General features: G+C 37.6%; 4 protein-coding genes across 6 annotated transcripts in view; all 4 read left to right on the plus strand.

Annotated features, from left to right (window-relative positions):
• Window positions 1-9972: 9972 nt before the first annotated feature.
• Window positions 9973-80843, plus strand: lpgat1 (lysophosphatidylglycerol acyltransferase 1). Of its 2 annotated transcripts, XM_059355666.1 has the most exons (8): window positions 9973-10564; window positions 11215-11467; window positions 32560-32678; window positions 35037-35132; window positions 41196-41475; window positions 53507-53633; window positions 74234-74340; window positions 76343-80843. In XM_059355666.1, exons 2-8 carry the CDS (start codon window positions 11230-11232, stop codon window positions 76492-76494), a joined length of 1119 nt encoding a protein of 372 aa, XP_059211649.1. In that variant the 5' UTR covers window positions 9973-10564; window positions 11215-11229; the 3' UTR covers window positions 76495-80843. The 2 variants fall into 2 exon arrangements, with proteins under 2 accessions (XP_059211649.1, XP_059211650.1); XM_059355667.1 differs by lacking the exons at window positions 74234-74340; window positions 76343-80843 and adding an exon at window positions 72875-73228.
• Window positions 80844-88836: 7993 nt separating this feature from the next.
• nek2 (NIMA-related kinase 2) lies at window positions 88837-94429 on the plus strand. Its single transcript, XM_059356361.1, has 9 exons — window positions 88837-89185; window positions 91244-91461; window positions 91549-91789; window positions 91888-91970; window positions 92069-92195; window positions 92296-92530; window positions 93244-93298; window positions 93430-93506; window positions 93772-94429. Exons 1-9 carry the CDS (start codon window positions 89090-89092, stop codon window positions 93975-93977), a joined length of 1338 nt encoding a protein of 445 aa, XP_059212344.1. The 5' UTR covers window positions 88837-89089; the 3' UTR covers window positions 93978-94429.
• Window positions 94430-96345: 1916 nt separating this feature from the next.
• slc30a1a (solute carrier family 30 member 1a) lies at window positions 96346-103202 on the plus strand. Its single transcript, XM_059356707.1, has 2 exons — window positions 96346-97316; window positions 100534-103202. Exons 1-2 carry the CDS (start codon window positions 96743-96745, stop codon window positions 101448-101450), a joined length of 1491 nt encoding a protein of 496 aa, XP_059212690.1. The 5' UTR covers window positions 96346-96742; the 3' UTR covers window positions 101451-103202.
• Window positions 103203-108103: 4901 nt separating this feature from the next.
• The window catches only part of rd3 (retinal degeneration 3, GUCY2D regulator), a 41986-nt gene continuing 5910 nt past the window's right edge, over window positions 108104-144179 (plus strand). Inside the window, exons 1-3 of one of the 2 annotated variants that reach the window (XM_059356655.1) lie at window positions 108104-108159; window positions 137939-138004; window positions 142542-142851. In XM_059356655.1, the coding sequence (XP_059212638.1) occupies window positions 142562-142851 (290 nt within the window). In that variant the 5' untranslated portion in view covers window positions 108104-108159; window positions 137939-138004; window positions 142542-142561. Of the gene's footprint in view, window positions 108160-137854; window positions 138005-142541; window positions 142852-144179 lie in introns of those variants that run through there. The other variant, XM_059356654.1, reaches the window with a different exon arrangement.

Consider the following 144179-nt stretch of genomic DNA (forward strand, 5'->3'; position numbering starts at 1 on the left):
GGCAATTATAGATGCAACTGTCATCTTTATAGTATTCCCACAGTGATTAGATACCTGGAAAGGTAGCAACATGCCAAGCCTGCTGCCCTCTGGGAGGAGGTTCAGAAGCCTTAAAAGCAGAACTAGCAGGATGAAAAACAGCTTCTTCCCCTGGGCTGTCAGAACTCTCAACACCCACACAGGATAAATTAATTAAAAGGTGCAGTAAAACGGACATGTGCAATACAATCGATACGTGCAAAACATAGGCCTACTATCTACCTCATCTATAAATTATAGCATTCTCAGTCGCCTTTATTTATTTTTATACTTATTTATTACATCACATGTCCTTGTTCTTGTTTTTGTCCTTGTTTAGCTCGGTATTTTTTAAATGTTTTACTCATGCTGTTTTGTTGTTTTGTTTTGTGTTATGATTGTCATAACTATGCACCTTATGAAGTGGCACTTTCATTTTGTTGTATAGTGAATGTACACAAAACAATTACAGGGCATTACTGGTTCAATTTTAAATGACAGTTCCCATACAATGCACACAGAGTTTCAGCCCCTCCCCTCTGGGCGTAGGTTTACAATCCCTAGGTTTAGAACAAACAGACACAAAAACAGTTTTGTCCCTGCTGTGCTTTGCACAGGTGTTTATTTATTGTTGCTTTTATGTATGTATTTACTATTTCTATATATACATTTTAACCTTTATCTACGTTTTTATAGCCTAAACAAGTTTCATTTTATTTTGCTGTTTTATTTTGTTTATTTTTCTGTCTTCTTTTTTTTTTGCTATTCGTATTTTAGTTCACATCAATATCTAAGTATAGTCTGGACCTGTAAGAACTTTTAATCATTTTTTATTTTAATTTTTTTAAAATTTTATTTAACTTGCCATTTCTTAACTCCCACTGTCTTAAGTTGAATGATGTGTGATATGTGCCTCTTTTGTGTGTGTGTATGAGGACTCTATACTGCAAACAAAATCTACCTCTGGGTACAAATAAAGTAAATAACATAGATAAAAAGATTAAAAAACATGATAATGATAATGAATTAATTTTTTTTTATTGTTTTGTATTTTATTTTATTTTATTATTATTTTTTTTTATTTATTTTTTATTTTTTTATTTTTTATTTAAAAAAAAAATTAATTTATTATTTTTTATTATTTTTTAAATTATTTTTTTCTTCGCTTCTGCGCATGTGCGGCCTAGTGCACTTCTGCGCATGCGCGTCTTCGGTGCGCTTCTGCGCATGCGTGGTCTTGGTGCGCTTCTGCGCATGCGTGGCCTTGGTGCGCTTCTGCGCATGTGCGAAAATTACGCATGCGCAGTAGCACACTCAGGCCGCACATGCGCAGTAACGCACCAAGGCCGCACATGCGCAGTAGCGAACCGGGACCGCACATGCGCAGTAGCGCACCAGGGCCGCACATGCGCAGTAGCGAACCGCGACCGCACATGCGCAGTAGCGCACCGGGGCCGCACATGCGCAGTAGCAAACCGGGGCCGCACATGCGCAGTAGCAAACCGGGACCGCACATGCGCAGTAGCGCACCGGGGCCGCACATGCGCAGTAGCGAAGGGGAAAAAAATAATAAAATTAAAAATATATATATATATATATTATTAAAAGAAAATTAATTATTAAAAAAATTAATTAAATTTAAAAAAAAATAAATAAATAAAAAATAAAATACAATAAAAAAGTAAAGAAGTAAAAAGGACAGTGGTGGAAGAAGTATTCAGATCATTTACTTCAGTAAAAAGTACTAATACCACACTGTGAAATGACTCCACTCTGCTCATTTTAACTCCCTAATAAACTTTTAAGTGGTTTAATTTATAAAAATGGGTAATAATTTAAAAATGTATCATGTTTTTCATTTTAAATCTTGACCTGAAAAGTAATTAAAGCTGTCAGCTAAATGTAGAGGAGTAAAAAGTACAATATTTGCCTCAAAATGTAGTGGAGTAGAAGTATAAAGTTACATAAAATGTACATAAAAGTACCTCAAAATTGTACTTTAAGTCCAGTACTTGAGTAAATGTACATAGTTACTTTCCACCATTGCTACCTGCCACTTCTAACTTATACATATCAGTTAAGAGTCCTCCTTCAGACACTGTATGAGGATTAAAGGGATAGTTTGTGCATTATTATACAAAACTTGTGTTAGAATAATTTGAATATTCTACGTTGTTTAAAATGAAATGATTACTGTGTCTCTCTTTTTGTATTTGCTGTTTGTCTCCACGATCATCAAAGGTCACTATGCATGCGTAATTGACTAAACCTTGACAATATCTATCTCTATGCATTTATATTAATCAGGCGATATGATTTTGATACAATGATTATGTTTGTGTGTTAATGTTGTTTTAGAAACTGTGATTACTTTAATTACATATATTCCATTTGCTTAAACTGATTAAGATTCTATAATCACAAATAATATTATCGTCTGTTTTATATTTTTTAGACTTTAAAATAACAAGTAGACATTGAAGAATCTTTTGGCTCCTGTTATATCTCTGTAGAACATAACAAGGCAGAATGTTTGTCATAACAAGTTTGTTAGCAGGTCAGGGCACGGCCTTGTTCCAGGCAGCAAGATTGTTGCCCGGTGGCTTGATGTGTCCCTGTATTGATTAAGACTGGCGAAATCAGCGGATGAAGAAGGCGGCACTTCCTGGAAGAAATCTACCTTCATTATATAATAAACATTGTTAGTTTTGGAACTGGGGTTTTTTTTTTCCAGGGGAAGAGACCTGGTTCAGACTTCATGACCTGTAACCAGTCTGTGTGTATCAGGGACAGTTAAAAAGTGAACCCAGAGCTCTGTAACTTCACATTTCTTGATGTATTGTAATAAGCTTTTGTTAAACTGAGAACTTGGACGTCTCCTGCTCATCATTCCCCATCAACGACTGCGCAGAAATAATTGGTGAGGATTTTTTGTTGTTGGAATCAGATTATTCCATTTTCAGGGTTTCCTCATGCAATTTTTCTAACACTTGGTACAATTATTGTCAATGTCCTCCTGAGGAAAACCCTTTAAGGTTTTATTGATGGCGGCAGTCTAATTTCATATTTGGTACTGTGACCACACTATAACACTTAAGGCAATGAAATTCATAGGGGTGATGTAGACTGGCCCCTGTAACGCACACATATACTATTTGATTTGACTTGTGGATTTAGTAAAATCCTTGAAAACTGGTGGAATGTTGCTGTGTCTGTGTCAACCATAGACGGCCCTCAGCTCGTTGGTCAAACTGCTGAAAATTCGACCTCATCTCAGCCAATCAGAGGTGGACTTCCTGCTGAGCCAGCTCCACCTGTCCTGCGACTCCTCTCGCATTCTCATGTGCCACGCTCTGGCAGCCATCGCCACCCACCTGGCGGTGTTGGGCGACGGCATGCTGGGAGATCTGGTGGACCTCTACAGAGTGGCCAGTCACTCCTCCACTGACAAGCAGCAAGAGCTTCTGGTGAGAGGCGGAGCATGAGTAAATTAAAGCTCCAGGAGACTCACCACACTTTCAAGTTGCTTTTTTTGTTTTATTAAGCACAAATTGGTTGTTAGTGTGGCCCCGTCTAGTTTTTCTTTTTTAAAGATGATTTTTTTTGGCATTTTTTTGCTTTATTGATAGTGATAGATAGAAAGGGGGTGATAGAGGGGAAGACATGCGGCAAAGGGAGCTGAGGCCGGATTCGAACCCGGCTCCGCCGCAGCAAGGACTCAGCCTACATGGTAAGCGCTCTACCGGTGTGAGCCACCGGGACGCCCCTCTGTCTAGTTTTACTTTAAAACGCACACTTCAATTATGGAGCATGAGGATGTAGTTGACGTGTGTCTTAATCCGAAAAAATTCCACAGTTTCTTTCTTATGGTTTATTGAAAACCTTTTGTTTGAGTATGACAAACAATAAACTGCAGCAGTCCAAAAAATAATAATAATTATGAGCACGGTCAAAAACTAGTGTGCTCTCCTCGTCTCCATAATCTTAATTAAAACAAAGTACGCAATTATGACGTTACACACATCTCAGCCAATAAGAAGAGTGCAATTACTACTAACCAATAGGCATTCCTACAACCTCAATAAAGAACTATGAACTACAAATCTGAATTATTTATCAGCTTCTCCACAATATACAAAATGGCTCTGACATTGGTTATTTTTTTTTAGCTGGTGCATACCTGTTTGTACACAGCTATGTTAGAAAAGCTCGCATTGTATTCACCTTTAAAATGATTTCTCTTTATTCTTCTTTTATTGCCCTCATATGTCTCTGATTTTAGATTTTGACAGTCATCTACCCCTCTGTGATTGCTGCAGTCTCCTTGGCCACAATAATTTTTGTTGCTGTTTTTTTTTTTTTTACATAACCAGACCTGTGCAATAAAATGGCTTAAGTCTTTGTAGAGCTGTTGAAGGTTTTCTTTGTTTAGTTTTTTCCCTTTTTGCCTTCCACTCGTGTATTTTAGCAAATACTTTTGCATTTCATCAGTTACATGTCTTAAAAAACGACCATCCAAGACGCATATACTGTACGTCTCTCCATGTCTTATATACATTAAGATTAAGATTTATTTTATTAATAGAATAGAATAAATGGTAATAGATGGCAATATATGTTATTACAGTACTCAGCAGATCACAAAATATTTAAGATCTAAATAATGGTGAGTCATAGGCCCTCTAATGATTCTGACCCCTATTTGACATATAAGAAAAAGCAGGTTCTCTGTAGCCAGAAGAGTTAAAATGCATCATATTGATTTTGTCAAGGAATGCAATCATGTTTTAACAAACTCCAGCATGATGTATGGATGTAGCTTGTTTGTAAGCTGCACAGAGGACGTAGATGACACCGTAATGAAAATGAATGCATTTTCTCTAATTTGATAAAAAGGTTTTTCACTGTACCATGTACTTGAGTGTTTTCTATTGAAAGTGCTCAGAGCCATAACACACGTCCCTCCGGAGGCTTTCTGCTGGCAGACGTTTCACTGTAACAGATTGTCTTTCTCTCTTTGTGTAATCTAGTTTTTTGGGAGTAGGCACCCTGGGGCCGGTCCAGACAGACAGAGAGCAAGTATGATGATGTCGGTCTTCAGTCGTGTGTTGGAGAAAACGGGGGGACTCACCAAGAAATACCCTCCTGTTTCACACCTGGTAGGAATAATTACAAGTGACTCATGCCGTCTAACTGCCTGTTGTCCATCCAGGCAGCAGGTGGATGTTGTATTCTAATCTCATTTTTACTTGATGGTCAGCAGCAACAGATTGCTGGTACATTATGTCAATAATTAAAGTGAATTGTTTGTTATTGTTTTGCAGCATGATGCTGTCATAGCTTTGCTCAGAGTCCCACTGTCTTTCCAGAGGTATTTCTTAAGCATTAAGGTACAGTAACTCATTTGATCATCACTCTAATGTGAAAAGAACAAAGAAATGTTTATCCCAGTTCACATCTACAGACAATTTACCACCATGATGCAAAATACCTTTAAAAAAAAAAATTACCAATGTTTCAGTAATTGAAATACTTTTTAATATGGGAACGTCACACACACACACACACACACACACACACACACACACACACACACACACACACACATTATTATTATAAGACTATATCAGTTCTTAAATTAAACTCTTATCAGCTATTTTTTTGTTTTCATTATATTTGTCCGAACAAATGTACCTTTAGTTGTACCAGGCATTAAAATGAACAAGAAATTGAATAAAACAATGGTCTAATATTTTTTTCCAAGACTGTATATATATGTATATGTATATTTTACATCATGTCTATGAGTGTGCTATTATTTTTGCATTAGAATTTTTTTTATCATGGTCAACATCTCCACCTCTTCTAATAACTTTCATTATCTTGCAACATTAAAAAACTCACATTGAAAATATAGTTTTTCTTCAGTGTTACCTTGCATGCTGCTGTTATATATGGTTCATCTGGTTCATCATACACTTAGTTAAGATTTTTATCTATTCATTTCCCTCTTTATGGCTTCTGACAAAAATGATCTGGGTAATTTCAAATGCAGGTCATGGTTGGATTTTGGTAACTTTGTATTTAAATTTGCAATTTTTTTTAGGGAATTCACACTACTAAAGTACTTTATCAACTAAAGTAGGTCTGGCATTATCACATGATGTCGGGTAATTTACAAAATGTAAAACATTAAGACTGACATTTTTCTTAAAATAAATGAATGCACTACACTTTAAGTATCTACTTTGTAGTTGTATTAGATTTATATATCCTCAGGACATTATTAGTGTATAGGGTGCTTTCAATTGTCAATAATAACTTTGTTAACAAAAGGAAGAATGTGAAAACCACACCCTCATAACTATGATTCATTTATTTGAGCTTATAAAGAGCTTGAAGTGTTTCAGCGTGCAGCACAGTTGCAGTGAACCGATCCAGTGCAGAGCAGCCAGCAGCTGGCTCTGAAGGTGGATATATATTATATATTATAACAGTTAAAAAGACAAGTTTTTTTTTTTATTCCAATAAATGCATGATGTTTCTAAAGTCAAAGATAATTTAAAAAAATAAAAATAAAAAAAAATTATGGTTATCAGGATTTTTACCATAATCAAGCAGCCCCACTACAAAAAGTCAATTTTATTTTTTGGACTAATTTTAAAAGGGACATGAAGAATAAAGTGATTTTGATGAAATATCACTATTTTAACTTAAGATTTGACCATGTTTCCTGGCAGAAGCACTGATCACACAACACTATGCGTTCAAAGACCAACGGAAATTTGAAAATCCAATGATAATTTCTGTGTTTACAGTTTCTGGCTATGGTAAATGGTTTTAGTGTATGGCTCTCACTGCTTTTATCTTGTGTACTTGACCTGTTTTGTCTTGTACAAACGGAATATGTACATATTTTTTTCCAATTATTAAAATATTTAATTTTAATGTTGTATGTTGTGTGTAATAAGGTGTAAAGAACATATGTCCACACATTATTGGCCTTAAATATAATTTCTTGATGAAGATTTTCATCATCTCTACATAGAGTGTAATAACATAACGAGCCATCAGGGGGCAGAACAAAGTCATTTAATGGACATCGTTGACTGTAAAGCACTAAAAAATCTCTCATGTCACTTCCAGACTTCTCTGAATCACAATGTTAGAATATCAGCATTTAGACTTCTGGAAAAAATAATTTTACTTGTTAATTCCTGCAGTGTAAAATTCAATATCACCCTACAAAATAATAATGTTTACGCTTTTCATGCTATTTTTTCCAAACATTTATTAGCATTAGCTCTTAATTATCTTAAATTATAACGTAAAATGACAAAAATATGTATGCAAACTGTCAATATCCGTTTCAAATGATAGTAAATAAATCGATTTTAGCGGTGAACCCATGCTGGTGATGTAATGTGATAATAAGTCGCTGCTGCCGGGAACGAGTCCAACATGATTTCAGATGAAGTCATTAGAGTTGGTCACTAAATTGGAAAAGCGGTTTTTATTTTTTGTTCATATCGACGGGAAACCATCAGCACTTGACATCAGAGAGTCTGCGCACTTAACGGCTACAAGTCAGGTGAACGCACCAGCGTCAAGTGACGAAAAGTAAAAAGACAGGTTCCGCCCCTGGTTTTCAAAATAAGACATTTTACTAAATATACAGTTGGAGTTTTATTCCACACAAAAACAAGGGGAATCCCTTTGAAAATGTATATATTTTTCAACGTAATTAGAAGCAGATTCAGAGCTTGACTTTCATCACATCTTGCAACATAAAAAAAATCACATTGAAATTATTATTATATTAGAATATATATTTATACTTGGTAAGAGGTTACAAATGCTTTTTATTTTATTAAAAAAAAAAAAAACCCATTGATACAACTGTTGTGATGTGTTAGGTTGTCTTAAGTTGTGTTAAGTAAGCTTGTTGTTGTAAAGAAAAAAAAAAGTAGGCACACTTCTAGCCATGATGCAAATTTTAATAAATAACCACTGTTTCAGTAATTTCAGTAACTAAATACTTTTTAATATTGGAATGTCAGAAATGAAAAAATGAAGAAGAAACTAATTTATATATATATATATATATATATATATATATATATATATAACAAAATGCTCTGGGGTAATTTCCAAATTTGCAATTTTTTAAAAGGGAATTCACACTACTAAAGTACTTTATCAACTAAAGTAAGTTTTGCATTATCACATGTAGTCGTGCCCCTGTTTTATGGTATTTTAAATTGAATTTATGTTGCAGGGGGTTGACATAATTTAAAAAATAATAATAATTTAGTCATTTACGACCTGATAGAGAATTGGGTGTTGTGGGCAGTGCATTTTAAGGGGGAGATAGCAGGTCACCAGTAGATGCCACATAGAAGTGGTGTACACCATTTGAAAAGGGTGAACCTGAAAAATAATTTGCATTCATTTTTTTCTATTCTTGTGTATTTCTGTTGTTGTGTGTATTTTAGTATTTTTCTTACTAGTATTATACAGTATTGTTTTAAAGTATTTGTAACTTGCACTGTATGTACATAGAATTTCAATATATTTTTCATATACTTTAGATAATAATAAATGATAATATTAATATGAATAATAATTATTTCTATCGCATCTTTGGAACGAGCTGTCTGAGGAAATAAGGCTTCTTAAAACCCACTTTTATAGACTTGCTTTTATTTATGCTGTCTATCTCACCACTCCTTTTTAATTCTTCACTTTTTACTTTTTTATTCCTTTTACCTTTTATTTTCTGTGTATCTGACTGAGAATGTCTAGTGATTGTTCATGCTCTGTCTCTTATTGTTTTTTCTTTTAATGTAAGAATTGTTTTTAGCCTTCTCATTGTGATGAATTGCTCTCTGTCGAAGCACTTTGTAAACTGCTGTTTTTAAAAGGTGCTATATAAATAAAGTTATTATTATATATATTTTGAAGTGCTTGTTGTACAGGTGCATCTCAATAAATAAGAATATCATAGAAAAATGTATTTATGCAAGTAATTCAATTCAAAAAGTGGAAATAACACATTATATAGATTACACACAAAATGAAACATTTCATGTCTTAATTTATTTAATTTCTTCAACTTATAATGATTATGGCTTACATTTAATGAAGACCTAAAAGTTTGGTGTCTCAAAAAATTGTAATATTACAAAAGACTGTTTGTTTAGTGATTTCTACTCAGGTTTTCCATATGGTTAACATAATATTTCAGTTACATTTACTCTTTTGTGGTAATTGAGCCAAGTCAATTCATTCAGACATACTTGAAAATATCACTTTAATTTACTCATTACTAATGTTTTGTTTAAACCTCTGAAGTCCAGGAGATTTTGGTTCAAATTTATGAAATTCCTATGCATTAATTTCTGTCTCCGTTTAGCATCTTTCACTCTGTCCATGCATGGCTCCTTTTTCTCAACACAAACTTGGCTATCAGTCAGATTAGTAGTATAAAGCTGCTTTTTTTTTTAACCATTAATACACACAAAAACAGCAGAAAAAAAAATAAATAATAAAACTACAAAACAGTCTATTTGCATTTGCTATTTGCAGTCTATTTGAAGAAATTCACATTGTAAAAATGGTCTAGAAACATAAATGGCACACTGTGAAAGCTCCTATGATTGCACTTTCAACTGGCTTTCTCAGCTTCTCTAAATATCATATATAAATAAAGGCATTATTGTAAAACATGAGTATTTTCAATAAATAGATGGACTCCAGAGGGTTAACCGATTTGAGAGCTTTCAAATCAACTCAATATTTTCAAGTGTAAAAATGTTGCACTGATTGAATTCAGTAATATGCAGTATTATTTTTGAGGGCATATTCTCATTTATCGAGATGCACCTGTACGTGTAAACGACGCTTTTATTTTGAAGCGAAAGGAGACCTACTTCCGGTCTTGCTCCTTTGATCTTTTGTGTACATTGACGCTGTGAATGGCGGTCTGGAGGAAGATAACGGGTCCTCCTGCCAGCATAGAAACCAAAAATCGCCGTTCTCCCCATCTGATGTGCTTATGTCGTTTATAGTTTGTGTTTGCGTTTGTGTGACCGGTGGCGCTTATCCGAGGCCCGAACCGAACCGCCTTCATCCACACTCGCTAATGGGCGCTCAGTAGCTAGCTAACCTGACGATGATGATGATGATGATGATGCATCGGAGGAATTATCCCGGTGTCTCCGACTGAGATGGAGCCAGCAGCGACGCTCAAGTGGAGCTGCTTGCTAGCTAGCTAGCGAGCTAACGGTGCCCGCCCGGGGTTCCGCTTCAGAGTGGCCGAGCAGCCTGGATACCGTCAGCTAAATGGGATACGGCTTGTTGTTCAACGCTATCAGACATTTCCACCTCTGTCCCCAGATTTGAGAGAGAGGAGGCTGGCCATGTCAACTAGCAGAAGATGCTAACATAACCGTGTATGGTTAGCTACACGTGACACAGTTTTATCTCGCTCCAACACTCAGCTCCATCTCTGGCCGTCCTTGGATGCTTCAGCGACATTAATTGGGTGAGTAACATGAGACTTTGACTGAATCACAGGGTCGGGCTATGTTCTGGAGGAGACACACGGATATTGCGCTTTGCAGCAGCCTGCAGACATCCGAGTTTGCTGTTGTCTCATAAAATACCTCAACACTTAAACTCACCAACCACCTTTATTGTGTGTGTGTGTGTGTGTTGTGTATTAGACCCTCCTGCTTGACATATTTCTGAACATCTGCTCCCGTTATGCTAACTCAGCTCACTGCTAGCTAGCATGTCATGAAGTGCTAGACCACGTCCCCTGCGACTGGTCCTTTTATGGTCCTGTCTTTGCATGCATTACTGTAAAGGCTAGGCAGCTAGCTAGCAGGCGGGCTCGTCAAAACAAATGGACACAGTTCAGATCAAATCCCATTGAATAATAATCAGACAAGAAGCGTCCACTTAAGCGTGTGTTACATGTAGTTTTCGTGAAATAGCCTCACCCATAACCGGTTCGAGGCAGACTCACTCCTCTGGGTTTCCTGAGTGTAACATTTGCGGATTTGTGTCCTGTTAGCAGCACATCCGTTTGTTTACAGTACGGATAAGGTTGTGTACTCACAAGACTTGCCTTGTCTTTTGTCAACAAGCCAGGGCTGGGATGCTATAACTGCTGCTGTGTCTCTGTTGCAGACGGTGTGTATCAGGATGGCACAGCTCCTGGACGGGGCCGGCAAACTGGGCTGGGTTCTGCTCAAGGCTGTGATCCGTTTTGTGTTTATGTTCTTCAACAACTGTGTAGCCATCCCATCCTACTGCTTATACCTGCTGCTCTTGCAGCCGCTGAGAATATGGGACAGCTCCACTTTTTGGCACATCGAAGGAGTCATGTTCAAATGGTTGCTGGCCATGGTGTCTTCATGGGGGTGGATTGCAGGTTATACAGGTAAGATAGTTCATGATTTACACACATGATCGTTGTTACACATGCTGCCTTACATGCAAAGATATTTTTGCATGCTGTGGACTCTGTGATGAAAGCTGACTGATGGATTAGCATGCACAAGATTGCGTTTGAAGCTAGTTTCTCCCCAGTTTGTGCTTTGTGTGTTTACTTCAGAGCCACAGAGCTAAGCATCTATTTTCCTGAAAAATGTGTCTGAAAAGCCCAGAAGTTTGTTTGAACAATATTTACTGCTGCTCACAAAAGACTCCTTTGAACATCTGGATGATAAGATAAAAATGGTCTGTTTTCACAAGAAGAAAATAGTTACAAGGCTGATTGTTAATCCAAACAAAGATGATAGCTGTAAAATGTCTTTGCTTCAATTACACTACATGAATCAAAATGGAAGCATTTTTAGTTTTGGTTATACTTCATATATTGATGTTTCTTGATGCTGTTTTTATATATGCATACTAAATCACACGTAATATTTTTCTTGTGTTGTGCAAAAAGAGCAAGGACATACATCATTTCTTTCTTTTCGTGCAAACAGCAATTCAGATGATTAGAAGAGTCTTTATCTTTATCTTCAGGAAGTTTTGTTAAACAACTGCCTCTGCTTTTCAAACATCCCCGGATATTTACAAAAGACAAGAGAGGAACAAAACAGCACTCGTTGCCCCTCATGGACACAAATGTGTAGTTACTCTATCACTGTCCTCCGTTATAGTGTAAAAGTGTTTTCTCCTGAATTAAAAATAAGTCAGAAACAGGGTTAAGGACAGATGTTTGAATGACATTTAGGTAGTTGGAAAAAAATGAATTAAATGCTTCTTCATTTTCAAGAGTATCACAGCTGCTCTTTGCTACACTTTCAATAGAACATTTCCATATGATCAAGATGCCGCGCTTCTTTAATTGTTGTTCAGCAAAGACGCATTCCTCTTCAAACGCATAGTTTAGTCTCTTACTATTTGTATGGTTACATATGATCACATTTGTACTGCTGGTTTATCTGGGACTGTTTAGCATTTAGTGACAGCTGAAACTATGAATTGATTAATTCTGTAATGAATAGTAAAGTGAAGAGTAGTTCAAATATTCTGGTGATTGTGTTATTGTTACAGTTGATTTTTCATGGATAAATATCAACATTTACCAGTTTCAGCTCCTCAGTTGGGAGGATTTGCTGTTTTTTGTTTAGTGCTGCAACTATTGTTTGCAAACGATCATTTTAATTATCTGTTAATCTGCCAATTACTTTCTTTATTAATTGTTTGGTCTGTGAAATACTTAAAAATGTCCATTCCAGTTTCTCAAAGGCCAAGATGAGGTCTTTAAATGTTCTGATTTGTTTGTCCAAAATCCAAAGGTATTCAGTTTATTATATAATGCAGTGAAGAGAAGGAAAACGTCACATTTGGGAGGCTAAAAGGAGCATTTTTTTTTACCATCTTTGTATACAAAACTATACTTTAGCGAGTAATCGATTTTCAATTTAGTTGGAGATTATTTTTTCCTGTTGGTCGACTAATCATTGCAGCTCTACTTTTCTTTGTCACAATCACAGTGAATTCTGTTTTGGTTTTGGACTTTCAGGCAGACCAAACCAAACAATTCTCAAATTGGACATATTTTTAAAACATTTTTTTACCATTTCAAAGACAGGCAGGTTATGGGCGGGTTGATCAATAATGAAAATTATTGTGGCTTTAAGTACTGTCGGCGCGTAGAATTGTTATTTGTTAATAATTGTACAGAGAAAGTACAACAACCGCACTTAATTGACACGTTTGGTAGAAGAACAGCAGGATATCATGAGTGTTTGCTGGCTCCTCTCAGCTGGCTGGTTGAATAACTTGAACTGATTCAGGCAGTCAGTGGTGTTTGGTTGCACAGAGCTGCGAGCAAAATGCTTACAAATTGCTAAGTGGTGAACATGGGGAGCAACAAGACGCACTGATTAATAATGCAGAGCGTTGAGCCTATAGAACACCTGGTCTTGCGTTGAGTAATGTGTGTTACAGATTGTGATTGACAGCGTTTTGAAGCAAGATACCATACGGGCTTATCATGCAAATGGTGACTCAAGTTTAATTTAGACTGTCAGACATAACATACACTCTAATCTTCAATCTGGCACTTGTTACATCTATTTTATGCACTTTTAGTTTGTGATGTATGAAGCTTTTCCCATATGTGCTCCTCATTCTGACACAACCCGGATTTGACCTTTTAAGACCTCATTAAAATGTATTAATTTGTGCAGCTGATTTCTCACTTTTCAAATTCCTTTCTTCACGTCGAATTACTTTTTTTCCCATGGAGCTTATTAGCACATCTCTGGTAAACCAAAAATTTGAAGTTGTGCTTTTGCGTGATTCTTTGAGGAGGTACTCCGTTTCACAGATCTGTTGATCAACTAATCGATTAGTCGAACAAATTGCACCTTAGCTGATTTAAAAATCTCTTTTGTTAATGAACAGCCCGACATTTTACAATCACTGAAGGTTCGTCCACACAGAACGATAACTACACTCACCGGCCACTTTATTAGCTGAAGTCTGTACCTAATAAAGTGGCTGGGTGATCTTCTGCTGCTTCAAGGTTCGACATGTTGTGTGTTCAGAGATGGTCTTCTGCATACTTTGGTTGAAGTGAGTGGTTATGTGAGCTACTGTTGCCTTTCTATCATCCAACCAGTCTGAGCATTCTCCTCTGACCTCTGGCATCAACAAGAGAACTGACACTCGCAGGATATTTTCTCTTTTTCTGATAAAATCTCTGTAAACCCTATTGATGGTTGTTAGATCAGCAGTTTCTGAGATACTCAGCCCAGCCCGCCTGGCACCAACAACATGCCACGTTCAAAGTCACTTAAACCACTTTCTTCCCCATTCTGGTGCTCAGTTTGAACCTCAGCAGCTCGTCTTCACCCTGACCCTGAGTTGCTGCCATGTGATTGGTCGAGATTTGCATTACTGAGCAGTTGAACAGGTGTACTAACAAAGTGGCTGGTGTGTTTATAATCTTAACAAAAATTCATCCACACTGACAAATGATGATGTTCTGTAAACGGCATCTAGCACGCACTATGTGCTCCAGCTGTGTCAGACACATAAGTCTCGTCTACTGCATTATTGTATTTTCTAACTTCCACTGAATTGTTTACAATAAAGGGGAGGCCGGAAACTGCAGATACAAAGCACTTGCTTTAGCTTTTATCTGTCATTATGCTTAATAATAAGAAAATGAATTACAAGAAAGCAGTGGAATGAAAACATTTAAATAAAAAAAAAACTTATATGAAAATAGCCTTTGAAATAAAATAGGCTCTCTCTTTTTCTGAAATATATTTATAGAGAAAAGAATAACGAAAACATTACAAAAGAACTGAATATGACAAAAACTAGTAATGGCAGCATTTATATATAAAAGAAAAAATTAAAATATATCGATATATGCGATATGGTCTAATTCCATATCACATTAAAAAATGTATCAATATATTTTTAAAATCGATATATTGCCCAGCCCTAGTTGTGAAGCAGACTTCTTCACCCACTTGAGTTAGAAAGATTTTAAAAATGATTTATTTTTAGTTATCTTCATAGTTATCATTCTTGGCGTGGCAGCCCTTTCCACCATTATCGCTATATGATAAGCTCAGGTATGACGCAGTGTATTTGTATACTTGGACAACTTGTGTCAGACTGCTGTCAGATATTGTGCAGTGCAGATAAACAGCATTAGGTAAACTGTTTTAGTCGAGGGTTCAGCATTAAAGGGCAGCTGTCTGAGAGCATGTGAGCGTCAGTGTTGCTGTGACCCACATTCAAGGACACTTTGACCAGGATGGTTCGATCAACCCTGTTACCTTTCCCTCAAAAGGCAGCCCTGTGTAGCCGCCACTTCCCTGCACTGTAGATGACCTTTGAATCTGGAGAGTTTAGATGCTCCAGGTTTTTGTTTAAGGTCGCAGTTTTACTGTGACACAGACAGTGCCTACGCTTCTACATTCTTTCTGAGTAACGTCTGCAACTTAAGTATACATTTTAAGGCTGTGGCTAAAAGTTTTGTCTATTAAATGTCAGAAAATCGCAAAAAAAAATCCATCCTGGTTTCTCAAAGGCCAAGGTGATGTTTTTAAATGTCTAATTTTGTCATTCAAAAAACCAAAGGTATTCATTCAATATCATATAAAAGAGGGAAAAGCAGTAAATCTTCATATTTGAGAGGCTGCAAACGGCGTCTGACATTTTTGCATTAAAATAAATTACTTTAATAATTGACGATATTGTGATATGAGACTAGATATTCTCTTAGCTTTTAGATATCTCAACTTGGCAATACGGATTGTTATAACTGGTTTATTATTCTTTATCCTCATAGTCATTATTTCAACATGAATGATGATAATTTATCAAAAAAATTGTGATATCAGATTTTCTCTATCGCCCAGCCCTATTGTGAATCAAATATTAAAATAGTTTATTTATTTTCTCTTGATTGACCAAACAATTAGTCGAATAATCATTGCAGTTCGAATTTCAACGCATTCTCTTCCAATGCAACAAACACCTGCTTGTATGTTGTGCTTACGGCGTGCATATAGGCAAATATTACATTTTGGTTGCATACTTCCAGATAGAACATTATTATTATTATTATTTTATTTTTTTAAGATATTTTTGGGGCATTTTGTAGCTTTATTGACAGTACAGATATTGAGAGTGAAAGGGGAGACAGAGGGGAAGACATGCGGGAAAGGGCTCCGAGCCGGATTCTAACCCGGGCCGCCCGCTTATGAGGACTGGGCCTCTGTTGTACGCGCTCTACCAGGTGTGCCACCGGGAATGCCCCAGAAGATTATTTTTTATTGCCGTTTTCCTCAGCCTGCACTTGCTCATTTCAGAAAAGCTAAATGTGTGTCAGGAAAACTGGAGATACTCACTCACAGCTTGACACGCTGCAGTCTGGAAGCTAAGCTTTGGTTAACATCAGAGATGGAGGATGTTGCATCACCTCGACAGGAGAGGCAGCACAATGGTGCTTTGTAGACGCCACACAATCATGTTATCAGTACCAGATAGAGACCCATGCTGTATATGCTTTATGACTGGGACAAAGAGACACAAGATGATGACTTTGTAGACGCACATCGCTTGGAAGTTAAATCTAAAGCTTCTCATAGAGGCTTAGTTTGAATCATTTAGTGACGGGTGAAGGTGAAAGTATCTGTGGTAGTGTGAGGTGTGTATCATTAAAGATTTCTTGAACTCTTAACTCCAGCAAGAGCTGAGCTCTGCACGCCTACAGCAGGACTGATTAATGTTTTCTGCCTAATTAAATACACAGGGGTGTGTGCACTGTTTTTTTTTCATGCACCAAAGAGACAAGATCAGACCCTTTATTTAGGTGCTCATTTTTTTTGGTATGATATCAAAGATTGGCTGCAGTCTTCGACCACAGGAAAGATTTTACTTTTGAGAAGCAATTAAGCGCATATAGCTTCAGACAGATATCCTCCCTGTTGTTTTTGTAGAAATGTAATTATGACAACTGCAGGAATTCAGCTCCGCTCCACCCAGTGATATGTGTTCAAGTAATTCGTCCAGAACTAAAACAACTGAGCTTCATCCCTTTTGAAACGCATTTGTTTTATTAAAGAACAGCCTCACCCTGGCGAGCTAATAATGCTATCAGTAGCTCGACTCTATCGTAATGAACCCCTTCCCTCTGTATTTTAATTTATTACACAATGGCATCGCAGGGCTCAACATTAAGGATCACTCCGGGCAAGTAAAATGCCACATCAGTCAATCCAGCAACAAAAAAAGTAGCCAAGGAGTAAGCCATCTCTGCTGAGAGTTGCACATAGGGTTGGGTACCGTTCACATTTGAACCGGTATCGGCACCTGGAATTTGGTACCTTTTTATAACAAAAATGTTTTTTCATAGTGTGCTGCGGCAGAAGGCCTCCTTGTGTCTCAGAGGAGGTGTACATGTGACCACATTTGTCTCGCAATAATTTTGTAAAACATCATATTGCAGCAAGCATTGTTTATGTGGAGTTTTAAAAAAGTGTAACCAGACTAGAGGCTCGCTTAAAGAGGAGGAGAGGAGAGAGACGTTAGCATGAACATAAATGACAAAAAATATGGTACAAAACTTTCTACATAGTTTTGTTTGCAAGCTTTTGGCTAATGTGCTGTGGAAAACAATTACTGACTCAACAGGATGCTCTAAGGTACTGAAATTAGGTAACAATTGATTTAACGTGAAGTGGTACTCGGTAATACTGACGTAATTCGGTCAGTACTCTTAAAAGTACTGAGTTCGGTACCCAACTGAAATGAAAATGGTATTTGAACTTGTGCATTTCAAATATCCTGGAAACAGGACTTTTGTTGGGTGGCAATAGCGGAAACTTTTTATTGTGCAGTTTGCTGCGAGTTTTTTTTTTTTTATCTCTAAAGGAATGTAAAGTTTTTGAAAAAGGTCACTAGAGTGCCATAACAAGAGCCAATAGCATCTTGCTTGCATGGTTGCATTTTTGTTATTTGATTACTACTAACAAATAAAGCAATTTGTACAGGGGCAAGTGAAAATTCACCTTTGGGCAAGTAGTTTGCCCAACTGAGCCCTGTATCGTAAGTCCAGCTAACGCCAGAAACTTGCATGTGCATTATTGAGGCTACACGTAAAGAGCATAAAGCTTTGTTGCTTTAACATCAAGACCCACGGCCATAAACATACTCCATAGATGCTGTTTTTGTGTTCTGCTGATGCTCCCCATTTCAGTCAGCGGCACATTTTGAGGACAACACAGATGCACTGTGTCTCTGGTGCAACAAATTATGGTAATTACACCTCGTTAGCCCACATTGCAGGATTAATCTTGATCATCTAAAAACTACATTTAAGAGAAGTGTCAGCTTTGTGCGTCAAGAATGAATCATCCTGAGGAAAAAAAAAAGTCAGTTATACAAGTTACCTCAGAAAGCCACACAGATGTGATATTTTTACAGCAGGCGGCATTATTTAGTGGCTTTACTTTTATGTGGTCTCTTTTATTGCCATTTGACCTTACCCCTTTTTCGCTGCTGTTGACAAAAGCATACACGAGGCCTGATCAGAGTGACACACACACACACACACACACACACACACACACACACACAAACACACACAGACAGGTGCACTAAAGCCAGTAGGATTAAGTCTTCATTGGTTGTTCCATGAGTGGGTGGTCTGTTGGGTCTGTGAAGGGATCAAAGATGGTGACTGTAAGATTGCAGACATTGCAATACATTTCACCAATTTCCAGTTCTGTTTCCCAGGTCTTTGATCATATGTAATGTTGGCATTAAACACAGAGTTACCTGGTTACTCATGTCATTCCCTGTACACATGAATACACAGAAACATTATCCAGGCGTATGGTCCTCGTCTGCTTTGACCTCTAGCTTCCTTCTGTCTCCACAAAGACTCAGTAATCCCAACTACATGTAGCTGCAACCATAGATTAGCTGCATCAATTTTAAAAGGGATCTGCAATTGTTTGGTAATTGGTTAATCATTAACGCAACAAAACTGCAAATTGTTCATTGTTTGGAGCAAAATACAAGCTCTAGGATATTTTGATGGACATATTGGCTGTTTTCTGATGTTTTAATCTTACCATTTTTTATTATTATTATGACTGATAATCACTATTATTATTATTATCTCTGTTTACATCTGACCACATTAGGCCTTCTGTATTTTTTTATATTATACATGTCATATATGACTTGTACTGTGTATATCTCGGCATATATTTAAATACATTTATTCATTGATGTTTATACATACATGCAACAACTTATGTAACCTATTTAACATGCTAGAATATATTTTCTCCAATGTGCAATATCTGTAAAATGCAAAGTACGTTCAGGAAAACAAACAAACACAAAAAATGATATTATAATTGATATATTTATATATTATTATATCACTTATAATAAATGCAAAATAGAAATGTATGTAATGTGTATATAATGTATGTATATGTCTTATTTTTTATATTCTTTATTCTGTCTTCTTTATCTCAAGTCATATATTAACTTAATAGCGGAATATCTTCATATATATATATATATATATATATATATATACTGCCACTTGGACTCACAGATGAACTGATTAGATTTTGGAGGTCAAAGGTCACTGTGACAAAATGTGTTTTTGGCCATAACTCAAGAAATCATATGCTAATTTCACACAAATGTTTAATAGGTTAAAATGGATTGAGGACATTTTACACCTAATAGGTTAAAGGTGAATTTCACTGTGACATCATCATTTTCTGCTGAAACACTTTTCTGGCCGTTTTTCAACAACATAACTCAGGAGCAGAAGGTGTGATTGTGACTGTATTTCACAAGTTGACGAATACTGAATTGGTGACACTAATCTTGGGTGTCACTGTCCACCTTGAAACTGCGGCGATTGTATAGATCTTCTGAGCTGCCGGGTTGAACATGTGTGTAACTCATCCATATTTGAAGCAATGTATTCCGTCATATGAGTCTGCACAGATATAGATGGAAACTGCAACCTGACTGGTTGGCAAAGACAACATTTTGTAGACTGTCTCCCAAAAATATTGTCATTTTTTTAACGCAAAAATGCCGAAGATTTGCTGGTTGTAGCTTTTAAAATGTGAATATTTGGCGTCTTTTTTTTAGTCTTCTATGATATTAAACACGTAAAGTTTCATGGTGTTTTTCTGAATAACTACTAAATCTTTCAAAGACAGCTGAGAATTTTATTTCCAGACGGATATTTGAAGTGTTTAGATGCCTTTTTTTGTTCAAAACAAACCACATGGCTGGGGGCTGCAACTAACCATAAGACACTACTTTCATTATCAGTTAATCTGCCAGTTATTTTCTTTATTAATGGCTTGAATGGCTGTTATAATTTATTTCAGGTGATGGTTTGATATATTTTGTTTTAGTCAGGTCTCTCAAAGCTTGTCACTTTTCTGTGTTTATGCACAACTTAGATTTCAGTGTTCCTGTAAATGTTTTGGTACAAGAATGATCGGATTTCTGATGTGCTAAGCAGTATGTGGGGCTGGAGTAAATTCAATGTGTATCACCTCACTTTGAAGCAATAACAAACTGCTCTCAGTTTGCTGAAGCCTCTGTACAGCCATCATGCACCCACACAAGTGTTATCAAGCTGATTAGACTTATTCTCTGGACTGTGTGGGTGTGTACAGATCACACTTGATTGACGTCTCTCTAACTGTCCTGAATTATCTTGGTTGCACCTGTTTAGACTGAGACAATTTACAGCTTTTTTGATTCTTCTCTGTAGAAAGACCTTGGCTGAAAATCATACATTAGATCTTCATCAAGCTGTGTTTCCTGTGAACATTTCTGGCATTTTTAAAACTCTTTCTGTGCGCTGGCAGGGTCTTTGAGATCGATGCAAATAGCTGCTCTAAAAGCATTAGCTCTCTGCACTTTTGAGACTTTTTATTTTGGGGGAAGGGACACTTTTGATGTCTTGCTTACAGACTTTGGTAAAAGTTTAATGTGAGTAGTGCATGAAAAGCACTCCGTAGATCAAGATACCTGTGTGCAGTATTGTTGTGAAAGAGGCCACCCAGCATGAGATAACGATACTGCAGCTCGGGGTCAGTGAAAGGTTGATAGAGTGAATGGGAATTAACATCACTTTTGTTTTGAAGCCCTGAAACATGTTTGCATAAGTGGAGGCTGATGTTTCATTCCCCAGTGTGCAGAAACACTGCAGGATATTGATGTGGATGAACAACACATTATGTGGTAAATCCATATTTTAATGCTTATGTGTTGGGATGTAATTGATACAACAATTTGTAGAAGCAACGGGTGGGGTCAAATGAGCTTTTAGGTTCTAATGAAGGGAAGAAATTACAGGCAGTTCATGAGAGCCTTTTAATACCATTAAACCAACATGGAGACTTCTGGGCTAACACTGTAACCTGTCCCTGTCATATCAAACCTCTGGCTGTGGTCATTGTTTAACAGGTAAACGTCTTGTCCTGTCGAGCCTGTTTAACTCGATTTACTCACCACTCAAGCCTTTAAAGATGTGTTTTAGATGTTTTATTATCAAAAGACTTGTTGACACTAGTGCCTCAAGCCTATCCTTCATTCAGTCATGATTATTATCTGAGCTAAGGTATGTAATGAGTGGGAGTGTTTTACAGTTACAGTAAAATAAACTCATTGCTCTTTGATCCCCAAGCCATGTAACTGTGACAGTGTTTGGCATTGGTAATAATAATTTGCATTAAACTAGCTCTAATCATGGTTACTACTACATTCTTTGAGACCCTTAGCTCCCTCTCAACCAAGCGGTAACCTCTGGGCCTTAAAAGTAAAGCCAATATAGAAGGTCCTTAAATCTGCATTATTCCTAAAGACCAGTTTAAAAAAGAAGTCCTATTGAATAGAAGCCTATGAGAAAATGAACCCACTTCTCACGTGATTTATTACCTAGGTAAACATTTTCCTAGTGAGTTTATGGCCTCATTGCTAGTTTAATGTCTTCTTCAATACAGCATGATGTTCATTTAGCAAATTATTAGAGCTGGGGGAAAAAGCATACAGCATAGTATCGCGATATTTTGCGTGGCAATATTATATCGATTCATGGCAGCCAAGTATCCATATTTAGTGTCAGCATTTTTGTTTTTTTTCCCGGAGGCCGTACCAAGCTCACTTTTAGGAATATATACTAGAGATACTGGTATCATATGAAACTAGAAGATCTAAGGAAGCTATAGGCACCTTGCGTCAGGGTATCGTGTCAGGAAGTTGTCGAAATAATGCTGCAAAGGCTTTCCTATGTTTCATTCCAAAAAATTCAGAGCAGTTGAGTAAAAGTTTGAGAAAATGCTGCATTTGTTGTCGTCCATACATTATTGATATCAGTTTAGTTCAGTTTGACTGAATACTTTGTTGGTCAGTCTGTGGGTTTGACTCTCATTGTGGAGAAATAAAAAGACTGAAGTGAGATGACGCAAAATGCTTAAAATCGATATGACAGCGTGTTGTGACTCAAGTATCGGGATAAAATTGTATCGTGGGGCCTCTGCTGATTCCCACCTCTACGAATTATGGTCCCATTTAGATTTAAATAGATGATAAATCTTCAAGTCGCTACCGTGGTGTTGTGTGGTTTGGATGTTGTCTGTGTTTCATCTTTATAACTCTGAACACTTTAATGTTTGTTGTAACATTTTGGTCCCCTTAAAATGGCTTTGTTCATTATTATTAAGGAGTCAATTGTTCATTTTTGCACCTTACTAACCAAGCTTGGTTAGGTGACACCTGGCTCCAAATAACCAACATGATGACAGCCAAAATCCAAGATGGCATCAACCAAAATGCTAAATTCAAGGCTTCAAAACTGTCCATAAACCAATGGGTGATGTCATGGTGGCTACGTCCACCTCTAATATACAGTCTATGCTTACAACTGAAGATTAACTTTATTGCCTTAGCACAAAGAGCTTCAAATCCTAGCTGCCTGTGTCTAAACAATATGGGTAAACATGACGAGTATATCAACAATATGTACAAACAGAAAGTCTCACACCATTATGTTGCTGGTATTAGTTAACCACTCTTAATTATTGCTCGGTTGACCCAGTGACCCCAGAGCTTTAACCATTAATGAAAATTTCCCCTTCCCACTCTGGGGCGCTACAGTGGTCTAACATTACTTCGGACTATTTCCTTTTTGGCCACAGTTGGCTACAGACAGCCGTGTTTTTGAAGGAGGTGGAGCGATGCCTTGCTACATCTCTCTCCTCCTCTAGAGAGGGAAAAAGAAGTGTAGCGATGGGCAGCAAGGTCAGCGGTACACCGTTTAGCTGACCACCGATACCGGATTAGACGGTGTGCCTGCAGCATGGCTGTCATCCTGCTGCTCTAACTGTGTCATCTCTCAAAGACAATTTCCCTAATGTATTCCATCTGACAGATGACCCATCTCTCTGATATCATTTACGCCAGTCTCCCGCAACAACAGGGACATCAGCTAGCGTGAAGGCATGCTCCTTTATGAAATGACATTGCCTTCGGGGTACGTACACCCCGCACACCCCTGTCCGGTGTCACAGATGTGTCATTTTTCTAGAGGTTTGCTCTCGATTCCTGCTCCCGGGAGAGTCGAGCTTATTCTCCGGAGGGCAGGAGGTGAAACAAAGGCCTAAATTGAACATGCCAACAACTTGTCTCGTACATCATTTTTTAAAATCACTTTCTTTCACCTCAAGGAGATCTCGTTGTGAGGATGTTGGAAGATTCATAAACTTCCTGTGTTGCCAGGTTGCAGCACAGACAGTGTGTCAAAGTACATCAGAGGAAGGAAAGAGAAAGCATGATTGATTCACATGTTGTTGCTCATACCCTATAGTCGATGCATGCAACGAACAACATTTGATAACCTCAAATGTCTATTTTAAGTGCAGTCTTGGAGCTTGTAATATCTGCTGATGAACTGTTGGAGTTTTGCATTAGCATTACATTACTGAGCCTCACTTTTGAACACATTGAATAGCTAGCAGCAGGCACAGTGGGTTGAATTTCAAGGTGGAATGAGACTAGCTTGCAACCTTTTGTCATTAAAAACTACCTTGTCAGGGGAATGAGTTGTCCTTTTTACTGTGAGTCACGCAGATATGGATAATCTGACAGGTTGCTTGAAAGGCCTTTCTTCTGGGCTTATGACAGCAGATCTCACATCTCATTCAGTGGAGTCTACACTTGAATATAATTGCACATTTTTTAACACAAAAAGCACGCTGTATTTGGATATCTGCCCATGTGGTACACATACATACATAGTCGACGCGATGAACAGATTTTCGCTGTTTTATTTTAAAAAAAACCTTATTTGCTCGAACAAATTGATCCTCGAATCGTAGGCCTTGCGCAACTTGGTAATTGAGAATGTTTTCAGTTCCTGTTAATTTTGTTAGAGAGCGGAGCGATCAATAAACGGCTTCCCTGAAGATGCACTTCAGATGTCACATCTCTTAGCAACAGCCTCAGCTATCTGGTGTTAGCTGATATGAAAAAGTAGAGTCAAATGGTTCAGTCAGTCATATCCAGGAGGGGATGTGTGAGGGAAAACTCACCACACATAAATATTGTTACTGCAAAGAAATACCATGCAACATCACAATAGTATTTTAAGGCCGCATCGCCCACAGCAAGGTCTTCACAACAAGCAAACTATCAAATGTTCTTTGAGCATGCCAGTTGTGTTGTGTGCTGCACTGATTTACAACTAGTCCCTTTATTTTGTAGCATGACCACTTTAAATCCATTTTCAATATGAACCCATCAGGTTCAGCCTGGTACACTGGACTACTACTCACTACTATGGTGAGTAGTGTGCCAAGAGCTGCTGCTCTGAAAGAAAAGAAAAAAACTGTTGACTCTTTCTTGCAGTTGTCTTTGTGTACTCATAGTTTGTGTAATGACTTTTTATTCATTTCTCAGAATGGCTTTTGACTGACCCCAGATTGACCTTGGTACTTTTGTCCTTTTGTGTACAAAGACAGAACAGTAGTAAGAGCCAGACAATTAGTTTTATAGTGATGAAAAGCTAACCAGAGCTGCCATCTTCTAGTCAATGACTTTAGACAATGATTAGTCAAGATTTCTTTTGTGGCTTTTGGACGGTTTAAAGTTTTGAGACCGATGCTGATACTGATTTTAGAGGGGAGAGTATTCATCAATAACCAATATGTAATTTTTTGCAGGTATGAAAACGGAGCTTTTTTATGTGGATTGTGCACCAATGTGTCACCACTCTGCAAAGGTACCGAAAGAGCTGCTTTCTCAAACATACAATTTTATTAAATAATTAACATTGTTATATATTATTATACAAACAGTGTATTACATTGTCAGCCAATTCTATAAATGATAACTGAGAAAATAAAGAATAAATAGGAATAAAACATATGGCTAAATAAACATCATTACTCTTCAGTTTCAGTTAATTGCTGACAATTAAAAAATAAAAAAAGAATACAAATATTAATTGTTGACACCTTTTCTGAATCAAGCGAAGCAACATTTTCTGCATTATTTATTGTGTAAATAAAGTTTTCAAAACGGCACATAGTGGACACTGATACCAATCTCAGCAGGTAATCTCTGTCAGCTGATATATCTGTCAGGCTCTAGTTTTACAGATCAGTTGATTTAAATAAACGCAAAAACTAAATCAGTTAGTCCAGGGTTGCCACTGCTAACCAGTTTGAGAAATTGGCAACAAATCTTTGGCTTGTAGTGCCATTAGTGACAATCAGTTTTAAGTAAATATAAAGTAGGCATAGCAAATAATAGAATAGAAATCTTTTATTGTCAGAGGTCTTACCCTCACCCTTATTTAGAGCAAATACAAGAAAATATACTTAAGGCAATAACAATGTAATATTTATTACAATATAATAAACAATTATAAGGCAATAATTTAAAGTTTTATGTATGGAAAGTGCACAGTGGGTTAAGAATGGGTGCAGGTATTCAGTACATTGCTGAATTCCAGATTCCAGGAGGATATTCAAGCCTACAATAAAAATAAATGAATAAATAAAACTAGTAACAGTGCCTGAAAGGTTTAGCCCGATTATTTACATGGAAGGATGTGTAAAAGAGGCTGCACGGTCATGCCTCACAGCGAGAGGGCCGCAGGTTCGAAATCCGTTATGGAGCTTGCATGGTCTCTGTTTGTCAGCGTTGGTCTTATCCAGGTCCTCCCACAGTCCAAAGTTAATTCAAATTGGTGACCTTAAATTGCCCGAATGTGAATAAAAGAGTGAATGGTTGCCTGCGATTGACTGGTGACCTGTCCAGGGTGTACCCCGCCTCTCTCCCATAGTCACGCCGCGACCTGAGTTCAGATAATGAATGAGGTGTGAAAGAGCCTTTAGTGTTGAGCCCAGTAGTGGACGAAATCATTCTAGGCTGCTGCAAGATCAGCTTCTGCTATGTTTACTTTTTCTCCGTCTGCTCTTTGTGTGACTTGTGACACCAGAACTCCACATTCATGCTCTTCAATCACAATATGACGCCACGTTGCATACAGCAGCAGATTCCTCCATTAAAACAAAGAAAACCATAACAAACAATTAAAAAATAAGCCCAGAAATGCAAGTTATACCTGCCAAGAACTGAAAAGAAACATAGTCTTTCATATACTCCTTTTACTTGTTCCGAGTTAACCTTTTGTCATGCACCAGTCAGTCCTGCGTCTGGTAGCTGTCTGGTGTTGCGTTGGCGTCGTGTTCTTGCTTAATTAACTGTTAAACTTGATGTATAAAAACGGTTCTGATTAGTCATTATCTGCCAGCATTCCTATCGTTAACTCCCCCATAGAGAGGAAGCACTCACTCACTCACTCGCTCTGCACCCGCAGGCCTGACTGATGCAACATTTGCATTACACAGGGCTTGAGCCGGTCAGACCCGCCCAGAACGGTGGGGATTCCCGGCAAACGTTTGCAGCCCCATGCTGAATCTTTTCACCTCGGTGGGTCTCTGTTAATATGCAGAGCTGCTGAGGTGCGTTTAAATTGCAAAGGCAGCTCCTACGTTCTCCAGGAGGGCCATTGTTGTCATCCCTCATCTCGCAGCCGTGTTTCCTCTTTTGTTGCGGCTCCTGTGTCTATCCTGTCAACAATGAGACACGGATGAATGGTTGGTAAAGTAGCCTGTATGCTCTGAGGCCTGACGATGTAAATCAGGGAAGAAAGAGCAGAGGGCCGTCGGAGATCCACTCCTGTATGTGCTGATAGAGACGCTGATCATTGTCTGGTTGTCAAGAAGAAGCACTGTATCACTGAAAATTATAAACAGTAGCAGGGATTCACTGATTTCACACACAGTAGAGTCCTATTTAAGACTGTATCGTCAGTAATTGTTATTGAACAATAATGATGTGTGTGTCTCTCCTTTGGAAAAGACCCGATGAGTCCATGAGTGGATACACAAACAGTACGACATATTAGCTGTATATTGATGATTCAAAGCCTCTTTGATACAATTTAACATGGATTCATTTCAGGATTAATAGAATTTGATATTTTCACGAAGTAGAGTTAGCTTCCAGTGACAAATATTTCCATTTCCAGTAGTGAATCAGAATGTCATTAATATGACATATGAGCTACAGCTTGTTTTTTCTTCAGTGTTCAATACCTGAGTTCCTGTTTTGATTTTGATATTGATGTTCAATTGTATTTTTTTTTACTTTTGTGTGTATTTAAAAAAAATCTTTATCTTCTGTTTTATTTGTTTATTTTATTTCATTTATTTATTTTCCTGATGAAAGTCCAGCACCGAAACGTCTCAATAAATGTTTTGCAAATCTTATAAAATAGATTTCCCTTTTTTCTGTTTTTTTATATTGCAAATTACATGGCAGAAAAAAAAAAAATGCAATGATTTTTTACAATATCATCCACCCCTAGTTTTAGAAATAATAATAATAATAATAATAAAAATAATACAAATCAAGGTGATTTTTCTGAAATGTTTTGATGCGATTTTAATTAAAAAAATAAACCTATTTACATATTTTCATATATTTTAAGCCTGATCCTCGGCAGGTTACCAACCCACAGCACCTTTCACATCCCATTTCTTGTGGTTTTTTTGTGGCTGCATCACCAGTCAAAGCTGTCATTTTAATCACTGCAAGCTTCCTGCTGCTGCGTGCCCACGGACACACGATCATAAGCTTTGACTGACGTGAACGAACAACAGCTGACTGATCATTGATTTGGTGTCTACATCACTAATTCAGCTTGATAATATTAATCCAAACCATTTGGCTGTGACATTTGAATGAAGCCGGCTGTAAAATCCCAAAAACAGGAAATGAGTCATATCTCCACAGCATTTTGTCGGATCATGATCAAAATTGTTCTGTGGGTAGATGAGACCTCGGTGTACCTGTGTGCAGTGTACCCTGCTTGATGTGCCAGTACTTGGCCCAAAGAACTGCAGCCTGCAGCTATATTTTGCTTTGTATTATTTTTATCACTTTGACTGCGAACAAAGCCGCGGTTCTGTCCTCACTTTTTTTCACGGACGCCTTATGTGGTTTTCATTGAGGAGGGAGACATTATTTATGGATCGTAGACATGCAAATAAGCCTGATGTCCTGTTGTAGCAGGATGTAGACTTAACTTGCTGCTTATCCAAATGAAAAATGTTATTTCTGGCTGGGAGCTCCCGTACCAACAAGTCCTCTGATGATTCAGTTTTAAACTGAGGATATTCAGACTGTGATCTTTGTCAAGTACCTGCTGCAGTCTTTACTAAAAATAAACGAATGCCACCTAAAAAAAGAAACAGGTGAGCAAGTGCAACTTCTGATACAAAGTGGAAATTATTATTCTAGTATTTTGTAAGCTTTAGGATAGTTCAGTAGATGTAGCTGGTGTTGGTAAAATGTAATTTTGTGACTCTAGAAACTAATAATGAAATGACAACTGCTTTTATTTGCCAGAATGCCCTAAAATGTCCATACATTTTTTCTTTTAAAAAATCACACTTTTTACTTAATTATGGTGCATACCATACCACAATCGCTTCTCAGCTCCTATAGTTCATAGTATTCTTCAGATACAGGGTAAATATCATTATGCTGGCATGCTCTAATAAAGAGTTAGTTCACAAAAAAGACACAGTCCCGTTTTTCAGTTTTATAGCATCTCAAGCAATTCATTGTCTGTCCTGGTGCTGTAAAGTTTGTCTAAAGCTGACTGTGGACTCCCAATAAATATATATTTTTTTAATTCTGCTTTGTTACTACTACTAACTATGGATAAAACCCAAAGTGCTAATACAGAGCATATTTTGTACAAAATACATGTATGGAAATTAGATTAATTGGATTATACAGGAAGTATAGGAATACAGGATTATTGTATTGTATTATTATTGTATTGTATGGATTATTATTGTATTGTATTATTATTGTATTGTATGGATTATACAGGAAGTATGTTACCTATGTATAAATGTGTGTAGAAATTACTTAATTATTTATATTTGGGGATTGAGGAAAAAAACAAATCCTGAAGTGACTGATAAATTTAAATTAAGGAGAACTCTGACAGCTTACAGAGTCAAAATAAAGCATTTTTATGGCATCAATTTGGAGAATTGTTTGTTAAAAAGACCTGTGGAGCAACATCTTGACCATGGTGAATAGAGGTGGGGGAAACAATCGATACAGCATAGTATCGCAATATTTTGCATGGCAATCGATTCATGGCCGCCAAGTATTGATATTAAGCATTCTGACAGCTGGTGGGCCAGCAGTATTTTTGACGTTTTTAAAAAGTATATTTTTCCGGAGGCCGCAATGGGCTCACTTTTGGGAATATATTGGAGATACTGGTATCATATGAAACTAGAAGAACTAGGGAAGTCGGGAAGATGTTAAAATAACACTGCAAAGTTTCTCTATTTAAGCCAATATAATTTTGTGGACACAGACTGCAGTTACACAGGTAAATCGCAATATATTGTATACAATACTCACCATATTGCAAAATGCTTAAAATCGCTGTAATAGCGTATTATGACTCAAGTATCGAATAAAATCATATCTTGGGGCCTCTGCTGATCCCCAACTCTAATGGTGAAGTTAGTTTATGGACTAACTTCAGCTTTTTACTTCTGGCAATTGCATTCATGCCTCAAAATTCTTAAAAGTGGCGTTCATTTGAGGTTATCTCACTCTACCAAGCCTGTAAATATCATTAACTTTTGTTTGCCAGAGCTTATTTTCACCAATGAGCCAACATTCCTTTGTTGTGGTTTTGTTGAGGGAACCAGGGCGATGCTGACTTCCAGGTTATAAAACACATCCTCCCTGCAGCACTCAAACATACTACAAAAAGAGAAGAGAAGACCTGCTGTGGCTGCATCAGAAACCACATATGACAGTTTTGTGTACAGATGTCAGATGTTTATTCAGACAATCAGACGAATATTTGAAAATCCTGGTTCTATGTAATGAAATTACACACCATCCCCTTTTTACTCTTTGACTGTTTCCTCTGCTCTGCCCAGAGTGGTCAAATAGTGAGAGTGATTGTTGTACCATTTCCTGAAACTCACTTCTCCTTTCTTATTTCAAACCACATGCCCGACATTTTTGCATTCCTTTTCATTTCAACATGAGTTAACAAGCAAAATGACTAATCTGATACAGCAGAAAAACCTTAAAAATCCAGCTTTAAATGTTATTTTCTACATGGTGTAATCGTTCGAGTCATGCCACACAGTTTTTCCAACACTCTTGCAGAAGGTAGGAGCATGGAAAATAAACATTTACTCTCTGATCAAGACGGGGAGGATATGCAGCTCTGACAGCAGGCAGTTTGTAGTGAGGGAGTGTCGGGACACTTGTGGATTTAAGAACAGCAAATGTGGGACAGTCGGTCCATTTTAAAGGATGTAGCTTTCACTGTTTACAGACAAATTAGAGCTGCAATTAATGCGTATTTCCATTATCTATTAATCAGACTTTTATTTTCTTTAATCAATTAATTGTTTGGTCTTTAAAATGTCATATTTTAAGAAACTGGGATGGACATTTTCCCCTTTTGTAAGGTCTTCAAATGTCTTGTTTGGTCAGTCTAAAACCCAAAGATCAATAGAAAACATGAAATCTCAACATTTGACAGGCTGAAAACAGCATTTTTCTGCTGTTTTTGCATGAAAAATGACTAGATTATCAAAATAGTTGCTGATCATTTTTCTGTTTGTTGACTACTTGTAGCATCTCTAAGACAAATTGGAAGTGAAGTAAGACTTCTCAGGTATATACCAGAGAAGTCTTACTTCAGTTCCATTTTAATTGTGTTGACACAATGAGTCACACCTGTCTGGCATTCCAAGGTGCTGAGAGCAAACATGTTGCCTTCACTGAAGAGTTTATTTGTATAGGACATTGAACATCAACTGGCGGCCAACAGGCTACATGGAGCCTGCCAAAGCTTCCAGCCCGGCCTTCAGAAAAATAGCCTGATGAAGACAGAAGATATGAGGAAAAAATGCGTTCTGGTATTTGGCATATTTTAAATTAGGTTTCCAGTTTTTAACCATCGCTCCTCAGTGATCTTCCTCCTTGGCGAATGGTTCAGAGAATTTTCTAGTTGCCTAACTAGTTATCATTATGGATTTCCCATGTTTTTTAAGAGTCTGTTGACCCCGATCTAGGCAAATGAAAAGAGCGTGAATGAATGTAAGAAAGTGAAAATATCAAACAATGAAAGTCCAGCACCCACAGTGTCTGCTTAGAAAAAGTCTGGCCAAATGTAGTTGATGAGGCCTGATATAGGAAATTAATTGCGTTCATCACCGAATTAGAAGAGTGTGTTGGCTGATATTCTGCATTGAAACAAGTCGACTAATAATGCAGAGCGAAACAGTACAAGCAGTTAAAGACACCTTCAAGCTGGTATCTCTGAGACGCAAATCCCAGATATTTTGGGCCGTCGTGGTGAGTTAAATTGAGTCGAGCCGAGCATGTCTGAAAATGGGCCCTGCACAGCTGACTCTAATGATCAGCTCGTTATCAAGCAGCTTCAGGAGTTCATAACTAGCGGATCATTTTAATCAGCTGTGTTGGAGCAGGGAGAGATCAAAAACATGGTTCTCCAGGAGGTTTAGGAAATGCTGTTACACTATTTACCTGATTGACAGTTGGCAGCAATAACGCCAAGAGAAGCAGAAAAGAGGAGGACTGCGATCTTGCAAACTTGGATGGAAACAATGCATGAGTTAAACTATTTTAAGTCATTTTTGCTTGTTTTGTGAGGAGGGAGATGCATTCAAGTTGTTTGTTCGACCCCATAGATACACACAAGGAGTTTCAATAACAAACGCTGAATATAAACAGAACTTTGTCAACAGGAAAACTCCACAGGGCACTTGTAAATTATATTACTAGCACATCCTGTTTTAAACATAATGCATTTGTCTGTTTGTTTTCGCCCCGCAGTAACGGAGTGGGGTGACGACGTACGGCCCATCTCTGAAGAAGAAGCCATGGTCATCGTCAACCACCAATCCACAGGAGATGTGTGCACCCTCATGATGTGCCTGCAAGACAAGGGCATGGTAAGAACAAAGGGAGAAGCCTTCATTCTGTCGCTTTTCAGGGAATCCAGGAATCTAACTTTAAGGTTGAACAGGGTCACCCCAGCGTAAATATAAGCCGTGGAGTTGTTTTAAGCTGCAGGGTTTTTGGCGCTGGCTGTATTTTGCTGAACAGGCTGCTGTTTGGGCATGTTTTTGTCTTTGTCGCTGCAAATAAGGAGTTCCTGCAGCATTGCACACATTGTTCTGAAGTTAATTCTGTTTGTTTAAGCATGTTTGCAGAGGGTTACCTAATGTATGAATTGTCAGTTTGTTTAGCTAAATGGTAGTCATTAGTTCAAATTAAAGGTTCCTCTGTTTCACATTTTGACTTTTTTGACGGTCAGTATGGCAGAAGGGAGATGTTTTTAAAGTCAAAACAGTCGACAACGTGGAGCCTGGAAAAGCAGCGCTGTGGTTTGCTGCATTCAAATGACAAAATGCGTTTTTGAGTTTTTTTAACAGATGTTCAAAGACTCGAGCGGTAGCTGCTTTGCATTCTTTCACACTGATAATTTTCAACAGGCAAGGAAGTGAAACGTGTCCAAACATCAGCACAAATACACCTTGTTGAATTTCACAAGAACACATTTCCATAGGAAATGACATGTCATGTTCTCCTACAAGGACCACACAGTGGTGTGGCAGTGTAAACATAAATAGAGATCAACAATAACACTTGTGTTACATAATTGGACGTAGTGACACACAAAAAAGCTATTATACAGAGAGATTTGGAGCTTTTCGAAAGGTTTTTTTTTAGGATGGCAAACACTTTCCTTGTGCGGTCGTGAAAGAAAATTTGCATTTTGAAGTTTACAGGGTTCTTAGAAAGTCTGGAAAGTTTGTAAAATGCTGAATTTTACCTGTAAAAGTTAGTAATGTGCTTGAATTTGAATAATATAATTTGAACAATTTTGCATCAACCTGACTATGCAAAAGTACTCAGAAGGCTACTTTCTGAAGCAAATAGCTTTTTAAAAGAATATTTTACATTATTATACATTAAACATGCAATGTTTTACATTGTTATTCAATTCCAGAAATGAAAACCAAGGGGAAAAAGTGATTAAAAACTAGGTTAATAGCTATGTTCAATATCAGCCAATTGCTAACCCTTTTTTAAATAAAGAATTAGTTCAAAATACAATTAAAATAAATACCACACAACTACTAAATCACCCCAAGCATCATTTTCTACATTATGTGTTCTCTAAGTGTATGTATGCCAATACGGATAGATATTGAATATCAGCATTTGAAATCATATTTGAAATGAAATGCTTTGTTGTTACTTGTCATTCATTGGCAGATTGGTTGATCCCTTACTCTGATTCCCAGTGAGTGTTGAATAATCATGATAAAAACAAAGTTAAAAATAAAGAGCTGGTAAAATAAAATTGAAAAGTGACAATATTCATTAATTGCTTTTGGTGTAAAGAAATTCTGCAAACTTTATAGTAGTAATTTAGATATGATAATAAAGTTTTTGATAATCTGAAAAGTTTTGGAGTAGGCACCTTGAAAGTGCTTGAATTTTACTGTTAAAAAGCTGAATTTATCTGCATTAATTAGAACATGATGCCAGACGGTGAAGTGACAGGCTGAAGTTTACAGCAGAGCATAGTCTTCTTCTTCAGACAGGAATGTCAGCACACAACAAAGTGTACAATTCCAGACTATAGCGTCAGTCTCTTTTGTAGCTGTGTTGACTGATCAGTTTCCCCTTCACTGTTAATGAGACAGACATTGTTAGAGGCTCAGCTGCTTGCTTAATTGCCATGGTTGACATCTATCCGCTTCACTTTTATACTAACAAGATGCTCATTAATCACAAACAGTAACCACTTCTATCTCCTGAAAGTCGACAGCAGAAGTGAGTTTGAAAACGGGGGTGTGGGGGGGGGGGGTCACATTATCTGTCGAGCCTGAAAGTCACTTTTCACTCAGATAATTGATTGTTTAACTCGGTAACGATACGCAGCTGGATGTCCCGCCACCAGAGTCACGCTGCAGATTGGCTGTGAATTCTGGGGCGGCAGGGACAGCTGTGTTGTGGTGTGTTTATTTTTTGGCTGAGGCTGGCACTGCACTGGAGCCTCCGAGCTGCGCTGCACAAACATGATGACATGATCCGCCTCAACAACTGCATCCCTGGCCCAGTTTATCCTCTTAGCACTGAAAGGACAGTAAGCCAAAGCTGCATCGGTGCAGGTCATGAGGGGTGGAAGCGCTCAGAGGGGCGGTATCAGTTTTTAGGCCCAGTGTCATGTGCTTTTGCTGAATGTGGGGTTGAGATTTTTGTTATATTATGTCTCTGACCATTTTTTTCTTCTTCAGGTGGTACAAAAAATGATGTGGTTGATGGACCATGTGTTCAAATACACCAACTTTGGCCTAGTGTCCCTCATCCATGGGGACTTCTTCATCAGACAGGTAAGAGAGTTTCACCCCTTTTAAAAGTACTACAATCTTTGGTGCTGTGTATGTCACTCTGTTCCACGCGACATTTAACTACATCCAGGGAGCTGCCGGGCAGGTTTTTTGAGTTTGTGAATAAGCCTCAAGGCTACATCTACAGTTGTCGCTGGGAGATGAAAGACTATTTTCTCTCACGTGTCAACACCTTGTTTTTCCCCCAGAAGGTTTCAGGATTACAGCCCAGAACCTGTAGGCCAACTCTTTCAACCTTCAGGCCACTGCTGGCCTGTTTTTAACCGCGCTCTAAAAAAGCGGAGTGGCTCCCCATCTGTTTGCTCCAGCTGGACAGCAGATATGTTAGTGGGCTTCCAGCGGCCATAGCGTCCTCTGAGAAGGATAACGGCAGTGGACAGTAGTGTGGGAGGGCTGCTCGGCCCCGCTGGGTCAGGCTGACCCTTTTGTTGTAGGGGCAGCTGGAACGGAGCAGCCGGCTCTGACAGGGCCCACACATGGAGCCTGCAGGGCTCCCGTTGGTCAGGGAATTCCTGGAAAATCAGTTCTTGTAGGGAACAATGATTTGCTGCAGATTCATAGAAAATTGCAGAATATCATCACACTGGGTGGATCCAATCTGATCTCATTTGTCTCTACGATATAGATGATAAATCTTTATTTTCTGGCTTTTGGTTGATTCATAATTTGAGTGGAGTTGTTTTTTTCCCCTGCAAAATCCAGTTTTACTATTACATGAATTTTGGGGGGGGATTTATGCATAAGACAGTTACGCAAAACTAAAAAAGTGATGCAATAATGCTGATTTCATTGTTTATGCATAAAGTTTTTTTTTAAAAGCACTGTATATGAGGAAAGATGACCTGGCTGCTTCCGAAAAGTGAAGCCAAAACGTCTCAAATCGCCCCCTGGTTGCTGGCTGCAGTATAGGTCATAAACCCCGCCCCCTCCACGTTAGTGGATGGGAAACTAAAAACTCAAAGTACATGTCAAATACAAAGGTCGTGTCTGTCATTTTAGGTAATAAACTAACCTGGCCTAGCCCAGCTAACCCTACAATTTTTTCTTTGGCACGGACACTTAAAGCTCTCTTTTGATGTGCGTTCACACACACAAAGTACACACTACGAAGATAAGTAGTCATGGCGTGTAACACTGTGATTGACAGCTGTGATTGACTTGTGAGTGGTCGGAGTGGTATGTGGGTGGGACTCCCATGTCCGGGATACTTTGGCTTAATTTTTGTACAGTGGGAGGAAGTGGATTGTTCATAGTTATATACATACTGTGATATGAACAACAGTTTCTGCTGTTTTTTAGTATCTCAAAATTTGACCATTTCAGGGTCTAACAGTTTTAACAGACTCTGAGTTAAATCATAATTTAAATTAATGGCAAAATGGATATAAAGATGTGATGTTTTGGACAAAATCACAACTGTTTTCACTTTTTCTTGTAAACAACAACATTAAAGATTGACTGAAATAAACGAAACTTTCATGCCTTTTAACTGTAATTTGAAGAAGATCACAAGAAACTGTTGCTACACAAAAAAGTAATAATAAAACAAAAGCGACTGTTAAATTCATCAAGAGATAGCCAGAGCAGAAGGGAAACTCCTGGAGTCACTACAGCTAGGTGTAATAATCGTGTAACTATTCATGTCACAATTATAGGTATTAATTCAAATGAATGTAGTATATTGCTCAGCCTCTACTATATAACTACTACTGCATGTCCGAATGCATCTCTTTATATAAGGGCTATGCATCTTCACTGGTCTCACGATTCGATTACGATTATCTAGTCCACAGTTCGATTCCCCGATGCATCACAATGTGTTACATCCTCAATTTTTTTATAATACAACACATGGTTAATTTTTCATCAAATACTGCTGGTCTGATAAATGTGGGTTCACTTTTCTTTATTAAAAGTGCTTTTAAAAAAGGCCGACATATGCTACAAGTTGTAACTTCTAACAACTTCCTACTGTTCTAAGGACATTCCTGATTACCAAAAATTCTGTAAACCAAAATAAATAGTATAGGCCTAGTCAACTGCATTTATTCCATCCTTTTTTACACACAAGTGAACACACCATGCAAGTCTGATTATCGATTATGGACTGTCACTGCATCAATGCAGAATCATCCACATCTGGATTTCGATGCATCGATTATACGATTATTTTCAACACCCCGTCTTTATATACATCTGATGCCTTCAGTGTTGGTAATTATTTGATAAGTTTTCACGTGGATGATAGATTGTGATTGTCCACATTTGTTAAAATTAATGAAAAGCTCACACATTCCTCACTCACTCCACGAGCTGCAGAAACACCACCGCCATCGCAAAAGGGAATTCAGTTTTTAGGTCATGGAAATGCTTTGCCTTGGAATTTCACATCCGGCAGTGTGCTGAGGGTGAAGCACCCCGAGCCTGCTAACAGCCAGACGGGCTGTAGTGGAAGGCTTGAGCTGGCTCAGTCATTTCTGCCATTCTCTCTCTCGCTCTCTCTCTCTCTCGCTCTCTCTTTCTCTCTCCCTCTCTCTCCATGTGATCCCCTCTGGCGTTCTTGTGTGCATTCTTGACATCCTTCCCCAGAATACTTCACACATCCACACAGCACAGCAAGCATCTGCCCCAGCCTCCCAAGCATCTGCTGTCCACTCAGGCAGGCAGACGTGTCTCTAACATCATTATGCACAGCACAACACTGCAGGCTTTGATGGCCGTAGCACTCTTAACTCTGGTTCAGGGCTGTAATTGGCCTTATTTTTCTTTGATAGTTTTGGTTGCTTTTCACCTTCTTAAACTCATGGAGGCATTACTCAAGATAGTGTTGTCATTTTTGATTTAAGGATGTACAGAGCTAAAACGTGTATATTCTGAAAACATTGAAATTAGTCATATCCGTCATCAGCAGCTGTTGACAATTTTCTGGTCACATGTCAACTGCCTAGCTTAATAAACTGTGAAGTCAAACCGGCAAGTAAGGCTATACTGTATAATATATAAGATACAGTGAGTGCAAGTGCATATTTTAATGTGCATGTTTGACCATCTGATTTCTAGGTGTCAAATTAATTATTAATGTCGGGGCGCAGAAACATGACTTTTCGATCTTTTTTCATAACGGCAAGTTAGATGGGGGTTAAAGGAAGTTTGATTTTAGTTTGCATAAGCATCTCTGCTGAAGGGACAAGGAAAGATGTGACAGTGTTGCTCTGCTTGCTCCTGAGATATTCTTAACCCTCAGGGCAGGTTGAGTGCATTTCATTCTTTATTTTTTGATAATTTATATTTTTATTTGATCTTGTTTTTTCCAGCTCAGCTCCTGTAGAAAGGCTAAAATACACTGTGTATAAAACAACACTCTTAAGGTTGAGCATGTAAAATGCACCATTGAAACCCATCAAAATGCAATTTTTGATCTCACTTACGTTAAAGCATAATACATGCATTTTATTAAATCTTTGTCAATCTGGGCTTTGGCCTTGGAATGATCATTTCTACTTCTTTCCACCAGATTGCATCATTTTGACCATATTCAGCATATAGAGAAAAAAAAACATGTGATTTAAACACACAATTCATTCACACAAGCATGTACTGCTTCAAATAAATCAAAAAATGGGTCACCTTGAATCACATCAGAGATGCAGCAATCTAGAGAGACAAACTCATAACAAAAAAAGAGTTCTTTACACAGCTGCGATTGCAGCCAGGTCTATACAAATTGTGGCGTCATGACACAAACCTGGCACATAAAGGGTTAAAATATTCCAAAATCAATTTGTGTTTATCTGTAATTAGGTCAGTTAAAATCAGCACAATAAAAGTAGAATATAATAACGTATAATATTTTGTGTTCAAGTGTGCAAAAAATTTGAACCGGCCCTATGCACAGTTAAACTCTCAATCAAAATAATAACAAATAGGGATTTGGTGACATGGTAAAGCAGTGTGGGATCATTGGAGTTGTGGTCTTCATCACCCTATAACCACCCTTCCAGATGAATTCTATCTGATGTGACTCAGGAAGAAAAAATGTTCATGGATGAGTTCATGTAATAAGTTTTATTTATGTAACGTTTAGTGACGTTTCGTTCAGTCATTTCATCCTAATAAAATAGCTGCAAATAATAATCCCAGTATCCTTGGTACCAGTTGACGAAAGCATGTGGGAGCTGAGACGAAGCTGAGCAGGTTGCTCACTTGAGAGACGGGGGGCCGAATATTTAAACCCTTCAGCTATAGATAAACCATCTGATGATTCAGTCAGATCCAACTTCAAGTCCAAATGCAAATCATTTTTTGTTTATTTAAAGCGTCAGACATTGGGAGAGCAGGAGATGTACTCTCCTCTTCCTCGCTATATATACAGCATTATTGTGGCTTACATTTCATTCAGTTCCACAGAAACAATCTCAAGGTCATGTTTGTCAATCGCTTGGTGGGGAAAAACACTTTATAGCTGCAGCTACAAAACCCTTCACTTGTGTTTTGGTGAAATAATCATTGATATAGGGCTGGGCGATATATCGCTAAAAAATATATCGATATATTTTTAAATGTGATATGGAATTAGACCATATTGCATATATATTTCTTAATATATAAATGCTGCCCTTACTAGGGTTTGTCATATTTAGTTCTTTTTGTAATGTCCGTTATTCTTCTCATGTAAATATATTTATTTCAGAAAAAGATTGGCCTATTTTATTTCATAGGCTATTTTTATTTAAGATATTTTTTTATTTAAATGTCCACTTTATGGAGCTTTGATTAAAAAAAACAAAAAAAAACTGTTATACAGTATTTATGTTTACTTAAATAAACGGTTTCAATAAAACTACTTGTGACATGTCATATTTTGCTTTGACTGAACATTTGCTCTCACTTTGTAAAAAAATATATATCGTATATCGATATTCAGCCTGAATATATCGGGATATGACTTTTGGTCCATATGGCCCAGCCCTACATTGATATTTTGTTTTCTTTTCAATGTGTTGTAAACCCTTTTACTACACAGCTGCATGTGTGCTCACACGACACATGCAGAGTCCAACCCAGCTATGCTAATGCATTTAAAATGGCTTTTGACTGGCCCTAACTAAAAATCAATCCTGCTCCCCTTCGTCCCGTTACCGCTAATGCTCTTAATGTTGTCAAGGCCATCATGTTTTGCATCCATTTCAGTCGTGCCATTAATGCTTCTCTGAGTGCTCCACAGTGTTTCTACATCTAACTTGTGATTTGTGTCGGCTTGTTTTCATCTGTTTGGTTGTTTGTGTGCCGACAAAAAAAGTCTATCTTGTTAAGTTAATGAATTTAGCGCTCAGCCTCAATGATTTTGTTTCCTGAGGGGGAATAAATAGAGCTACTGAATTTGATTTGAATGTAGTTTTATGAACAGCCCCCTTTTTTTTTAGATGACTGGTGTTTTCACCTGTTCAAGACTTCAACCCATCAAGACCTAGGTCCGCCAAGAAAAACACCCTAAATATATTTATTTTATCATAACTTATTTTTTCTTTTCAATACAACAAAGATTTGTGCAAAAAGTCATTTTAACTTAAAATATTGAGTCAAACAGCAAGATTTATTTGAGTTAACTCAATTGTCTTTGTTCATAAAATTCTTTCGCAGCATGGACACTCAAATATTTAAGTTGAAACAACAAGTTGGGTTTAACAGCATTGCCTTTTCCCTAAAATTCATTAAAATGTTTTGTTTTTTAAATCGTTAAATATGAAGAATTATCATATTTCTCAGCCTCTGCAGCTCATAGAAATATGAAATATAAACCCTCTGGAAGTTTAAACCCTTAGCGTCAACTATAAATCATTGCATTTGCCCTAAAGTACATTAACATTTTTTTTAAAACCTCAATAAACAACAAAAAAATTATGAAAATGTATTACACTGTGTACTTCTCTCCTGTCTTAAAGGCATATACACTCAAAGCTTTCATCCGGTCTAAATGGGTGAAATGACTAAACTATGATGCTTGTATATTTTATTTTTACTAACATATTTATTTTATTCCCACAGGGTAAAGCTCACAGAGACAAACAGTTGATCTACCTGAAAGATCACCTAGAGAAATACTACCACAGCCGCGACAGGAAGTGGATAGTGCTGTTCCCGGAAGGCGGCTTCCTGCGCAAGCGACGGGAAACCAGCCAGTTGTTTGCCAAGAAGCATTCTCTCCCCCACCTGACCCACGTCACGTTGCCTCGTCTCGGGGCCACCCACGTCATCCTAAAAACCTTGTCAGCCCAGCAGGAGAACGGCAGCGTGGGCGGCGACACTGGAACCCCAAACCAGACAGGTAACTGACACACACACACACACACACACACACACCGCTTTTCTCTGTGGCAGCGTTCTGTTTCCCAGATCCTTTCATGGGATTATTTGTGGGATCTATTAGGGCTGGGCGATATATCGATATAAAAAAAATCTATCGATATATTTTTAAATGTGATTTTTTTTTTTTTTAAATGTGCCAGCCCAGACAGCCTTCTTTTTTTTTAATAGACATGTATTTATTGAGTTTTAACAGTTTACAAAAATTACATTTTCATACATTTGACAAAGCATCAAAGTTAAACTATAAAGCAATCCACTCCCCCCACCCCAAAGGAAAAATAAATACTTAAAGAAAAGAAATAACAGAACTAATAATAATAATAGAAAATAAAATAAAAAAGTGGGTAACAACATTACATATCCCAGACAGCCTTCTATTAGCTTTTCAGTCTCATGTAACTCTCTGCTGGGTCACGTCACATCTTAAATAAGAAAAAACTGCATCTTAGCACACTTCATGAGAGCTGTTGCTCTCTTTGCTGTGATGGTATTTGTTTTTTTGAAATTGACATGGGTCTGTTTTTCCAGTTTCATCCATTGAATTTGAAAATAAAAGCACCAATTCAAGTAATTCTGGCAATTTTTCGAGAGCCACTTATTTGAACAGATTGAATTTGTTCTTTGAAGTTCGATGATTTTTTTTCTTCATGTTGGTTGATTCCTGAGGAAGTCTGGCAGAATTTCTATATTTTTTCCTTACTCTACTTCAGTCTGTAAACTCTGTGTACTGCAGCTCTTGATCAAATGTGGATCTCATGTTGGCCAGTAGGCCCGGCATGAAGCATGCTTCAAACAAGAAGCATTAAATCATCACCACTGTGTCCCACTGTCCTCTGGGAGTCCTGTTTTAAATGAAAGGGGGCTGCTGGTAAAGACTGCCAGGAGACGAAAGGGGTGAACACACAGAGGTGCCAGAAATTACATCAAGGTCCCTGAAACCCCAGTGGTTATTTGCAGGAGAGTCATTTTTCTGTCTCGAGACCAGCCCTAAATACAGCCAGTGAGCAGGAAGATAACTCTGCAGTTAACAACCTTTTTAGAGGGAAATTTCTTCTTTTCTGGTAGTTGCTTTTATTTCTAACAATTTAAAGATATTTTGCAGAAGAAATGGAAATCATCAACGCTTGGGAAATCAACTGACATGAACATTTCTTGAGTCCATATGTCTTTAGACAGATTCAGATCCAGATAGTTTACTGTAGTCTTTGCACTGAAGGTGACCCATTTTCTGAGAAAGGTCTTCCCTTTATTCCTCAGGAGAAACACCATATTTTTCCCACCACTAATGCCCGTGGTTTAACTAAGCAGAAATGATCCAGATAACACAGTAAACCTGCTTCTTGGAACCTTCCCCAGTGTAAAAAAAAAAAAAAAAGCACAGCGTTTAAAACGTCCATAAACATACAGATGCAATGAGTCCCTCACGCCCGTGCACACTCAGTTTACCCAGCGGACTCTCCTGGCTTTGCTTCAAAATCCATTTTAAGGGGGTGCTGTGTTAATAGTAATTTAGAGAGACTTTGGGCCAGCATTATTGAGAACGTGGCTCAGGGACTTTAGCCTTTCACGAGTTTGCTAACACAGCTCTGCTTCCGACAGCCTCAGCACTAACGGTGAGAGACTGTCTGTTTATCCCTCTGCAGGACAAACTGTCAGACCACAGCAGCAGTATCTCTCAATCAGCGGGTGTAAACATTTAGATATTTCTTAAATTAAATGCTGCATGGGCATTTTTTTATTGTAGCTTTTCTGTCTTTTCTTTTCTTTTTTTTACATTTATTTATTGATTTCACAAATTGTGCATACATAACTGAAACATCACCCACATTTAACACATGGCAGCAAATTATATTTTGCATGTGCACTTTTTTATTGTCGCTTTTTAAAAAAAAAAAGTATTACAGTAATGCATACACATCGTGCATACATAACCGAAACTCCCCCAAAATGTAGCACATGGCAGCAATAAAATTATAATAATATTAATAATATTCAACATAAAAAGATAGAAAAGACAGACTTACAACGGGCAAAAAAAAAACTAAAATAGAAAAAAAAAAAAAAGTTAAATAAACAAAACAAAAAAAAGCAAGTCTACAGCTACAAACATAAAACACAATTCTCAGCAGTCAATCCTAAAAAATTAGACATTTTCCCCCACTTCACACTGTCACCATTTTAAACAAATCCCTCCCCCCAAATTTCCTAGATTTTAAACCCATTAGCCTTCTTCCTCACTTTATATTCACATTCTTCCTACACAGAGCTATCAAGCGTGTCTTCTCTATTAGATAGAGAGGAAATATGTCTGGATAAATGCTTAATATGCTTGGTTTAGGACTTTGAGGTGTTTTTGAGGTAATTTTAGAGATACATTGTTTCACCGAACTCCTTTAAATCTCCTCACATTCCCACAGGCAGTGAAATTAAGTACGTTAATGACGGTTGCACTTATAGGATCGGTCAGGAATCTTAGGATCAGACTTGTTTAACTTCACCAGAGTAATGCACGTTTTCATTATCTAATTATATGGTTTTAATCTCAGCCGGGGGTGGAAGGTTTGTGTATGAGCCTTTGAACACATTATACCCTTTTCTTCCACTAAAATGTCCTAAAATCAGTTGTCTTCCACCATTATATTATATAATTGTGTAACCAGACTAGGGGTGTGCCATATCGTATCGTTCACGATAATACCGGTATATTTTTTTTATGGGTAAAAAAAATGCATATCACGATATTGGCAACATACCCTACTTCTTGACAAAGTGGCATAAGGATTTCCTATTAATTACCTAGACCTTGGCGGCCCGCCAGAGTCTCTTGTGCTGCTCTAGCGTCACATTTCAAGCTACTGAAAGTATATCTACACTATTCATAACATAAAGTTATTTTGCGTTGTGTCTCTGCTCAGCAGTGTCTGTCACCCGTCAGTCAGTCTAAGCCCCTACCCACCTCTCTGTCCTCCTCCAAGACATGCGCACGCATTCACACACACGCACTGAATATACCGAGCTGCCCTCCCACTGCGCTTCAAAACAAGCACCTACCTGTCTGTAATGTATCAGTCCCGTCCCCTCTCTCTCTCTCTCTCTGTGCGTCTGCGTGAGCCGATCTAAATACTGTCAACATGTCCTGTCCACAGTCTATGGTCCTGTCAGAGGTCCAAACGGTCCAAACACACTGTTGCATTGTGCCGTTCGTTAGCCGCGAGCTAACATTAGCTGACAAGTAAAGTTGTTTTAATCACAAAAAGCTACTATTAGTTCCTGTCGCTTCACAAATGCAGCTTTCAAAATAAGAGCACAGAATCCACCACAGAAATTACAAGAACACTGTCAAAATAAGATGCCTTAAATAAAACACAGAAGAACCTTTATTCTCCTTTTACAATAATTAATTAAAATAGGCAATGATGTGTTTGTGAGGTGTTTGCTCACATTTAGCTCTCAAAGTGGACGAGATTGATCACATTGTACTATAAAATGTACAAAATTTTCTCCCAGGGGGCCCCCAGACCCCCTAGAAGGTTATTTTTTATTATTATTCACTAATACTCAAGTAAGTAATTTTTTTGTATTTGGCAACTGTTGAGATTTGCAATTTACACTACATTTAGATTTATGATTGATTTTTATTTTGTTGTACAATTTTTATTTATTTATATGGACTACAAAATAATTTTCTATATATTTTTCAGTATTTTTGATATCGTCAAGAATATCGTTATCGCGATAATACTCTGAAATATCGTGATAATCTTTTAGGGCCATATCGCCCACCCCTAAACCAGACCTTTGCTGAAACAATTTTTTGCAGCTCTTTTCCTGCTCATTTAGCACAAAGTCAACAAGCACTGAGGACAGCAGAGGTTTTGTTTATGACCTCTGGCAGGAAAGGGATTTTTAAACATTTTGGGGTTTTTAAACGTGTCAATCCTTTTCATGTCACATTACATTTTTTTCCCCCTTGTGTATTTCCAGTTCGTCTCCCAGTTTTGCGTTTATCTCCCTGTGTCATGTCCTCCGTTCCAGCAGCTCAGGAGGAGGGGAAGCTGGTTGCTGCAGTAGGGCTTGTCCTTCCACTTGAATCTCGCTAATGGCATTAAAACCTAGGGCAAGAGGAAAAAACACACACATACCCAGAAGACCGCTGTGTCCCTCACTGCCCTGTGTGTGTGCGCGTGTGTGTGTGTGTGTGTGTGTGTGATCAAAGACACAGCTCTGTCTCCCTCTGACCCTCCCTGATGCTCTGCAGAGGTGCCCAGAGCTTGCTGACTCACTCAGAGACAAATGGGCCACTTGGAGGAAATAGGATTTGATGTAAATGTGTGTGCCGCTGTGTATCAGCCATGCAATGTCAGCTGGGGCTAAATACACTGTGCGCCGCAGATACGAGGCACATGGGCCGCGAGTGTAGTTCATAGCCTGCAGGGAGGCTCCGTGTGCAGCGAGGACTGATAAGGTTTATGTGTTATAAAACAGCGTTTACAGTCTGCAGGTATGCAAAGTTCACAGCCGTGACTCATTTAGGGTGGGAACGGAGCGCCACGTGACCCAAAGGTAAATGAGTTTTAATAGCGGCGACCAATCAGAAGCATTTTTTTTATCCGTGTTTTAGTCGGTGGGAGGGGACATGTGTGGGTTTTAAGTGTTGTAATTGGCCTGCAGAGTGGCCTGATAGAGAGCCAGATATCTGCCAGTGTGTTTCCTTCCTCTAACTGTTTACAGAAGGACAGGGCCTCTCTGATGTCATCTTAAATTACCGCGGCTGCTGTTATTACAGTATTGTTTGTCACAGCGGACAGGGCACCAGCGATACCTTGGCTCGGGGCCGCTCCGTTCCTTTGGCCACTCACAAGAGACGATGGCTGCCTTTCAGCACACTTGGACAGACATCTAGATCCAATTACCCACACAGGGATCGCTGTGGTGTTGGCCATTCCCTTCAATGCCGAGGATGCCTATCAAGTCACAGCAACGTTGGTATAGATGAGCCAGCAGCCTGTGTGCCTCAGCTGCTGAATCCAAAATAATGCAAAGCAAACCGAGGTGTGCGCTCTGAAAGGACGTGCGTCATTCGTGGTCTCCTGCCCCTCACTCTGCACGCAACGAGCTAAACACACTCCTGGAAAAGGTTGAGGACAATTTCAAAGCAACTGAGGAAACAGTTTTCGACAACAAATTTAATTATAGAGATGAAAAGAAATTATGAATCAGATGGATGATATTGCATAATCATAAACCATCAGCACACACACAAGCACATGCATAGGGTATCTTAATGTTCATATTTCTGTGATTGTTTGCTGTTCAAATATTTGCAGAAATTGCATTTTTCATGCTTTGGTAATACTTTTCTTGAAATTCTCAGGCCAAAGAAGCCCAGCTGAATTGTATCTAAATGTAAATCAGAGCTGGAGGGTATGATAAAGGTATTATAAAATTTGAATTGGTACATTGACGAGGAAAGTATAAACAAAATTCCAAATTGGTGACATTAGTGTGCTTCATACCAGTAAAAAACAGAACAACACAGTCCCTAAAGGAAGCATAACACGGTCATTTATCTAATAGAAACACACATGGGGAGGCATCCTGGTGTCTCCCCCTGTCACTCTGTCTGTACCACTATCAAATAAAGCCAAAAAACAAAACACACATGGAGTCTACACGAGTAAACGTATAAAGAGTAAAATAGATAAAAGTTAGCTAACAGTAATTTACAGTTACTCAAAATGCTGTAATAGCGACACATTCAGCTGAATTGGTTGAGCATTGTAGATTTTCTGCAATATCACTGAGGAAACTGTAATTTAGGGATGAAACTATTCACAAAAATCCCGGTTCAGCATTTACCTCGGTATTTGCAATCAATCTGGTACATTTTCAGTACAACAGATAAAACATAACAAATGCAGAATAGCAATTTAATTCTTTCTGCTTCTTCTTTTTTAAATGAGCCTAAAGCTAGGGCAAATAAATAGTCTCATATTGTCAATAAAACAAAAATAAATAACAGAAATATACGTAAAGTTTATACAGTTCAGCAAACCCACGATCCTCGGTTTCAACACCAATCTATATATCTCTTATTATCATATTTGTACCCATTGTTTCTACTTTTTGTATTTTTTGCATATTGACTTTCTCTAATCTTCTGATTTTCTATTTCTGCTGCTGTTTTTGACTTGCAGTACTTGCCTTAATCTCTATTTATAAGCAGTGGTGGAAAAAGTATTCAGATCCCTTACTTAAGTAAAAGTACTAATATCACATCAGCATCAAAATGCAGTTAAAGTATCAAAAGTAAAAGTACTTATTATTCAGAAGGCACCCACTCAGATAAAAATGATTAAATGTGTTCCAAATATATTATTGGATGATTATTATTGATGCATTATGTAAGCATAAAAGCATTGTATTCTTAACATACTGTTATGAGATTTAATTGAAACAAAAGTCACTTGAATCACTTCACTATCATGTTTTTTATGTTAATTCTCGACCTAATAAGTAACTAAAGCTTTCAGCCAAATGTAGTGGAGTAAAAAGTACAATATTTGCCTCAAAATGTGAAGTAGAAGTAAAAGTTACATAAAATGGAAATAATAAGTAAAGTACAAATACCTCAAAACTGTACTTAAGTAAATGTACTTAGTTACTTTCCACCACTGTTTATAAGATAGATATTTTATACTGCCCTCCCTGTTGCTTACCCACATGCCCCCAGACTGCTCCGTACACACCCTTCAACATTTTTTTCTGTATTTTATGCGTGTGAGGATGTTTGAATTGTTGGACTCGGTAGCAACATTTCCTGTTTTTCTGTTGTTGATGCTGATGTGGTGTAATATAAACGGGCCCAATCAGTTGTAGCTTCACTTTGTTACACGGACGTGTGGTATGTTTGTCTGGCATAAAGCAGCCAGTGTGCTCGGTGAGGGAAGAGCTTCCTGCACAGTAACAGCAGCCCGTGACATTAGTCAAGCAGTCAAATATGCTCGCCTCATTTTAGATCTGTCTGTGCCGGCTGAGCCTGCTACTGTTTTCTGCTTCAAGCTTGTTCGGCTTAAAGGAACACTACAGCGTTTAGTTAATGCTGTCAAAACCTGGTCGGGTTCATATCTGCCCGTCTGGAACAAAGACAGGTCTGGGATGTGTTTAGAATAGCTTAGCTCTAATGGTAGACACGAGGGGAAACATGTAGCTGCTGTCATGAGTCAAGAAATATGGTTTTCAATAATGTTTGTGGTCGAGGATCTGCTCTTGTTTGTTTCCCACCACTCCCAGAAGTGACACACATTATTGACTTTCTGTGTAAAAGTCACTGTGTTTTTATTGTCAAAGCTACAGCATACGTACACACAGACACACAGACACACAGACACACAGACACACAGACACACAGACACACACACACACACACACACACACACACACACACACACACACACACACGTCTCATAAGTCAGCTTCAGTCTTGCAATGAATAACCGGCAAAAGATTTCACCCTCTTAAGCCTGAGCAGTTTCAGGGCGTGTTTTTGTGTGTGTTTGTACATTTTACTCACTCTGGCCGTGTTTTTCACTGTATTATATATGTCCTGCAGCTTTTTATAGAAACGGCACAAAATCATAGGTGATATGTCGATATACAAAACATATATCTATATATTTTTAAATGTGATATGGAATAAGACCATATCGGATATATCGATATAGTTCGATTTTCTTCTTCTTTATATATATATATATATATATAAATGCCACCCTAACTACGGTTTGTCATATTTAGTTCTTTTGTAATGTTAGTTATTCTTTTCTCATATAAATATATTTATTTCAGATATATTTTGTTTCATAGGTTATTTTTATTTAAGATATTTTTTTTTTATTTAAATGTGCACTTTATGGAGCTTTGATTTGAAAAATAAAAGAGGTACTCCTGTTGTTACACAGTATTTATGTTCACTTAAATAAACGGTTTCAATAAAACAACTGGTGACATTTCATACTTGACTTTGACTGAACATTTGCTCTCACTTTGCGATAAAAATATAAGGATATTTATATATTGTATATCGATATTCAGCCTAAATATATCTGGATATGACTTTTGGTCCATATCGCCCAGCCCTAAATCATGGCATGCAGAACTCACAAGATCTTTGTGCAGTTAAACACACTTATAGTGCCAAAAAGTCATACAAAAAGACAAAATGCAAGTTTAATTTCTTTCATTATTAATTTGAACAAGAATTAATATAAACATCCTTTGTATAAGTGACCAAAAGTGGTCTACACTTACAATCTTTCATCCTTTTAGATACTGAAATTATATTGAAATTACATTTTTACAACCTCCACTTACCTCTTCTGTCCTCACCTCTCTGCTCTGTGTAAACAGCAGTTCAGCCTAATTTTCATCAAATATTTGTCACATGACTGTTGGTCTTAGCTGAAATATTCATGGCTCTACAGTTGTGTTGAAGAGCGCAGATTTATAATGATTTTCACAGGATGTGGTTTATGCAAAATGACATGAAGAATGAAATGATTTTGATGAAAATATCAGTATTATAGTTCTAATTTTTCCTGATGGAAATGTTTGTCATACATGATTAATTTAAGTACTTCTGACAGTTTCTGTTTCTGTTATTGCAATTTCTCTCTATGATAAAAGGTGTAATTTTGCCATTTTCCTCTTTTTTTTTATTGAAAGAAAACACACCTTTCAAACCCACCGGTGGGTTGTTGGGTTCACAGGGTTAATGTAGAGAAAATACATCATCCTGTTATTTATTATATATTGTGGTTACGTGCAGCGGAGCACAGTGCTGACCCCGTTTATTGTACATGTACAATACACGCACACATGCTCCCTTGCAGCTGACAAATATGTATCACATGTTTGGCATTCAGTCTCCCATCTGTCAACCTTCACCCTCCTGTCTCACTTCTGTCTTCACCTGTCGTCTTCCCTGTCTCACCCTGCCACAAATGGATCGGCCACTCAGCTTTTTTAAGCACTTTCTGAGGTTATTCACTGGTGAAATAACTTCATATGACTAGGCCTGTCACGATAATTACTATATCGACTTATCGTTCGTTTTTCACCAGTCGCGCTGCTTCTGTCCCTCCCCTGGCGCTCAACCTGCTCTCTGTGGGAGGTGCGGCTCTCACACACACACACAGTGCGGACGCTAGCCAGCTGAAGCATAGTGAGTGTGTTACTCGAAGTTATGTTTACTGACAGCTGCACAACTCCAGAAAGTTTAATGAAATAAAAGGAATTGGTGCCAAAGCCAGAGTAGTGTGGGAACATTTAGAATTTCACTGTTCAGCTCAGCAGCTTCGCAACAACTGCAGCCGCCGTGGCTAACTGTGCACAGCATCCATGCCGGTTGTTATTGTAAACAACCGGCACGCTAACTGTCCACGTGGTGTCCGCTGCTAATTGTAAACAAACCAGCATCGCTAACTGTGTCCAGTGCTTTTTGTAAACAAACGGAGGTCGCTAACTCAACACATGCTACTGCAGCACATACACACTGTAGCTACTGCTACAGAGCTAACTGTTAGCCTGTTAGAGCCAACTGCCTAACAGCCTCTTAAAGGAGCCACAACACTTATAGTGGACACGTTATAACGCAGACTTTTTGTGCTACTTAAGTTATACTGCTGTTGACAGGCAGTAGGAATTGCTAAAAAAATCTCTGAAACAGCTGTTTATATATTATTTATAATATATAATAATATAATATTTATATCAGTGCAGTTTCTGTTTACAGAGCCTAAGAGTCTGTTTTATTTGTTTTGACTGTAGATTATCTCTTTTTTTGTTTATCTAGGATGTTTTAGTATTGGTTTCCACATTTCAATTACAATGTTTAAAATTCTTGAGATTTAAAAAGTGATTGTTGTGGAAAAAGGATGAACTCCACAATACTATTGTTTATTGCTATAGTTTCTGGTAAAATATATCGTGACAGGCCTACATATGTTGAAATATTTCTTTTACTGTGACTCATTATTGTAGCTGCCAGCCACATTCTGTCAACTTGTGCCTTCAGCTGGTCAGATTGTGTTTCCCACCAGTCACTTTGGCAGGTGACCAGACCCCCGTTTGGCTGCGTCATAGAAAAATCTCCAGGGACACCTGGTAGTTACAGATACTGGTCATAATCTGGATGACGGGGGTTCATTGAAGAGTCATTGAATCTCTACCAGCTGTGGGGCTGCTGGGCTGTGTGTCCTCGACCTCACAGCCTCCATGGTTGTGGACACACAACAAGGCTTTCACTGTGTGAATTATGAGTATGTCATATCTGAAATACTGAGTGAAGTGTTCAAGCTGAGATCCCTGCCTCCCCCAAACTCTCGATACTGAAACAATACAACGGCAAAAACTTAAAACAGCAGAAACAAGCTAGGGCAAATCTAGTATATGGGTTACTTGAGTATTTCCTTTTTATGTAACTTTATACTTCTAATTCACTACATTTTAAGGTAAATATTGTACTTTTTACTCCACTACATTTATCTGACAGCTACTTTTGACACGAAAATCATGATACATTTTAAATAAGATATTTTGTTTTTTAACTTAAACCTCATAACAGCATATTAAGTAGTTAAAATGTAAGTAAGTAAGTAAATCAATACAAATCTAATAATATATTCTGCTTAACGAGTACTTTTACTTTTGATACTTTAAGTACATTTTGATGCTGATACTTTTGTACTTTTACTTAAGTAAGTTTTGAATGCAGGACTTTTAGGTGTAGTGGAGAAATTTCACAGTGTGGTATTAGTACTCTTACTGAAGTAAAGGATCTGAATACTTTTTCCACCACTGGTTATGGCTGACCGCTTTTGGTCAATGCAATTTTTTTTGGCCAATGTGTTGCAGGAACTGTTAATTGTAGTGTCTATGATGTGAATAGTTTGAATACTAGTAGTTAGTAGCATATTCTTTTGTGCCTATTATACAAACAAGTAATATAACGCTTAACGATCGAATAAACCATCACTCTCACTGAGACCCCCACATGTTTTTACGTGCGTAGTCTATTTTTGTGGCGGTTAGTGAATCGCTTTCTACATCGAGACAGATGTATAAATCACACAGATATCCTGCTGTAGGCCGATATGTATTTATCCTCCAAGAAGCCAACGAGAAGCTCACAGACAGACCAGGAGCTTTGATAAATCAATTAACATTCGGTTGTAGATGTCGTGCATTGGGGCACGGCTGTGAGTGCATCAGAAGCCATGTTTCTTCTTTGATTTCGGCAGTTGCAAAACGGAAAGTATTCACTCTCATGTGAGGGCTGGGCGATGTGGACCAAAAGTCATATCCCGATATATTTAGGCTGAATATCTATACATGATATCCCAATATTTTTATTGCAAAGAGAGAGCAAATGTTCAGTCAGAGTCGAAGCCAAATATGACATGTCAGAAGTAGTTTTATTGAAACCGTAACCTCCAATACTGATTAACAGGAGTACCTTTTTAAAAAAATCAAAGCTCCATAAAGTGCACATTTAAATAAAAAATATCTTAAATAAAGATAGCTTATGAAATTAAATAGAAAAAACAACATTTATATGAGCAAAGAGTAACGAACATTACAAAATAACTAAATATGACAAACCCTAGCATTTATATTTAAAAGGAAAAAAAATTGAACTACGTCGATATATGCAATATGGTCTAATTCCATATCATATTTAAAAATATATTGATATATTTTTGATATTGTAAGCCCTAACATGTAGCTTTTTTAAAATTCTGTTTGGGCTTTTAAACAGATTATAATCTATATATATGATATGAATATTAAGCTCCATGTTAATGTGATTCCTGTCATTATTAAAGTAACAGTACTAATCAAATGGGCTATAGTCCTTTTTTTTAACGTCAGGGTGTTGTGGTACCTGTCAGATGTGTCCTAACTTCCTGTATTTGTTTCTTCCACGACAGGTAATAAACGTAAAGGCCTGCAGTGGGTAATAGATGTGACCATAGCTTACCCCAAAGCAAGACCCATGGACATCCAGACCTGGATCTTTGGCTACAGACCTCCTACAGTCACACATGTACACTACAGGTAAGAGTAAAATGTCATTCACGTGATGAATGAGAGAGAGGGACACCTGATCCATTTTTACTATGCAAATTTACTATGCAGCCAACATGCAAAGAAACTGCACCACATGACATCATGAAATAAGTGCAGCATAATCTTGGTAGTTTTGTTTTGTTAATGCCGTTTAAACCTTAAATGATTTTTGGTGCTTGCAGGTAATTATTGCTTGTAAACTGTAAAGTTTTGGTGACAAAACAGCTGCTGTTTGCTCCTTTCACTCGGTTCTTGTGAGTGTTGGAAGAAGTATTCAGACCCCTTACTTAAGTAAAAGTACTAATACCACACTGTGAAATTACTCCACTATAAGTAAAAGTCCTGCATTCAAAACTTACTGAAGTAAAAGTACAAAAGTATCATCATCAAAATGTACTTAAAGTATCAAAAGTAAAATCTTGTTGTGCAGAATTACCCCACTCAGATTGTTTGATATATTCTAAGTATATTATTAGATTATTATTATTATTATCGGTGCATTTATGTAAGCAGCGTTTTACTGCTGTCAATGTAGGGCTCATTTTAACTATTTAATATACTTTATGTGGTTTAATTTATAAACATGCGTAATCATTTTACATAGATCATGTTTTTATGTTAAATCTCGACCTGAAAAGTAGCTAAAGCTGTCAGCTAAATGAGGAGTAAAAAGTACAATATCTGCCCTTAAAATGTAGTGAAGTAAAAGTAAAAGTACCTCAAAATTGTACTTAAGTACAGTACGTGAGTAAATGTACTTAGTTACATTCCACCACTGGTTCTAGCCCACAACATTCAAAACAAACCAGAGAAAAATAAATATTTTTTTCATGAGAGTTTGTTTTACCAGAGTCAAATCAGTGGTCTGCTGAAAAGAAAAGTCACAGAGGTCGTCTACACAGAGACTTTGAGACTGTGACTCATTTTTAGTAGCGTTCACTTACATGGAGGGAGAACTTCAGGTTTAATATCCACCCACTGATAACACAAGTCACTGCAGAAAAAACCCACCTTGCATTACCTGGTGAGTCAGCAAAACACACCTGACATTAAAGGTTCCCTGTGGAGCTTTAGACCTCTTATGGAGTGTGTTTTTCTATGAGTGGGTCCCCGTTTTGTTTTTTCCGTGCATGCTTGTGACATTTCCAAGAATTTACAGTGACTCAGTTTCTGCTGCGAAATAAATATTCAAAGATGAAACAATAATTTGAACAATTGAAAGACAGAAAATTAGCCGGCATGATAATAGATTCTTCAGCCAGCTATTCGAGAGGATCTCCTCATAAATGATAGTCAAAAACAAAAGTTATTTGGTCAGTTTGAAACCAGTAATTTGAAGATCTTAGGGTTTGGGAAATGACAACGGACATTTTTCACATTTTACAAACAAAGTAATTTTACAAATTACAAAATAGTTGGCACATTGTCTAAAATGTAAATAAAACCAGATGCCATCATTTTCTAATAATCTTTTTTGGACATGTTTTTTTAATAAATACACATTCTGATTTTGATTCATTCTGTTTTTATTTACGTTTTACACAGCGTCCCAACTTTTTTGTAACCAGACTTGTATTAAAAATGCAGTTATCACAACACAGAAGTTCATCAGCTTGAACAATAAATATACTGTCTTTGGGACATTTCTTATATTGAAAACTGTACAAAGGATTAGCAAATTATTGTATTTTTTGGATTTAGGTTTGTAGCTGACATCACTATTGTTTACACAACATAGCATAACACATAGCTGCTTATTCTGCAGATAAAACTTATTCCTCATAAAGAACTGGAAATGGGTTTGGTGACAGCTATGATGAAGTATGTTTTTCAATACTTTCATAACAACAGCAGTTTGACTTCTTATCAGCTCTGTTTATCAGCTATTATTTAATTATCGGAAAATAACATAATGATATCAATGGACCATTATCAGCCAGATATAATGTGCATCCCTAATAAAAAGTAAACACATTAACCATGCTGTGTTCTGCAGCTAAAAATATCACGTCTCTGCTGCATATGCCCCTCCATAATGTCCTGCTGTCACTGCCCTCCAAGTTCCCCTCTGCTGCTAATCCACCCACTGGAGAATATGATGAAGGTGGGCCAGGATTAGATTTTCTATAGGCTCTGTTCAAGATGAATGCTGCCCTCTGTGTATTGTCTCGACAGGGTATAACATAAGGGTTGTATCCAGGCTCAAGCCACAATCATCAGGTAGAAGACCCTTAACATTCGCCTAGGGGTGTGCCATATCGTGTCATTCACGATTATACAGGTATAATTTTTTTCAAGTAATAAAAATGCATATCATGATATTGGCAACATACCCTTCTTGATGTAGTGGCGTAAAGGTTTACATTAATTACCTAGACTGTGGCGTCCCGCCAGAGTCTCATGTGCTGCGCTAACGTCACATTTTAACTACTGAAAGTATATTTACACTATTCATAATATAAAGTTATTTTGCATTGAGTCTCTGCTCAGCAGAGTGTCTGTCACCCGTCAGTCAGTCAAACCCTAACCCACCTCTCTGTCCTCCTCAGAGACATGCACGCACATTCACTCTCTTACACACACACACACACACACTGAATATACCAAGCCGCCCTGCCTACCTGTCCGTATCAGTCCCGTCCCCACATCATCTCTCTGTGTGTTCAGTGTGTGCACGTGCCAAACTAAATACTATCAACCTGTCTGGGCCTGTCAGAGGTCCAAACACACTCTTGCATTATTCCGTTGGTCAGCCGTGAGCTAACATTAGCTAACAATTAAAGTTGTATTAATCACAAAAAGCTACTTCCTGTCGCTAAACACATGCAACTTTCAAAATAAAAGCACAGTGTTTTAACAGAGTCCACCACAGAATTTACAAGAAGACTGTCAAAATAAGATGCTTTAAATAAAACATACAAGAACCTTTTATTTTCCATTACAATAATTCAATAAAATAGGCAATGATAAGATCAGTGTATATGATGGAATAGTGGCATTAGAATGTGTGAGAGGCAAACAAATTTGGGCTTTTATGAAAAAACATTCTCCGGGGGGGCATGCCCCCGGACCCTCCTAGCCAGCTGTTTTTCAACACTATCTGGCTACTCCATGTCCTAGTGGAAAGCCCTGTTGACTATAAATCAGGTGTTTGCTCACATTTAGCTCTCAAAGTGGATGAGATTGATGCATTTTACTAAAAATGCCCCCTAGATGGTTATTTTTTATTGTTTGCTAATGCTCGAGTCAAGAGTACATTTTTTGTATTTGGCAACTGTTGAGATTTGCACTTAACACTAAATTTTAGATTTATAATTGATTTTAATTTTTTTGTATGTATTTTATTATTTATACAGACTAAAAAAATCATATTTTCTATATAATTTTCAGTATTTTGTAATATCGTCAAGAATGTTGTTATTGCAAAAATAGCCTGAAATATTGTGATATTCTTTTAGGGCCATATCGCCCACCCCTACATTCACCCCTGAATGCCCTCCTGACTCCGCTCACGTGTGTGTGTGTGTGTGTGTGTGTGTGTGTGTTCACGTCTGTGTGATCGGGCAAAGTAAAAGATGATTTATGAACCCCGGCCTGCTGGCTCCTCTCTGGAGGCGTCTCTGCCCACTTGGGCCAAAGCTAAGGACTCATTAAGTCTGTAATTAGACGAGTAGAGGATGCACTAGTCCTACCCCACCTCTGAGACTCTCTAATCAGCCATTGACACAATCAGCCCCCCTTCCCACCCCCCCACGCTTGGTCAGCAGCTCTGCAGGCTGGGGACGGACAGGAAGGCACCAAACCAAGCTAGAGGCACAGCTGTTCACGTAACCAGTGTGCACACTCGGTTCCAGTCGTGCTGATGACGCTGATCAGACAGAAGTTAGGCCCGTGCTGGTGCAGGTGCAGAGTCAACAAGAGGATTAATCTGCCCGGCGATCAAGGGAGCACTGTGGGGGAGTGAGCAGGAGAGCGTGCCACCCAGCATAACCACAATAATCTATCATTAGGTTAAGTCAATGATTCTTCACTACTGGTTGAAGTGTTCAGGGAGTAAAAAAACAGGTTTGAAGTTGCTTCAGCAGCTCTGTGTTAAATTGATCTTTTATCTGATTAATTTATCTTTTTCAGTGCCACAAAAGGACACAAAAAGGGATTTACTTCAGACAGTGTAGGTCAGGGGATTTGAGTTCTCAGGGGAAGGCAGTGAATTTTTATAAATGGGTCAGTTCACCAGAATATTCTGACAAATTGTGTTTTGAGTTTGTTGCATCAGATGTTTTTTTTAAGTTGTGTGTTTGTTTGCTCATCTGCAAATCAACCTAAAAAAATCATCCTGCTGAAGAACCAATTTGGGGTAAAAAATGTTTTCCTAATGTGGTAAAAATATATTTTAAACAGATAATTTCTTAGTGTAGGGCTGATTAATTCATTGATTTATTGGTTTTCGGGAACATACAAATGATATACAAAACTGTGTAAAGGAGCCAGTCCCTTAATATGTAAAAAAAAAAAAAAAAAAATAGACATCAAAGTACTGAAAGAATGTGTTTCCATATCGAGAATTGTCAACACAAACATAACCTGAAAGAGACAAACTAACATGGCATGACATACAAGACCATACAAATAATAATAATAAATAAAATACAAGACAAGACAATCAATACTACTACTACTACTACTACTAATAAAAGTAATAAGTTATAACAATAACAAAGATTAAAAGGAAAATAAACTCAATTAAAGAAAAAAAATAAAAACAATAAAAATAAGAACCTACAACATCAGTGGTTAAAATCTGAATTTTATTGAACGTACAATATGAATTTGTGCAATATCCAAATGACAGGAGCCGCAAGATTTGTTAAAGGCAAAATATGTCTCAAAATACCTTTTGAATGAAGAATTGTTGTGCTCCAGAGATGTCCCAGTCTACAAATTGTATTCTACAGACTAAAGAAAACAGTTTTTCCTACCATTATAAGACTTTAAATCTGTAAAATCAATGTGGAGAGCATCAAAATTAACAGATTTTTTCTCAAACTAATGGTAGTGGTGTCCTCAGTGGACAGGTTTTTTGTGTTTATTTAGTTTCTGCTCTACAGTAGCTTTTACAACTTTTTGTGGCAATAATATTGGTCAAAAATGATGTGAAATTGTATTTTCTTTATTGAAAAATGTAAGAATTTAATTTTACCCCAATCCCCCGTACCAAAACGCTGAGATGCTCTGTAAAATCACACCATGATCCTTTAAATATATTTTTAATAAAAATGTGAATAAATAAATGATAATTCCCTCCAATATCATAGCACAATTGCAAAATCAGTCAAAATAACTGCAGTTAGTTGTTTTTTGCAAAACTTTTGACCCTAATTTGGAGGCACAAATCAATCTAACTTGACTGAACCAACAGTGAATACTACGACTAATAAAAAAACTAATTTCATTTGACTGCTGTGAGACGGTTGTGATAATGCCCAGAAATAAAGTAATAGTTGAGAAAAAGCAGTGGTGGAAAAAGTATTCAGATCTCTTACTTCAGTAAAAGTCCTAATACCACACTGTGAAATTACTCCACTACAAGTAAAAGTCCTGCATTCAAAGTAAAAGTACAAGCAAGAAAATGTACTTAAATATCAAAAGTAAAAGTAGTTGTTATGCAGAATGGACCCACTTACATTGCTATGTATTACATATTCCAAATATATTGTTGGATCATTGCTAAGGTAGGGCTCATTTTAACGACTCAATATACTGTTATGAGGTTTAATTTTAAGAAAATGTCTAATCATTTTAAATTTATGATGTTTTCTATGTTAAAAGTGAAAGTTAAAAGTACAATATTTGCCTCCAAATGTAGTGGAGTAGAAGTATAAAGCTACATAAAATGGAAATACTAAAGTAAAGTACCAGAACCTCAAAATTGTCCTTAAGTACAGTACTTTTAGTAAATGGACTTAGTTACATTCCACCAGTGAGAAAGAGCAGCAAAAAGCCTTCAATGACATGTCTTCCTCTGAAAAAAACTAGGGGATTCCCTGTCTTAGTGTGTTTCAGAGTGTGTCTTGCCACTGGATCCCTTTTTATATTGTTGTTTTTTACTGTTATGATAACCTAAGAATTGTTGGTGTTGTCAGAAAAAAACACGCAGAGAAGAAAATCCTCAGACCTCTTATGCAGCGTAAAGGGCCGTGACAACAGGCCGAGTGTCAGCTGTTAGCTCTTATCGGTGATTCAGCATGTTGGATGTGCAGCAGGCAGACTGGAGGCTGACTGTACGAGAGCTGCCTGACTCGCTGTTCTGCTTTGCAAGTCAGTGATTTCACCCATTTAGTGAGGTGTCTCCTAATGTTCTGCATCCATCGCTTGTTTTGTTACACAAGCAGAAGAGGACAGTTTCACCAGATTCACAGCAGAATAAAACGGTTGGCTGGTTTTGTATTTTGTTTGCGTAGATGCTTGGTCTTTTGGTTTCCTTTTTTGGGTTATAAATTGGGCTGCACGGTTAATCCTTTCATGCATAATGGTCACATCGCAGGCCAGGGGATGTAGTGCTATAACTTTTTTACTGCTTGATACAAAAGTAGAACTCATTAAAGGTGTGAATCAGCAGAGGCGCCATGATACAATTTAATCCCGATATGTGAGTTACAATACGATATTATTGCAATTTTAAGCATTTTGCAATATGGTGAGTATTGTGATTCAATGCATGTGAGATTTAACTGTTTAACTGCATTTTGTGTCCACAAAATTAAATTAAATCAAGAATTGTTTTGTCAAATCAGAGAAAATTCTCAGTCTATTCATCTCACTTTAGTCTTTTTATTCCTCCACAATGATCAAACCCACAGACTGACCAACAAAGTTTTCAGTCAAACTGAACTGATATGAAACATGTATGAACGACAACAACTGCAACATTTTATCAAACTTTCAAAAACTTCAAGCTTCATTGCTCTCAATTATTTGTTGTTGAATGAAACATTAACTTTGCAGCGTACCACGGTCTGCTTTGGATATATATATACACATTTAAACATAAAACAAAAGCAGTGTAGCCTTGTATTTCTTAATTGTGTTGAATAGTGGAGACAAGAATATTATAACTTATAATTTGTATAATTTTATTTGATAGGGAAATTATTATCTAGACAGTGATTAAGTAAAAAAATGAGATAAAATTGTATTAAGATTGTAAAATAATGTTATATTTTAGTCATAAGTCTAACAACTCTATTCAAAGATTTGTGTATTTTAAACACTTTAATATAACAAAATCAATTTGGAAATGTTTATTCACTGAAAACAAAATATAAAAGGTTGTTTGTTTGTGCACTACTATTAGAACCTTTTACATCAAAACCAGAGTGCCGTAACTACATTTTTGCGGTTAACGATCAAATAAATCGTCATGATTTTTGAGCATAAAAATTACATCATCAATACATGTAGAAATAAGTGTCATATAGCTTACCTACCTGTAACCCATTTGGCTGGCCAGTTAAAAAACTTTAAAGCAGTTTTTCTCAGTTTTACCCCTTGCATAGTTACTGCAGTTAAGCTTTGTAGGGCAGTATAGATTACTACAGCGCCTCTGCCTCGGCTACAAAATGGGCAGCTGAGAATTGAGTAATATTCTAGATGAATCCACGTCGAGCACTTTTTTTTTTATCCTTCCCCACCTCCCTCTTCCACTCCCTCCCTGCCTCCAGCCCTCAGCCCCACCCTCCCTCGCCGTGTCTCCTGCCCTCTCTCCATATAATCTCAGTCTTCCAGATTGCAGCATCATAAGCCCTCTGTGAATGGCAGATGGGAGTGCTAGGTGGGTGTACAGAGGCCGAGCCGTGGCAGTAGTGGGTGTTAAATACGTTGAAATCCTTTTCTTTTTAAATTCACCATCTCTCCCCCCCAACCCCTTTTTATTATTTTTTTTATTTCTGCTGCTGTGTGCGTTTCTGAAAGCTGCTGTTTGAAAATATCTGAAAGGTGACGTGATTTATGGAGTGTGAGTCTGCCTGGTCATCACACGGATGCTTTCGAGCTGCACACCTGGCTTTCTCTCACACACTTGCACAGAATTGTTGAGCTTGCAGCCGTTTCCGCTTCCTTAAGATATCTGAAGCAATTTTTTTTTCTTCTTATATATATGCTGGTTGGTATTAGGGCTGGCAGATATGGACCAAAAGTCATATCCCGATATATTTAGGCTGAATATCGATATACAATATATATCCTGATATTTTTATCGCAAATAAGCCAGATATGACATCACAAGTAGTTTTATTGAAACCGTTTAAGTGAACATAAATACTGTACAACAGCAGTACCTTTTTTTTTAAATCAAAGCTCTATAAAGTGCACATTTAAATAAAAAAATATCTGAAATAAAAAGAAATTTGACTCTGGTTTCACTTAAACTCATACAACCAAGTGCTTTCCAAAATCAAGCTTTAGAAATATTCTACATTAATATTATTTTCTCATTTCATAGTTGTTGTTTTTTAATCAACACCAAACCTAATCATAAATATCAGATATTATATTCATTTATTTTCAGAATTTTAATCCTGTAAGTGATTTTGGTGCAAATTTGAACTATATCGATATATGCGATATGGTCTAATTCCATATCACATTTAAAAATATATCGATATATTTTTCATATCGATATGCTGCCCAGCCCTTATTGGTATTGACGAGACCAGACACTACATTCCCTACTGTTTTCTCTCTTTTTTTTTTATTTTATTTAATAAGGGTCATTCAACACATCACCCAGGATCATCATCTCTTACGCTCGTGTCTTACCTGAGAGTGTAATGAGTACCTTTGTGGTTAGAGATAGTATCATGGGATAATTAATGAGTAGAGGATTTTTTTTTTTCTTTTCAAAGCTTAAGGTCTTCAGAGGACACCTGTCCCCAGAGAAACACATTACAGGACACCTTCCTCACTTGTATTCACTAGAGCCAGACAGATATATCAGGTTACTGATATTATCAAATATATCAAAGGCATATATTGGTGTATATGCTGTCTGATATGTGCAGTTATTAATTTTTTTTTACAGTATATAATGCAGAAAATGCTTGCCGTGATATTTTTATTATTTTTTCTAGTCAGCAATCAACTGAACAGTAGTGATGTTTATTTAGCTTTTTATTTTATTCCCCATTTATTTGCATTTATATATATATATATATATATATATATATATATAGCAGCTCAGCAGCTTTAAAATGAATGAAGCAGCCCTCAGGTGCGGTTGGAAATGTTGAGATCATAAAAACGACCTGACTGAAAAATAAATGAATACAAACTCTACTGGTGCTTAATTATGGGGTTGTATTAACACGACGTCACACAAATGAGCTATTTAGTGACACTTCCATGCCTGTGCACCACTTTGCAGATTTTATTCACCTTTGTAAAGAAATTGAAACTTTTAAAGACTCAATTTCAGATGAAAAAGACTTGGGACATATATTTTCTCAATGAACAATACATCGTGTTTACGAAGCATTGAATCGTTTGTTTTGCAAGAACAATTTTCTACAAAGTAACAATAGATGAAAGGATTAAAGGAATAAAGTAACATAAAATGTTAACAGTGCAAGTACCTGAAAACTTAACATAAGTTCTGCAATAAATACTTGATTAAATGTTTTATTAATAATTAATTGATATTTAAAGTGGAGAGATCGGTTATATTTACAGACTTGGATTGTACAGTCCGTGCTTCTTCTTTACACACAGACTGACCTCGAACATGCTCCCTCGTAAACGTCGGGGTGTACTGACATCTGTGTGACCATAAAGTCAACTCAGGTCACATGGTTCGTACCTACATGTGACGGCGGTTTTATGGCCTCTTCCTTGTGACCTCCTCACTGATAAGCGGTCGATGCTCCTGCGCTGGGTTGTTATTAACCTCCACATCGCCGCCACATACCCTCCATCTCTCTCCAGCGCCCTTGAATGACAACAGCAACACTGTGTCAGGGGCAAACGGTCACAGTGACAAGGTGACAGTGTGCTCCTGCCACGTGGACACACAGATCAAAGGGAGGAACGAGGAGAACAGGAACATTTTAGTGTCTGCTGATCACTCAAGTTCAGATTTTAAACCTCCATTTTTTGCTCTTTTTACATTTTACTTACTGCGGCCTTGTATTTCACTGCAATATAAAAGTCCTGCAGCTCTATTGAATCGGCACAATCATGGCTAGAAGAGTGAACAACTCAAAAAATGTCAGTTATAATGACATAAATTACAAAAAATGAAGAAAAAAAAAGCTAGTGAAAGTCAAATGAAATTACAATCAAATTAGTGCATAAATCTTTAATATAATATATATAATATTAATATTATATTATATACATAGATATAATTTTGTACTATTGACCCTCTATTATATAACGTTTATAAATAGAGGGTCAATAGTAAAGGTGCTTATTTAAAAATAATAATAATTTCATCACTTATATTTGTTCATTTTTTAAGATTTTTTTCCTTATAAAAATCTATTTATGTAGATTTTTATTTTTGTGACTTACAGTTGTTGTCACATTGATATACTATGCCTATCAGAAATGTAATGAATTCAGCTTGAATATCTCCATTTTTTTTTCCAAATTGGAATAAATGGAATTTATATATACAACACTTTTGCAAGTGTTGTAATAATAATATTGTAAACAACCTCTCCTGTCCTCTCCTCTCTGCTCTGTGTAAACAGCCTGCTGTTCTGTTTTTTTTCAGTGAATATTTGTCACGTGATCGTTCGTCTTAGCAGAATCAATCATGGCTTCACAGTGTCGCTGAGGAACACAGAATTTATGTTTTCAACAGGATCTAGTTATTCCAAACGATTTATTTTTGCGACGCTTTAAATGAGACATGAATAAAGTTGTTGTTTTTTTTACAGAAATATCACAATTTTAAGCTTGGTTTTGGTCACTTTTTCCAACAAACTTTTGTAACCTATGAGCCATTGAAGGACTGTCGGAAATTTCAAATTCAGATGATAATGCCTGTTTTGACAGTTTCTTTCTACGATAAACAGTGTATTTTTGGCATTTAAAAAATAAAGAAAACATGTTTCAAACCCACACGCTTTGCTTCAGGTTTTCCAGACCAATTATTCTGAATACGCCTTTATATGAACAGTCCTTTGTATCAACACCTTGGCACTTTCAACACTCTCAACTTTTCTCCCTCTGGCCGAGCCCTTTTTTTTCTTTTTTTACATCTGTCCATAAAGATTTTGTCATGGTCAAAACAATTTCCTGGAACACGGACAGACAGCCTTGAGCCAGAGAGGAAGCAGATTGAAGACTAAATGGAGCAATTAGCAAGTGGGCTCCAACCGTCCCTCCAAACTTTTCTCTGATTACAGATAAAGGTTTTTGCATTCTGATAGAAGGAGCTCTTAAGAGTGATTTACTCTTAAAACTATACAGGAAAGTCACCATATTGATCTTATGTAGCGCAAATGAAACAAAGCATTAATCAAATTCATCTTATTCTTTGTTTAATAGTTGCTTTAGCTGCTTGAGTTGACCCTGACACCACCGGAGGATTGAGAGAAAGTACTCAAAGGCAGCAGTTTGGGATTTGGAGCTTCATTGCGCATAGATGAGGACTCTTATCTTAACTAGAAAGAGACGGGGAGCGGGGCAGGAGACTTTTTTTTTTTTTTTTGTTCTCCCCAAGCCACACTGGCCGCTAATCTCAATATTCACCTTTGCAACATTGTGCCCGAGAGAGGGCCTCCCAGAGCACCTCTTTGTTTCCCAAGATTTCACAGCAATAGAGATTTAAGGCCGAGTGGAGTCCCCAAACAATGACTGGCTACCCTCCAAAGAGGCTTGTCGAGTGGACCGACTTTTCCAGCAAGAGTCCAGATTTAATTAGCTTCCCAGCCCAGTTAGAAGGGGAAACAATGTCTCAAGAGTGGGAGCTTTGCAGGAGCTAAACTAAAGCCACTAAATATGGACGATCAGAAGCTTCTGATTTGGACTATTAAATGTGTCTTTCTTCCACTGAATAAAAGTGTCATCTAGGCCTGTCACAATAACACATTTTTTGGGACGATATATTTTCCCAGAAACTATGACGATCAACGATAGCATCGTTGTATCGATGTTGTTTTAATTTTATAACAATATTAGAGCATAATAAGTACATCCTTTTCCACAGAAATTAATTTTTAAATCTCAAGAATATTAAATATTGTAATTGAAATGTGGAAAAGAAATATTAAAATATCCTCAATAAATAAAACATAAATAAATAAACAACCAAAACAAATAAAATAGACTTTCAGGCTCTGTTAACAAAACGTTGCAAAGAGATAATCATTACGTATCATATTGTTTTACTATTAAAATTACATATAAACAGCTGGAATGGCTGCTTGGGAAATATAGGGGTTTTATTCCAGCAGATCGTGCTGCCTGTCAAACATTTGCAGCTTTACTTTAAACACAAAAAAGCACAAAAAGTCACACATGTAAATGGCAATATATTGAGTCCAGAAAAAAACGATTGTGTTCATTTTTATATATCGAACGATAAGACAATATAGTAATTATCGTTACAGGCCTTGTGTCATCAACTGTCCAGGGAGCTACATTTATGTCATCTGTCCAACAAACTTTATACGTTTAAGAGAAAATTACCACAAATGCAAGTGGATGCAGGTTGTCTGCAGGTGCACGCATGGTGAAAGTCTGACGTTAACGTTTATTGACAGGAGAAACTGCAGCTCTCTTGCAGCTGTCTGTCTGCGCGCCAGGGTGTCAGGTTAACAAGCAGACCGCTGCCAAGTGGGTTAGGGTGGAAATGAGAGCGGAGCCGTGGCCCCACGCCAACACATCACCACCAGTTCCTCACCACCACCACCACTGCTACATGTGCCCTGCATCCCTCTGCACAACAAGCACCACCATACTCTGCTTTCTTTTCACTCAGCACAATTTTCCATTTTGCACACTACTGTCAACAAAATCACAGCGGCTGTTTGGCGTATCCACACACCGATTGATCAAAGTCTGTTTGATTTGTGAGAGCCACAACAGCTCAACTGATGTTGGCCGCAGTCTGAACTTTAGACAGTCGAGTCCTGGCATCTGCACCACCTCACAGGGCGGCACACGTGCTGTAATAACAACTATTCACCAGAATTATTATAGTTAACCATAACTAACGAAATAACAAAAAAATAATTAGTTTTATTTTTTATTTTTCCAACTTTGTTTATTGCTTTTCTCAACAAAAACAGACAAGACAGACCATACAGATGACAAAACTGAAAATAGTTACAGTGAAGCAATTTTGTGACGCAATATATGCATACATTGAAGGGTAATCAAGAGCAATATATAAATATATATGTATAAAATAAAAATAAAAGACAAAATAACATTAAGAAAGTAGAATAAGGATTAAGAGCACAGAAATGCATTCCACACAAAACACTGAGTGACCATGTTACATTGTCAAAAACACTTTTTTTGCATTAAGTTAATACATTTCTGGTTTATACTTCATAACATACATGCTCTATTTTGTTTTTGTGGTTTAATGTTAGTTGTGTTTAAAAATGGAAAAGTGAGATGACTGGACTCTTTCCTGCTATATTTGACATTAACATTGTCTTATCATAACATGTATTCTTACCAGTAGCAGCTCAAAAACAGATAATTTACTACATTTTATAAAAGAATTACATTATTAGTGAGCAGAATTTAGTTCAGAGTTTTGGTCCGGCCCTCTGCAACCTTGGCAGAATCTCATGTGGCCCCTTGGTAAAAAGAATTGCCCACCCTGTCCTAGTAAGTTCATATGGCACCAGCATGTTGGAGATGTATTTGGGTCGAGGGCCACCGAGTGATATGTAGACGAGCGGCGAGATTTAGCAACGAGCAGGTAGCTGCGTAAATGTAGAGCTGGGTGGTTTCAGGCCATGAATCCTGTGAACTCTGTGAATTCTTCACAATTGTTAGCTTCGTTTTGGTTATTTTTTCTAAGGGAAACTTTTGTAACCGATGATTTGTTCAAGGACTGTTTGAAATGTAAAATCTCGCGATAATGCCTGTTTTCACAGTTACTTTCTATGATAAACTGTAGTTTTGGCGACCTTTTTAAATAAACTATATACATTTTGATCCTAACGCTGATGGTGGGATTCAGAGGGTTAAATCATGTATCATATAGTTTAACATGAGAGGCCAAAATCAAGGTTATTTCATGACTATATATATATATATATATATATATATATATATATAGTCATGGAAAATATTATTAGACCACCTTTGTTTTCTTCAATTTATGTTTCATGATTTGGGTTATTATCAAGGAAACCATGGATAATGTCTAGATATCAGCTCTTAAATTAAACTCATAATAGCTCTTCAGAGAGACTACACAGTATTATATACAGTCTATGAGCAAGCTCCCCGTGTCCTAAAGGCCCTAGAAGGTTCATATGGCAGCAGCATGTTGGAGATGTATTTGGGTCGAGAGCCACGGAGCGATACGTAGACGAGTGGCGAGATTGAGCAACAAGCAGGTAGCTGCCTAAATGTGGAGCCGGGTGGTTTCAGGCCATGAATCCTGTGAACTCCATGCTGTTTGATTTTCACTGTTTTTGTGGCTGCAGACATTTGTTCTCCAAACAAACCTCACTGATAAACCAATGAGCTGATACGGGGGAGATAGTTACTGTCTGCTATCTAAGCATGTTTATTTGCTTTGGACTCCAATAAGTGGCGTGTCCTACAACCTCAGCGAGACACCAAAAGGTCCCGACTTCTGCATGAATATTTCAGCTGCAGCAAAGCGCTCTGGCCACAGTCAGGCCACCTGCTACCCAAGTCCTTAAACGCTCAAATCTTGCGATAAGTGGTCGAAGCCGGCTCCTATTTTCCTGTGGTATCGGTTTACATTTAAGAGTAGAGTAGAGGCCCTTTGGCAGGCGTCCTGTACTGAAGCAGGTGTGAAATGCTCGCCTGCATGTGTTACATTTAATCATTCATTCATTTGCTTATATTTAGAGCTGCGAAAATAAATTGATTAGTTGAACGCTATTTAATTGTTATTATTATTATTATTATTATTTGTCAACTGTTTTTATAATTGCCCATAAAAAGGTCAAAATTCTATGTTACCAGCTTCTCAAATGTGAATATTTTATAGTTTTTTTTACTCCTTTATGACAGCAAACTTATTATCTTAGAGTTGCAGACAAACCACGACTGATTTTAATACTTTTGACCGTTTTGAGACAGTTTATTGAAAAACAACTATTCAATTAATCGAGCAATAACTAACAGATTAATTGACATTGAAAGTAAACAGCACCACTGTGAAACAATCACTGCTGTGGGAAAAAATGTGCAGTTTCTACCACAAAAATAGACTCTTTACCTCTTCACCCCTCTCTTTACCTCTGAACCTTTTTTGCACTTTTTACATTTTATACAATATAAGTACTGCACCTCTGCTGAATCAGCACAATCATGGCTAGAAGTCTGAGCAATTCTGTTCAAATGTCTTTTGTGCAGAATAACAGTTATAATGACAAAAATCATGTAAAAAGAAAAGAAAAAAACGACACAACTTGAATCTCTGATAAATTAGTTTGGTTTTTTTTCAATTTCAATAAAATGGAATTTATACATACAGAACTTTTACCAAGTATCAGCAAGTGAAGAAAATTAGATCTCCACATGCTGTACATAGGGAACTCTTTTCATTTTTGCAACCTCTCCTGTCCTTTCCTCTCTCTCTCTCTGAATATTTGTCACTTGACCATCTCAGCAGAATCAATCATGTCTTCACAGTGTTGCTGAGGAGCAGAATTTAATGTTTTTAACGGGATTCAGTTATTCCCAAAGCTTCATTTTTGGCTATGTTTTTAATAAGGCATGAAGAAAGTGATTTTGACAGAAACATCACAATTTTAGCTTTGTTTTGGTTCTTTTTTCTAAGGGAAAACTTTCATAACCTAAGAGGACAACAAGGACTGTTGGAAATGTAAAATTTCGCAATAATGCCTAGTTTCATAGTTTCTTTCTACGATAAACCGTAGTTCTATTCTTCTAGTATATATATATATATATATATATATATATATATATATATATATATATATATATATATATATATATATATACACACAAACACACACAGTCATGGAAAAAAAATATTAGACCACCCTTGTTTCCTTCAATTTATTGTTCATGATTTTGGTTATTATCGAGAAAACCATGGAAAATGTCTTGATATCTGCTCTTAAATTAAACTCTTATGAGCTATTTTTGTTATCATTTTATTTCTCCAAACAGATGTACCTTTTAGTTGTACCAGGCATTAAAATGAAAAAGAAATTGAAGAAATAGGGTGGTCTAATATTTTTTCCCATGACTGTAGATACAAATAAAGTATTGCTACCACAGCAGTAACAGAAGAAGACAGCTTTTACTGTCCTAATGGTTGCATGCATGATTTTTTCTGCTACCTTTCATCTAAATATTATATCAGTCTTCCTGTTAAAGGGATTTGATATGTCTTAGACTCTATTTTCTCCTTTCATACTGCTGTAGGACCCATCAGTGCCCGTAGTTGGTTCCTATGACACATCAGCAGCATGACAGACACCTGATATCCACAGACACAGTAGGAGAAGCATTGTTCAACGTCTTGCTTTACCCTCTAATCACCCTATCAGGTAGCCATGGTGGCTTCGCTCCAGTTTTCAGAAGCCAGATCCGCTCAGAGGGCTTAAAAAATTCAGCCTTACGAGAACCTCCAACAGATGAAAGTGGGTTTCTTTTAGTCAGTTTCATGTTGAATTGAACAGGAGTTTGATGCTGAGAGGGACACAGAAGCAGGACCCCGTTCAGACTGGCCACAGAGAACCTGCCAGATAATGAGTAGAAGGGTCTGTGGATTAGGGGTGTGCCATATCGTATCGTTCACGATTATATCCGTATATTTTTTTCATGAGTTAAAAAAATGCATGTGCTGCACTAATGTCACATTTCAAGCTACTCAAAGTATATCTAAACTATTCATAATATGAAGTTATTTTGCGTTGTGTCTCTGCTCAGGGTTCAGAGTGTCTGTCGCCAGTCAGTCAGTCAGTCAAAACCCCGACCACCTCTCCGTCCTCCTCCGTGACATGTGTGTGCATTCACACACTTACATACAGGCACTGAATATACCGAGCTGTCGTGCCTACCTGATCGTATAAGTCCCGTCCCCACATCATCTCTCCGTGTGCGTCTGCGTGTGCCCGCACCGAACTAAATACTATCAACCTGTTTTCGGGCCGGTCAGAGGTCGAAACGGTCAAAACACACTGTTGCATTATGCCATTCGTTAGACACGAGCTAACGTTAACTAACAATTAAAGTTGTGTTAATCACAGAAAGCTACTTCCTGTCGCTAAACACAAGCAGCTTTCAAAATAAGGGCACAGTGTGTTAATCCACCACCAGAATTTACAAGAAGACTGTCAAAATAAGATGCCTTAAATAAAACATGCAAGAACCTTTATTCTCCTTTACAATATTTAATTGAAATATACAATGATAAGATCAGTGTATATGAGGGAATAGTGGCATTAGAATGTGTGAGAGGCACCAAATTTGGGCTTTTATGAAAAAATTATCCAGTGGGACATGCCCCCAGAACCCCCTAGCCAGCTGTTTTTCAACACTGTCTGGCTGCTCCATGTCCTAGTGGAAAGCCCTGTTGATTGTGAAAAATGTTATATTATGAATAATAAAAAGAATATTGTTATCACAAAATACCCTGAAATATCATGATAATCGTTTAGGGCCATATCGCCCAGCCCTACTGTGGATGTAAAATATATGAATCAAATGGAGGTCTGCGTGGAAGCGTCCTTCTAATCTGTGGAACAAGCAGGCCAAGCCTTTTCCTGGTTTGGTCTCACAGACTGCTGTAGTACAGAAACCATGTTTTTACTGCACTGATGTCCTCTGACAGAAGCTTTTTACACTAGTCATTTTCAAAATATGGGACAGTTAACAGGCTTCATGTAAAACCTTTAATCAGACTCCAGAAACAAATGATCAGAAGGTTATCCCTTTAAAAACAATCTGTTAAACTAATGGAAATGTTTCATTACGTCATTACATTTGTCACCACTACTGAATATTTATCATTTTATCATTTTATTTAGGACGTCATATATGGAAGCCTATTTCTGACAATGTGATGGAAAAGAAATTGGGTATAATGATACATTTTGTCAAAATAATGATGTTTTATCACAAAATTATGACTTAATTGCTACTTAGAGACAAAGTCATTGTTTTTTGAAATGCTAAGTCATTATTCTAAGTTTGAGTTTCTCATAACGACTTGCAGAATCTTTATTTCTTTTTTCTTTTTCATCACAAAGCTACATTTTCATCTTTTTTTTTTTTTTCTTCGGACGTTAATGGGCTTCCATAGGATAATGTCAATACTGGGAAATCTGGGCTGCAACAAAGTTATTTTCAACTTCGCTTAACCTCCTAATCATTTCTCAATTAATCATTTTGTCAATAAAATGTCCAGCAGTGGTGGAATGTGACTAAGTACATTTATTTAAGTGCTGTCAGTACTCTGTACTGACTTTTACTGTAGTGGAGTAATTTCCCAGTGTGGTATTAGTACTTTGACTGAAGTTAGGGATCTGAATACTTTTTCCACCACTGGTTATAATTTCCCAGAGCCCAGAATTCACAACTTTAAGTTGCTTGTTTTATCTGATGATGTGTCCAAAATCCAGAGGAAAAACAGTCGTTCCTCATATGTTTTTAGAGGCTAAAATAAAAAAAATGTTTAGTTTTAAAAGTGACGTGATGAACAATTAATTATTTTTCTGTTTAAATCAATCCTTTAGGCTTGATTCTTAGACTACTTATAATCAGAATGAACACTCATTCAGAGTAAAAATGCCTGATTTAACACCTTTCACAGACTATTTATGTTTCCAGTATGTTTGCTCATGTAGTATATGTAGATGTTTGCAGACAGACAGTGGGGAAACATGTCTGTCCGTGTTCTTAAACTGGATTTAAAGCACAAGACGTCTTCCTGATAGAAGTGCTGTTGCCTCTCGCTCGGATTGCTTTTTAATATATTGATCGCTTCACTGATCAATACTGTATCACTTATTTCTTTCCTCTTCCAGAAGCTCTCCTCCTCGTGGGCACAGATGTACTTTAACGGCAGACATTATCCAGTCGGGAATATTGAGCAAATGTTGAGTGCAGAGGAAATGCTCGTCTGAGGGAGGAGACTGTAACCTCTATTTGAAGGTGACCAGGAGCGGCTCGCTCTGTGCGGGAGAGCGGCCTACTGGGGACCCCTTCTGGCTAGAGACTAGACTTCATCAGATCAGATCTGATCAGGGCTCATAGATGTGACCCTTCATTGTTTTCACACCAGCGCATCAGTCGTGTTGTTTTCTTTAATACTCCGAGCACTTTTAGGGTGTTTTTTACTCACTATAGCCTCTTTTTTTCACTGCAATATATTAGGGCTGGGCAATAAACATAGTTTTTTTTTAAAAACCATTAAAAAAATCATGAAAATAAACAAATATAAATGAGAGGAAAATAAATAAACACTTAAAAAAAGGTACTCCTGTTGGTATACAGTATTGATGTTCGCTTAAATAAACGGTTTCAATAAAACTACTTGTGACATGTCATATATGGCTTTGACTGAACATTTGCTCTCACTTTGCGATAAAAATATCGGGATATATATTTTATATTAGTATTCAGCCTAAATATATCGGGATGTGACTTTTGGTCAAAGCTCCATAAAGTGCACATTTACATAAAAAAATATCTTAAATAAAAATAGCCTATGAAATAAAATATATCTTTTTCTGAGACAAATATATTTTTATGAGAAAAGAATAACAAACATTACAAAAGAACTAAATATAACAAACCCTAGTAAGGGCAGCATTTATATATAAAATATTAAAATTTGATCTACATCGATATATGCGATATAGTCTAATTCCATATTACATTTAAAAATATATCTATATATTTTTTATAGCAATATATTGCCCAGCCCTACGAACACATATTTAATGGACAGCTGAAACAAACCAATATGCTAAAATGCAGTTTGTTTGAACTGAATGAAATGTAATAGTGCTGCCTCTCTTTGTCTTAGTGGCAAAACTGATTTTCACTTTTTCAGTGCAATGCTTTTTGTTTTTTTCCTACTTTCTCTTCCCACATACCATTTTGTGGAGCTCCATGACTCGTCTGTCTCCTGTCAGGCTCCCCTCAGCACTTCTGTCTCAATCTGATGAGTCTGCCAGCTAATGAATCCCCAAAACAAGCTGAAGCTCCAGCAAACAGGCAGACTGCTGAAACAGATTCCAGTCTGAAATAGACCGCTCTGCTCAGGGACCACGGCTTCGAAAAATGACGGATCAATGCAGACGGTTTCTGCTGAGTGAGACTTGAGTAATCCTGTATTGTGTGTTTCATCTCTCTCCCTGTCTCTCCCCTTTTTCCTTCAGGATGTACCCAATAAAGGAGGTTCCCATGGAGGCCGAGCCCCTGACTGACTGGTTGTATCAGAGGTTTGTGGAGAAGGAAGAGCTGCTGACCCACTTCTACGACACAGGTCCGTCTCACCCAACTGAAATCTCCTCAGTGTTCTGCAAAGAAATATAAACTATGGCACTGCAATTGTGGTGCATGTCTGTTATATTTAAAGTGCGGTAAAGACTGTAGCACGTTATCCTGTTTATCCTACAAATAGAGCCCAAAACTGTTACAACATTCATTCCGCGGGTTTGAAAAAATTGTGCTTTCTCTAAAAGATCACCAACAATACACAGTGAATCATAGAAAGAAACTGTAAAAACAGGCATTATTAACTTTCCAACAGTCCTTGAACGGATTATGAGTTACGAACATTTCCGTTTGAAAAAGTAACCAAAAAGTATCTTAAAATTGTGACATTTCTGTCAGTCACTTTATTCTACAAGTCTCATTTAAAATTCTGCCAAACATAAAAGGTTTGTAATATCTAGATCCAGTTAAAAATATTAAATTCTGCGCTTCTCATCAACACTGAAGACATAATTGATTCTGCTTGATTCTGCTTGAATAATTGATTCTGACAGGAGAGGAGAGGTTGGAAAATTGTCAGTAGTTCAATATGTAAAGCATGAAGAGACACAATTTTCCCCCAAAAAATATTTTTGACACTTTAGGGCACATGGAAAGTGTTGTATATATAAATTCCATTTTATTCCAATTTAAAAAAAAAAATAAAATAAATCAGAGAATAACAAGTTGCAAATGACAACAAACAAATATAAATGAGGAAATTAAAAAAAACTAAACAAATAACTTTGGGTAGTGACCGAAAGAGCAAGATCGCGGATACAAGCGGCTGAAATGAGCTTCCTCCGTAGGGTGGCTGGGCTCAGCCTTAGAGATAGGGTGAGGAGCTCAGACATCCGGAGGGAGCTCGGAGTAGAGCCGCTGCTCCTTCGCGTCGAAAGGAGTCAGCTGAGGTGGTTTGGGCATCTGGTAAGGATGCCTCCCGGGCGCCTCCCGTTAGAGGTGTTCCGGGCACGTCCAACTGGTAGGAGGCCCCGGGGAAGACCCAGAACACGGTGGAGGGATTATATCTCTCTCCTGGCCTGGGAACGCCTCGGGGTCCCCCAGGAGGAGCTGGACGTTGTGGCTGGGGAGAGGGACTTCTGGAATGCCCTGCTTAGCCTGCTGCCCCCGCGACCCGGCCCCGGATAAGCAGAAAATGGATGGATAAACAAATAACTCAACTATATATATTAGGGGGTCAATAGTACTAAAAAGTAATAATTTGTCAGAGAAATTCAAGTTTATTTTTTTCATTTTCTTTTTTATAATTACATTTTTTTTTAATTAAAATTACGTTTCTGAACATAGTATATCAATGTGATAAAAATTGTAAGGCACAAAAAAAATCAGAGGAAATAAAAAAAATAATTTCACTAATTTGCAGAATTGCACTAATTCTTGACTGAGGAGAAATCTTGACTGTAATTTCGTTTGACTTTCACTTAGGGCTGGATGATATATCGATATAAAAAATATATTGATATATTTTTAAATGTGATATGGAATTAGACCATATTGCCTATATCGATATAGTTCAATATTTTTTTCTTTCTTTAAAAATAAATCCTGCCCTTACTAGGGTTTGTTGTATTTAGTTCTTTTGTAATGTTCGTTATTCTTTCCTCATATAAATATATATACTTCAGAAAAAGATTGGCCTATTTTATATCATAGGCTATTTTCATTTAAGATATTTTTTATTTAAATGTGCACTTTATGGAGCTTTGGTTTAAAAAAAAAAAAAAGGAAGAAGAAAAAAAAAAGGTACTCCTGTTGATATACAGTATTTATGTTCACTTAAATAAATGGTGACATGTCATATTTTGCTTTGACTGAACATTTGCTCTCACTTTGCGATAAAAATATCGGGATATATATCGTATATTGATATTCAGCCTTAATATATTTGGATATGACTTTTGGTCCATATCGCCCAGCCCTACTTTCACTAATAAGGTTTGAGAAATATGTGTAAAAGCAGAGTTCTCACCTGTCTGTGTTTGTGCCTGCAGGATCATTCCCCTCTCAAGATGGACAGAAGGAGGCGGTTTCCCGGCAGATGACCCTCGACCCCGTGTGGCTGTGCCTCATCCAGTCGTTTGCTTTCGCCTCCGGCTACGTTTGGTACAGCGTCCTCCAGTACCTCTACTGCTGTTTATTTTGAGTGCGCTGATGAGGCGAGAGTCTTTATCGGACCACTGGAAAAGCCTCAGGATCAGTTGGTGTGTGGCCCAGCGTCATACTCGCCCCGCCCCCCCGCTACGATGGATGAATGTACATTTACAAAACTTGGAGAGACAACGTAAAAAAAAAAATGAAGAACACAAACACACAGAATACAAATACCAATCCAATAAGAAAACTGGTCACAGGCATAGTTAACTTGCACACAAACCCTAACACCACACACTTGCTCCTACGGCCTAGCAGAATAATCTCTCGCACTCGTCACGACTCACATTTTGATGTTTACACGTCCTCATACACGTAGACGCTCACACGTACATAACTTTTTATTCGAAGTGAACGAAACGAGGCTCAGGACTCCTCCAGAGGACGCTCTGGACCGGACTCTCTCTCTTCCCCTCCTATAGGCTTTAGCCGTAGTAGTTTTACAGAGTATAAAGTATGTATGGACGCGTGTGTGTGAGTGAATATATGTGACTAGAAGCATAATGTCTGCCCTTATTCTTCTTCCTGGTGAGAGTTGATGAAGCCCACTGGACCTCTCTTTGAGCCCGCTGACTAGCCAGCTGGCCACACCTTCCAGAGCGAGCGGCTGTATGAACGTTGAGGCTGCGCGGCCCGCTGCTCCTCTGGTCTTCATTGCACTAAGGATCCATACTGCCCTAACTGCTCCCTGTCCCAGGAAATACTCCTGTGTGGTAGCTGTCAATGTTTTAATTTCTCTTTTATTTCTCTTCCCTTAACCTGCATATCTCCACAACAACGGCCATTTGTATTTGTTGTTGATGTCTTTTTTTTTTCTTTTTTTTTTTTTTCTTTTTTTTTTCTTCCCGCCTGTCTGTCAAGGCAGTATTCTGAGCTCACTGAGAAAGGGCGATCATGTTTACACTGGCGGCCCTGCTGAAAGCCCAAAGGGATGGCGGCTATGAAGCGGCGCTCGATTTAAAGGATTGTTTCTGTGTCAAACGTGGAAGGGAGGAAGAGGAGACTAGTGCTAATTTAAAAAAAAAAAAAAGAAAAGAGAAAAAAAAAGTGGTGGAACGCAGGGCAAGAATTGCAGTCTGATCACCTTAAAAAAAAAGTTCCTCTTTGTGGATTCCCCCGTTTCACCCTCTCTGCTCTCCAAAACATCCATACACACACACACACACACACACAGACAGACAGTGCACACACAGCAACACACAGCAGAGTCGTCTCGAAGGATCGTCTCAGCAAAGCCAGACTGAGAAGGCAGAGACTCTTACTCCCCCATTGGACTACATAGTTTTACAAATATTTAAGCCATATGCTTAGTGTCGTCGGGTGGGAAAAAGACATGGAAGAAAAAAAGTATGATTTTTATAGAAAGCTACCCTAATGTTCAGCATTCTAAAATAGAGATTTTGGCTTACAGAACTATAGGTGTCATTACTGTAAATTTACAGCATAACCTGCCTAAGTGAGTGTGTGTGGTTGTCTTTTCCCTTTCCCCCATTTTTGATATATACGATTCATGTGGTGTTGCTCTGTGACGTCAGAGTGTGGCGGCAGTTTCACCACGAGTGGTCAAAATTTGATTTCATTTTGAATTACATGGAAAAAAACTGTCGTCCTCATGTCATGGTATGTTTAAATCTTGTACATAACAAAGCTGAGGAAAGAGTTTTCATTGTAGGAAATGACGGCAGCGTTTCTCGCGCTTTTTTTTTTTTTTTTTTTTTTTTTTTGTCCGTGATAATTTCAGAGAATTTTTAATTTAAAATATCATGAATGTTTTTTGTTGTTTTTTAAAAAAAAGAAGAAAGTGAACATTTCACCTTCAATTCTCAGTGTTAACCCTGTCCTTTATTTTCTTTCTCTTCTTTCTTTTTATTTGACCAGGAAGCGGTTGTGTGCTTGTCCATGTGGTGGCTGAAGGGATGGGAATTGACAGGATTTTATTGAAACAAACGCCGTTACCATTTCAGTTTATTGCTCCGAAAAAGTATGACTATACAGGTTTGAGTCTGAACAGTGTCGATTAAATGAGAGATTATTTGTACAGCTTTTGTTACGGTTTTCCTTCATCAAATAAGAGATCTGCTCAGCCTGCCTGTGTGCTGCTAATGTTATAATAACAGGATGTTTACCCTCCATAGTGGACATACAGAGTGTCAAACACACAGCATTCCTGAAATTTAAGCCCATGTTGTGTAAAAAAAGATAGAAAAGTTTAGAAAAATGCTTAAATTGAACCATTAAATACAAAAATATCTGTTCTAAAGATGCTTGATTTTCAACAGCATTTCAACAACACAGTTACTCATAAAGCAGAATAGTTTGAAATGAATTAATCACGTTTCTAATATATCTCTGGCGTCTAAACTAAACTGGCTAACAGCAAGATAATTCCTCTGTTGATCCTTACTCTGGACATTTGCATTAAATGATCATAATCAGAACATACAATCAACGTTCATATGAACAGCTGGTAAAATCAACAAAATGTCAATCTACAGTCGCAACAATTCAGATGTGTTGATCAAGAGTGCAGAGATTTTTTTTCTTTTCACTACCTTAAAAGTACTTAAAGTGCTTGAATTTAATTATTTAAAAGCTGTACGAACCCTGGTTACGTTTTCCCGGTTATAGGAATTTGCTTGAATTTGAATATATTCCTTTAAAAATGCTTCATTTTCAACATAATCTCGTGTTCTATCGGCATCATGTCAACCAAGACTTTTTTTTTTATATGTGAAATAAAATAAAGCGGTCCCCTTGTCATATTTGTTTATCGTCAAGTTACACTGACTGACATAGGAAGATAATAAAAATTAGTTATGTTTATTTTTCCCTCCACTGTTATTTAGCAGTTTTTCCCAGTTGCATTTATAAAACATATTTAGATGTGATGATAAAGGCTTTAAGAGTCTGGGCATTTTTCTTTCCTTGAAAGCGCTTGAAAAGTGCTTGGATTTTAGTCTTAAAAAGCTCTATAAACCCTTACTTGAAATCATCATTTTACAGGCGTGAGGAGCATCATTCGTGAAACGAATCCACTCTGGACGGTTTCTTCCTCTCTGACACGACTCCTTTTTGTTTCAAGTATTCGGTAGCTTGACACTCGAGTTTGACTCAGCTTGGAGCGATTCCTATACAAGTTTATCTCAATACATTAGAATATGATGGAAATGTCCACATAATAATTTTTTCTTACTTTTCAGAGGACATTTCCATATTAAACATACGTTTTAAAATTGGTCTTTTGCAATATTCACATTTTTTTGAGACAATGAATTTTAGGTCTTCATTAAATGTAAGCCATAATCATAATTTGAAGAAATTAAATAAATTAAGACATGAAATGTTTCATTCTGTGTGTAATGGATCTATATAATGTCTTATTGCCACTTTTTTAATTTAATTACTGACATAAATAAACTTTTCTATGATATTCTAATTTATTGAGACGCACCTGTAGATCGGACAATTTCTCTTCTCGATTCCCATCCCTGACGTTCCCTCAGCCACACATGGGCCCAGTGTCAAACTTGTACTGTTGTACATTTTAAATCATGAGGATTTTAGTGGAACAAGCCTCGACTATCAAGCCTTACCTGATGTCCTGGTAAACCACAATCCAGAATAAATGCTGTGTCCTCACACTCCCCTCTCCTGACAGAACATTTGGTTTCACAGCATCGAGCTCAAACTGGGCCGGCGAGGAACAGATCACTCTTCACTTCCGAGGGAAACTCTGGCAGGGCCATGCAACGATGCAGCTGTTCTCTCTCGAATGTACTTGTGTCGTGGTTTTGAGGTCAATTATATGTAATTTGCTTGGCCTGCTTTAATTAGGAAAATTATAGAGCAGCCACAATTATCATTGTCAGAAACGAATGCATAAAGTATGCATTTTTTTTAGTAAACTGCCCTCCCTGTGTGGCACTGTTGGTAGAAACTGTGTGTGAAATGCAAAAAAAGGGCTACCTGACTAGGTAGGTAAAACATTTTAGACCCGGCTGTTAAATGTGATTTATCCAGCGGCCCTTTCAGATTCCCCTCCATCGTGAGAGTGACTTGAAAATGAAGCTTGATCTTTCTTTTTTCATCTTTTCACTTCTTTTTTTTTTTTTTTTTTTTTTTTTTTTTTTTTTTCCGTTTCTGACCATGTTTCCAAAGAAGGCAGGGAAATAATGTTTTCCTAGATGTGGTTTTAGGAAATAAACACAATAGGGATTTAAACAAATTATACTAGAGCTGTCTGTAATTTTCCATTTTGTACTTCTCCTTTAATTCCTAGCTACACAGCCATTTTACAACACAAAAGACTTGTGCTGGAATAAAACATCATAAAGATCCTAACAGTGTAGTGCTTTTCTTTTTACAGTGTTTCCTCTAGGATTTTTTTCAACAGCAGGGGTAAAAGGTTATTTGTCCTCTGGATGGTGTGCACATGTTAATATCCAGTGGTGGAAGAAGTATTCAGATCTCTTAAGTAAAAGTACTAATACCACACTTTGAAATGACTCCACTGCAAGTTAAAGTCCTGCATTAAAAACTTAGTGAAGTAAAAGAACAAAAGTATCAGCATCAAAATGGACTTAAAGTATCAAAGTAAAACTACTCCTTATGCAGAATGGCCCCACCCAGATTGTTTTATGTATTCTAAATATATTAGATTATTTGTATTAATGCTTTTATGTAAGCAGTGTTTTGATTTTGTAAAGACAGGGCTTATTTAATTAGGGCCACGGGGCAATTGCACCGAGCACTGGTCCCATACAGCAATAGCTGTAGGGACCAGTGCTCGGGGCGAAGTTGCTGGAAAATTGAGTATTGCATGGAGGAAAGTAGTAAATAGATTTTTTTTTTATTGGATGAAAGCTGAAACATTAATTGAGATTGTTAAAAATGTAAATAGAAGAATTTAATAATTTAAGTTCTGATTTATTATATTAATTAATTGGTGGTAAAGGAAAAATAGTATTGCTTTCTTGACAAATAGATATCACCACAAAACTTCTCCAGTTATTACTTTTTATTTTATTTTAATTTTTTTGAATTACAAGTTTTGTAAAAATGTCAATTTATTGTCAATTATAAAACCTTGTGTTTATAAGAATGAGTCTAATTTTACAAACAACCATACCAAGGGGACAAAAGGCTGTAAAAAGAGAAAATTAATAGAAATTGTGCTTCTCCATGTGCAATATATCAATTATTATTGTTAATACTATTTTATTTTTGTTATTCATATTTTTTATTCACTTCTGTGATTGTGTTATTCTTATTTTATTGTGTCTTGTTATATTTGATCAAACTTTTGGAGCAACCTGCTACAAGAATTTCCTCCCGGATTAATCAAGTTCTGAAGCAACAGGCGAGCTAGAGCCCGACCAATGTGTGAGTTTTCAGAACGATGCCGATCAATTTCAGAGGGGGAAAATTAATCGATAACTGATATGGTGGCAGATTAATACATTTTTTGAGCTGGAATGAAAATAGACCTTTTTACTAAAGTACCCAGGGAGCTACTTTATTAAATATTATTTAACATTATTATACAAACTAAGAATGGGAATAATTAATCGATGATCGACTAATGGTCGTTAAGAACTTGGTCGATCACATGGAATTTTTTAATCGATCTGTGTATTTTTTAAATTTTATTTTATCTCATCTCTGACTGTGTATCAGTATCACTGAACAGCTGAGCGGCCACGGTGCCAAATATGAAATTAGACTGCCACCAGAGCGCCACCTAGGAGGGCATTGACAATAATTGTACCAAGTTTTGTATAATAATGCACAAACTATCCCTTTAATCCTCATACAGTTTTTAGGGGTCCTTGAAACCGAGACTCTCTTGATATATTTGGCAGATTTAGTTACAAATAACAGAAGAGGGTTGGGGCCAGGTTGGAGAAAAAAATAATGAGAGGAGGATTTTTTTTTCATTATACAGTTTGAGAAGGAAGTTGAAATAACGAGAATAAAGTTGAAATAGGCCTACGACTTTGGGGGGGGGGGGGAGTCGCAAAGATATTCATAGATTTATGTCAATAAGTCATCAGAGTAACATTGTTTTCAGAGAAACTACACGTCTATCAGGACAGTTAGGTAGACTGCAAGCTACAACCTGATTTTCATAAATGTCATAAAATGAGCAATAACCACAATATTTAAAGGTGTAGTAGTACTAAAATCCCCCTACACATAGTGAGCTATTCTTGGTAGTAGGCTATCATAACTATTGTTTTGGGGAAAATCTGATTTTATGTAATTTATGTGATTTTTTTAGACATATATTGTGTTATGTATTATATACGTATTTTCTCAACATTGTATTTCGTCTTTATTCTCATCATTTCGATTTTTTTCTCGAACTTAATAATGATTTATTTTTTTCTCCTACCTGGCCCTAATCCTCTTCTGTAGTTTTTTTCCACAGCATTGAACAGTTTCTTTTGGTGAAGTATTTATGATGTGTTGTGAGTTTCCATCAACACCTCTGCCCTCTCACAGGACGGATTATCTCTGACGTGCAGTTTGAGAGATAAGATGGGCAAGTTACATGATACACCCGGCCAGCATTGTGTGCCATTGACTCCATTTCTATAGCAGCTGAAGTGATATGTGGAGGGCCGGAGAAACCAATGGAAACTGAGGGTGCAAACAGCGGGAAGTGAGCTGGAAAATGGGATTAAATATGCACGAAGCTTCAAAAACCAAAGGGGTAGCTGTCAGGAGCCGCAGTGGCTGTTTCTCAGTCCAGATGGGGGAGTCTCACCCTGCACCGAGACTCCTCAGTCCTCCTAAGGTCACCCACATTACACAGACAAAATATTCTCCAGAGGAACTTTGGTGTCCTCTGCAGACGCGCCACTGTTCCTCTAGAAAACCCACTCACTGTATTTTTTACGATGAAGTTCTGTCAACCACAGCTGCCTGTATTTTACTGTAAATTAAACAGTTTTTTTTTGTTTTTTTTAAGTGTAGCCTCTGTTAACCAGACCGATATTGAGAGTTTGATATTTTCATCTCGGCAAGAAATAAGAATATTTCCAAAAAATGACAAAATTTATTTTAATATTCCTATTACACGGTCGCTCATAAAGTTGGGATAAAATATTTTTTACCTCTATCCATCTAATGATTGTGACAATGTGATTTTTTTCTCGACAGATACAGTGTATATCTTCTCAAAATGTCAATTAATCTATTCCAAACATATCACAATGAAAATGAAATCACAATTAACAGAAGATTGTGTCTGAAAACCAAATTATGGGCGACCGTGTATTAGCTCAATTATTAGCATTCTTGGCTCTGGAAGAATAGAAAGCATCAGGCAAGTGTGATTAAAACACCTGTGTGTGTGTGTGTGTGTGTGTGTGTGTGTGTGTGTGTGTGTGTGTGTGTGTGTGTGTGTGTGTGTGTGTGTTAGTTATCTTGTCTTGTCTTGAGATGACTTCTTGATCCCAACTGCACCCAAAAAAAGAGACTACTCAGTCCTCGTAAGGTCACCCACATTACACAGACACAAATGATTCTTCAGAGGAACTTTTGTGTCCTCTGCAGACGTGCCACTGTTCCTCTTGGACACCTGCAATGAACTATTTCACGGGTACTGCTCCCCAAGGTCCTCAATGTCATGCTTTGATGCCCACTTCCTCGTGAATGCCGTGGTGGTGGCGGCGTCCCTTGAGTCAGCAAGCACTAAAACATCCAGCTGTGGAGACGAGGGACGGGCTGAATGTCACTGCAGCAGCCGGCGGCGGCCCAGAGTCTCCCCGGCCCTTCCCGCTGTCACAAGAGACCACGATGCCGGCTGGTCGGACCCTCTGTGTCGACAGGGTCACATGACAGAGGTGTTAATTTATCAGCTCTAAAGGTGCTGGGAGGTGGATTTTGTTACAGAGAGACTGATCCAGGCTAGCTGTCTGCACCTGTTTACAGTCTTTATGCTAAGCTAAGCTAACTGGCTCCAGACCAATACTGAGAGTTGTATCGATCTTCTCATTGCAGCAAGAAAGTAAATAAGAATATTTCCCCAAATTACGAACTATTCTTTTAATATTCCTATTAGTTGCTCATTTATTAATAGTCAGGCAGCTTAGCAAAATATAGGCGACACGCCGGATAAAACCACCACACTTTTTCCACATGCTCTCCATCTCGATAAGTTTCAATTTTTGATGGGAGAGACTTCATCAAGATTGTGGATAGGAGATGGCTGCCATATAAAATCTATGAGAACCAATATGTCTTCCAAGCCACTCAGAAGGTCAATCTTGGTGTCGAAATCTACATTGTCTGGGTCCAGGAATTATTTAAAGCTATTGAGAATATCACTAGATCATTATTTGATCAAATAGATATGTTCATTTTGTTATTTTATATTAATATATGTCTGACTGCTTGGGAACTAAGTTGGAAATTACGTAAATACATGGCCAAAATTAAAGTCTATTTCTAGGGGAGAAAAATGGCCCTGCTCTTAGACAGGACCAAAAAACGCCCCGTCAAATGGTTGTAGAGGTGGCTCACATTAAAATAAGGGGCGTTTCGGCGAGTGGGACCCGCCTCATTCCGGGTATTCGACTATAATGGAAACACCTATTGCGGTTTATTCTCAACAGGTAAAGCGTATATCTTCTCAAAACTTTTTTAATCAATCTATTCCAAACATATCACAATGAAAATGAAACCACAATTAACAGAGGATTGTGTCTGATAACAAAATTATGGGTGACCGTGTATTAGCTCCATTATTAGCATTTTTGGCTCTGGAAGAATAGAAAGCACCAGGTAAGTGTGATTAAAACACCCGTATGTGTCTTGTCTTGTCTTGAGATGGCTTTTTGATCTCAACTGCACCCAAAAACGAGTCACAGATGACATGTGAACCATAAGCCTCCTGTGACCCCCATTACAACATCAGTCACCCCAGCGGAGGTGAAGAGGTTATTGTGTAATATGGTTGTCTGTGGCTCCCTCTCAACCCGTGGCCTTTAACAGGGGCAGCTGACGTTGGAGCAGCCGCAGGCACCTGACTGTCTCTGTTGTTTTTAGCTGTCCGTTTTCCGCTCTGCCCCCCCTCCCTCCCTCTGACTGTTCCTGGCTGATGTCCAACCTCCTCCAGCTCTTTGTAGGAGTGACCTTTGCAGAGGCAGACTGACAGACCGGCTCGGGCGCTCACTCTCTTGGTGGTGTGAGTGGTGTCAGCGTGTGGTACTGGCAGCAGAGGAGCAGAAAGAGGGCTGGGAGGATAATTTGAACACAACTGTTACTGAGGCTTCCCCACTGAGAGAGAGGTTACTGACAGAAGACCGCGTTTATCTCAGGCAGGGATCACACATTTACTTTACTTGTAATGACAGAAATCATCTTTTTATCTGTCACATGGAGGCTAGTCATGCTTTGATGACACATGCTTACACTAAAACCACTGCTGCTCCTTAATGAGTGTCAGGGAAAAAGAAATGTAATAAAAATGTGCATCAAGTTGTGACCGATATCGGCCTATCAAAGACATTGTTACTTGTCATATTGGCATATTTGTCCGATACGCGCTGATATGAAAACTTATTTACATAACATATAATTGCATAAAAGTGATGCACTGGGTGATTTAGAAATTTTCATATATATATTTATTTTATATATATATTTTGGTGTTTATTTATTAATTTATTATTATTATTATTTTTATTTTTATTTTATTTTTTTATATTTTATTTATTAATTATTTGAATGAATGAACATACAATACTATTTAGCTATTTAATTTATTATTATTATTATTATTATTATTCATTTAATTTTAAATTGTATTTATTTATTTATTTATTTATTTTATTTTATTTATTTTCTGTTTAACATCTTTGAGTTTCTTAAACGATATAAATGGAATTATTATTATCATTATTTATTAAAGTCTTTATTTAAATGGCCAGCAATTGACTGATATTGAACATACAACACTGTTGTTTAATTAGCTATTCATTTTTATTTACTCTATATTTAAATGGACAGCCAGTGACTGATCCTGAACACACAATACTATTCAGCTTTTTTGTTTATCTATTATTTTTGTTATTTAAACGGTCAGAAACTCACTGATTCTGAACATACACAGATGTTTATTCATCTTTTTATTTTATTTTCTCTGTGTTCATTTAGATAATTGTTTGACAATCTAATAGGTGAAATGTATACTATTCTTTAATAAAATTATTTGTTCAAAACAAGTAGCTTTCCTTTGCATAGTTATTTCAGTGCAAAATTGATGCACTTTTTCCACTCTAAAATCAATATTATTCCCAAAAAAGTTACAAAGTAATTTCTTAAATGCTAAATAGATGTTTGGGTGTCACAAAAGTTACAGCTTAGAGTAAAAGCATTAAATATCTGAAAGGGGCTGTGTAAACGAAATAAAAATAAATAATACATTTGTGTAGGGCTACAACTAAAGCAACCAACCATTTTTGGGGGCATATTTTCCTAATCAATGCCTCAAACAATGGATGAATTATGAACATTTTGGGGATTTAATTCCTTTAAGTTGACTCATCGATTACCACTGACAGTAAGAAGCCCATGCTTCAGCCTCCTTTACTGCGACTGTGCAGCCATAAAAACTGGTCTGGTGACAGTCTGCAACCTTTTTGTGTAGTCAGGAATAACAGGAGATAACACGGTGAGGCGAACAAAACCCTGAAGATCACATCAGTCAGGTTCACGTCATTTTTGTTGCATTAAAAGAAGCATTTACTGCTGTTTTTTTTAAGTCTTGTCCATCATTATTCGAGGACAAACAGTCTGTTAAGAGATTTTAGAGCCTACATAAAACTGTATATTGTCAAATGTTGCTTGGTCTTTGGATATTTTTAGTGAGCTATTCTTGCCTTTGCTTGATTTATTCTCTCGACAGCTACTTTTACTCTGCCTTAACAAAAAACTGAAGTCCCAGTTCTTCAGCTGGAAGAAAATGTTCTCCCTTACAGGACTCTTCAGTATGAAAAGAAAAGCAAGATGTGTTTGAAAAGGCCAACCTCAAACTCAATCACAGGTGACATGACACATTTAACACATTATGCTCATGTTCTATTCCAGTCAGACACTGACTCATACTGAACATACAATACTATTTAACTATTTGGTTTATTTATTAAATTATATATATATATATATATATATATATATATATATATATATATATATATATATATATATATATATATATATATATATATACATATATATATATATGGTAAATTAATGAATGGTCATCAAATTACTGATTCTGAACATACACTGATGTTTATTTATCTATTTTTATTTTTAATAATTATTTTGTTTTATCTGTGTTTATTTGGAGAATTGGTTCATAATCTAATGAATTGGTTGACAATATCATGTGGAATACATTTGATCAACACAATATAAGTTTTTTTTTTCACATCTAAAAAAAGAAAATCTGACAAGGACTATTGATGAAAGTGTGTTTTTCATGTGATCTAAAGTAAATAAATAAATAGGTTGTAATGTCAAATACTTAACCAAAGCATGTTCGTACCAAATTTCAAGACCAATCAGAAAAATGTTTCCTCATAAAACTAAAAAATCTTTGAGCTATAACCTATGTTATTTAGTTTATTTATTGAATTCTTTATTTAAATGGTCAGCAATTTACTGACACTGAAGAAATTGTATTAATGTTTATTTAGCTTTTTTTTTTTTACTTTAATATTTATTTAAATGGTTAGCAATTGACTGATTCTTCACTGATGTTTATTTATCTATTTATTTTATTTTTATTCATTCATTCTTTTTCTTTTTTGTTAATGTGGAGAATTGGTTAACAATCAAATAGTTGGAATATATAATAATGTTAAATATTGATTAATAAAGTTATTTGTTCAGAAAGTAGCCTTCTCCGAACCTTTGCATATTTATATCAGTGCAAAATCCTTCATGTAGGGGCAGGGGTCAGACAGGACAAATGCTTTTTGTTCTTATTAAAATGACAAAATGTTGTTTGTCTGTCAAAATACTGCCACAACTCTACTGAAAATAAATCCCCCATAATCCGTCTTGAGGTTTTTTTCGTTATAAGTCTTTTTCAATTTCCCTCAATAATTGAATTATCCCAAACTTTTACCTGTGACATGGCTTTGACCTGACTGTGAATTTTTGGCGCCACCGTGTGGACAGTCGACCACATGTCATATATGGTCATATCTACCCGCTCTACTCTCGCGGGGTTTCAGACGCGTAGCAACATCACAACGTGTATCTTTCCTCTGACCAATCAGGAGCCACTGTGCGGAGAGAGCGGACCAATCATGATCGAAGATTTGGGCACCAATTTAAACAGAAAGCAAACCAAACGAGTGAACCACCAGACTAGAGAAAGGGGAAAAACAAACATTTTGTCCTTTTAAACATCTTTATCGGGAACAGAGTAAAGTTTGCGACAAATAGAGAAGTCGCTGGTTTACCTGTATGTTAAACTACAGCCGAGTCTAGCCTAACGTTAAGTCAACGTTAGGGTAAAGTCAGGTAACTTCTAACGTTAGATTCGGTTGGAGAAGTGAGGTGAAATGCCGTCCCGTGTTGAGGACTACGAGGTGTTGTTCACTATCGGTTCAGGCTCGTATGGAAAATGCCAGAAAGTCAGACGAACATCTGATGGGAAAGTGAGTAAAACTTCAAATGGTTTGTCCACAGCTACCTGTAGCCTACAGGTAAACCAGCCCACCTGTTTGTTGCCTGTTGTTGTCACGCGACAAAACGTTTACTGACGTTAGTTTCGTTTAATTTAAACGTCACTGCTTGTGTTATATGTCTCAAACAACAAATATTAAACCTCTGTTACCATTTTCAGCACAAACCTAAAACCAGTGGAGGAAGAAGTATTAAGACCTCTTAAGTAAAAGTACTAATACCACACTGTGAAATTACTCTACTACAAGTAAAAGTCCTGAACTTACTGAAGTAAAAGAACAAAAGTATCAGCATCAAATTGTACTTAAAGTATCAAAAGTAAAAGTACTCGTTATGCAGAATGTCCCCACTTACGTTGTTTTATGTAGTCTAATTGTATTAGACACTATTAGATTGTTTGTATTGACGCATTTATGAGAGCAGCGTTTTAATTTTCTCATGGTAGGGTTAAGTTTAAAGTATCAAAAGTAAAAGTAGGCCTACTTGTTATGCAGAATGACCCCACTCAGATTTATATATTCTAAATATAATATATTAGATTATGAGGTTTAATTTATAAAAATGCAGAATCATTTTAATTTTATAATGCCTTTCATGTTATAAACTAAAAGTAACTGAAGCTGTTGGCTAAATGAAGTGGAGTAAAAAGTACGATATCTGGTCTTAAAATGTAGTGAACTACAAATGTAAAGTTACATAAAATAGAAATACTCAAGTAAAGTCAAAATTTAACTTAAGTACAGTACTTGAGTAAATACACGTATACACCACTGCCTAAAACCGTTAAGCAAAACAACGTCGCCTAGTAACAACAAATGAATAAAAATGGCCGCTTTATTGCCAGTTAAAGACAGTACTTTTAGGGGGAAAGGGGTGGTCTTTAATACTAGGGGTGTCAGACTGATCCAAGCAAGGTTCATGTGGCTGCAGGTTTTTGTCCCAGCTAAGCAGGAGCGCACCTGAACAAAAAATCAACTGAGTGAGAGTTCAGGTGATGAATGAGTTGAGTCAGGTGTGCTCCTGCTTCTGGACAAAAACCTGCAGCCACATGTATCTCACATTATGTTGCCAAGGAGACTTGTGTCCCAAGGTTATGAATTATTGTTAAATAAAGCTTTATTTAAACATGTTTTTACAATAGAACAGTGACATACATAAAATGTATAAGTGTGGAATGGACTTAATGATGGGTTGAAATTGTGTAGCTCTCTGTTGGGGTTTAGTAGAACCTTAAAATGTAAAATAATTAACGATTGTTATGTAAATTGAATTACATGTATGACAATCAAGGATTATGAATTGGACTATAATGTAGGTGTTTATTTATTGCTGGTGTTCTGGGGCTTGTCTCGTAGAAATAAGCCATGTGATACAGCCTATTCCTTTTTTTGTTTTGCTTTTAATTATGGAGAAAAGTTGTGCAAAATTTGATTTTCAAGATGTGAATTATATAGCTGAAAATAAAGATCATTCATTCAACATAACAATCTTGAATATAATTGCACATGTATATACTCACTCCCACATAGATTTAAAAAAATATATAATGGATACAACTATGGTGCAGGCGCAAAAGTAAATAAAACAGAATTAATGAAAAAAAATTGCATTGATTTCAGTTCAAACAATGTCTGAATGAAAACCCTTAATTGGGACAAACCTCTTTACCTGTTATATATTTGAACATTATGGCTTTCAACTGTAAACCATAATGCTAAGAAAAGTAAAATGTATTTGCGAAAGTGCTGCAATTAAATTTATGTTTAAAGGTAAACTTGTAAGCAGTACAGTGCACCATTGCTCGATTCGGTATTCTCAGAGGTTTTACAGCTCCAGCCTTACCTTGTCTGGTGTGACTTATGGTGACGATTGTTGGTGAACTTTATATAGGCATTGTTATGTTACTGACTTTACTGATTTTTTTTGCTGACTGTATGAATCTGCCTTTATTACAAATGCATCATAAATCAATGTTTGAATTCAGATTCCTAATCTCCGTCCTGGTTAATTAAACTACTTATGTTTTTTAGATACTTGTTTGGAAGGAACTGGACTACGGCACCATGGCGGAGAGTGAGAAGCAGATGTTGGTGTCAGAAGTGAACCTCCTGAGGGAGCTCAAGCATCCAAACATAGTGAGGTACTACGACCGCATCATAGACCGGACCAAAGCCACACTCTACATAGTCATGGAGTACTGCGAGGGTGGGGACCTGTCCAGTCTCATCACCCGCTGCATCAAGGAGAGGTAGGTATTTGTGTGAATTGTAAGATTGTAGGTTATGTTTCCCTCCTGACAGTATCTGCAGATTAAGCGCGTTTTTGACTTCGGCAGGCGTTACCTGGAGGAGCAGTTTGTCCTGCGAGTCATGGCACAGCTCACGTTAGCCCTGAAGGAATGCCACAGACGCAGTGATGGCAGGGCGACGGTTCTTCATCGAGACCTGAAACCAGCCAACATCTTCCTCGACATCAGACAGAATGTAAAGCTCGGAGACTTTGGCCTCGCCAGGATCCTGAACCATGACACCAGTTTTGCAAAGACATTTGTCGGGACACCTTACTACATGTCTCCAGTGAGTTGTTTACATTTAACCTGATCTCTTCTTGACCCTCCTGATTGTAGCGTAATCGGCCCCATGTGCCACTAACTGTCAACGTGTTTTTTTTTCAGGAACAAATAAACCGGATGTCGTACAATGAGAAATCAGACATTTGGTCACTGGGATGTTTGCTGTATGAACTCTGTGCATTATCGTAAGTTGTCTAACTCCTCTGCTTGAGCTGATTTTCCCCAGCAGGCTGTTTGTTTACTGTGAAATGTCTGACACGCTCCCTGGATTTCTCCTGTTAAGCCCTCCGTTTACAGCTTACAACCAAAAAGAGCTGGCAGAGAAGATCAGAGAGGGGAAGTTCAGAAGAATCCCGTACCGGTACTCTGAGGAGCTAAACACTTTACTCTGCAAAATGCTCAACCTGAAGGTTCGAAGAGAAGAATTTAGTCAGAATCTGTACTTTGGCAATCATCTAGCCTGTTTTTTATAAAGGTGGGGTTCAGTAATCTGTGCATCTTGGTTGTCAGGACTATCTGAGGCCATCCGTGGAGTCTATTCTCCAGAGCAGCTTGTTGGCCGAAGCTGTTGCTGAGGAGCAGAGGAGGGCACCGACACGACCCCGGAGGAGGTCGTCAGACTCAGACTGTCCAGTTAACAAGCCGGCTGAGCCGACCCTCGCCTCTGCCGCAGAGCTCAAACTTAGGGAACAGGCGCTTCGAGACAGAGAAAAGGCACTGAAGGAACGTGAGGAGAGGCTGGAGCGTAAGACTTTTATTTCTCACTGTCCTTTTTAAGGTTGTCAGAAGTATTGATACTTCACATTTCAATGTGTTTTTAAGACAATACAATATCCACATCTAGTTGTATCTACAGTTGTGAAAGTTTTGGACAAGATTGCACAGATAAAACAACAACAAGAAGAAAATAAACTTTAAATTTAATGACATGAATAACTAAGATAATCAGTATACTATACTGTGTATATAGATATGTAATCTACCACAGCTTTAAGCTTAAAAAATGCCTAAAAAGTGCTTTGAATTTGGATTTTTAAAAGTTGTAGGATCCAGTGGAGGAAAAGTATTCAGACCCCTTACTTCAGTAAAAGTACAAATACCACACTGTAAAATTACTCCACTACAAGTAAAAGTCCTGCATTCAAAACTTACTTAAGTACAAAAGTATCAGCATCAAAATGTACTTAAAGTATCAAAAGTAAAAGTACTTGTTATGCAGAATGGATCCACTCAGATTGTTAAATATATTACATTATTTGTATAAATGCTTTTATGTAAACAGTGTTTTAATTTTGTAAAGACGGGGCCAATGTAATTACTTAATTTACTGTTATAAGATTTTTTTTTTTCTTTTTTTTTTTTCTCAAGTATGTGGAAATAAAAAAAGTTGCTTTCAGAAGGCAAATAACTTGTATTAATTCCAAAAATAACGGTGTCTTATTTGTCTTTTCATTGCAGAAAGAGAGCAGGAGCTTTGTGTTCGAGAACGACTTTCAAATGAGAAGCTTGTGAGGTAAAAGTGTTTAATTTTTTAAGATGTTTAGAAATTAAACTAATTATAGAATGATCATAAATGGGAGATATGAAGATGTCAGAACTACCAACTGATTGGTGTAAACTCTTTATCCTAATCCACTGTTACAGAGCAGAGAGTTTACTGAAGAACTACAACCGTGTGCAGCAGCAGAAGGACCGAGCACCGCTCTACGGCAAAGACATAGGTATGGGAATTGGAAGAGGACCTTTGGACTTGCTGAACAGAGACAAGAGCTGAGCAAAGTTTTATGGGTTCATGCTTCTGTTTGCAATGTGCATGACTAATTTATTTATTTATTTTAAATCATGTAAATTATGCTTTTATACACCAATAAAGAATTAAGACCCCCGAAATCTAGCTGTCATGTTGGATCGCAGACTGTTCTAAAGTTTCCAGATGTTGTAGAGTTGATCTCTGTTAACCAGTGGTTCCTTACTGTTTGCTCTTAGATGGCGAGAATCTCTCCCCTGGCAAGAAGAAGGTCCACTTTGCTGGCGAGAGCAAAGAGAACCAGCGACCTGAAGGTCGCCAAAGTGTGTCGTCCCAGGAGCTGATTCTGAGGAGGCTGCAGGCGGCCAATCTACGCGCTCAAAAGCTGAACGAAGTGGAGAAGACGTGTCAGTTCAAGAGCAGGCAGATACTCGGCATCCGCTGATCACACGGATCTCACTGACTGATATGTGAAAGCTGTCAAAGTCGTAATAACTGGATGTAAATTAAGCTTAATTTATATGATAAGTCAGTAGCTGTGAAATGTTTGAATCCTGTGTGTTATTGCAACCTGTGTAGTGTCTGAACTCTATTTAGTTTCAAGTGTGGATTGTATAGGCAGCTGTTGTGATTGTGTTGTATATTCTTGCTAAGCATATTTCTAAAACTGCTTAGAAATACCCAAAGGGCCAATTGTTTGATGACTTGTGTTCACAACATGTAAAAACCTATGTGGTTTAGAATACATTAATGCAATATTCATATATGAAGAAGAAAATCATTAACTTGTGATGGCAATGAACATTTTAACTATGCAGAGTGAATGATAGTGAATTTAAGGTGTTGCATTATATTTTCTGATTCAGAACTACATTAAACAAGATACAATAAGAAGAATTTTCTGTGCCAGAAATACTCAGAGTGAAATACATATAGAATCAGAAATGGGTTGTTAAAGTTGCACCCTTTTTAGTCTAAAAATATATTTAGACCTTGAGAAAGTATAAGAACAATAGAAATGTATATATATATATATAAAAAACTTACAATATATAACTATATGGAAAAATAGAGATACATATTTATACGACAGTATGTCACAGTGTAAATAATGCAGAGAATGGGAGTGTTAAGTGCAAGAATAGTATATATATCATTTGAAATGTACAGTAAATAGAAGTAGAATGCTGTATTCATGCCAGAGTAAACCACTATTACATATAGAGAGATTTATAGTATATTACAAATTATATTTATTGTTTATATATGCATAGTTAAATGAAGTATACATACATTGCATATAGGTGGTTGGCCAATTACTCAAAACTATTTTATATTTTGTTACAAATATTCTACAAATGTATTCTGGAGTGCTTCATCAAGACAGATAACTCCCACAAGGGGTCATCAGTTTCCCATGTAGAGTCAGTAACTGCAGGCAGCACAGCAGTAAGCCTTTACACCTGGAAGTCATTCACATTATATTGTGGTTTAATAGCATTTGTGGTTGTATAGTACATGTAGGGAACATACCCATCACATTTTCAACAATTAAATAATTATACGCAGTATTTAAAGCAAATCAAAGACAAAAAATGACATTTTAAATTGGGATATACTAGTGATGAAATGAAACATGCACACAATCTATTTCAACAAACTTTATGCTCCCTTATACTTCTCAACTACAATTCAATGGCACATCTCATACTTTTTACTCCACTAGACATATTTGATACTTTGTCACTTTTACATGAAAAAAAAAAACATTATGTAATGCAGTGATATACTACTACTGACTACTCAGTAGTGTAAAAAGTGGATAAAATATGCTCACCATTGACAAATCACAACATTAAAATGCTATTATATTATTTGTAAGTGACGAATAATATAATATTCAGACTTTAGTATTTCTACTTTTACTTAAGTACTCGTTCCACCACTGAGATAAACTGAGACACTTTTTAAGATGAGCCTTTATTTATACCACAGAGGGGGAATTCACTTGTCACAGCATCTTAAGATACAGAAGTTACAGAGATTATATATATATATATATATTTATTTATAGACAGACAATTAAGACATTATAAACATAGAAATATACATACTTTATATATATAAAATACTACTAGGCTACTGGCTGCTAATGACCTTTGTTTTTTGATTGGATCACCCACACTGATAAGAAACACTTTAAATTCATCAATAAAAAGGGTGAATGCAGTAAAGGCCCAGTGTTCCTCTATTTACATACATGTTTCCTTTTATTCTTTACTTTTACTATACTTTTGCAGTATAATTTGAACCAATTTGGGGAAAATAAATAAATAAATGCAATCATACCAAAACATATATACTACTAAAGTTGCATACACATGGAAATAGATTTAAACAAAAAAAGGTAATTTGGGGAAAATATAGCTACATTTTCCATTTCTGCCATTTTCCTCAAATGTATTTACTTGAATATTCAGAAAGTGATTCTTTCCAATAAAAAGTGTCCGACTTAACATTTACATACATTATTTAAAAAAATCAGAGATCAGAGAAATTCAAATTGCGATTTTCCTTTCTTTCCTCATGATTTACGTTATTATAACTGTGGTATTCTGCGCAAAATACATTTCTGTTTGTTGAATAGCTTATACCGATACTACACTATAAACAGATGACTTCAATGCAGTTATCGCGAGATTACATTTGCTTTTAGCGTGCGTAGCAACCGTTTGTTCGCCCCGCCCATTTGCGAGAGTTGCAAAATTAGACCAATTAGATTCTAGTTTGTGTTCTCTCCACCAATAGACATATCCCGGGGCGTGCCCGTTTGGTGCCGTGTTCCGTGTGGAAAGTTTACCGGCTCGGGTGCAAAGTTTCAGCCGTCTGCAAACGGAGCTCGTCGGCAAACGCTTCTGGAATATACTGCCGGCGACCACGGTCCTTTTATTCGGTGACTAGAATTGGTTTGCCGGATTGTTTTTCTTTTACCCGTGGCTGTCTTCAGAGCTAGCCGAGTGATGCTGCCGTCGCTGGATAACAGCGGTATGTGAAGACGCTGTTAGCATCGATCGTATTGTCTCGGGGAGCCAGTTAGCTTCAACCATTAGCTTGGAGACGTGAAACCGGGGACCTAGTCTCGTTAAATACACGGTTATTTAACATTAACTCGAAACTTGACTCGACAAAGGACTGTGAGGAAAGTTAAAAATGGCTTGTGAGCCTAATCGTGTCCGGCTGCTATGTATGCTCTCATTGACTTTTGGGTTTTTCATTGTGGAGGTGGTGGTCAGCCGGATCACCTCCTCTCTGTCGATGCTGTCGGACTCCTTTCACATGCTGTCGGACGTCATCGCTCTGGTGGTGGCTCTGGTGGCTGTGCGATTCGCCGAGAAAACCCATGCCACCAACAAAAACACCTTCGGCTGGATCAGGGCGGAGGTGATGGGGGCTCTGGTCAACGCCGTCTTCCTCACGGCGCTGTGCTTCACCATCGTCCTGGAGGCTGTCGAGCGCTTCACCGAGCCCCAAGAGATCGATAACCCGATCGTGGTCGCCGGGGTCGGTGCCGCGGGGCTCCTGGTCAACCTGCTCGGGCTCTGCTTGTTCCACGGGCACGCCGGCGGAGGCCACGGACACTCGCATGGGGGTCACTCTCATGGAAACAAGAACAAGAGGGGGAAAGCTTGCAAGTCCCAGAAGGCTGGGAACGGATCCTCAGGAGAGGAGACCAACAACTTGGTGGGAAATCACAACAGCCCGGGAGAAGCAAGACCGAGAAATGGTAAGAATGGACAGCTGGAGCATTTTCTCAACTGTTCTCATTGTTTTGTAGAGTCTTATTTCTAATATTATGTATTTCAACATTAAAAGGCCAATTCACCCCAAAATGAAGAAAAATACACATTTTCCCTCTTACCTGTAGTGTCATTAACAATCTCGATTGTTCTGGTGTGAGCAGTTTTAATTTGTGTGTGTGTGTGTGTGTGTGTGTGTGTGTGTGTGTGTGTGTGTGTGTGTTCTGAACACCACATTTTAGCACTAGAAAAAAAAAGTGACAAATAATGTCATTTTGATTAGGTGTAATGCCACTGATAAAATAATAGTGTAATAATGCAAATTAAATAAAAAAACATGTCTCAGTGTAGTTTATTTAGGGCTTTGGAAAACACTGATTTGATCTTATCTCACTTTCGACCATTTTCAGTTCAACTATTCGATTAAATGAACAATAACTAATTATTGACAATGAAAGTAATTAGTTGCAGCTCTATTGCATATACACCTTGGTCACCAATCACTACTGTGGAAGAAATGCAAAATTTCAACCCCTAAAAAAAACTTATAATGGGAAGTACAAACCACATATTAAAATATAATAGTGCTGTAATGCAAATACACCCAAAGGGAAGAAGCAGTGCAACCAGAAATGACAATGAAAACAATGTCTCAGCATAGTTTTTTAGTTTGAAAATATACTGCTTAGGTGCTGCGCCAAAGTCTGCAAAGCACTGCTGTTTTTATGTCATCATGTTGTCCTAAAATGTTGTTGACATTCTTATGTAAACACATGCACGGAAACACAACATGCGGTATGGTATGACATAGGACATGAGCTCAATCACTTGTCCCAGGCCTCACAAGCAGAGTGCCACCGAATTCATGATATTTGAGAAAGTCAGTCATCTCTTGCTGACATTTCCAACACTCTGCAACTCACACCAAAAACAATCTAAATTAATAAATAGTGTTACAAGTAAGAAGAAAACTTTTTTTTTAAATAATTGGGGTGAACGGTACTCTTTAAAGTGTACAGTGCATGTTAGTACAAAGTGAGTCCAGCCTCATTGTGTCCAACATTGAAGTTGACAGTATGTGCCAGAGTTTGTCTCCATTGTGAGCAGTCCAGATTGCATAACAGTAGATACGTATATCTTTAGCGTACCCTGAGGACAGTGTGTCTGGGTGACTAATCCTAATTGTTTCTCCTAGGACAGTGGCATTTAGACAAATGTGTTTTGTTATCTGATATTTATTCATGGGTATTGTTTCCTTGGAAACATAGATACCTTCAGTGACATAAACAGGTAATGCTTTAGGTTTCAGGCTTTCTAAAAAAATGACTGTTCAGACGATATCTTTCTTGTAATGAAGAAAGTGAGAAGCGGCTGTCACACTCAGTCTAGAAACCTGTTTATGACTAGCTGAAACTTGTCAGTATCTCATCCTTGATCAGAATTCCTGAAGTGCTCCTGCACTATTCTTATTGCTCAGCATCTATTTTGTATTACCGTAAAAGTGGATTTAGACAATATGCATAACCTGAAGCATGAACAAATAATCATTCATCCTTTTGTCTTAGCTGCAGTTAGATAAGAGTTGGATATCTGCGTGTTAAGAGCAAAAAAAAATAGAGAGCAAACAAAATGACATATTTTTGACTATTTAGAAATAGCCTGTGGGATTTTGGATCGTTGCAGAAAATAAGCTCTGTGGCAAACACACGTTTCTAATGCTTACACATTTTGTTCAGCAGGACAATCTTCACAAATGAACACCACTTTTATGTTTTTTTAAGTGTTATTGCAGCCAGCAAAAATAAAAAGCTAACATTATTCTATCGAGAATTACCCCAAGGACGCATGACTTTAATGTCACTACCGTTATGCTTCAGATGATCTCTGACAAGGTAACCAGCCAAGCTAGTGAAACCGTATCCTAATAAATTGTTGATTAACCTAAACAACAAGAGTTTGGAAGAGCACTGAAAAACACAACTAGAGGCTGTAAGGCGGACTAGTGAGAGAGACGTTTTAATGCCCCCGACAACAACTGTAGTCTCATTTAGCCACTTGTTAGCAATCTCCTTTTTAAAGTAACATAAAAACTTGTGGTGTATTTTATTTTGTACAACAAAACACAAACATCTCTTAAGCTTGTGTTAACAACAGACCTTATCTGAGGCATCTAACCAAAAACCTATTTAAAATCCTCATTGAGTATGAGAGGAGAGACCCCAGGGTGCCAAAATGCCAACCTATTTCCTGGTTTAAAAACTTATTCATGTGGCGCCCTGTATGCCACCCCAAAAGGCTCATCCTGGTCTACTAGAGGGTTAAACCCACACAGAAGACCATTTCTTCCCCTAACTGTTAGGCCCTGCCAGTTTCAAGGAGGCTTCACCCCCCACCGCCTCCTCCATGCACCAATGGCTGTTACTGGGTCATATATCAGTGTAACCATGGAGTCGACAGCCCCAGCCACACCATTAGCCGTTGATGAATGACCCAGCCGCATCCCGGGATGGGAGAGAGCAGCCGTTGCTCAGGTGCCGGTCCCTCAGAGCTGTGCACGCTACCACGCTGCCTGCTATTACTAATTGAATTTGCTTCATGTGAATTACTGCGGAGTGTTTTGTACCGTTTAGGATCCCACATGCTGGGAGTTCCCTTTCAAATTATCCAGCATGGCTGTCTGGTATGGTTTGCAGCTCAGAGAAGTTACAGCACAGACGCAGTCACTCATGGTCTTTCACAATGAAAGACAGAGCATTGTTAGTTAAAAAAATCACTAACACGTCAACTTGATGGGCTGTTAGTCATCATCCCCTTGACTTTCAATGAGGTAGCTCCAACACGTGTCGCCTGATAACATAACAGGCTGAGTTCTGGCTTCTTTGTGTCAAGCTTCAAATGGACTTGTGCTTTGACCCCAGATGATGTAACTGAGCAATTAAACAACTGGCTGCCACTGAAAGCATCTTCTTGGAATCCCCTTGAGGGCTGGCTAATTAGTTCCAGCTTTGTTTTGGCACAATCATGCGCTTGTTGTTGGATTGTTTTTCTTTCTTTACTTCGTCAAAGCAATATTTCTATTTTTGTTATTTTTTTGTACTATCTATATGTTGATTTTGAATCCTGATTTAGTATCTCCGTGTCAAAGTCCATGCTGATTATTAAAAGTTACCAGTAAACTAAACTAAGCTTTGTTTTTATCTTTAGAAATCAGCTGTAAAGACAGCGCTGAGGTGCAGATGAATGGCAACACCCACTATGAGGAGATGGACCATGACCACGACCACGACCCATCTGGACAGCTCAACATGCGCGGCGTCTTCCTGCATGTGTTGGGTGATGCCCTTGGCTCTGTCATTGTGGTCGTCAATGCTATAATATTTACCTTTGTGTGGCAGCCCTGCATAGACGGGGAGACATGTCGGAACCCGTGTATCAATAGCCACAGCACAGACCACCAGCATGTCAATCACACGCTGGTCGACCTGATGGAAGGTCCCACTATGTCGGTCGTGAAGACCGCCGGCCCCTGCTGGGTCCTCTACCTGGATCCCATACTCTGCATCATCATGGTGTGCATCCTGCTGTATACAACCTACCCACTGCTAAAAGAGTCGGCCCTCATCCTGCTGCAGACTGTGCCCAAGCAGATCAACATGCACCGGCTCAACGAGCGCCTGCTAGGTCTGGATGGCGTCCTGGCCATCCACGAGCTGCACATCTGGCAGCTGGCTGGCAGTCGCATCATCGCCACGGCGCACATCAAGTGCCACGACCCCACATCTTATATGGAGGTGGCCAAGCGCATCAAGGACTTCTTCCACGACGAGGGCATCCACGCCACCACCATTCAGCCCGAGTTCGTCACGTTCAACTCGGAGTCCCGGGACTCCCTCTGTGAGCTCTCCTGTCGGACTCAGTGTGCTCCCAAGCTGTGCTGCGGCTCTGCCGACAAACCGAACACAGGCTCTGATAAGAAGGCCAGCAGTGACTGCAAGGCTGGCGCCACCGCTTCAGCCCTGGAGGCGATCAGCGAGACCCCAGAGCAGGCCGCAGGCGTTCAGGTGCGCCCTCGGTCAGAGGCTGAGGTTACCATCACTAGAGAGGTGGAGTCGTCTCTGTGAGATGGAGGGGACAGAGAGAAACAGAGGAGAAGCTGGAAAAGGCTAAAATCATCATTGATCTGTGGCTCTGACAAGAAATGGTTTTCCCTAGCTTTTATTCTGTCACTGCCCGCTGTCATTGCTGAAAAATACTCCCAAAAACCCCTGTGTGTTGATGCGTTCGAGCCATTTCTTTTCACCTTTCCTTTCTCTGTATACCTGTTTTCACCCCCTTCCTCCTGCCCTCCCTCCCAGCCCCTCCTCTGTTACTCAGCCCCTCTCTTGTTGCCCTGGCAGTATGGTGGCGATGCATGTTGGGGTTCACTGACCTTATCTCCTCCAGGACTGGAGCGAGGCCTGCATGAGTGTCCCTCATTAGCACCGTGTTGTGATGTGTCATCTCGTCCCATGGTGTTTCTGTGCCAAAGCTTCTCACTGCAGGACTGAGGGACCTGAGAGACGTCCTTTCCTCCAAAAGGACACACACAACACATGCAAGTCAGCGCACACATCACTAGATTATGTTGTTTAGCCTTTGGACCTGTTGGCAAAGAGTCTACCTTTTTTTTTTCCATGTAGGCTTTGAGCAGATCTATTTTCTTACCCTCTGGCCCCAAATGGAGTATTGTATTGCATAATAATTTAAATATTTTAAGTTATTAGAAATTATCTATTTCTCACTGTAGATGCTGTTTGTAATATTTAGTTTGGATGATAGAAACATTTTTTTGCAATTTTTCTGTCTCAGATTTTTTGACAGACCATCTATGCTGTAGTCAGTTTTTTCAAATGTGACATTTTATAATGATTTTGTTTCAAGACATTTCTCTGGCCTTGACTCATTTTTACTTGCAGTCATTAGTTGGATACAGAAGCCGTATCAACACCTCTGTCACCTTGCCTTTTTAAATACAAAAACCTGCTGTGGACATAGCACTGAGTACGGTAGACACGGTGTAACTGAACCTCTTGCGTTGGCACAGTCACCTAATTAAATGTTCATTCATAAATTTGATGCCTTGCAAGCCAGAGGGTTGGATCTGTTGTGAAGAAATGAGCACTGTATGCCATTAATGAAACATCATTCTCTGTATGAATCTGTACTGGAAAGCTTTCTGATGATGGCTGTTGATTCTCATTCAAAATGCTCATGAATGTGTTCGGCACCGTGTCACAATCCATGCTGTGGGAGTTTTTATCGTTCTAGGACGTTCTACTATGTTTGCATGACCAAACTGAGACCTGGTGTTCGACTTTCAGGAGCTCCACTAAAAGCTCCAGTTGCTGCTTACCAGTACTGTCTGGTATCCCCCAACATTACTCATAACTGTGTAGGGAATGACTCATCTTATAGCTTTCAGTCCTCTGCTTTGGACTGCAGCTGAGCAGGCTGTGTGCTGAATTGAAGTCCATATGGTGGCCTTTGAAATTGATTAATTTTCCCTCATCACCTCAGATATCATTTAACTGGTGATCCATTGATGTGTTTCTGATTTCCACTCCTGAGTAAATGTGTATGCAATATAGAATTTTGTGCTGGGAAATGTATTTTGACGCGTTCCTTCATTTGTAATGTTCGGTCACTTTTATTCTGTGTCTTTTAAGACTTGAGCTCTATGTGCAAATTGACAACAAAAGTGTTTTTTAATTTTAGATATGACATGTCAACTGATGTGTTTTTGATATCCTATATATCTACAGTACCTGTCCAATGTGTCATTGTGAAATAATAAAAAAAAGATATGGCTGTTTGGTACAGTTGATGAACCCAAATTTGTGTTTATTTGCCTTATTTGTACTAACGTTTTCAGTCAAAATAAATTACTCTTAATTATATATGTGAAAATATATGTGAAAAATATGTTTGGTGTTGAAATAGTCTTAAGTTGTTTAATTGGCATTAATGTATTACACTGAATAAATACTGTTACAATGTCGGTAGTAAAATTTCTAAATAAATCCCTAAAGACTGACAGGCAGCCAACAACAAGAAACCAGTGTAGCTTTTGATCCGTTTAGTTTTTGTTTTAAATCTCTTGAATGACTTTTAACTCCATTTTCTAACGGCGTCAATCCAAACTTTGATCTGTAGTTGACTTTTGCCTATTAAATCCACTTTAGCCAAAGACTTGTGAAGGAGATTAAAGAGGAGATTTAGGTTGAAAGAAAAAGAGGTTGTGCACAGGTCGCCATAACTCATAGCACTTACACAGCTGTAATTTCACTCTCCTGCCATAAATCTATCTGAAATTAAAATGCATGCTTTATACTTTGCTACAGCGAACCTTTTTTTACAACACATAATTCACAGTATAATGTAAAGGTTATTCAGACCCTTTATTTCAGTGAAGTAGCTATAGTATTTTTTTAAAGACTAAACAAACCAACAAAAGAGGAAAAAATATGCAGATTTTGCTGTGATTTTGTTGCAATAAGATCAAAAGTATGCCAAAAACAACTTTTTGATGCCAATGCGTAAAAAGTGTGAATTCATGCTTTAATCTATGTTCTCAAGGCCACAAAAAAATAACTTTTAAAATGCTTGTATTCTAAATGGAGTTTGGATTGGTCACATCTATGCAGGAGAATCAAAACGCTTGTCGTAACGTCATTTCGGTCAATAAATTACTTAAAACTTTCTTTTTTTCAATGAACAATGCACTATAGTTCAGTTCAGGGCTGGACTGGCCATCTGGCATACTGGGCAAGTGCCTGGTGGGCCGGCAGGTCTTTTGGGCCGATGATATACTGGATGACATTTTTTTCTACTGCCTGTGGTCTCACTTTTGTCAGCCACTTTGACTCTTTCTGGACTAGACACGACCTATTCAAACATGATGGCCTGCATCTAAACAGAACCAGTACGGAAGTGCTGATTCAAAACTTTTAGCCTCGACTGACATACCCTATAGCAAGACCATGCTCAGCATCCTCGCTCTGCTTGTCACAGAAGTTTTTTGCCCAAAAATGCAGGTCCTGCTGTTACTGACTGTCTCTGCTGTCCCTATGCATATACCTGTCAGAATCGCCCATATGCGCCCATGTTCTCCTTGTCCTTATAAATCCTGCCAATCTTCATCCACTAAAAACTTGTGGAAAGACAGAATCCAAAGTCACCTCTCCGGTTAGCTGTGCTCTATTAAATATAAGATCCCTCTCTAATAAAACCCTTGTCTTAAATTATTTTTATTTAAACCAGCAACGTGGACTTTCTCTTATTAACTGAGACATGGCTTAGAAATGGCGATTCAAGTGTTTTCTCCGAGTTATGTCCTCCAAATTACACCTTCCTCAACTCCCCTAGGCTGAGTGGCAGGGGAGGTGGACATGCAGCAGTTTACAAGTATAATTTAAACTGTACCTTTATCTCAGTAAAGAAACCTTCCAGTTTTGAGGTACTAATGTTAAAAATCAAACTGGATATCCCTCTGTGCTGTATCACCATCTGTCGCCCCCCTAAACCAAATAGTCAGTTTCTTGTGGAATTTTCTGATTTTATCTAATCTGCTGTTCTTAGTTATGATCATATTTTATTGGCTGGGGATTCCAAGTTCAGTTTTAGTCTAAAGGACTTTGTTTCGGACCATAAAATGGTTTTATTTGCTGTAAACTGCACTTCTGCGACTCTTTGTCTAAAGCAAACAGCATATACTCGTGTTCTGAATAACAACTCAGCTGCAGACTTTGCTGTTATCTTCAGTGCTCAGGATTGTTCTACTCAATGCAATAATGTAAATGACATGGATAATCAGTTCAATACCGTGTGCCTGAGAACTCTGGACCAAATAGCCCCAATGAAACTAAGGTCAAATATGACCATATCACACCCATCCTTCACTCACTCCACTGGCTTCCTGTTTCATCCAGGATCGACCACAAAATCTCTCTACTCACCCATCAGTGCATCCATGGAAATGCCCCACCCTACCTCAAAGAACTCCTCACATAACCTCCGCTCCGGAAACAAACACACCTTACACCCCCCCAGGACTGAGCTCCATAATATGGGCGATCGGGCCTTCTGCTCAGCCACTTCCCCACCTGTGGAATTCCCTCCCAGACCACCTGAGGGCTCCACAAAAAACTGCAGACTCTTTTAAAAAAAGGCCTAAAAACCTTCCTTTTTCAAAAGGCCTTTTATTAAATGTATCGTTGTGCTTTGACTTTTTAACCTGTTTTTAATCTTGTTGTACTCTGTAGCACCTTGGGATTGCTTTTAACAATGAAAAGTGCTTTACAAATAAAATGTATTATTATTATCATGTTGCCCCTCCAACCCAAGGCCCTGGATAAATGATAATATTAGAGAACTAAAAAGAGAATGTAGGAGAGTGGAACGTAAAAAACAGAACTTCAAGTTCATAGACTCCATACGAAGGAGCTATTCATTTTATTTCATTTGCTGGTAAAGAGGGAGAGACTCCCATATTTTTCCAACTTAGTTGCTAGTAAAAAAACACACACAACCTCAGATTTCTTTTCAGCACCATTAATAGTTTAATAAGCCCCACCCCAGCTACTGTCTGTGCCACCTCTGCAGAGCACTGTGAAAAATTTCAGAAATTTTTTATTGAAAAGATAGAAAATATCAAGACATGAATTACTCCTGCAAGCTCACCTCCATCTACAACAAAGCCCTCAATTGTCACTCCACTGGTAGACGAATTTACTCCCATTACTCACAGAGACCTGGTTGAAATTGTGGCCAACACTAACCTTACCTTTTGTAAATCAGACATTTTTCCCTCTTAGTTTTTTAAAGAGGGTTTTGGAATCATTGCCCCCTGTCTTCTCAGGATTGTAAATGAATCTCTTCTGTCTGGCGTGATTCCAGACGACCTTAAACAGGCTTCTATTCAGCCCCTGTGGTCGCTAAGCAGCTCCTACAAGGAATGGAAGGAAACAATATATTTGATAAACTCCAGTCTGGTTTTAGAAAACAACACAGCACAGAAACAGCCTTACTAAGAGTAACAAATGACATCCTGATGAGTGCAGATTCTGAAAATATCACCATTCTCATTTTACTGGACCTGAGTGCAGCGTTTGATACAGTAGATCACACAATTCTTCTCAATAGACTCAAAAACATGGTTGGCATAGACGGGACTGCACTTAACTGGTTCATTCATGGTTTCATCCTACTTAAGAGACTTTTTCTTTTCAGAGTCACTGTGGACAACTTTAGCTCTTCATCAGCTCTCATGTCATGTGGGGTCCCGCAGGGCTCAGTCCATGGTTCTATACTGTTCAGTTTATATATGTTGCCCCTAGGACATATCGTCCGTCACTTCACCTCTGTGTTATATCACTGATTCCCAGCTGTATGTCTCTCTTCGCCCGGATAACCACAGCAAACTGGACTCTCTGCACTGCTGCCTTATTGTCATTAAGGACTGGATGTCTTCCAATTTCCTACAACTCAATACAGATAAAACGGAAGTCCTGGTTATCGGCCCTGATCATATCTCTAACAGTGTTTCCCCTCACCTTGGACCTCTAACAATTAACACAACACAGTCAGCTCGGAACTTGGAGTCATATTTGACCAGCAGCTCAACTTCAATCAGCACATTAAAAGTCTTGTTCAGTCTTGCTACATACAAATTAGAAACATCGCCAAAGTCAAACCAATGCTCCCCAGAAACTTACTTGAACAGCTCAACCACACTCCCGCTTTTTCCCGCTTGGACTATTGCAATTTATTGTTCACTTGTATAAATGATGCAGCAATTACTAGATTACAATTGGTACAGAATGCAGCAGCAAGACTTCTCACAAACACCCGATGCAGAGAACACATCACTCCATCCTCGCAGCGTTACATTGGCTCCCCGTCCATTACAGAACTCAGTTTAAAATCCTCTTAATCACCTATAAATCTCTCCATGGTCTAGCTCCACTCTATATTTCACCTCTTAACCCCCTACTCTGCACTGAGATCCCTCAGATCTGAAAATCACATGCTGTTAAGCGTCCCACAGTCTAGGCTCAAGACAAAGAGAGATCACGTCTTTACTGTTTTAGCTCCAACGCTGTGGAACAAGCTTCCCCTCAGTATCAGAACAGCTGAGTCTGTGTATCATTTTAAAAAAAGTTTTTAAAAACCCACATGTACAGACTAGCATTTGTGCAATAATTCTAATGTTTTACACATATTTAAATTTTTGTTCTATTAATTTATCTATTATTTTATCTAATGCTTGTTTACCGTTCTGATGATGTTCTCTTATTTTTGTTTTAACTGTTGTATTACATCAGTGATATTGTATTTTGTAACACCAGAGAGGGCCGAGGTGTCTTTGGCCCCTTCTGCTGTCAATCAATCAATCAATCAATCAATCAATCACGTGATGGCCCGTGACGTCTTTTTGGGCCGAACAACCTTAATGGTATTCTCATTGGCCAACGGTCAAAAAAACTGTTAGAGGGCGGGCCTAGAGCCGAGGCCCCTCCTCCTCCTTGGGCCCATCGGTTGTCAATCAATCAAACAGTCAATCAAGCAATCAGTCAGGGCACAGACAAATAAAAATCAGACGCATAGGAGTCGCGCAGAAATTAAGAGAAAAACAAACGAGAAGGCCTCCAGGCAGATGCTGCCAAATGTGCTAAACTAAGTGAAATGTTTAGTGCTGCAGCAGCTGGAGCTGACTCAGCACAGGTGATGATGGAGGAAGTAGACTTTAAGGAATTAGGCGAGAAAGGTGGATGGCAGCACCGGCAACATGCGGTAAGAAGGTTAAATGGTTCACTACCTGGCCCTTATATCATGAGGTCAGGTTAATAACTTTATTTTGTTAGCTTGCTAACTTTTCGAACATAGCATGTGTAGTTTGCTTGCTACATCATCAATGTATCGTGTATAGACGGGTGTTTTGTGTACAAACAGTAGGCTACTGGGTGCGCGCGCAGCCACGGGGGCAAAAGCATTTTAAGAGAGCAAAGTTTCTGCTGCCTCCACTTTGAATGGAGTTTAACGGTTATTTTTTAGTCGGTTAGTTTTTAGACTGCCACTGCAACATGCTTGTTACTGTTCCGTTATATTACCAGTTTGCCACACATACTATTGCCAATTGTCATAATTACATGTTGGTCGCTGTTAGTGTGAGAACCATTTGTTTCCTGGACATTTGGTAGAATATACTTTACAGTGTTTCCATTGTACTGTTAATGTGTGTTCTTCCATATTTCCCTGCAGGCCTATGGCCTTGCTTTGTTGTGCTGCATGTGATTGCATATTTATACATTTCAGAGTGAAAGTTATCCAGTCTGCCTTCCTGTGTTTTGATTGACACTCTGGGATGATGGTAGGGCTGGGGGATATATCGATATACAATGTATATCGACATATTTTTAAATGTGATATGGAATTAGACCATATTGCATATATCGATATAGTTCAAATTTGCCCTGTGATCCTTGCTCCAGGCAAGCTGCGGCTTTAAGATGTTTTTTATTTAGATGTGCACTTTATGGAGAAAAAAATGACTTCTGACATGTTGTATTTGGCTTTGACTTTGACTGAACATTTGCTCTCACTTTGCCATAAAAATATCGGATTATATGTCGTATATCGATATTCAGCCTAAATATATCGGGATATGACTTTTGGTCGCCCAGCCCCAGATGAGGCCTACATGTAGTGTTGTGTTGATATGGTGTGATATGGTTAGTATATCTGCATGTTAGGAGAGCACTAAGATAGTTTGATAGTCAGATAAGATAGTCATAAGTTGTTGTGGGCCGGTTGGGGCAAAAATGCCTGGGCTGTTCAGTTGCAAAATAAACTGTTGAAGAATATTTCCCTCAGAAAAGGTCCATTCACTCTTGATTGTCACAATAGAAATAATTTTAATATTGAAACCCTCAAGTGAAACAAGGAGCCCATAGAAGAAAAAGATTACTTTTAAGCCATCTTTTTTTTCTTTTGTTTTTACATTTTATCGATAACTGATGTTCTCAGCCGGAACCCGTCTGTGGTGGGAGTTTAAACTTAAATGTGTCATTAAAAACCACAGGAACACGCAGCTTGTTTGTAAAGCTCCACACACGTTGATCTGTGAAACCAACAGGATGTTTATGGCTCATGTCTTCTGTCCAGCTACAAAACCTCAGACTATCTAAACAGTAATAATGGTCACAAGTAAATCTCAAGCGTGAATGAGTTGTGGAGTGTCATGCTGCAATTACATAAGTCCATAATTACAGCGTTTAACAACTCTTCTCTGCGGCGTAAAGAAGCGTTTACAGGGCTGAATATGTGGCTGAGTTTCAATGGGAGTCTGGTGTGGCTGCTGACTGAATGTGTGGCTGACGGAGCTGCCGCCGCCGGCCGGCCTGACGGGACTTATGTAAGAGGCCCTGGGGCATTCCAAAGGCAACAAGCACGGGGCTCTACCCAGCATTCCTCAGGGCTGCTGGGCTGCTGTCTCCTCACTCTCTGTCCCCTTTTCATGTGAACCGAAAGCGGTTCATGCTTGGGGCAGCTCTCTTTTTGTGCTCTTTGTTGAAGTCAGTTGTTCTTTGCACCTTTACTGCCGCCCATTGTATGACAGACAGTAAAGTGTGCGTCCACCTCTGACCCCACTCTGTGCCGCTCATGTGTTGCTGACTTTATGTTTATATGCAACCAATTTGCAACAGTGGATTTGTTCTAAAGCAACATAATGCCACCATAGTTATGATTTCTATTAACATAATTTACAAATCTGCTAAGTGACAGTAAATGTTGATTTTGAATTATTAAAATGACTAAAATTATCTCTGGCAATGTATTATATTTTTTGACTACAGCATCATTAAAATGTATTTATTTTATTTGTAGTAGTTTGATTAAAGTCCTATTAAAGTCCACTCCTAGCAGGGTGAGTGGATCCTAGTTCAGGAAACCAGAATTTGAGACAGTTTATATCCAAAATAGTGCAGCCAGGGCAAAACTAACAGCACTTCACAAAGGATCTGACAAACTGAAAAGCATGAATTCACTAGAAACCAAATGAAAGAGGAAGGGGAGGTGGATAAAAAGGGACTGACAGGATGAAACTACTGTAAGGGAGCAGGGAAGGACTAATGAAAACAGATATGGAGCAGGTGTGTAGATGGGCAGTCAAAGACAGGGATTAAAGAGACATAATGCACTAAGAAATAACCGCAAACTAAAGCGGGGAACACTAAACACAATCCAAACCCCAAAAACAAAACCCTCATGCTAACTGAAGCATAAAAACTGATACAAATCTAGTCAAGTCAAAGTTTATTTATAGAGCATATTTAAAAACAACCTCAGCTGACCAAAGTGTTGTACAGTTACTAAAATACAATAAAATTATACACAAATATAGTAATAAATAAAAACAATGAAAACAATAAAATTATATTTAAACAATAAAATGGTAATAAAAAACCTCAATTTTAAAACAGAGTTGGAAAGGAAATACAAGAATAAAAAGTAAAAACAAGACAACTAATAAATAAGATAAGGCATGGCTTTATTTAACCCTCAGTGGTGAAATTTAGTTGTCACAGCAGCTCGATACAGACACATAGATATAGAAAACAGAATAAACAATATGAAAAAACAAGACAAACATACATTCTGTATATATTATATCCATACATTTCTGCTTTTTGGCATTTATTATCAATATACATTTTTTGTGTTTGCTTGTTTTCCTGAAACTACTTTGCAATTTAAAGATATTGTACATTGGAAAAAATGTATTTTAGCATGTTAAATAGGTTAAATAAGTTGGTACATGTAGTAGTATGAACATCAATGAATACATATATTTAGATATATGCAGAGATACACACAATGTACTATAAGTGGTATATGAAATATAGAAAAATAAAGAAGGCATAATGTGGTCACAGTGCAAAATATTTGGTTCTTACCAAGATTTAAAAAAAAAATTAGATTTAGAAGTTTTAGATCTTGTTTTAAGAGTAAATTTCTTTTTTCTAAGTGTTCAACATGCTTATTTCTAGATTTAACAATCTTAATTCAAGAAATATTGTCAAGTGAAATTATCTGTCCATGCAGCAAGATAATTTCCCTCAGATTTAGTGTTTTGTATCTTATTTTAAGACACCCCTTCTTTGTAGTGCAGATGTAAACAGATGCAAAAATCCATTAAAGTGACCTGAGGGGTGTTCCATCAATGTGGCAAAACAAACCGCAGCTTCCTTGAAAAAGCCTGGTTAGAATTAACAACAACCAACACTTCAGGCTAAAGCCGTTCTACTAACGCAGCTCAGCCGAGTTTAGTCAACGATAACTCAACCCAGCTAGACAAGCCAGCATTGTGCGCAAGCACGGAATATATAAGCAGCCTGTATTAACTGATCGTAGAACAGCCGGGAGCAGCCAATAAGTTGTCGTAAGAGTGGTGAAAAGCAGCGCTGAAGGATCTTTATGAAGAATATCAAGTGACGATCATAAGATGAGGTGAAAAACAGCGCAACAATTAGATCATTAGATACAATAACAGTGGTTATATTATCAGTAGGCTGGATAATAACAGCTGTATGTTCACAGTTAGGTGAAGGCTAAGCTTGGAGAACTCAATTAAAATGAATTTACTGTGAATTGGCCTAACCGGGTGAAGTAACCCTGCCCTATATTAATTATTCTGTTACATATCAACAGTAGGAATCTGAACAGCCAAAAAAGGACTTGGACAAGTGAAAACATAATAATATTTGGGCCCTATCTTCATTCTTCAGATTGTGTATAACCACGCACCTTGCTGCAGGACACAGCTGGAACAACTACTACAGCAAGCAATGATGAAACTGAGAACATAATCAGCTAAGCCTACTCTTTGACACGTTTTCTTTTACATGGTGTCGACATAGCGTCATATGCTTATGGGAACTGAAAACCAAAAACAGGATATGGAGACAAAAAGCTAAAAATGTAATAATTAAATTGGAGATAAAGTAACTAGAGAATGTCAATATACATTTTTACCACAGCAGAAGGTCCCGGTTTAGACACTGGTTTAGCTTTCAAGTAAATGGTTCACTCCAAAACAAAAGTTGCTAAATTAAACAACAGATTGACTGAAATAGGTGTGTAAATTCATGCCTCGTCACACTGTGAGAAAAAATGTCTAAACCAGACTCTAACATAAAAAACCAAGTCTAAATTTTCCGCACGGACATGACAAAAGTGACACGCGCGCGAACAGAAATGTGGTGGAACGGTCTTCGGGAATTATTTGACACACAGCTAAAGTAAGCTCGACAGTTGGCCTGCCCCGGTGCAGGCTAGTTCAGTGGTGTAAGTTACCATGGTTACTGAGAGGGGAGTCACATAAGCCACTTTGATGGAACGCATGTCTCACTTAAATAAGCAAGACTTATCAAAATAAGCCATGCTTTTCCTTAATCCACGCTGAAGGAACACCCCTCTGGTGGAACTGGAAAATGCAGAATAAACTCAAAACAGTCTGAAACAATAACTTTATGATGGCTGTATCTTTAAAGTCGGCCTACCGACGTGAGAGTGGTATCTATCTCCTCATCTAAATCTCTGCCGGAAAGCAAATGATCATATTTCCCAAAATGTTAAAGTATTCCTGTAACGACTCTCTTAACTATCTGGATGAACTTACTGAACTTAACAAACAAAAAAGCTGTCACGTTTGATTTGTTCTGGCAATTCGAGAGGCAGGACCCTCACATAACAGTAAAGACCTCATGCTGACTAATAACTGACAAAGCTGGATATTTTAGGTCCTGTACCAAGCCGTTGTACTGCTCTAACCCCACTGTGTGTATCTGTGTGTGTGTGTGTGGTCGCACCAGGCCATCTGTCTCCCTCTCTTTGTCCCTGGGATTTTCAAACTGGGCGAGAGGGACACGGAGCTGGGTCAGGGGGGAGAGGTGGGGGAGGACAGACACTGGACTTGAGGGTGAGAGGTCACTCTGCCGCTAAATAGATTCACCTATGCCAACACAGCGTTTTTACACACAATACCCCAAAAGAGGCGCCCTGATGATACGTCAGTGGTGGAAAAAGTATTCAGATCCCTTACTTAAATAAGTAAATAAATTTAAGTACTACCACACTGTAAAATAACTCCACAAGTAAAAGTCCTGCATTAAAAACTTATGGAAGTAAAAAGTATCAGCATCAAAATGTACTGAATGTATCAAAAGTAAAAGTATTCAGTATGCAGAATGGACCCACTCAGATGGTCCAATATATTCCAAATATATTATTAATTATTATTATTATTACATTACATTACATTACATGTCATTTAGCAGACGCTTTTGTCCAAAGCGACTTACAATAAGTTGATGCAATTATGTAAGCAGAGGTTCAGTTTCTCAAGCCAGGGCTCATTTTAACTACTAAATATACTGTTATGTGGTGAAATTTAATAAAAAAGTCTTGTCACTTCAAATTTATCATGTTTTTTATGTTAAATCTCAACCTGAAAAGTAACTAAAGCAAAGTACAAAGTTACATAAAATAGAAATACTCAAGCAAAGAACAAGTACCTCAATATTGTACTTAAGTACAGTACTTGAGTAAATGTACTTAGTTACTTTCCACCACTGTGATATGTGAAGCTTAGTCCCAGTATGTGACTTTCTAAGCATCCATTTTCCTGAAAAACCAGGCAATCTTTGAAAAATCCTAGAGGGTCGTGTGATTGAACATGCATACACATTTAGTGACATTTGTACACAACAAGGCTAGAGGTTGTCCCTTATTTGCAGCTAAGCTAAGCTAATTGGCTGCTGGCAGTAGATTTATTTTGACTATATACAGACATTTGAATTATCAAGCTTCTCATATGAAACTGAATAAGCTGATTTCCCAGAATGTTTAAAAGCTTTAAAGATACTACCTCCTCAAAATAACAGCTATTGGAGACCACACAGTAAGATTTATTGTCATTGTGTAATGTCCATGACTGCTGTGAAAAGTTTCTCTTTTTGTCATAAGCTAAAACATTTTTTCTCTACCCAGTTTTGGTGATTGTTTTAAGTTAAACTGAAGAAAAAGAGATGAGAAGTTAAATAAACCATTAAAACCCATTGGATAATTGGGGAGAAAAAAATGCATTAGGGTGGTTTTCCTTTGCTTAGTTAAAGTTGATGTTTTGGAGATACAGTAGATGCTTTCCACAATGTAGTGATTAGAGGTGGGGAAAAAATTGATACAGCATAGTATCGCAATATTTTGTGTGGCAATATATCGATTCATGGCAGTCAGTATTTTCACCGTTTTTTTTTCCTTCTTCGGAGATACTGGTATCGTATGAAACTAGAAGATGTAAGGAATCTATAGACACCATGTGCGTCACAATATCATGTCAAGAATTCAATAACGCTGCAAATTTAGGCTTTTTTTTTTATGTTTCATTCAAAAAAATTCAGAGCAGTGAAGCTTAAAGTTATGGAAAGTTTGATAAAAATGCTGCAGTTGTTGTCGTCCATACATGTTTGATGTCAGTTCAGTTTGACTGAATACTTTGTTGGTCAGTCTGTGGCTTTGACTCTCATTGAGGAGAAATAAAAAGACTGAAGTGAGATGAATAGACTGAGAATTTTCTTTTATTTGAGAAAACAATTCTTGATTGAATTTAATTTTGTGGACACAAAATGCAGTTAAACAGTGAAATTGCATATATTGTACCTACTCGAGGCAGGTACTTTCTGAACCGCTACCTGAGCCGCTAACTGTTGAAGTTGGGCGAATCCTCTCTCCCAAGCCACACCCACAGCGGCTCACTAGAGGGAAATGTACCTAATGGAAATGTGTCTTATGAAATGGGTAGTGAGAGAGAGAGAGCCCCAGTTGATTTTCTGTTGTGTTAAAATAAAAAAACAGGAATTTAACTGACAGTGAAAGTGAGCACTGTAGCTGTAATCAGTGACCTCTGAGCTTTATTTAAGAGAGAAAGAGTCCACTGTGTTATAAAGTCCCATCTGTAGACAACAGGCTGCGGTTTCAATTCGCTCTGGACATCATTGATGCCTAAAACTTTACCAAAACATATATTGTCCTCAGGTCCCCGTGACAGCCTAATGATCACTTAGAACAGCTGGAATATGTTTTGGTTTGCAGTAAATGTATTATATTTCCCAGATGGTCAGATTGCAATGTGACAGTGACATCTGTAGTCTGCTGGCTGGTTCATTTCAGATTTTATTTCAATGAATCAATTACAGAAACACTGAACCGAAACATTGACATGTGCCAGGGCCAAAAAGCAGAACTTTGACCTTTTAGGTTAATATGGCCTAAATGCTGTGGGTCAGCCTGACTTTCTGTGCGTCAGTAAGTGTGTAGGCTGTAAAGATAAACTGATGACTCAGATGAATTTCGTGGATTTAAATGAGGATGAAGCTTGGAGCTTGTTTCACTTCCTTTGTTCAGCACTTTCTCAAGAGCACTTTTAGTTCCCTTTATTCAATCTGGGGCTTTTGAGCAACTCTGACACTACACCATAGTGTTCTACATAGTTCATTTTTATTCATTTTGTAGTTAATTTTTCATTGTTGTTTCAGTCATTTGAACAGCATGGCTCTTGTTAAGAATTTGGTCGATCACGTGGAATTGTTAATATATCTGTGTGTTTTTTAGTTTTAATTTTATCTATGACTGCGTATCAGTATCACTGAACTGAAACACAGCCGAGCGTTCAGTTCTGCGGCCGTACTTGAATAAGCCAATGAGCTGAGAACTAAGTTGGGTAAAGCTACAGTTTGCAAACTGAAAGTTGAAAAAACAATTCTAAAACGCACAGAAATACAAGAGGATTAATTTGAGCATAACTAGCTTACTGTATCAAACCTTGCTAGCATGAATTACTAGGTTTAATTTTATCCAAAAGTTATTTAAACACAAATCACATTTAAATATACAAGATTACTGTGAAATCACTGAGTTAGTTTTACAATAGACAAAATAAAATTGTCCTTATCAGGCTTTTACATAGCACTGTAGATTTTTTATTTTGCCCATGTATGCATGTTTTTATACATACTGGAGTATGTATAAAAACATGGCGATTAATTGATTGTTAATGTTAAAGATGCTCGAGTTGGCAAGTTTCTTCCAAAAACCCATCCCTAGTACAAATTGAAACGTATCAACTATCTGCTGGACGTTCCCCAGAGGTTGAATCCTACTGACTTTGATGACCCTTCTAGTACCACCAGCATGAAGTTGACTTTTTTGGCATTGAATAAATATGTCTCAACTACTAAGTAATAGATGGATTGCCATGAAATTGGTCCAAGGATTCACGCCCCTGTCAGAATAAATCGGAATCAGTTTGGTAATCCTCTAACTTTTCATCAAGCTTCACTGCTTATCAAATACTGGCATGCTAACACACTAAATGTGAGGCAGTAGAGCAGAGGAGAATACCGTTTAAAAATAGGGAGATCCAAACTCTTGGCTCACAAAAAATCAAGAATCTCACTGGACTTAACTTGGCCACAGGATCGTCCTCTCCCACACTCCTCTCAGAAACCTTTAATCTCACCACATGGCAGGTTTGTAAGACCTGTCCGTCTCTGAGAGGGATTAGGAGGGCTGGAATGTTAACCAGCTCTCTGGTGACGATGATGATCAGCAGAGGAAGAAGTCCTCAGATCCTTTATGTAAGTTAAATATAACATTAGAATTCCCTGCATTAGTAGTTTCACTCGAGGCTGAAAGTAGATGGTTGTCAGAAAAAGGCGAAAAATGCAAGAATTTTAAATTGCAGCGCTCCACCTGCAGCTCTTTCCTATTTGTCCTAAATCATTCCCACCAGATGAGCCCGAGCACATGCATGCTTCTTACAGTAACCTGTACGAGTACTAGTCATTCAATCAATCATTTCAATCATCCTAAACACAGGTTATCCACAGGGTCTTAAGTCTAAAGTCTTAAAACTTCTAAAATCCAATCATTAGAATTTTAGGCCTTAAAATGTCTGAAATTCTCTTAAAATGTCATAAAAATGTCTTCAATACGATTTTGAAAGGTCTTAAAAATGTATTAACGTTACTTTTATTTAAAACAAATGCATAAACTTCAGTCTTGCTTTAAAATGTTTTGATTTTTGAGGATGCTATAACATCACTACAAAATAGAAAGTACCTGTGGAGCCAGGTCACAATTTCTCGAGCACAACCAGCTAATGTGTGCTGTGCGAGCGCCGCAGTGTGTTACAGGCTGGCATAGCAGTGGAGAAAACTTAAATGAAAGCCCAAAGCAAAGCCAAATTACTTGTGTAAGATGGGTAAGTGCAAGTTCAACAATTTGTGGCTCTGAAATGAACAATTTAATGAATGGTTGAAGCTGGTGGATGGAAACATATGAAGCACACTGCACCTTCTGCAAGAACTTTAAATAAAACTTTAAAAACTTACTTTGCAAATAATTCCGGGCCTCCGATTTTCCTTCATGTCTTTTGTACTTTTTTGCCTGTATGGATGTGAAATGGGTCTTAAATTGTATTCATTATGGTCTTAAAAAAGTCTTAAAGTCTAAATTTGACTTGTTGAAACCTGCAGAGACCCTGTAAACAACACAGAGATCTTGATGCCATTAAGCAGCAATTGTATGAAAATTACCATCCTGTTATCTTTGCAAACTCTCAGCCTGAAAAGCTCTTTGTGATGACTGGTTCAAGGCTCAAGCTAGCTGCATAAACACAATATTAACAATACAATAACACAATATTATCGGCAAGTTATCGGCCGATATTGGCTTAAAAATGAACTATGGGACATCGGCCAACATGCCGATATCCGCCGATATAATAAACCGATTAAATAATGGGGTGCTGCTTACTTGATTAAATGCACAACCTCGGTGCCTGTGTCTGTCAGTCTTTCAACCTTGTTCATTGGACTTTAAAAAGAAGCTGTGAACTGAGAACATAAGCTGGTGCAAATATGTTCGGAATTTTTTATTGTTTGCACATCACTTCTCTGTTGCACCTTGTTCATAGCTCATAGAATTGTGCAGTGTAGACTGAGCCCCAGTTATGTTTACTTATGTCAATTGTGAAATTGGCCAAATTTTCCCTGATTATGGGTATTGTAATTGATTATTTCAGGACGACCGTCATCCAAGTTTTAAGTAGGATGTATCTTTTTGTATTTTATTTGAAAACAATTGTCAAAAATAAATATGCATTTTCAATTATTTATCAAGTATTTTTCTTACTTTGCGCAAGGAATGCATATGAGTATGCTTCATAATACTGTATGCTAATTCCACTACAGAAGAGAGAATTGAAGATCTCTGCATTTAGTTGTGCGGGAGAAAATATCGGCTAAATGAGTTGTAAAAATCGGCATACCGGCAAAAAATCCAATATCCAGCATCCCTAGCATAAACATGAACTTGAATAAGCTGTGAGACTTTGGCTTTGGTTAGTAGAAGGCCAAGCTATTTGCAATAGTTTCTCTCCATCCCTAAATTGATTTTTTTCCGATGCTGTTATGCGTTTTATTGTGTTTATTGTCTGACTCTCTTTTTGATAAGTTGGTCTTTGGGTTGGTTTGCAGTGTAGGCAGTTTTTGTGAGTGCTGGAATAGCAACGTTTTTGTGGGATTTCCCACCACTGAATAAGGATTTTACCATCTGAAGGGACTATGCATCTGCATTAGTAGAGCAGTCAATAGGAACGCCCTCTCAAATCACATTTCAATATGCTGAAAAGTTGTTGTTTTTTTTGGCCCATTGATGCAAAACACCAGCAACAAACACTTGGAGGATGGAGAAAACCATCTCTTTGGTTATTTTGACGAACTCATTGGCACCTCTAAATCGCTTAATGAGTCAGTACAAAAAACTACATTTTTATGTGCCAAACTATTATGTGGTGGGACCCGGTTTCAGATTTTGTCACTTTGGGTTGAGGGGGACTTCATGAACTCATGAACTCATGACCTCAGTAATCCTAAAATCCTGCCAGAACCCCTTAGCCTGGTGACATGAATACTTTATGATCTCATGCCATGTTAAATGTAAAATATTAAATTGAAAAGAAGGTAAGTCTGTAAAATGAATAATAAATGCAATGTGGAGCATGGGAAATAATGATCTTTATGCAGTGGATTAAAAATAGAAATGTGCAGCTAAAGTACTTCAAACCTACTGTATATGTAAGTGTAGCAGGCTTTCTCTGATGATGATGATGATGATGATGGTGTGCTGGTTTTTTATTTCACCCACCAAAGCACACTTCAGTGATGACGAGGTGGCACATGTTCAAGCTAATGCTTTTCTTCCCTCTCTGTATGATAAAAACCAAACAAACCTTTCCTCAGGGCTGTAAATGATCGAAGGTGTTGGGTGAGGAAAGACTTTGGGTCAATGTTTCACTCATTGGACGCACTGTGCTCTGTAGACTTTGATCATGGAGTTGAGTACATTCAACTAGCAATAGTCAATCCCCCACTGATAAAGAAAGTGCTAAAAACTCCAGGAGGGGAGAAGATCAACACCAAACACTCTCACTCTCTCTCCTCCTATGATTACGCTATCTGCATACAGTAAAGATAAAAGATAAATAAAGATAAATCTTTGAACTGCCACTATCAACTGCTTTAGCACCTGCCCTTCTTCCCACCCCAACTGTGGCATATACCATTTAAACTGCACACTTCAGTCCATCACTAGGAAAGTCTAAAATATAAATATTGTATATTTACGTATAGTCGTATTTTGCTGCCTGTACTAACGCCCTATATTGACGTTTTTGAGGGGAGACCGGTCTGATAAGAACATACTTATTCATCATAATTATGTCCAGTGATTCAGGCTTTTCTCCATTTCTTCTTTTGTTTTTTAGTTGTGCTGGCAGTGTGGTTGTATGGCACACTATGAATCATAGACGCATCAATTCAGCACAGAGCAGATCGTTCGGGACAGGAAGTCGTGCACAGACACAAAATAACACATCCGGTATATTTTCAAAATAAAGTACCTCAGGTTAACGGCGGATCGTATTTCACAACTTGAAGACGTGATGATGGGCGGGGACAGACCTGAAGTCAACAGGTTAGAGGTTTTCACTCCTTTTCACCCCACTGACACCGCTCACTCCGGAGCTTGTTGTAAACAAACGGAGATCGCTAAGTGAACACCTCCTGCAGCACATACACACTGTACTGCTACACAGCTAACTGTAGCTAACTGCCGCTAACGAGGACCTCCTTAGCGCTCATTAAGACGGAGTCCCTGGATTTGCCTCCAGTCATTAATGAGTAGATGTTGATTCTCTTCCGGTTATATCACTTGATTACGTGTGAATTTGCGAGATTTGCTGATACACTGCTCTCTGTTGGAAGAGCCAATCAGGTGAAATTGGATAATTTTCCACGGCACACCTGATGATTTATTACGGCACACTTGTGTGCCGCGGAACAGCGGTTGGGAATCACTGTCCTAGTGGAAAGTCCTGTTGACTGTGAAAAATGTTATGTGAGGTGTTTGCTTACATTTAAAAATGGACAAGATTGATCACATAGTACTATAAAATGTACAAAATTTTCTCCCAGGGGCCCCCCGGATCCCCAAGATGGTTATTTTTTATTATTTGCTAATAATAGAGTCAAGAGTAAATTTTTTGTATTTGGCAACTGTTGAGATTAGAAATTTACACTACATTTAGATTTATGATTGATTTTTATTTTGTTGTACGATTTTTATTTATTTATACAGACTAAAAAATATTTTTCTAATATATTTTTCAGTATTTTTTAATATTGTCTAAAGTATATTGTTGTCGCAAAAATACTCTGTAATATCGTGATAATCGTTTAGGGCCATATCGCCCACCCCTACATGGAGTGCTGTGGAGATGGGTTTGGCTGCATCCATTATCATTCTGGAATAACGCTCCAACTTGTTTGTATTTCTTTAAACCAATCACAACTTTCTTGGGCGGCGCAAAGCCCAGATTTGGTGCGTTGCCCTTGCAGGATACAGAGCAGAGATAAGGGAAATGAGAATACTGTCTGAAATCGCGAGTGGCAGGCTTATCTAAACAATCTACATTTGGTGAGTCAGACTAATTAAACCACGCTGAAAAACAGTGTTTCACTGCCCTCTCTGGTTAATAGTGTCACGACCAGCATCACTGTGGCTTTGCTGCACCTGTAACCACATCCACTAGTGATGTCACAGCATCCTGGAGTACACCTGTACACACAGCAGCAAGGGGAGAAGTTAAAACACTGGAGGTCAGCAAAAACATTTATTATTGGGCTATGTTTTTCAATGATTATATGCACACTCTTCCCCTTGTTTAAATAACACATGAAGTTGCTGGTTAGTTGATTTGAGTAAAGAAGTCATGTTCTTCATTGTACTTTATTTGTTAGTTAAGTGATTTAAGGGGTTTTTAATGGGTTGGGTTTTCAGCTTTACAAATTAATGGACCAATTAAGGCAGTTTGTTCAGTCAATACAGTAATGTCCAAAAAGATTAAAAAGTGGGTAAATTCGATTAGAAAATGATATAATTTATAAATAAACACTTAAAGGACACATTTTTTACCTGAGAAATAAGATGATTTTATAATGCTACAATAATTTGTAGCTCTGGTCTGATCAGTGACTCCTCGAATGTGATTCATTTTGCCGTTCGTGATGCTGTTAATTCTGGCTGTTACACAATGTGTTTGCTGCTCTTCCTTCTCCTGATGTCCTCCTCCTTCGGCTCACAGATTTTTATGGCTCACATTTATCTTTGGAAACAAACAAATGCTGCTGTTTCACATACCTCATCCCTTCCCACACACACGCACACACACACACACACACACACACACACACACACACACACACACTCATGTTATCACAAGGATGTGTGTGATAACTGACAGGAGGAATTCTGTGAAAACAGCAGACTCACTGCTGTGAAGGCGCTACCACTTCACCAACAACTGACTCATTTGGTTTGATATGTTCCCCTCCTACACACACACACACACACACACACACACACACACACACACACACACACACAAACTGAGAGAGAGGCACACACACATATCTGTGGATACAGATGTCTTTCACATGTCTCTTTGCCTTCTGTTTAGCCCAAGGGTCAACCTCGGGGCCTGTGAAGTGAAGCCAGAGCTCTGTATAAACCTGCATTCTTTCTGATGGCCAGCAGGGCAGAAGTCTGCTGAGCTGAACAAATGTTGGTCTCTTCTGTGTTCATTTAGTTGTTCTGGTGGTTTGACCACATGTTGTAACAATTAACAATCAGCATATACAGTCTCTGAATATGACTCAGTATGACTCAGTGAATGTCTGTATGGAGACTTTTTATTTTTTCGGTGACATTCGTCAAATTTGTGGTGTAAGTGCATGACTCAATAGCCCCTTTCATAGTGCGGTCCCATAAATGTCACACTCTATTGCAGCAAAGATCTGTGCCAGCTTTTCTCCTTAGGGCGTTCATTGTGAACCTGCAATGGTGTGATATTAGCACCCTTACATAGTGCAGTCTGGCGTCACGGAACGAGGTTGGAGGAATAGTGACATGCGACGTAGCAGCCACAGTGCTGTGCAAGAGCACAGTGCTAATAGGCTTCACAGTTAGCACTGTAGCAGTACAGTGTGTATGTGCTGCAGCAGTATGTGTTCACTTAGGGACCTCCTTTGTTTACAACAAGCATTGGACACTCTGTGTGCAGTTAACGATACCGGTTTGTTTACAATCAGCGGTGGACACCATGTGTACAGTTAGCATGCAGCTTTGTTTATCATTGGTAGCGGACGATGTGCACAGTTAGCTATGGCGGCCGCAGTGAACAGTGATTTGATGACTGTCGGACCCAGTGGGAGGCGTGTGTTAGACTTCACATGTGAAGTAAAATATCCCAGCTTGCCGTGATGGCCCGTTCATAGTGGTTCCGCTTCCAACAGTCCCACCAATTTTCCACCTCTGTGACTATCTCTGGAGGCGGTAAATTGGTGGGATCATTTGATCCCAGCGTCCTGCTCAGGGTGCGTTCATATTAGAGGTGAGACGTTACAGAGCCGTAAATGTTCCGGCATGAAACATCACTTTTCATTAGCCCCTTTCATACTGCTGTCGTTCCATATAAAACGTGGCCAAAAACAACATTCCCCAGTTGGAAACCTGCAAAGTGTTTCTTCTATGCTATACTTGAGAAAAAGGTATTCCCATTGAAGTGGCTTGTCTTTTGCCAAAGTCCCTGTAAATATACTACAGAAGAGTATATATGGTCCTAAATACAATGTGAGATTTAAGATTTTTAATTTGTCTGTGTGACAGTATTTGTTTGAGTAGGTTATGAGTAAATGTTTGCACTGATAAATGCATGGAACTCACATATGTGCAAAACGTCTTTCTTGACAAACACAACACAGGAGCTGCATGTGATCAGTAAGTCAGTATCGATGTGGACTCACTGCTGAAAGATTTTGCAAGTGGGGAGACAGAGTGTGGTTTGAAAAAGGAACACAATTGCACAACGCTAGAGAGACCTGAAAATGGTCGCTCACTGACCGTCCCAATCCAACCTGACAAAGCTTGAGATGATCTGCTGACAAGATGAGCAGAAAATCCCCAAACCCATGTGCAAGGCTTGTGGTTTCATACCCAAGAAGACTCTAGGCTACTAAAAGAAATATGACAATAAGTGTCCGAGAAAAGGGTCTGAACTCTCATGTCAATGTCATACTGGTTATACTGGTTTCCAGCTGGGGAACTTTTTGCAATGCACCTCATACTTTAAAATGCATACAAGAACTTCAACAATTGTGTTTTGGTTCATATTTGTGGCCAAGTTTTATCTCGAATCACATCATCATATGAATGTACAGTATGTACAAATCAAATACAGAGTTTTTGCACAGTCTTGTGTACTGGAGGCTGGGAGCTTTTCAGAATATATTCTCTATATAGTTAGTCTATATAGCTTATTTTCCTCTTAGTTGATTGATGAGACTGCAGCTGATGTCCCAGCATACACTGGGTTGAGTCCATCAGAGAGAAGGTACACACAGCCATAAACATGTAGTGTACACCCTTCATACCTTCTGACCTGCATGTAATTGAAATGGGTGATGGAGGTGAACACATTATATATTATTCAGAAAAGATGAATAGAAGGGATGGAAACCTGTGAGCTTCATGCTGTCATGTGACGATGTCAACAATCAACCCGCTATAGCTTGACATGTATTATGATATAATTTATCTGATTGAAGCATTATTGATAAATGTTTTATTTGTTATGATATAGAAAACAGGAGAAGAGTCTTGTATGAGACGTAGAGCCCTTCAGTGGTGGAGGAGCCAGACGTCTTTCACTGGAAGAGTGTAGTGGGTGGGAGGGTTTGTGGACCTGAACAAAGGAGTTCAGATAAGCAGGGGCTGTGCCCGTTGCTATTTTGTAGGCAAGAGACAAGGTTTTGAATTTAATGCGGGCTGCGACCAGGAGCCTGTGCAGAGAGAGCTCTCCTTGGCTGGTTGAAGACCAGACAGATCATCTGCAGAGGTTCGGTGGTGCAGCAGGAAAACCTGCCAGTAGAGAGTTGCAGTAGTCTAAACGTGATAACACAAGGGCCTGAACCAGGAGTTGTGTCGATTGCTCGGTCATGATTTTCGATCGTGATTTTCTTGATGTTGTACAGGGCGAATCGACAAGATCGGGCAATCGAGGACACATGAACCTTGAAGGTCAGTTGGTCATCAGTCATGACACCCAAGTTTCCTTACGATACCTTACCTATTACCTAAAGATTAATGCTACATTTTGCTGATTTTCTTTGTCTTACAAACATAAACTGTATATTTTTTGGGATTTGGTCAGATAAAGTAATTTGTCAACTGTGACCCTGGGAAAGAAGTCCATTTTCACTATTTTCTGATATATTTAGTGATGTAACGAAGTGTAAAAGCAGGGGGAAGAAAAATAAAGGATGACAAAGTCTGCATAGGGTAATTTGTTGTTATTTAACTTAACTTTCTTGTGAAGCCTTTGCAAACCATACAACATGGCTAGTAGATTTTTAAAGTTACCAGCCAATCAGAATTTCCACAAGCCAAATTTTAAATACTAACCACTCACCCAACGACAGCCATTTCAAATTAAAAGTCCTTGTTTTCTTCTTTCCCCCTGCTCTTTCATCTCAATTGTCCCCAGTGTCTTCAGCCATCCTCTTTTGCTCTTCTGTTCTTTTTACTCCAGGTAAATATCTCCACATGTTTGTATATTACCTTGACTACTACTACTACTACTATTACTACTACTTTCCACTCCTTTGTTCTCCTGTTCGTGCCATCTTCTCTGTATCAGCGTAGCTTGCTTGTAATCGAAACCACGCATGCTAGGCACGCTAATAGTCGTATGACACATCATGACATAGTGTTCATGGGAAATGTGGGATTAGTTCTTCAAGCGATGTTGCCAGATAAAGATTACGTTTCCCAGAAAAAAAACACACAAAACAACCCGAATGTCTTGGTGGGAAACCAATCTGACAACACTGACGTCTCATCATTTCTGCAGCTTGCTGACTCAAACAGACAGTGTTATTTTCTTCATTCATCACCAGCCAAATTGCCTGCTAACTTTACAAATGTTACACGCCAAAGTTAATTTTACCTGCATTGGCAGGTTGGCGGTTGTCAATTTAAAGCCCTGCTTATAATGGTAGAGGAAACCCTGGCGGTAGGGAAACAAATCTTGAACGCTCCTGTGGGTTGTATTCGAGGGTAGGAGAAAACAACCTATGACTCAGAATTGGATCAACTGGATGCAACATTAATCTGTAATTAAAGTAATACATTTTTTGAACACCTACTTCATATAGCTGAGGACAATCCCCATAGTAGTGGAGCTTAATGTAAAAATGCATTGCTTTTTTGTTGCCGTTTAGCTCAATTGGCAATCCACTTTTGGAAAGCTTGTTTTTTTTTTTTATTGCCAATGACCACACTTTATCTTTTTGTTTTGGAACATGCCTTGAACAAAACATGTGTGACAGTAAAATCTTTGGCAAATGCAAGATAACAACCCAACTGGAAGATCCTGATATCTAATGCTGACTATTCAGTTGTCAAACCAATTTTAGATACGTCAAGGCAGGGTTCTCATGCTTTAAAGTTGACTTTGTGTCAGCCAAAACAGTCCATCACTCAACCCCCTTTGTTGTGCCTTTTGCGCATAACACTTAAAAAAACAAGTTATTCAGGTCTTTGGGTTCCCTCTACCTTTTACCAGGCGATGAGGTCATTATGTGTTGTCAGCATTGCTCAAACTGGAGATCATCAGCCAACTGTGCAGCAAACATCGACTCGCGCAGCAGATGACAGGAGCGAAGAATGTTTGCAGTGTTATCTAAGACACACAGTCTTTCCATACAGACTAAATCAATCAGCCAATAATTTGGCAATTCCCAGGCTTAAGAGATAACACTCTGCACAGAAAGTGAACTCCAGCTCGCAAAGAGGAATTTATTCATTCATTTCATCACATTTGCAGCCATCTGCCCCTGCAATATGGCCATGTAACAGGCAGAGAATCAGGCCTCGGGGTGTCTGAGCCAAACTCACTATCTGACTGAATGCTGGCATGCTGATCTGCACTCAGTCGGGTGAGCAGAGGAAAGTAGGATAAACTTTATATAAGGTTTTTTTTTTTTTTGCAAAGTATGTCATCATTCTTCTGTGTTTTTGAAGTTGTGGTTGCCTCGAGGTGCTCTGATAAAATTTTAAGTAATTATGTATAATGCGAAAAGGTGTCTCTGTATCTTAGTGACAACGCAACAGAGAAGTAGGTCTGCAGTTCTGCTCAGCTCAGAGATCAAAATGGAGCTAAAACAATATTGAAAATGGTCAGCAGGGGGCGACTCCACTGGTTGCAAAAAGAAGTCTGGTTTTATAGCTTTCAATAAGAAAAGCCTACTACCTCATCAAACATTTTTTAATGTATTAATAAGTTTATGGTCCCAGTTACTAGTTTGAAGTCTTTTATAACACAGCATGATGTTCATTCTTTAAATTATGCTCCTATTCAGAGTAAAATGGACGATAAAGCAGCTTATTCTTTAGGGCATGATGACCTTGTGATTTGACAAGTAGCTACCACAGGGACCCTTTAATTCAGGATACAGGCGTAGCAAAGCGTATCCATGTCAATCAGAGTCTGTTAAATTTGTGTGCAATTACCTTGAACAACAGATATAGTGCTATTTTCAACCACAAACTCATAAGTAATATATCTTTTCTATTCTATCATCCCGTTGAGAAAGTGTATTTTCCAAAAAATCTAACTATTCCCTTAAATTATAACTATATGTTGGGATCTTTGGAAGGATAAAATCTTATGGGTTATGAATAGTATTAAACTGCATCAATTTCAACTTTGACCCTGTAAATGCTGAACCTTCAGGCTGATAAACTGAATGTTATTGAGCTTCTTTTTTCTTTATGCAACAGCTGAGACCATTATGAGCTGTGAGAGTATGCTGCTCCAAGCACAGAATCACTGACCTTAGTACGCAGTCCACAGAGGCTTTTCTAGTGAAACGGGACGCTGGACAAAGGCCAATGAAAAAGGGGATGTCAGCAAATCTGCACTCATGTGATCTACCCTAAACTTCCTTCCCTTTAGTCACAGCAGAGGGCAGCGAGATGATTTCAATTCGAGTTAACGAACATGTCTGAGATTTCATGGCTTTGAGATTACAGATTAATGACGTTTGAGCAATGGGAAATTACTGTTTATTGAGAAAGATAAGGAGGAAACTAAACCATTTTATGTATATTGAGCACCCTCAGGTGCCTTTTAAAAAAATCTTAATCTTTTAGTTTACTTTAATTGCCCTCTGTTTCCAGGAACACCCTCCTTATCTCTCTCTTCACACCTCCTCTAAAAGTCTCCAACATACACTTTAACATCTCATCACAACAAAAGATAACAGCTGCATTCAAGAATTACTCAGAGCCTTTATACTTCCCAATGACCATGTGTGTCAGTTACTCACCCTGTGTAACCTTGAGTTCTTGAAGAAAACATTGTTTTTCTCGCATGCCTGCAGGGTGATGCAAGACTCCAAAAACAGGGAAAAATCCTTGATGAATTGAAGGAAATGGAGGCTGCGTTTCACAACAGCAAAACTATATAAAAACATCTGCTTACGGGCTAAATTGACATATTATACCATGTATAAGCGAAGGGGGAAGCAGGGAATGTAAAGCACGAAAAGTTGATCTTAGGATGGTCAGGATTGGCGGTGGATGTGTCAAACAAAACTGGAATTTCAGCTGGAAGACTGGAGTTTGTGAAGCAACATCATGTAACGTTACGTGACTAACCTAACTACGTGACTTCTGGTCTTCCTGTGGTTTCTGTAACACCTTAACATCTGGCATTTATTGTACTTGCATAACGTTACCTAACCCTAGAGAAAAATTTTGTCAGCAAGTGATGAAGAAACTGGATTGAACACTTAGAGACCTGATCGGACACTTAGAGACTGGATCAGATATTAGAAACCGGATCACACTCTCAGAAAGCTGTTCAGACATTCAGAGAATCGAGCAGACACTTAGAGACCCGATCGGACACTTAGAAACTGGATTGAACACTTAGAGACCCGATCAGACACTTAGAAACTGGATAGAACACTTAGAGACCCGATCAGACACTTGGAGACCTGATCAGTCTCCCAGTAAGCCAATCAGACACCCAAGGACTAAATTGGACGCCTAAAGGTCGCTGTATCACCTCAACTTCTGGCATTTATTGTACTTGCATAACGTTACCTGACCCAAGAGAGAAAGTTTTGTCATTAAGTGATGAAGAAACTGGATTAAACACTTGGAGATCTGATCAGAAACTTTGAAACCGGATCAGACTCTCAGAGAGCCAATCAGACACCCAGGGACCAAATCGGACACCTAGAGACCGGATCAGACTCTATAGAGGTGTCACAATCTCTAGATCCACAATTTGATTAGACTCTCGATCTTTAAGTCACAAGGTCCGTATCAGAGACCTTCAGTCCACATCAGACAGCTGGAAATTTCATCAGCAAGTGGCCATTGAATGGGCTGATAACGACCTTCTCAGCCTGCCAGAAGGCGGCACGTTGTAGTAACTAATATGCTAAAAATGTCAATTCACTTCTTCTCATCTAATTTTTGGTGCATTTCTCAAAATGTCAAAGTATTCCTTTAGGTATTTAAAGTGTAAAATATACTGGAATCAGTCTTTGAAATATCAACCTGGTACTTTCCAACACTGGATTCAAGTATTTCCAGTTTTTGTTTAATTCAATAATAATTTAGATTTGGATTAGATGCGGCATCTTCACACAATTGCATGAAAAATGATATCTTCAGATCATATTTTTTTATTATTAAACCTTTATTTAACCAGGAAAGGTCCCATTCAGATTTAAAATCTCTTTTTCAAGGGAGTCCTGGCCATGACAGAACAGCAGCACAAACAAAGAAGTCAAAACAAAACAAGACACAAGACACACAGATAATGTTACAACACATTGTGGTCTATGACTCCAAAAAAGCTAAAAGTACAATACAAATCATGAAATCAACAACGTCAACTAAAACAACAACACCTGGATGAATCAATCTCTTGCTTTTTCAATGCGGATTTAAAATCATTCAGAAAGATCAGATCTTTGAGTTTTAAAACATGAGTTCAGAGATTATTTTATTTATTGTTGGATGTTAAACTAATAATCCACACTCTATATTACCACATATATTTAGTTAGGGGACTAACACAATCAAACTGTATTCTTCGATGATATTCTCTTCTTAACAGAGAATTTTTTCCACACTTCACTGTTTTCAGCAGAACAAACCTTTAGCGTCAGTGTGTGTGTGTGTGTGTGTGTGTTTTGTGCTCGGCTCATCATGTGACTGTTGCTCAGTTCACTTCAGTGTGGAGTGCACAAAGCCTGTCAGATGTGTATGTAAGGGGCTCTATGTTAACCAGACAATCAGACAAAGCTCACATTGAGCTGAATGTGTGTCCGTCCACGACACTTCACTGCCTGCTTCTTCACTGGAGGAGCCGAAAGCCACCATTGTCTTTTAATGTGCTGCACAACAAGCTCTAAAAGTTTGGAGGAAACGTTTTCCTAATTCACTCCACACTTTCCTGCGCTGCGTGTTTATCTAACTTTTTCTTCCAGGTATCCCCCTCCCCTCTGTTTCCAGTTGTTATGGTAGCTCAGAGAGGAATGTGTTCATGTATGTGGATTAATATTTGTTCAGGAGGTGTGGTGGCATGTTTGTTTGATTAAACTCTTTAGGTTTTTCATCTCAAGAATGTGAATTAGGAGTTCTTAAAACACAAAGGAGCTCACACTCGGGAACCTTTTTCTACACCCAAAACTGTACAGTACCACCTGTGATGATGATTATTATTCCAACAAGCTGAGCAGATTGTTAGAGCAGAGACAAAGACATAATGAGGCCTTTGAGCCTCGCTACAATGGTGACAACAGCTAAAATGATGATAATCTGCCCTCTAGTGGTGCAGCGTTTGAGTCCTGACACGCAACTTTCCATTCCAAAAATAAGATGTCAGAGGGGTTTCCACTGGGCAGTAGGGTTGTCAAAAGTATCGATACTCAAAAAAGTATCGATACAATACTCATTTTCAAAAGTATAGAGTATCTGAAGCTTGTAATCATAGTTGCAGTTTCTTTTTTGCACAACTGTTTTTATTATAAATATTTAACCTGTGTTTCTGTTCATTTTTACATGTTGCATTTTTCTTCTTAATGAGAATATTTCTCTTAAATTTTGGGGTCTTTGTTTTTATCCTTGTGGTATCGGAAATGGTATCGAGTATCGAATATTTTCCTGAGTATCGGTATCGAGTTGAACGTTTTAGTATCGTGACAACCCTACTGGGCACTGTCCTGGATGATGAGCTGGAATTTGATGCAAACATTGACGGTATACAGATGCATCTAAATAAATTAGAATATCTTAGAAAAGTTTATGTCAGTAATTCAATTTTAAAAAAATGGAAATAACACATTATATAGATCAATTACACACAGAATGAAACATTTCATGTCTTAATTTATTTAATTTCTAATTATATTTATTATGGCTTAAATTTAATGAAGACAAACAAGCAATGATGTCAGGACGTTATGCTTCTATAATCCTACTACATTTGACAGTGAGCGGTAATTGGGAACTGTGTTGTGTGCACTATTGCACTTGTGTGTAAGTTTTTTCTTTATACTACTGTCTGGAAATCAAATTGCCCCTCGGGGACATTAAAGTTTTACCTTAAATTTGAAAAAATTCCCAGGGCAAAAAAAAGACGTAATTTTTTAATATTCTTTACCAACATAGAAGCATTTAATATCGTTACCAAGCAACACAAAGCATATTTCTTTTAAATATATTTAATTACTTTTTAAAAAACGTACTTACTGTTTTACCACACTTACTATTATTACTTACCATTATGCATATAGTCAATTTACTACTCTCCGTTTTTTATCTCTATAGCTTTTATTACTTCTCATTATGTACAACCCTGAATCCAAAAATAATGTGACTCTGTCCATTTAGACCCTGTATATATCAGTTGGAACATAAAATATTTGTCTTTGTACAGTTTTCAATTAAATATGTCACAAAGAATTAGCAAATTATCGCATCCTGGTTGTACATATATTTACTACATTCCTTGCAATTACTTTCTATTGTATATTTTATTATGTTATATTTTATTTGTTTATAATTTTACTTTTTTTTTACACTGTTATGTTTAGATTCTCATGTTGTTTACACTTTCTTTCTTATTGATGTTATATAAGCCTTATTAAGTTATATATTTCCACTGCCCGTGACTGCTTCTCTTTAATTCCTGTGCATATCACAAATAAATAACTTGTTTATTTTAACAGCACCCTTCTAATACAGAGGTGTTTAACATTACCTGAAGAGCAGCATTAGAAGCAACACTTAAAAACATGAATAAATTGGAATTAAATCAATTAAAATGGAATTACGGGAATAAATAAATAAGATAAATTTAATAAGGACCAGAAATACTTTTATAGTACAGTAGTAAGTTGCAAAAACTAAATAAAGGAATTAAAGTGCGGAAGAGAAATTAATCAAATCTTCTCAATGTGACCTGACAGTGAAGAGTCATCCAGCTGTACTTTCAAAATTTAAGCTGGGACAGTGGCATGTTTAAAACCACCAGATACAGACACGGAGCCCTATTCAGTGTCTTCATTTTTTATATTAAATTAAAGTAAAAATTAAAGAATACAGATATCAATTAACTAGCTGGAGGGGTAAGGTTACCAGATGTATTAAAATGTATTTTCTTCTCCCTCAAATCATCAACTTACTTCAAAATAATACCAGCCTGTATCTTTTTTTTTTATTTTTTTATCCCACGATTTTTGTAACCCATTTTTTCCACCCAGTTTGTCCTATTTCATGATCCTGGGTGCTACCTCGTCCCTGTCGGTCTGTGGAGAGCCCTGAACTAGTCACATGCTTCCTCCGATACATGCGGAGTTAGCGGACCGCTTCTTGACACCTGACGGGGAGATTCCCCGGTGGGACGTAGCGCGTGGGAGGATCACGTTATTCCCACCGGTTCCTCTGCGCCCCATCAGGCGCCCCGACCGACCAGAGGGAGATCAATGCATGTTTTTGTGAGAGGTCCCTGTAAGGGGATCCTCGGGGGACACGGGAAGAACATGCAAACTCCACACAGAAAGGCCCTTTTGCCGACACCGACCAGCGATGCGGACACCGGAGACATGGAGCTGGGGACACGCCTCCAACGCCCACAGCGTCCTGGCGGGAATTGAACCCAGGACCTTCTAGCTGAGGCGAGAGCGCTACCAACTGTGCCACCGTGCCCCCCGGCACCATCTATCTTTAGTAATCCACAGCAGAGGAGGTTTTTAGATGCATATGTGTCTGTGAAGCCAAAGGCAGATTTCCACGTGATTGAACAATAAAGATGTCTGTTACAGAGCAGCATGATGCAGATTGTTGCTCACATTGGCATTGGTGGTGCTGCTCAAGGCCTTGTGACCAACCTGTGCTTCCCCTTGAGTCACACTGACTCACTGTCTAAATGCGACTTGTCATGATGACCGGAGATTATCATGTTTATGTGTCAGGGTCAGCTTCTGTGTACTGTATATGCAGTGGTGGAAAGTTACTAAGTACATTTACTCAAGTACTGTACTTAAGTACAATTTTAAGGTACTTGTACTTAACTTGAGTATTAACTTTATACTTCTACTCCACTTCATTTTGAGGCAAATATTGTACTTTTGACTCCTCTACATTTAGCTGACAGCTTTAGTTACTTTTCATGTCGAGGTTTAACATAAAATATCTGATCAATTAAAAGATGATTTGACTTTTTAAAATTAAATATTATAACAGTATATTAAGTAAATAAATGAGCTCTGTCTTTGCAAAAATAAAACACTGCTTACATAAAAGCATCAATACAAATAATGTAATATATTTAGAATATATAAAACAATCTAAGTTCTTCATAACGAGTACTTTTACTTTTGATACTTTAAGTACATTTTGATGTTGATACTTGTACTTTTACTTCAGTAAGTTTTGAAGGACTACTTACTTGTAGTGGAGTAAATTTGCAGTGTGGTATTAGTACTTTGACTGAAGTTAGGGATCTGAATACTTCTTCCACCACTGTGTATATGTTTAAAAAAGAACATAATTACAGTATAAAGTTGCGGTTCTGGCATATGAAACCACTTTTGATGCAGGAACAAAAAAATCAGTAACAAATTAAATATGATTTTAAACACTTTAATTTAAATCTCTCTTTTTAGCAGTTTAAAATCAATTGGAACCAGGTAGATATTAACTGACACAGTCAAATATCTGACAAAAAAGTGGCCTTCATGCTTTAAATTGGTATATTTCATAAACCAAAAACAAGTTTATTGCTTTTTAAATGTGCATTGACATGGATGAGACCACAATTTACAAAATGAACATCATGCATTTTTGAAGAAGTCTTTAAACTTGCGATTGAGACCATAAACTCATGAGGAAAATGTTTACCGAGTACTTCTAAGTGGCCCGGGTGCGATGAGTCGTCATTTTCTTTGGATTGAATCTTCTGGTTTAATTTCACCCCAACCACGTGCATCAGTGCTCCTTTTTTTTTTTCTTTTTCTTTTTACGTCTGATGACGCTCTCTCATCAACACGACACTGATGACTTATCTTCCGGTTGCGTCCTTGTTAGGGACGCATTAACATTTACACTAAAACAAAATATATGTTAGGGCTGGGCGATTATAGACCAAAAGTCATATCCCGATATATTTAGGCTGTATATCGATATACGATACATATCGATATTTTTATCGCAAAGTGAGAGCAAATGTTCAGTCAAAGTCAAATATGACATGTCACAAGTAATTTTATTGAAACCGTTTATTTAGGTGAACATTAATACTGTATAACAGGAGTACCTTTTTTCAAATCAAAGCTCCATAAAGTGCACATTTAAATAAAAAAATATCTGAAATGAAAGTAGCCTGTGAAATAAAATAGGCCAATCTTCTTCTGAAATAAATATGTTTATATGAGAAAAAATAAGGAACATTACAAAATAACTAAATATGATAAACCCTAGTAAGGGCAGCATTTATATATCAAGAGAGAAAAAATTTGAACTATATCGATATATATGGTCTAATTCCATATCACATTTAAAAATATATAGATATATCTTTTATATCGATACACTGTAAAAAAGGATAAGCAATAGCTAGTCAATAAAATTGAGGCAACAGATTGCACGCAATATTATTAATTAGATCTAACTACGTTACAAGTTGAGTTAATAACTTAACAGGAAGTGCCTGTCAATTAAAAACAGACTAATTCTATTGTGTTGGATTCATTCAAAATTCTCTTGATTTAGAATTACATACACATAAAGATTATATTTAATATGATCAAAGTATGTAGATTATATCTTAAACATTTTTATATTAAAGTTACTTAAACAACTGCCTCAAAATCAAGGACGCATTTATATTTAATACATTTTATCAAATATATTAAATGAAATTAAATGACTACAGAATAATTAATTACAGTGTATATCGCCCAGCCCTAGTATTTCCATTGTTCAATACAACAGTCTTATTGACAAATGACCTATTCTGTTGTTCAGCCTAAGGACGTGTTGTTTTGTAAATAACCACTGAGTGAACCCAGTACAGCAGCTCCACCCGTCTGTTGATCTATTGAGACAACAACAACCTGCTGTGACCCGGACAGGACGCACACAGCACCGGGCTGTTGACACACAGGTGTCTCTCCAGCATCACAGCAGACCTGCCCTCACAGACACACATCACACAGAGCCTGCGGCCGCTCTCTCTGTGAGGTTAACACGAGGGAATCACTTTAGAGGATTAACACTGTCATCTGTTTGGATTAGAGGCAGAGCTTACCTTCCCATCTGTCTCCTTCAGGATGAGGTGGACACTCTGCCACTACATGCTCTCACCCAGGTCTGCGTATTCATTTATTCAGATTATAAAAACGTGACGATACGCCCCTTAACGGGATTCTGGCACTCTTTGTGAGTGCATCTTTACTCTTATTTACTCCACGTAATCTACGTCAACATGCCCTGAGCTACAGAGTGCGACTCTGGCTCTGAGGTGAGGAAAGTCAGTGATGTAATAAAGGGTAAACCCAGGGGTGACAGAAACATTACAACTCTTGACTCTCTCTCTTAAAAATGTTATTTAAGCAAATTAATATGAAACTATAATCAGGGAATGTACTTAAAGTATGCAGAACAATGTATTCTGTGACTATTCAATTATAATGTTTTATTTTTGTTTAATCATTAGATAATTAAATAATGTAAAACCTAAATACTACTGTTGGTTAAGGGTGAGCTCATGTGTAGAACTGCAAATTGTTTTTATTTTTAATGTAGATGAATCTGCTTTATTCATACCATATTAAATCGATTGATTGAAAATATTAAGTAAATGTCAACACCAAAGTAACACATTTATTTAAATTTTATTTAATTCTATTTCATTTTATTTAATTTTATTCATTTTTTGTCTGGTGTCTAATAGTCAAATCATCAACGTTTAAAAAATAAATTAAAATGTTATTAATATGATTCGAATGAAAAACAGCATTTGTGAGCCTGGAACCATTTTAGCATGAAAAATAATTTTTAAAAAAAAGTATATATAAAAAATATACTTTTTCATGTGGCTTTTGCACCAATTTTGCACCACTCTACAAATGTACCCAGAGAGCTCCTTTATCAAACATAAAACGTTATTGAATAATATTTAACATTGGTATACCTTATACAAATGATACATTCTATTCTATTCTATTCTATAAATGATAATGGAGAAAAAAAAAGAAAAAAAAAGCTAAATAAACATCATTACTGTCCAGTGTCAGTCAATTGCCGACTATTAAAAAAAAAGAAAATGAAAAGTGTAGCAAGGGAAGGTTTTCTGCAAGAACACAAAAGAGCAATAGAAGCTCTTCACACTGCTTTCTGTTTATTCTGCTGGATGTTGGTGTGTCTGCGCTGACTTAATAGAGTTCATAGTTCACCCAGCGTTTTATTCAGCCTGAGGAGGATGAGGAGGAGGATGAGGAGGAGGAGGAGGAGGAGGAGGATGGTGTAGTTGTGGTGGTGGAAGTGTGACGGGGATTTCAAGGTTACTGTGAAATTGTGCAGAAAAAAAAGGCGTCTGAGGTTAGCTGCTGCTTACACCTACACACCAAATCAGCCAACAAACCTTGAAACCCACCTACACAACGACTGCACATCCAATCTGGAATCTCTTTGCTGCATCTCCATCACACACTAACATTTCCTCCTGTAATTAGCACTTTTCCTCCTGTAATTCATGCACGCCTGCTCTGGCCCGTGTGCAGCTCATTATCTGCAGGAAGTTAATTTGCACAGGATGACCTGGTGCAGATGTTGAGCTCACAGCGCTCTGACCCTATCCTCGCAGCAACACCCTTTGATTTATATCCCTCTTTCCATCTCGCCGCTCAGCCCACTGTGTCCTCTTTATCTGCCTCTTCATCGCTCTCCAGTTCCCTTTCAGCTGATGGAGCTTATTGTGGACAAATAGGCTTAGGAGCATCACTATGGCAACATCGAATCGTAAAAAGCTACATAAGCACTTCATCAGGGGCCGTGATCCAATGGCTCCCGTCGGAGATGGTGCCCCCAACCTCCTGCAACAAGTAAAGGCAGGCCAGAGAGGCTCATGGGAGGAGGGAGGGGAGAGACGAGAGAGAGAGAGAGAGGAGGAGATAATACTGTGGGACTGAGGGAGGACGAGAGAATCCATTTCTCTTCTCTATCTCTCTCTCTGCTTCTCAGTCAGCCGCTCTCTTCAACAGCCGTCTGCCCGATGTCTGAGGACTTTTGTTTTTCTGTTTTGCAGTGATTTTGTTCCTTGTGGAGTCCAAGAAAAACTTCAGAAGAAGAAGAAGAAGAAAAGGAACACAAGGTAAGAAAACTGTTTATTGTCAATCCTGGACTGCCTGGTGTCTCAACACCTCCAGAAGCTTCTAGCTGTCAGAAGTACAGGCAGCAGCGTGAACATGAGCAATGTAAAAGTGTCATTATATGCTATACACTATTTATAGGGATATTTTTTTGGAAAAGAAAGAAAGTTCAAACAGGCTGAAAATGTATTTTTCTCTTTTTGCAACCAATTTTACTCAAGTCATGGGAAATAAGTAAAATGTAAATCTGCCGATTGAGTTGTATTGATTTGATTTTAATTTCATGTTTTATTCTTATAATGTATAATTTACATTATGTTTTTGTATAAATATAATTTATTTTATTTAGCTATTTAAAATATATATTTTTTATTGATTTGATTTTGTGATTTATTTATTTTTATTTCTTTGATATTGTGTGTGTGTGTGTATGTATGTATATATATATATATATATATATATATATATATATATACACACACACACAAAATGTTACATCAAAATGTATCAGAAGTAAAAAAAAAAAAAAGAAAGGGGTCAGTGGGCTATACGTAATCAGTGTGAGATGGAGGGATTGAAGATGTGTTACTTCTGGTAAATAAATATAGAAATCTGCTACATTTTGATCTCATTCAAATATATATATATATATTTGATGTATTTTATTTATCTATTTTCTTAAAAAGACATTTTTATTGATCTGATTTTGTGATTTATTTCTTTTACAATAAGTTTGAATATAAATATAATGTATTTTATTTAAGCTATTTTATTAAAGCTATTTTTTTTAAATGTATAACATACACTATACATCTATATATCTATAGGTATAAATGTATAAATATAAACATAATAAATTACCAGCGACACTCAAATCGGACCCACCTTTGTGATAAAAGCACCGTTACTTATCATAGATTTTGAATGAGATCAGAATGTAGCAGATTTTTATATTTATTAACCAGAAGTGACACATTTTCAATACCTCCATCTCACACCGTTTTATAATACATTTAGGCCACTGACCCTTTCTTTCTTTTGATTTTTTACTTCTGATACATTTTGATGTTACATTTTTGTTTCTGTGTCCTTAAAAGGATCAAAAACCAGCTGGTCTCCCCGACATTAAAGTAACAAGCTAATGGACAGTTGCTGCTCTTGCATATAAACACAGTAACTGTTTAAGGCTGTTTTGGCTGCATGTTGAAGTTTTAGCAGCTCAGTGACTGTTGGCAGAAGTTAAGTGAGGTAATCTCACTCTGTTGCTCTGTTGTGAAAGCTTCTCTCTGCACATGTTGATAATCTCACCTACTGAACAGCAGCAACAGCATTAAGCATTTGGTTTCTCTCTTTATTCGAACATGTTAAAAACAACAAATATTTACAGTAATAATTAAAAAAGACAATCAACATAAAATAAAAACAAAATGAGCAGGAATATCACTACCATTTTCTGCAGAAATTTAGCAAAATCACAATAAACTCAATAATACAATAAGCCCAAATAAACATTTCGACAAGGAGTGGAGGCCACTTCTTCCTTTGAATTAAGTCCAACCCCCATTTTTCTCTATGATATTTCGTACCCTTTAACCATACATTGTCCATTTTCCCTCCTCAGTGTTTTCCATACACTTCAGAAAATGCTAAAATATTCAAAACTAAACAGAAAAAACAACCTACAATATAAGCCCCTCATACTCATCCAGTCCCTCTCTCTGCTTATCTGCCTCATATCCCCTCAATGTGTTATATTAATACTTTAAAATAAAGTGTTATTCATTGTTTTACATGATTTCAGTTCCTCGCTGCAGTTGCTTCTTTGACTGATAGATTTTACAGCAGCTGTGCTTTGGAGCACAACCTCAGCAGCAAACGGAGACAGAATAAAATAAAATAGAATTACAGAATAAAGAAATGACCTACAGATGTGTGACGCTGCACCTAAAAAAATAACATGCACTGCTGATGAGAAATCCAGTGTAAACACTGACACACTTCTGAGGAGATCATACTGAAGGCTTCAACTAATTATAACCTCCAGAATCAATTAACATTCGTATTATTTCTATTTCTATTGTGTTCTTATCACAGCGTCCTAAAGCTCAGGGCTTAATTCCTCAAATTGCGAAATGCAGTTTACAGCTGCAGCTGATGATTATTTTCATTGTTTATTAATCTGCTGATATTTTTTCCTTAACTGATGAATAAATTGTGGAAAAATTCCTATTGCAACCTCCTATGTCTCAAGGAGACATCTTGAAATGTCTTGTTTTGTTCGACCAACAGTGAAAAAAGCCAAAATATTCAGTCTACAATCAAATGTGGCTTTCTATTATATGTTATAATTTTCTGTTTCATCAACTAATTGTTTCAGATCTACTATCGCAACAGACAGAGAAAAGCCTCACATCTTTACATTTAAGAAGCAAGAAATCTGAAGTTTTTTGCATTTTTCTTTTCTTTTTGATTATTGAAATTGCATACTGCCCTACAAAGCCTGTAGTAACTACATTTTTGGTCAAAATTGAGTTATAAATAAAAATGAACCCCTTGATGTTTGTTTAATCTTGTGACAAAGTTTAGATTTCAATGCTTTATTTCAGAGAAATAATTATATAAAGAAACACAAAATCCAACTCAAAACCAAGCAGTCTGCCATGGTCTGCTTTGGATATATATACTAATTTAAACATAAAAAATAAAATAAATTATAAGTTTATTTGAAAGGGAAATTTATCTAGATAGTGATGAAAAAAAGTGAGATAAAATTATATTATATTAAAATATAACATTACTCATTAATATTAAGTCTAAAATATGCACATCTTTGAATAGAGTTGTTAAACACTTTTGAATACACCTAAAACAAAATCAATTTGAAAATGTTTATTGACTAAAAACAAAATATAAAAGCTGAAAGAAGACAACAACATTGTTGTTACTCCACTCTGTTTTTGCATTACTATTTGAACCTTTTACAGCAATGCAGTAACTATGTTTTTGCAGTCAAAGGTCAAATAAATCGTCATGATTTTTTAGCATAAATATTACATCATCAACACATGTAGAAATAAGTGTTGTATCACTTCACTACATATAACCCATTTGACTGGCCAGTTAAAACACGTTAAAACACTTTACGCAAAAGATAAAACTAAGAAAAACTGCTTTAGTTACTGCAGTTAGGCTTAGTAGGGCAGTACATCGATGAATCATTTCAGCACTAATCATAGTTGTCACATCTTCACACACTTTTCCTCTGAATGAATGACTCACAACAGCTTCACCGGTCGTCTCTTCTTCTGTTGTGTTTGTCTGCTTTCATCACAAAAAGCAAACAACAGGCTGCATAGTGAATTGAATTAATTGAACAGAGCCTCTGTGAGAGCAGATATGACACCTGCAGAACAAAGAGCTGGAGGATCAGGGGAGATGTTGTCTTCTGGGAATCTGCCCAGATGTTGAATCACCGTCCAGATGTGGCAATCCTAATGATGCCAAATGATACAAACACTGCCTCTTCTCTATGTGACAAAAAAGAAAAGAAAGATATAAACTAAAAAGGACAAAATGTTTTCTCAACAGTTTTTCATTTATAAATTCAATTTAATTTTCGAACCGAAAAAACAACAACAACAACGTAGGCTAGATGCATATACATACACATGCTCACATACACACTGTTATACATATGTACATATAAACATATAGACATTTACACACATACAGTATATATAACCCTATACATATACACACATACTGTATATATAACCCTATACATTTACACACATACAGTATATATAACCCTATACATATACACACATACAGTATATATAACCCTATACATATACACACATACAGTATATATAACTCTATACATATACACACATACAGTATATATAACCCTATACATATACACACATACAGTATATATAACCCTATACATATACACACATACAATATATAAAACCCTATACATATACACACATACGGTATATATAACCCTATACATATACATGCATCTGCCCCATCTAAGTAATGAGATAAATATAAGAACCAGTCGACTTAATATTCAATACGCATTTCCTTTTATCATTTTGGTCTGAAAAAATAATAAAAAATACTTCTATCTAGGCCTATCCCCTGGTACTCTACACTTCAAATAAGATAGTTTCTCTATCTACAGACACTTAATGTTAAATAAATAAATAACTAAATACATTAAAATTAAATGTTCATTATAGCAGCAACAGGTGCAACTCTGTAATATTTTTCTTCATTCGTTCCACATTTCAAGCTCTGCATAGTACAAAGATTTCAATTACTGTACAACCTTTAAAAAAAGTTTCATTGTCAACTCATTATTTTGAATAAAAGTAGCAAATCTCATTCTGCAGGCCTTCAGGAAAAAAAAAAAATCTTCTTTTATGCTCCTGCCACACACAGCCTTGAAGTAAATGAATCTGAGCAAACATTTTGACAGCTTGGCAGTGTGTTTGTGTGAATTTGTTTAATTTGAGGTCTCTCTCTCATCAGGGGGGCTGTGAAGAAGGACCATGGCCTCCTGGTTCAGCTGGAATGAGCCGTACTACCAGAGCCCCCGGCGGGACCCGGCCGACGTGGTCACCGACACCCTGATGCTGGAGTTCAGCTGGCAGCTGAAGGAGGCGGAGAGGCAGCAGAGGGAGCGGGAGAACGAGTACCGGCGCCTCAAGACCGGAGTGGACTACAGCTGGCTGGCCAACACGCCTCGGCCCACGTACAGCATCAGCACCGGGGAGAGGCTCGGCCTGGAGGACCTCTGCTCCAAGGTGCCGCCGCCCTGCTGCGGCGTGGTCATTCTCAAGTAAGTAACACAAAACTGAGCACGTATTTGTGACTAGGGTTGTCACTATACTAAAATTTTCAGCTCGATACCGATACTCAAGAAAATATTTGATACTCGATATCATTTTCGATACCACAAGGATAAAAACAAAGACCCCAAAATTTAACAGAAATATTTTTATTAACAAGAAAAATGCAACATGTAAAAATTAACAGAACATAATATTTTCTCTTAGGTTATTAAGTTTACTGATATACTGTATGTTTTATGTGGTAATTATGTTTGATGTTTGTTTGTGTCTAGTTTTAGTTTTAATGTTATTTAATGTGTTAAAGTTCTTATTTCTTATTGTTTTATTTATTTAGGTTGGTTTTGTGATTTGGTTGTTGTTCTTTTTCTTTCTTTTTTTTCTTTTTTACTGTGTTTGTCCATTGGTGACTTATGTTGTGTTTTGTTTAAATTAATAATAAAAAAATTAAAATTAACAGAACCACAGGTTAAATATTTATAATAAAAAACAGTTGCGCAAAAAGAAACTGCAACTATGATAACAAGCTTCAGATACTCGATACTTTTGAAAATGAGTATCGTATCTGGATACAATGTTTGAGTATCGATACTTTTTTGAGTATCGATACTTTTGACAGCTCTATTCGTGACAGATTCAGGCCACCGCAGCCGACAGAACAACTTTTTTTTACTTCTGTTGGATATACAGTCATGGAAAAAATGATTAGACCACCCTTGTTTTCTTCAGTTTCTTGTTCATTTTAATGCCTGGTACACCTAAAGGTGCATTTGTTTGGACAAATATAATGATAAAAAAAATAGCTGATAAGAGTTTAATTTAATAGATACTGTATCTGATATCTAGACATTTTCCATGGTTTTATTGATAATGATTTTGGTTATTATCAAGATTATCAGTGATTGTAACACAAAACTAGTGATTGTGACACAATGATGTGTTTTGTTACCATAATTAGTCAGGAGCAAATATGGTTTAACCCTAAAAAAAAATGTAACAAAAGGTTTCTCAGTGGTTTACAGTAGTATCAGATGTACTTAAAAACATACTAAAAGTTTACCAAGTTTTGACTTCAAGAAACGCCACATTTTCAAAATTGCCAGGTCTTTAAAATGACCATTACTCCTTTTAGTCAGGTGGCTGAGCTAAATAATGGGGACACGTCGGAACCTAAGCACCAAATTTTTCCCAAATGCTCTCTATCACCGTAACTTTAAATTTTTGATGGGAGACACTTCATCAAGATTGTGGATCGGAGATGGCTGCCATATAATATCTATGAGAACCATTACATCTTTCAAGCCACTCAGAAGGTCAA

The sequence above is a fragment of the Centropristis striata genome, chromosome 18, assembly GCF_030273125.1.
Source record: "Centropristis striata isolate RG_2023a ecotype Rhode Island chromosome 18, C.striata_1.0, whole genome shotgun sequence".
In the NCBI taxonomy this organism is placed as follows: Eukaryota; Metazoa; Chordata; class Actinopteri; order Perciformes; family Serranidae; genus Centropristis; species Centropristis striata.

Coding starts and splice junctions, on each gene's coding strand:
- lpgat1 (XM_059355666.1), top strand. CDS start 11,230: ATGGCACAGCTCCTGGACGGGGCCGGCAAACTGGGCTGGGTTCTGCTC. Junction 32,679..35,036: donor GCCTGCAAGACAAGGGCATG/GTAAGAACAAAG, acceptor TTTCTTCTTCAG/GTGGTACAAAAAATGATGTG. Junction 53,634..74,233: donor GTCACACATGTACACTACAG/GTAAGAGTAAAA, acceptor TTTTTCCTTCAG/GATGTACCCAATAAAGGAGG.
- nek2 (XM_059356361.1), top strand. CDS start 89,090: ATGCCGTCCCGTGTTGAGGACTACGAGGTGTTGTTCACTATCGGTTCA. Junction 91,462..91,548: donor ACCCGCTGCATCAAGGAGAG/GTAGGTATTTGT, acceptor TGACTTCGGCAG/GCGTTACCTGGAGGAGCAGT. Junction 93,507..93,771: donor GCTCTACGGCAAAGACATAG/GTATGGGAATTG, acceptor GTTTGCTCTTAG/ATGGCGAGAATCTCTCCCCT.
- slc30a1a (XM_059356707.1), top strand. CDS start 96,743: ATGGCTTGTGAGCCTAATCGTGTCCGGCTGCTATGTATGCTCTCATTG. Junction 97,317..100,533: donor AGAAGCAAGACCGAGAAATG/GTAAGAATGGAC, acceptor TTTTATCTTTAG/AAATCAGCTGTAAAGACAGC.